The sequence below is a fragment of the Brassica napus genome, chromosome C4 (assembly GCF_020379485.1).
Source record: "Brassica napus cultivar Da-Ae chromosome C4, Da-Ae, whole genome shotgun sequence".
Classification (NCBI taxonomy): Eukaryota; Viridiplantae; Streptophyta; class Magnoliopsida; order Brassicales; family Brassicaceae; genus Brassica; species Brassica napus.
Genome location: NC_063447.1, coordinates 6673474 through 6814024, shown reverse-complemented (window position 1 = coordinate 6814024; position 140551 = coordinate 6673474). Strand labels below are relative to the sequence as shown.

Sequence of the window (140551 nt, the reverse complement as noted above, 5' to 3'; positions counted from 1 at the left end):
GTTCTACTCTAATTCGTCAAAGTTGCTAATTTAACTGGTCAAGAACAAAATGTTATTTACTTTTTGCTATACACTCTGGTTTGACTTTAGCTGGGAGTCCTCGACATGCAATAAAATATTTCTCAAACATTAAAGAATAAAATGTGATCAGCCTTTATAATACATATTACTAGATTTTGGCGCGGGTTTTCTAAACTATAGACAGTTTATATAAATTAGTACTGATAGATTGTTTGTACATTATTATGTTACTATGTTACGAAACCGTATTATATTGAAGCAAATAATTTTTAAAATTATATGATTATAAATTAGTTTATTTGAGATTTTGCATGTACATTATTTTTATATAACTTTTTAGGCCCATTTTAATAACCTAGCGCGAGACTCTTAGACCCGAGCGTGATATAAAAAGCAGGAGTGTCTGCGAATCCGTCACACGAGAGGATACGAATTAAAGCCTAATAATCCCTTTCCACTTGCTCTCATCAGATCTCGCCTCGCCTGCGATGGTGTGGTGTAAACAAAGACTTTGGAACATTGGCTAAAACAATAGTAAGAAACAGAGAGCTTACACTAGAGTTACAAAGCAGATGAGTTACAAAGCAGTACAAGTAGTAGAAGAAGCAGTAGAGTTACAAATTCGTTGAAGCAGAAGCATATGAGTTACACGTTCAAGAGATACAAGTTTTGAAAGTAGTAGAAGAAGAAGCAGATGAGTTACAAAGCCGAGAGAGCAAACATAGTTATAAAGCCAAGAAAGGGCAACAGAGAACCCGTGACTCGGTTCACATGAAAACACTAGCATAAACAAACAAAGCAGAAAGGCAACAGAGAACCCGTGACTTATACAGCAGCGTACTTGTCTTCAGTACTCACATGGGCTTGTACTTGACCTGAAACAGAGAAAAAAGAGATGCGTAAGCAAAGTTGCAAGCAGAGTTCATCTCAGACAATTATCACCAAACTTGCAAGCATAGTAAAGAAGATAAAAAACGTCACTAAACTAGCGTTAACCAACCATCAATAATGACAACATCTCAGACAGCAATTTCATTTTCAGAGCTTCTTCCATATCAGAGAGTGGCTCGGTCTTTGCAACCAAACTTGCAAGCAAACTCTGATTTGAAATTTGCTTTTTGGTCTCCATCATTTCTTTAAGTTGTCCTAGTTCTTCTTCTTTTCCAAGTTTCTTCCTCTTGCCAGCAGCCTTAGCTGCCTTAACTCCCATGGGTCTCTCTTGTGGCTCTGTCACTGACCCTTGAGCATCAGAATCAACAGGTTTGCGCTTGTCCTTACCACTGTCCTTCTCGAGATAGGTGGAGGACCATTACACATCATTCCTAAGCTCCCTCCACGCATGTTCCAAGTTAAACTTAATGCCCTTGTCATTGTAGAAGATATCCAAGGCAGCCTTCATCACATCGTCGTCATTTTGCCCGCTTCTCTGCTCCCTCAGTGCCATCTCGTAGCAGCCTGAAAACTTACACACCAAGTCATTGATCCTAGCCCATCTTTGCTTGCATTGCCCGAGTTCTCTTGGGATTGTCCCAACCAGTAGAGGACTGGAGTTGTAATACTCTACAATCCTCTTCCAGAAGTGACCAGCTTTCTGTTCATTACCGATTATTGGGTCTTTGCTGGTGTTGAGCCAAACACCAATGAGGATTATATCCTCCTTCGATGACCATTTTCTCCTCTCTTTTACCCTAGACTCATCGGAAAATTGGCTGCTAAAGGGAGGTTCGGGTGAGTCAAGGTCAACTACACCTTGACTAGCTAAAAGGTTAACAAAACTTGTGGAGTTTGTCATTTAGGAAGAAGACTCTGGTTTACTAAACTAGCTACGGGAGGCGACTAAATAAGGGATTATTTACGCAAATCTATTGAATCCTAGTAGGAAACAGTCCTATCATAACAGTTACAAAAAAATTTAATGAAGCTTTTCCCCACAAATAAACAGTTAGGCACAATTTAATGGTTAACTTCGCATTCAAAGGACAAGTGGTTTACTTCGCATTTAAAACCTATCATTTCACTTTCAAATTCACACCAGAAACTTAACTAGTTCAAAGGACAGAAGTTATTGTTCTCAAACTACAAACTTACGTTTGAACTAGAAAGTTTTAAAGTTCAAACAAAGAAGAGATTTAGTGTTATTTTCTCAAACTACAAACTTAAGTTTAAATGATGGTTTCTAAAACTACAAGTAAGTTTAGACACTAACCTTTGAATGGCCTCTCTCAAGTTCAGTCACACGCATATGCAGCATCCTCACCTGCTCCTGAACATATATCACACAAACCAATCATTATGTTAGAAAGGTTGTACAAAAAACTATCAATTTCATGTTACAATTTAGATTGAACTCACCTTAAGCGCCTGACACTCTCTTAGAAGCTTCTCCTGCTCGTAGAATTTTTTTTTGAGCCTCTCAACCTCTTGTTGCATTCCCATAACCCATGGTTGCCTGAAATGCAACCCGTCATTCTGCCAAAACATAATAACCATTGTGAAACTGCTAATTCATTTCAAAGAAGAATAATGTGAATAACAGAGAACACTATATACCTCGAAGTCTTTGCATATGAAGTATCTTTTCCCAGGGAGGTAGTCATATGTGTCCTCTTCATCAACGACTTCCTTCGTGATTGATCCACAAGGGCAGAGTTGAGGAATAACCTGTTGCGCATCTGCAACGTAATGAAGCATGTTGTAGTAATCTTTGTTTGCTTTCATATCTCTTAATTCTTCCTCCATTTCAACACCTGCAAGAACAAAAACTAATCGATTTAGGACCCTATACCCGAACCCTAAATCGATTTAGAACTCAATCCCGAACCCTATAACGATTTATAACTCAATCCGAACCTTAATAACGGCCAAAACAACAAAGAAGGGAATCGAAATGAAGAAAATAGCAAACCCAGATGAAAACCCTAATTCGATAAAAATCCCCAAATCGATTTGAAACCCTAAATCGATTTAAACCCCTCGATAGAACCCTAAAACCAGATGAAATCAACATGCAACAACTCCAAATGCACAAATATTGACGTGAAAGCTCCGATTTACCTTAAGCTTTCTCCTGTCGCCGAATCGCCTTCGATATCGCGAGAGTTTTTTTTTCGAGAAGGAGAAAGAAAGTGACTCGGTTTTTTCCCACACGCAAAAGCAACCCCATCCCCTCGCCTATCAGGTGTTGCCACACACGTAAGGATTAAGTCCTTAAACTCCTTGTTTACGGACCCTTTCTTAGCTAAAGAAAAAATTAAACTATTATAATACTCGGATTTACATAGGTCTTCGCGCTAAGTTCCGTTGCGGGTGGTCTTATATTGGATGGTGTGAACTGGGCTTTTGTGGGCTTTTATCTGTGATGTCAAATTGTACATGCAAGTTTTAATGTTCAATTTAACACTGAATTTCCCGTATTCATGGCTATAAACATTTATAAAAACACTTAAATTATCTTAAAAATAAATGATTAATATTTTATTTTTTTAATTGAATAATGTTTTAATCGTTTTATAATTTATATGTATAAATAAAATAAAATGTTCTTTTAAATATATATGTGACTTTGCTCATAAACAATCTTATTAATTTCGTTATTTTTTGGAATATTGGATTGCATAGATTGATTTTAGTAAGACCATAGTTGTTTAATAGATTGATGAGATCTTCTTGATCATACCTAAAACGAAAAATATACATTAATTAACTACTAAAAAACCAATATTGTTATTTAAATGGAAACAAATAGAGAGAAGTTTTTACCTTCATCTCCGCAACTTCTGTGATTAGACATTTGTGCCGAGCCAATCAAACGAAGCACTCGTCTCCAAAATCTTCCCCACGGCTTTCATGTGCTTCCCAAAATTCTTGGATCACAGAACCATGAACTTGTACACCTTTCTCATAAAAACCACACAATGCCTCAGAAATCTCTGATAGGCACGCACGCATCTGACACTCTGTTGGAGTGAAAATTCACTGCAATTCATTTGTATTGTTTTTAAACAATATATTAAGACAAATTATATATCATTAATCAGAGCTACATATAAGAGAATAATATCAGTTTTGTGTATTGACTTGTCTCGAGAATTCTTCGTTGTAGTTTGGAAAAACATCAAAACCTCCTATTACATGTCCTTTGGCTAATAGTTTTTCAATTAGTATCTCAAACTCTTCTTGATCAGCTTGATCAAATCTCCGTGGCATGTGGTGAACGATCATTTGCTTCACATATTTTTCAAAATGACTTAAATCTTCTAGACGATCTACAGCGTGAGTTTCTGATTGATATCGAGGATGGACCTCTTCCATTAGGATATTGGCATCTAGAGGTGGTCTACGAGATCCCTTTAATTTGGCCAATTCAGATTGGCTTCTTTTGAAAGCTATAACCCAAGAATTATCTATAAAAACAGTAAATAGTATTATCATCATCAACATCATATTAAAACATAAACAATCATCACAAAACTACTATACATAACCTAACTATACAACATAGGTTTATTAAATAAAGATCATAATCTAATTGAAGCATAAACAGTGCAGCAAAGATAGTGTAATATATGTATTTTTTTAAAAAATAGCATAAAGATGATATAAAAAGCGTTTGATGGACCTTATACTTCAAGGATGCAGGTCTGGTGCTTGGATTTCACTTATTTTTTTCTTACAATAAATGACAGAATCTGATTCATTTTGATCTATTTAATGACAATTTTAGTTTCTGTTTTTATATATTTCACTACAAGAAAACAGCGGTATTCTGACAGACATTCCGACGGAAAATGAAATCCTCGGAATATCCCGAGGAATTTCCGAGGAAATTACGAGGAAACACAAAATTTGGTTTCCTCGGAATATACCGACGGAATTCCGAGGAAATATCAATCCGTCGGAATATTCCGAGGAAAAATATGTTCCTCGGAAAAAACCGATGAATTCCGAGGAAATATTATAGCCGTTGGAGAGCCGTTGGGGGATTTTACAAAATTCCGAGGAAATTCCGACGAACTAGCCGTTGGCGTCAAAATTCCGTCGGAATTTCCTCGGTCTGTCAGCAGGATTTAAACTATAAATACAAGCAGTCATCTTCCTCTTCATTCACTCCATATCTTCATCCTCCCTCTTTCTCTATTTACACACGAATTTGATTCATAAAAAATATGTCTTCTTCAAATTATTTTCGTTCTTGGATCGATCGACCTCATTTGGATCCGAACACGAGATTGCTTACGGAAGAATACCAACGAGGTATAACCGAATTCATGGGGTTAGTTCACCGACAACCGGAAGCAAAAACAGGTATGTTAAGATGTCCTTGCTCTAATTGTAAAAATAGAAAGGTTATTAAAGAGTGGGATGTTTGGACTCATCTATATTTGAGTGGGTTTACACGAAGTTACAAAATTTGGTATCATCATGGGGAAACTGATTATGAACATGGTAGTACTAGCGAACCTCAGCCAGCGGTTAGATTAGAAGAACCAATTAGAACGGATGTAGATTATGGTGTAGATACTGAGCAGATGGTAAATGATCATTTTAAAGAGGAAGATTTACCCAATGCACAAGCTAGGAGATTTTATGATATGTTGGATGCTGGAAAGCAACCATTGTACGAAGGTTGCAGAGATGGTCATTCAGCTTTATCATCTGCTACAAGATTGATGGCCATTAAAACAGATTATAATTTGGCTGAAGACTGTGTGGATGCGATTGCTGATTTTGTAAAAGGTATTCTACCCGAGGATAATGTAGCTCCTGGTTCATACTACGAGGTTCAGAAACTCGTAGCTGGTCTTGGTTTATCGTATCAGGTAATAGATGTATGCAGCGACAACTGCATGATTTATTGGAGGGCGGATGAACAGCGGGTTACATGCAAATTTTGTGGAAAGCCTCGTTATAAAGATATGAGTGGAAGAGATCCAGTGCCATATAAAAGGATGTGGTATTTACCTTTGACGGAAAGGTTGCAGAGGTTGTATCTGTCTGAACGCACAGCGCAACCAATGAGATGGCATGCGGAGCACTCAACAGATGGTGAGATCAGACATCCTTCAGATGCAAAAGCGCGGAAGCATTTCCAATCAAAGTATCCCGACTTTGCGTATGAGAGAAGAAATGTCTACCTTGGATTATGTACTAATGGTTTCAGTTCGTTTGGCAAGAGTGGAAGACAGTATTCTCTATGGCCCGTCATTCTTACACCATACAACCTACCCCCAAACTTGTGCTTGCGACGAGAGTTTTTGTTTCTCTCGATTCTCGTTCCCGGACCAGATCATCCTAAGAGATCACTTGATGTGTTTCTTCAGCCACTAATATATGAGTTGCAACAACTATGGGCTCAAGGTGCTGAAACATACGATGTTTCGTGTAAAGAAAACTTTCAAATGCGGGCAGTACTAATGTGGACAATAAGTGATTTTCTAGCATATGATATGTTGTCTGGATGGACAACGCATGGAAGGCTATCATGTCCATATTGTCAAGATAACACTAATGCTTTCCAACTAAAAAAACGGAAGGAAAACGTGTTGGTTTGACTGTCACATGAGATTCCTACCACCTGATCATCCATATCGTAGGAGTAGGAATTTGTTTACGAAGAACAAGAGGGTGTTTGACAGTCCACCTCCGGAAATTTGTGGGAAAGATTTGAAGATACAACTAAGAGATTTTGGTGCAGAAAGGACGCCAGACGTCAGTGGACATGAGCGTTTTCCGGTAGATGCTGTTGGAGAACTACATAACTGGCACAAAAAAAGTATTTTCTGGGATCTGCCATACTGGGAGGATCATCTGCTAAGGCATAATTTAGATGTCATGCATATTGAGAAGAACTTTTTTGACAATCTCATGAACACGATCCTTAATGTTCAAGGTAAAACAAAGGATAATTTGAAGTCAAGACTGGATTTAGTCGATATATGTGCTCGTTCAGAACTTCATGTTGATGAGAATGGTAGGGCTCCGTTTCCCATATACCGACTTGATGCAGAGGGAAAAGATGCGTTCTTTGATTGGATTTCAAACGATGTGGAGTTTCCAGACGGTTACGCATCAAATTTGCGTAACTGTATCGACAGAAAGGAAGGAAAGTTTACTGGCTTGAAAAGCCACGTACGATTGCCATGTAATGATGCAGCGCCTCCTTCCGTTCGCCTTCAAGGAACTATTAGCACGAAATGTTCATGAAGCAATTGCAGGGATAAGTGGTTTCTTCCGCGATTTATGCACGAGATCAGTGACTCTTGAAGGTATCGAAAATTTGAAGACTAACATAGCCGTGATTCAGTGCAACCTTGAGAAGATATTTCCTCCCTCATTTTTTGATGTTATGGAGCATCTTGTTATTCACCTGGCAAGAGAATTGGAACTTGGTGGTCCTGTGCAGTATAGATGGATGTATTTGTATGAGCGGTATATGTTCCATTTGAAGAAGATGGTGAAAAATTTTAAGTAGGGTGGAATGTTCTATAGTCGCACAGATGATCAATGAAGAAACTTCAAACTTTGCCAGTACTACTTTCCAACAGAAGTTCAAGCCAAAAACAGAAGACCTGCTCGGCATGATGATATAGGCGACCGGGCAACATATCATGTTACGGTTCCAGACATTTTCACAGACGTTGGACGACTTAGCGGAAAACCAAAGGACCGTCGACTTACTGAGCAGGAGCGCAGTCATTTGCAAACATATTTGCTCACCAACTGCGAAGACGTTCTTCAATATGAGAGGTAAATAAATTAGCTTACAAATTTTTATTTTAACAAGTTGAAATTTAAATCTTAATTAATTACATTATTGTCATCATATACAGGATTTTCATGGCAAAAAAACGGTTCGAGTATAGATACGCCACAGAGGACGAACTAGAAGAAATGAAGCAGAGAGAATTTACTGGATGGATGTTTACTTATGTGAGTGCTTTAAACAAATTAAAATATATTTTATCACATATTTATACTAATTCACATTTATTGATATAACATATATATATGTGATATTAATAGGTGTCTGCTGGTTTGGGCAGAGGTGAAACATTTGACGATTGGATACGTGAGATGGTCGTTGGACCAAACTTTGTTGTGAAGTCATATCCGAGATTTTGTACTCGAGGATATGCATTCACAACTCAGAAGAAGAGACGTTCGAGTACGACTTATGATGCTGGCGTTTGTTCTGCATCAGGAGATGATGTATACTACGGACACATACATGAGATTTTGGAAATCAAGTATTTGGGCATGGTTGGATTGCGTTGTACTGTTTTCTATTGTGATTGGCACGACAACACTCCAGATCGAGGTGTGAGAACAGATGCATTTGGTGTTACATCAGTAAATTCGAGGCGAAAGCTGCAATATTATGATCCTTTCATTCTTGCTTCTCAGGCCGATCAGGTAATTAAATGTTAATTATTTAGAATGATTCATCATCATGTGTATTAATTTATAATTTTACTAATAATTTTTTAAATGTTACATGTTTGTTATATCAAGTACCCCCGGGTAAGGAACAGAGATGATCCATGGGTTACTATTACAAGACTCAACCCGAGAGGCCGAGTTCAGGAAAGTTCTGAGCTGGAAGACCCACTACAACCAAGCACATCCGGCAACTTAAGTGCAGCAGAAGATTTAGCTGGAGTTGGCCTTGCAGTCGATTTAACCGACTTCGGAGAAGAAGCCGTCGTTCCCGTAGAGGATGAACCAGTGATTGGAGAGTTTCACCAAGATCCAGATTCAGATTCATCTGGTGATGATGACTCGGAAACAGACTACCATTGATTTTTTTTTTTTAAAGAAATACCGAGGAAATTCCGAGGAACACTTGATATACCCTCTTTCCTCGGAAAAGCCTCGGAATATTCCGAGGAACACTTGATATTCTCGATCGATCGATGGGATAATCTAATCGATCGATCACATTGTTACGCTTTGGTCCATCTTAGTGATCGATCGATGCGTTTTCGGACATATATCCATCGATCGATCCGTTTATAAAAAAACTTACAAGATTTTCCGAGGACATTCCGAGGAACGCTTGAGATTCTCGACCGATCGATGGGATAATCTAATCGATCGATCACATTGTTACGCTTTGGTCCATCTTAGTGATCGATCGATGCGTTTTTGGATATATATACATCGATCGATAAGTTTATAAAAAAACGTACAAGATTTTGTTCTCGATCGATCACATTGTTACCCCAAACCCTGTTTCCTCGGAAAAGCCTCAGAATATTCCGAGGAAATTCCGAGGAACACATGATATACTCTTTCGATCGATGCGTTTTGGTGCATATATCCATCGATCGATCCGTTTAAAAAAAATGACGTATTGAAACCCCAAACACTAGTTCCTCGGAATTTCCTCGGAATATTCCGACGAAATTCCGAGGAAGAAAAGGGTTTCCTCGGAATTCCCTCAGAATAATTCGGGGAAATTCCGAGGAAATAGGGTTTTTAAACCGAAAACAAAGTTTTGCGGTTTGAATAACACCTATATAACCCTTATTAAGTGTCTTACGTTCATTATGAAGTCAAAAATTTGTTCCTTACCGTATAATTAACACTTTTCTGATTGTATGAACGAAATCCCACAACATAAGAGAAACAGTTATACCTTTTAATGAACGGTAAAGAGAATACTTTCAATTAGTTTTGAAATTTGTTATTTCATGGTTTATGTTCATCTATACAATTGTATAAGAAATGAAATACGGCAAAAAAATTGATTTTTTGAAACCCCAAAACAGTAGTTCCTAGGTATTTCCTCGGAATACTCAGAGGAAATTCCGACGGATATTTTACTATCCGTCGGAATTTCCTCGGAATATTTTCATTTTACCAGGCAAATATTTCGCGAAAATTGAAATTAGAATTCCGATGGAATTCCGAAGGATAATATCCGTCGGACCCTAGGTTTTATAACCACGAGCCCCTTCTTCTTCCCCATTTCTCTCTTCTTCCTCTGCGCGACTCCTCTCTTCTCTCCGGCGATTTCCCCCTGAAATCCGACGATATCTCTGGCGATCTCCCCCTTCTCTTACACAAATCATGTAAGGACCATATCCCACTCTCTTAGGTTCTATTTGTTAGGTTTTTGTGTAGTTTTGATAGATTTTTGTTAGGGTGATTGGTTAGGATTGTGATTTGGTTGTATAATAGGTTTAGAATTGTGATTTGGTTGAATAATTTGTTTTGTTAAATTGATTTAGAATTTTTTTATAATTTTTTTATCTTTTTTTGTATTTATAAAATCGATTTTTGTACATAAAATCGATTTTTGTATTTTACAAAACGATTTTTCTATATAAATTTGATTTTTTGGATTTTACAAAATATTTTTTGTATATAAATTTGATTTTTTGGATTTTACAAAACATTTTTAATATCTATAAAACTTTTTTTGTGATTAAAAACTATTATTTGGGATTTAAAAATATTTTAATATATATATATATTATTAAAACTATTTTTTGTAATTATTAAACTATTTTTTATTTATTAAAACTATTTTTTTGTTTATTAGAACTATTTTTATATATTTATTAAATATTTTTAATATCTATAAATCTTTTTTGTGATTAAATTATTTGGGAATTTTTTTTTAAAAAATAATTAATTTATATATTTCTGTATTTATTAAATATATTTTTTTAATTTACAGGTCTCATGATGATTAGACCCGGCCTCGACAGCGTCGTGGTCGTGGTGGTACGGGGAGCCAGTCTCGGGATTTCAGCCATTTTCAGGATTCCCCTTCGCCCCACAGCTCCAACCATACATCTCCCTCTGCTGCACCCGCTCCTGCTCCTCTCGCTCCCACTGCTGCATCCGCTCCTGCTCCTCCGGATCCTCCGGGAGTGATGAGTGTTGCGGAGTTGGTTCAACAGCCCGGTCGTGACCATCTTCCGTATCTCACTCCGTATCCACGTGGACGGGGTCAAACATGGTAATTAAACATTTTTTTTTCTTTAAATTTGGATTCATTATTAACCGTTTGTTCTTTTTATTAGGTTCAACCGATCCGGGAACGGGATCAGCGCATGGATCAACCGTATGATGTACTCGGCCCTCGACAGGGGACATCCGACTTTCACTCACTTCCCTACCGACAAGCAGGTTCTGTGGTTTCGTCAGTTTGCGGTAAGTATTCTAATTTTTTACTTATATTTTTAATCTTTAATATAAATTTTCTACTAATTGTGTTTTTTTTTCAGCAAGAGTTCAACTGGAATTCCGATGAGACGCTCTTTATCAATCACCACTTCGTCCATAAAGTTATGGACAACTATGGGAAGCAGATTCACGAGTGGAAGAAGAAGTGGGAAATCAATAAGGTTCGATTTAATTTATCAAACAATTTTTTAATTTATTAAACTATTTTTTAATTTATTAAACTATTTTCTTTTTTTTTTTATTAAAAGGTCCCAAAGTCGATGAACGACACGGTCTGGAAGGAGTTGTGTGCGCATTGGGATAAGGAAGAGACGAAAGAAACTTCTTCCACCAACTCCACCAACCGCAGGAGCGACCGTAAAGGGAAGGGCATCTACAAGCATAACTTGGGTGCTCAATCTATTGCCACTCTGGGAGATCGCAAGGTAAGTTCAACCGCTTTTTCTTCAATTATTTGAGTTTCAGAATTTTAATTTATTGTGCATTTCTTCTAATTTCTAATGTTTCTTTAATTTATGTTTTTTTCAAGGCAGAAGAAAATGATGGCGAGCCGGTTGATGATCTCGCCCTAATGAGGAGGGCGTATACTAACAAGAAGACCGGCCAGATTGATGACGGTCTTGTGAGGGACGTGGTCGACCTGGTCCAAATTCAGGTGGTAGACGAAGTGTCTCAGCTTCAAACCGAGGATGACGCTTCGACGGCTTCGACCAACTTATCCCGGTTTCGAATCAACAAAATCGTTGAATCCGTAAGTTCTTTTTTTTTAAAGTTCAATTCATTTATTTCTTGGTTTAAATTTGTAAATTTGGCTATTTTCTATTCAGTCGGTTCCAAAGAAGAAGGGACGTTTGGTCGGTTTGGGTCGTCGCACCCGGTCGGTTCCTCCTTCTTCTGCACCACCGCCCTTTGTTGATCCAGAAGTACTTACGACTCATTTGAAGGACAAGGATGATCGCATATCTTTGTTGGAGGCCCAGATGGCGGCTCAACAGGCGGGCTATGAGGCACAGAGGAGGCTGAACCAGCAAATGATGGAGATGATGCAGAGGATGTACCCGAACGAGGTGTTCCCGGACGTGCCAGACCCGTAGTTTTTTTTTTTCCAAAAACTCGGAATGTTTTATTTTTATTTGTGAAACTTTGAATATTAATTAATATGATTTCAATTTTAATTTTAATTTTATATTTTCGAATTTAAATTTCAAAAATTTTATTTTTTTAAAAAAATTAATATTTTTTACATTCCGAGGAAATTAATTATATTTTTTAGTCGATCGATCGATGCGTTTTTGGACATATATCCATCGATCGATCTGTTTATAAAAAACGTTCGGAATATACCGAGGGACATCTTCCTCGGAATATACCGAGGGACACATTTCCTCGGAATATACCAAGGGAGATGTTCCTCGGAATATACCGAGGGACATGTTCCTCGGAATATTCCGAGGAAGATGTCCCTCGGTATATTCCAAACGTTTTTTTATAAACGGATCAATCGATGGATATATGTCCAAAAACGCATCGATCGATGAACTTCCGAGGAAATATCCCGACGAAGTTCTCCCTCGGTATATTCCGAGGAGATTTCCGACAAACTAGTGATCCTCGGAATTTCCTCGGAAATTTGTTTCCTCGGAATTCCGTCGGAAAATTCCGAGGGATTTCCGAGGAAAGAAGAAATTCCGAGGAATTATTTCCGAGGAAAGAAGAAATTCCGAGAAATTATTTCCGAAGACTTGTTTCGTCGGTATGTCGTCGGAATAACGTTATTCCGATGATTTTTTCCCTCAGTATCCTTGCTGTTTTCTTGTAGTGTTTATTATATGATAGTCATATAAATAAAACAAATAAATTTGAAAACGAAACAACGGTCTTATTTTCTCGTTAACAAAAAGTCTAATTTTCTTTTCTAATCGGTGTTATTTACTATAGATGAATCATGTTTCCTTTTAAATTATCTTCTTTTCTCCCAATTATTTTTTATATATGTAAAACTTAAAACCTACATCAAATTTATAAGTTTTAAAGCCTAAGAAAATTATTGTTATTTTAATCAGCTAAGTGGATACTAGACATAAAAAAAATTGGTGTAATCTGAACCAATGGTATTTTCTATTTACTTGTTAAATGAAAAAAACGTTTTAGAATATTTATTTTATGAATATAATATATCAAATTATTAAGTTTCTTAGTGAAATTTCAGCATCATGATATTATTAGGAGGTATCATTTTTCTAGTGAAGTTTATGCATCCGGACCATCACATCAAATCATTGAAGTAGTACTATTTTTATGTCCAGTGTTGATTAATACATAATTTGTGCATAAAAATACTGACACTATTTCAAGAGATTGCCTCAACTGTTAAACGATTCCACAACAAATTGAGGACAGCAAAACGAGCTTCCGAGTTACTTTGGAAGACTTAGTCCGGATGATTGCAACAAATTGTATGTGGTGTAATTTTCAGTTGTACTATTTTCATATGAATTGGATATGATGGTGTTGACTTGTTTGGCTTAAATGCTTAATGATTTCGAAACCTTTTTTTTATGTTATCAGATCCATGATGCCAGCTTTTCAGAGTTTCTTTTTACTTGGAGAGAAAAGAGGCAAGACACTGTTCTCGAACCTTTTGTCCAAGAAGAACATTTAGGTTGTGATCATTGTTTACATTTTAATCTGATGATAATGATGATCTTTACTGTTTGTTTTTTCAGATACATGTTGGGCTACAACCTTATTCAGAGGAAGAATCTTACCCAGCGTGAATGAGAGTTTGAGAGAAGAGCCGATTGATATTGATGTTACGGTTCTGGATTCAGATGTGTTGGACCGGTTAGCAAAGGATCTGTAGACTCATCGGAAGTTTCAGCAAAAACAAACCCCAAAACAAAAATACAATTAATAGCGAAAAAAAAAGAAAATTGGCTAAAGAGGTGACTAAATAATGCAGCGGCTAGTAGCTTCAATAACAAAAAAGAAAAAAGGAGTTCAAACAGGAGTTTGTAAAGCTTGTAAGCTAAGGCTTTCAACAGTAGCAAGCGATTACGAGAGTTGAGAAAGAGAGTTATCTGCTTTATTATAACTTAAAAAAAGCAACGATACAATAATGATAACTAAAACCTTATATAGGACGAGATATAATACCAGAACCCTAACCCTAATCTCTTCAATACGTAAACAATAACTGGCTAAAGGCCAAACCGGACGAAGCCCATGAGACCAACTAGAAACGCTATATCAGTAAGGAATAAGAAACTTACATGGGAGGATGGTGCGGAGTATCTCTTGAGCAGAGAAGAGAAAGACGACGAAAGTTTCGATAGGGAGGTGGAGAAGAAAGAAACCGTAGAAAATAGAATGGGAGGATGATGCGGAGGATCTCTTGAGCTAGATCTCGTCCATGGATTAGTACAGAAGAGAAGAGCGACGACGGCAGTTTCGATAGGGAGATGGAAAAGAAAGAAACCCGTAGAAGACACTGCTTCCTAGGGCTGGGCAAATAAACCGAACCCGAAAATCCGAACCGAACCCGATCCGATAAAAATGAATCCGAACCGATCCGAACCCGACATAAATACCGAATGGATCTTGTTTTATGGTATTTCGGGTTATGGGTATTATCCGAACCGAACCCGAAATTAAATGGATATCCGATAGAACCCGAAACATTCAAAATGCCAAAAAAGAACTTGTACCAAACATGATCTTAATTCCTGATATGTAGCCAAAATACACTAAGATATTATTAAACATCTACAATAACTATCTACTACTTGAAGGTTGATGGTTGAAAGTGGCGGTTGAGGCTTGAAATTTTTAGATTTTGGTTTTATTTTCATTGAATAATTTTTTTTTTATTTCATGAGAACTTAATTTTTCGTTTTATGATTTCATTTATTGGTTTTCTTTCTATAGATAACAACGTATACCTTTCGTTTGACTTTGAATGATCATGTTTGATATTTTTTTCTTATTTCTGAATCGATTTTACTTATGTTTTAGTTACAAAATAGGTATAAATCAAGTACTTTAAAACCGAAGAACCGGTTGGAATCCAAAACCCGAAAGTACACCGGGTTGTACCGGTTCTTTGAAGATTTACTAACCCCGATCCGAACCCGATAAAACCCGAACCGGTCCCGAACCGGTCCCGAACCGAATTTTTATATAATTCGAATGGGGCTGATTTTGATAAACCCGAAAAACCGAGACCCGATTGGATAAAACCGAAACCCGATTGGGACCCCGAATGCCCAGGCCTACTGCTTCCCTTATATTGGTGTTGTGTAAGCTGGGCTTTTATTTGTGATGCCTAGTTGGTCAGGCCCATTACAACCTTAGATATGAAGACAATTATTGAAACAAAAACCGCCAAATATTTCACAAAATAGAAATTCAAAATGGATAAACACGTCTTTCTGTATATATGTTTGGTCATCATTGGAAAGATTATATACAAACATTGGCGCACAAAGATATATATTAATATGAGTATCACACCGGAAAGAAAACATTTTGAGTAGAGATTCAAAATCTAATAGAGGATGAAACCGTAAAAATTCGGACCAAGAGACATGAAGGGTCAAACACATCTCTACTGTCTCACTGAAGGCGTCAGCCATCACTCCATGATTTTCGTTTATACAAATGTTTGATTTTGTCGTATGGTTAATAGACGAATCTGCCAAATTATTTTGAAAGACAACAATATAGTTTAAGGAAGTCATGGACACAAATTTATTGAAAAGATTAGAATATGTTAAGTTTAATCAAGTATGAATCAACATTTTGAAATCGATAACCTGATTAATATCTGAAATCGAAACTAGTTTGGACTCAACCATTGCACATGTAACTAAACCTGAACCGAATCAGATTAAACCCAAACTGAATCTGACCTGAATTTTTATAATATCTAAATGGGACTAAAATTCATGAACTCAAAACCCGAAATTCGAATAAACCTGAACTAAAATCCGATTGGTACCCCCATTGCCCAGCCTTATTAAACTAAGACAATATCGAAAAAAACTAATCCAAAAAGTCAGCAGGTGTACTTGGGCTTCAAGAGATTTATTAAACCTGAAAAACTGAATCAAACCATATCCGAAGTTTCAAACAATTTCAATGAAGGTTTAAAATCATGAACCAAAAAACTTAAAATAGTATAATACTAAAATAATAACCAAGGAACCCTAATCCAAAAAAGTAGCGGATGTACACGAGTTTCAAGAAGTTTATTAAACCAAAAAAAAACTAACAAAAACCTATCCAAACTTTTTAACAACTTCAACGAAGCTTTAAAATCATGAACCAAAAAACTTAAAATAGTAATCTATAATCTGTGAATTTGCTCACTTATCATCTTCTCCATGATTTTAAGATAAGTTATAAGTTTAATTCATTTTATTATTTAAAATTTATTTAAATATATATATATATATATATATATATTTATTTATTTATTTATTTATTTATCATGATATTTTAGATAGTTAATAAACATTAACCTATTCAACCGATATATATATAATATTATTTAAAAATATATATTTTAATATATACACTTATCATGAAAATTAGAAATTTTAATTAATAAATACATATTAACAATATCTACCAATAATATCATAATTACACTTATCTTATATTTAGTTTATGCAATGACTAATATTAATAGCCAGTTTCCCTGTATTTTTATTTGAAATATAATCCAAATAATTATTTTAATATTAAAGTTAAGATTAAAGGTGAAGCATCATTGAAAATATGTTGTAAAATATAAATTATATACTTACATTAGATAATATATATATATATATATATATATATATAATATTAAACAATTATATTCCTATCCTGAAACAAATTAATTTATATTTTTATAAGACGAACTTCAAAAACAATTAGGCTAATAATGATTAATGTTATCAAAATAATATATTTAAAACCAAAATAGTAAATATTATATAAATTACAAAACGAAAATTAACTTAAAATATTGAAAATATATAGAATCATGAAAAACTATGATTAAATAACACTAAAAATTGACAGATAATAAAAAATAAATATAATCTAAGAGAATACAGGGATAATATTTTATAATTCATTATTTTTGTGTTTTTCTATCACTGTTTTTAAAATCTAAATTGAACATGTTATGTGACTTGAGTAATCCTTTAGAAGAATCAACTGTATATAGACATGAGAAAAACAGAAATCACAAAAGTATAGTTCTTGTTCTTGGAGTGGAGCTGCCTTTTGGTATGTGTTGGATCAATTTGGGTTAAAAGGGGTAACATAGCATCGTACATGCTAATGGGTGGAGTTGCTGCTTGAGGTTTGGCTTGTGGATGTTTGATCTTGCCGTCATCCAGCAAATGCAGGTTCTTCAAAACATTTTTATTTCGGTTTTATAACATTTTGGTATAATGTATAATCTGTCAAAACATTTTTATTTCGGTTTTATAACATTTTGGTATAATGTATAATCTGTAGAAAGTGAATTCTCTAGCTGTACATGAGACGGATTTTAATTGGCAAAAGAGTATATTTTCCGTAATCTCTGGAAAGCTGCTTCAAAGGCTTTGCCAATGGCACAAGCGTTAGTAGTTTGGTAAATGATGTCTTGTACAAGGCGTGGTGGCCAGCAATGAAGACAACGCTGTCAAGAGCGTTCGAGGCATGCTTTATTTCCTTGAATGTTTTCTCGACGACAAAAGCCTTCCTCTGTTCTTGATCATGTAATCCGGTGGTGTAAAATGATCGTTTGCACAAAAAAGGAAGATCACGATTGCACTACCATCAGCTTAAAGTCTAATTTATATTTGTTTTACAAAGTCCAATTTATAATTGTTTTATAGAGTTAATAATTGACAGAATCTACTTTGCTTAAAGACCAAACAAAAAAAAATAAAGTGAAAAGAATCTTTTTTTTTCTACACTCTTATTACTTCCTCAACCACACCTTGCTATTGCCACTACTCTTTTAACACAAGTGGGGATATTTGTCATTATTCCTTCGTTAAAATTGATATCACCAATGATAACAAAACTCTTATACTTCTTGAATCACTTCTTGCTACTGCTACAACTCTTTTTAACACAAGTGGAAATTTTTGTTATTACTCCATCACAACAATTGACATTGTTTTTCTTTTTTTTTTTGTAAATTAACAATTGACATTGTTGATATCACAAATAATAACAAAACTAGCCTTCAAAAAGCAATTCTGATACTGTACGATTCTGTTTCCATCATTCATTCTCTCAAGCTCGTGTGAGGCGCAGAAGTAAGGTTCTTGTTTCATTAGTATTTGAGAATTTTCAGACTGATGTATTGCTAGAATTATCGTTTTTCTTTTTGGATTGATTTATTACTAGAAATTATCGAGATGGATTTTCTTCGATGAATGATTTTGTTGTTGCTGTAACATATTCACACACATGCAAATGTTGTTCTGTAAAACGCTAAAGTAACAACATAATTCACTTTGGATTTTGGAAAAGTAAAACACATGCATGATCCATGTCTATGTTCTGAAATATTTTTCTCTGTCAGAAAATGGAGAATGCGACAGAAGCGGTGACGGTTGTTCAACAGGATGAAGAACGTGACGTAGAGGGACTAGGGCAGCCACAAAACCCACCACCACCCGTACGACGTCGTTTCGTCATATCTCTTTACGTGGGATATTTTCTTGCAAGATGGGGTGCCAGGTTAAATATAAATTAATAAATAAATATTTTCATCTCTAACATTTTTTGTTTAGAACTGAAAAGGGTAAAATTGTGAATTAGTCTTTTCAGTAAAATATTAGTTCTTTTATTTTATGCTTTGTTGGCTTAGTTGATTTGAAATCTCGAATAATTTCAAAGTTGGTTTATAAAAGCAAAAGAGAAGAAAAAAACACCTTATAATGTAAGATCATTTGAATATGGTGGATACACTTCAATTTTGTAAGTATGAGTTTCTTCTTCTGATGCAGAACTTGGGAATTCTCAGTTGCTTTGTATATGATCTACTTGTGGCCAAACTCTCTGCTTCTTGCGGCCATATACGGTGCGATAGAGTCTGGTTCTTCTGCGATCTTTGGCCCCATTGTGGGACAATGGATCGAGGGACTGGACTACGTTAAAGTTCTTAGACTCTGGCTCTTATGTCAGAACCTCTCCTACATCATTGCTGGTGGTGCAGTCATCAAGTTGCTACTAGATTACGGTCTTAAACCCCGGAACATCCCGGTCTTTGCAACCTTGGTTGCGTTGACAAATGTTACTGGGGCCATTGGTGTGCTTTCCACACTTGGTGGCACCATTCTGATCGAACGAGACTGGTAATGTTTTTTCACATGATTTATGCATACTGCATGCAATTTTATTTTGCTCTTTTGACTACCAAACAGGGCTGTGGTTATGTCGGAAGGTCATCCACCAGCGGTATTGACAAGAATGAACTCTGTCATTAGAGGCATTGATTTGAGCTCAAAGCTATTGTCTCCAGTCACCACCGGTCTCATCATTAGCTTTGTCTCACTGAAGGCATCAGCCATCACTTTTGCATTTTGGGCTACTATAACCGCTTGGGTTGAGTATTGGCTCTTCATATCTGTGTATAGCGGTGTTCCTGCGATAGCTCAAAGCAATGAGAGACGGATCTTGCGTTCCATGACAAATCCAGTAGAAGAAACAGATGCACCTGTTTCTGTTTATATTGTCCCCGGGACCGAGGAGGGTAACCCACCACGTAGATCCGCAATGCTGAAGGTCTTTGATAGAGTATCCAAGTCCTCTTTTGTTGGCGCGTGGAGAGTTTATATCAAACAAGAAGTTGTACTCCCAGGGGTTTCACTAGCTCTCTTGTTCTTCACGGTCCTCAGGTTACGTTTCTCTTTGTGTTTTGGACTTGTTCACATGTGGATGTCAAGTAAAATGTTTTTGAGTTTCAAGGGTTTATGGGATCTCTTTACTGCCTTGATACAGCTTTGGAACATTGATGACGGCAACATTGCAGTGGGAAGGGATACCTACATATATCATCGGTATAGGCAGAGGAATAAGTGCCACGGTTGGACTGTTGGCTACAGTCGTCTATCCTCTAATGCAAAGCCGTATCTCAACGCTGAGAACTGGCCTCTGGTCCTTCTGGTCTCAGGTATATTATTAACTTGAAACTCCTAATCCATTTTAATGTCAATCACTACATTTATCACAATCACAATATTCATAATAATCATGAAATTATAACATATTTGCATTTAGGTTTTAGATTCTCATGGTTTACTATATATATAAAAAGGTATGTGATCTTTCTATAGAAAGAATTGAACAAGAAGTAATGTGATATTATAAATTCTACAAGTTATATACTATGTACCACATTTTGGTTCATCTGATTGATTATAACAATTCATCTTGTCATTCTTCCTTAGATATCTTATTTGTCAAATGCATTATATTTGAATCTAGTAGAACCTGACCATGTTATGGGACATGAGAAAAACAAAAGTCACAAAAGTAGGATTCTTGTTCTTGCAGTGGAGCTGCCTTTTGGTATGCGTTGGGTCGATTTGGGTTAAAAAGGGCAACATAGCATCTTACATGCTAATGGGTGGAGTTGCTGCTTCAAGGCTTGGCTTGTGGATGTTTGATCTTGCCGTCATCCAGCAAATGCAAGTACGTCAAAACATTTTTATTTCGGTTTTATGGTTATATTCAAAGTTGTAATAACATTTTGGTATAATGTTTGGTCTTAAAAATAGGATCAAGTTTCAGAATCCGACCGTTGTGTGGTTGGAGGAGTCCAAAACTCTTTGCAATCGGCTCTTGACTTGATGGCATACGTACTAGGTATCATTGTATCCAATCCAAAGGTAACAACGTTTCCACTTACATTCTAAGAATTAATATAGACTATAGTTGTTATCAAACCCGTTTTATTATGCTTTAGTTGTTTGCGCCATAATGTAAACGCCAATAGAAACACATAATATGCGTTTGAGGTCATAATGTGATTGTAGTTTTCAGGATTTCTGGATATTGACGATCATCTCATTCTCCACGGTTACGTTATCAGGATTAATCTATACAGTTCATCTCTACCGAATTCGTAACCATATCTTTCACTTTGAGAAGATTCCTTTATTGAGCAAATGTTTGTTCAAGTTTATACTTCCTTCTCGTGGAGAAACATGAATAAATAGTGTGGTATACGTCATACTATTTCTCAAACAATGATAATCAATATCAATAAGATTTGCTTTTTAATTTCTTCTTAGAGTTAAGAACATTCCCTTAGAATCAGTAAAAACACAATTAATTACAAAAAAAAAAACATTAAGAAGATTGATGAAGCCTTTTCTTGGCGTTCTCTGCTTCATCGGTTGCGTCAACTTGCATTTTTGTCTCTGTTAGATGAGCATCCGTTGCTTCTTTCTCGTTCTTGGCCGTCAACCTCTTTGTCTTTCAAACCAAAAATGTCATGAATTAATATATATTACTCAAAACTTAAAATAAGAAGTCTTGAACAGGTTCTAGTATTTGACGATAACAATATGAAACTATTTGAAGCTTCTATATGTACAACTTGTTAGATAGCAACGCGGATGCAAGTCAGTAAATGCACATAAGTATTTGATGGCTAATAAAAAGAGAGATAATAATATGAAGTACTTAGTTCATTAAGTATTACATAAGCCACCCAAAACGCGTCATGTGATCATGATTCAAGACAATACCATGAGTCTCTGAACCGTGTTAAAACCGGACAGGATATTCCTAAGATCAATCTCTTTATCATATCTTCTCGCGGCTTAAACCACACACTACACGGAAGCTCAAGAAAACTTAACGAATGATAAATGACAATTTTGAAAACGTACCTGGCCGACAAAAAAGGCTTTGACGTAGCTAAGCCCCTCCTTAAACGTCACTGCCATGGATAAACAGCTCGTCTTCATTCGATTCATCAGAGACTTCGACGGCCGTGGTCGCGATGTGTCAGCCTCTTGCATCGGGACGTTAAAACACTGCGTTTAAACAGAGAGATGTTGCAAGCTAGCTACGCAACGAGATGTGTGTATCTCACTTGCTTTCATGTGCAAGAGATTCTTTTTAACTACAAAGTGATTCTGGAAGCAACAAACAATGCCACGTCTTTTGTACGTGTAGGTTGCGAAGGTTACACGCGTGTAATAAAGTAACACGCACATGAGTAAACAAATAGATTGAAACCAAATAGCCGCGCATGGATTTAATAACAACTTTAATTAGGAGGTTTTGCTAATTAACCCACTCCTAATCTTTATTCATGTGCTTTAAAGAAAAGAGACGACCTAACCTAATGGAAAATCGTATTTTTTATCCAAATGAACCGAACCGCAAGAAACTACACGTGGCCGTAACAAAGGCATCCAAAGGATGACGAAAGCATGAAGCTGACGTAAGCCCGCCTCGTTCAAAGTCAAGGACACATGGTCTGACCATCTCCTCTCCTCCTCTTCTTCTCCATCTTCTAATTTTTTCAACGGTCAAACTTTTTATCACCTTCTCAGAAACTACATTTTTTTCTTCATTTATGCCATCAAAAATACAAAACTAACCAATCAGATCGTGCAATATGTTTTATATATACAGACATAACTATCGAAACACAAAAACATTTCGAGAACCATCACATCTCTTCTTTTTTTCTTTCTTCTTTGCCCCCTTCTCCAAGGTCTCCAACTTTCTATAAATATCTTGAACCGGTCTTCATAAAACAAAAACAATTCCCCTTTCTGTATGGCTGCTTCTTCTCTTCTTACTATGGACAATAGCATAACCAGACAAAACATGAATGGTTCTGCTAATTGGTCCGGAATAAGATCATCAGCAGCATCTCTTGAAGATCTTGAGATCCCACCAAAGTTCAGATCTTTTGCTCCTTCTTCAATCTCAATCTCTCCTTCTCTTGTCTCTCCTTCCACTTGTTTCAGCCCCTCTGTTTTTCTTGATTCCCCTGCTTTTGTTGCCTCCTCTGCTAACGTAAAGCCTCCTCTGTTTTTCTTCTTCTTTTCAATTACAGAACTATTGATAGAACATGGGATTGACTCCACTTAGAACCTTTCTTGATTATATAAAAATCATTTAAAAAAATAAAAATCATTCTTGATTATATTAAAACCATTCTTGATTCTATTTTGTAGGTTCTTGCTTCTCCAACCACAGGATCTCTTCTCACATATGAAAATAATCAGAAAAGCATCAACGAGGAAGAGAAGACGAAGAAGAACAACAACAACGTTAACTTCTTTGATTTCTCATTTCAGACACAATCATCAGGAGTTTCTGCTCCGACAACAACAACAACAAACAGTTCTGTCTTGCAGTCACAGGTTTGTTCCTCAACAGCTCCATCTTCAAATACCTTTTTACTTTCATCTGTGTGTTTCCTCAAATTTTAAAATGTTTTTTGTGTGTTCAGGAAACTCGTCCAAACAACAACACTCATCATCAAACTGCATCTTACAATGGACGAGAGCAAAGGAAAGGAGAGGACGGTTACAACTGGAGAAAGTACGGACAGAAACAAGTGAAAGGGAGCGAGAATCCTCGGAGTTACTATAAGTGTACTTTCCCAAACTGTCCAACGAAGAAGAAAGTGGAAACATCTTTGGAAGGTCAGATCACAGAGATTGTGTATAAGGGAAGCCATAACCATCCAAAACCTCAGTCCACTAGAAGATCGTCGTCTTCTTCGTCGACATTTCATTCTGCTGTGTTTGATCATCATGGTGATCACTCTGATTCCTTTGTGATCCAACAAGATGATAATAATACTACTTCTGGTTCTCTTGGAGACGATGAGTTATCGGTTATGAGCAGAGGAGAAGAAGAGGACTGTGGGAGTGAACCTGAAGCAAAGAGATGGTAAAAGATCCACACATCACTCTCTTTTTGAACATTACTTGAATTATAAAGTTTCTTAAAATGTTTGTTTCTTGTGTGTGTTTTTTTTCAGGAAAGGAGAAAGCGAAACAAACGGTGGTAATGGTAATGGAAGCAAGACAGTGAGAGAGCCGAGGATTGTTGTGCAGACAACGAGTGATATAGACATTCTTGATGATGGTTACAGATGGAGAAAGTACGGCCAAAAGGTCGTTAAAGGAAACCCTAATCCAAGGTAATAACTTAAAACATTTGTTCTTGATATCATTACAATAAAGGTTCTTGAGAGTATGTCGTAAAACAAATAATCAAACTTGAAAAAAAACAATAAAGTCAAAGTTCCACTGAGGCAATATCTATCTATTTTATAATTTGTGTATATTGATTATTTTAATGAATATTTTACAATTAATCCATATTTATATAATCTCAAAAGTCTGATATTTATTTTCTCTTTTAAAATTTTTTTTTATCTATTAAAAGTGGTTTTCTTAATTCCAAAATATATATATACGGTGGATCGAGATTTAAGTCACTTTTGGAATCAATAGTCTCACAATCATATGGTTTTTATCATTTAATGAATCTTAACAGAAGCTACTACAAGTGCACAACCAACGGTTGTCCAGTGAGAAAACATGTTGAGAGAGCATCACACGATATGAGAGCTGTAATCACAACCTACGAAGGGAAACACAACCACGACGTACCTGCGGCTCGTGGTAGCGGATACACCACAAACCGACTGGCACAAGATCCTTCTTCAGCACCAATTAGACCAAACGCTATTGCTGGTCACTCTAGTTACACTACTTCTTCTCAAGCACCATATACACTTCAAATGCTGCACCAAAACAACAACACTAGTGCCGGGTCTTTTGGTTACGCTACGAACAATAATAACTTCCTTGGTGGTGGTTTCTCTAGAGCAAAAGAAGAACCAAGCGATGAGTCTTCCTCTTTCTTTGATTCGTTTTTGTCTTGAAGATGTGAAAATTCGTTTTTCATTCTGTACATTTATGCCAGAAAAGGGTTTAAGTACTTACTAGTGGTCCTGCAGATACTAAGACTATAGTCTATATACTCCATAGAGAAAATTATTTCATTTGTTTTTTTTAGTGGCTCATGCGAGGGCTTTCACACGCCTGTAATGTAATAATATCTTTAGTTCGTTTGTACCATACAACTAGTAAAATGGAATAAAGCCAATCAATATTCACATCTATTCACTTTGTACAACGTATCAAACAAGAACATATACATATGCGCACATAAAGAATCGGCATTAACACTACACGCAATGTGTTTGTTTTGTTTAAGTAATTTACTATGCATATTACCACTAATCTTGTGTTTCATAAGAAATGTTACTATGTAACATACACAAATGGTTCTTCCGATTCCAAAAAAAAATCATCAACAAATATAAATCAGTCTTAAATATTACAAACGGTTGGCATGGTCCTTGGCAAAAACAAAAGCACAACTTTGCAAAACACACATAGATCACACATACACGTAAAAATTAGAGTCTTATTCAAATTCTCTCCAATGAATGTAGCAAATAATTTTGTATTATGTTAAAAATATACTTTTGTAAAAAAAAAAAAAGGAATTCCGGTTAGCATTCTTCATTTTATTTTTCTTGTTTTTTTATATACAGAGAAGCCAATCTTCCCATTACTCTCTGCTCCACTGTAAACCGAACTGGTTCACTATAGTGCTTCTCGAATCCTCATTAAAACCGGTTGTATTGTTCATTTTGAAAATTCCGAGTAAAATTGGTTTTAGTGTTGAAACAATTTTACGGACCCCTATTAACCGGTTGGTTAATGATACGACGTAGCTTTCGCCTGAGCTCGTCGGCCCAAGCTAAGCCCACGTCTCTTTGCTTGTTCTTCATCTCCACCATCACCAACTCATCCGTTAGTCTCCGAATCTTCACCACGATGTTCGCCACTCCCTGCGACCCTTCCAGCTTCACTGCTCTCTCCTTCTTCTTCGCAATCCTCAGATTCAACTGCCTCGCAACCTCCACAACCTTCCTCATAATCTCCGCCGGGCTCTCGTCGGAGACGAACTGATCGCAATGATCCGGCGTCACGAAGTTCCCGAACAAACCTGCAAGATTCGCGGTCGACGACGACGCGATCAACTCAAACGCGTTTAGCTTCTTCCCGCTTTCCTCCAGATCGTAATCATCGACTTGAATCCCGACGATTTCACTCGGATCTACTCCGTGGTTGAACCACGGATCCTTTAAAATCTCATCGACGGTGATCCGTTTCTCCGGAACTGGCTCCAGTAAACGGCGGAGAAGATTCATTAGCTCCGGAGAAGTCCACTCCGGCATGGTGTATTGAGCCGTTCGGATTCTCCTGTAGAGTCCCGAGATGTTTGAATCTCGAAACGGCAAGTAACCTGCGTTTAGAAGAAACAAAACGACGCCGCATGACCATATATCCGCTTTCGATCCGTCGTATCCTTTCTTCGTTAAAAGCTCGGGTGCCACGTAAGCAGGAGTACCACAGAGAGTGTGGAGCATCCCATCTGATTTGATCTGCTCCTTCATCGCGCTTAAACCGAAGTCCGAAACCTTCAGATCTCGATTCTCGTCGAGGAGGAGATTCTCCGGCTTGAGATCGCGGTGGTAAACCCCCCTCGCGTGGCAGTACCTCACGGCGGAGATCAATTGCCGGAAATACTTCCGGCTGAGCTTCTCCGTGAATCGGTTGCTCGAGACTCTCGAGAACAGCTCGCCGCCCTTGGCCAGCTCCATGACGAAGTAGATCTTCGTCTTGGTGGCGAGGACCTCGGAGAGGAGGACGATGTGAGGGTGGCGGAGGCGGCGCATGACAGAGATTTCCCTCTTGACGTGCGCCGTGAGTCCGTCTTTCAGACGCTTCTTCTGGACGACTTTGATCGCGACGCTTTCGCGGCCGTTGTGGAGATCCTCCGCCTGGTAGACTTTGGCGAACGCGCCGCTGCCGAGAAGCTTTCCGAGGTCGTATTTGCCGAACAGCGCCGATTTGTTATCGTCTCCGTCGACGTTGACGATGATGGAATCGGAAGAGTCTTCGCCGGCCATTTTTTTAAAAACACTAATACAAAATTGAAAAGACATGCCGCGCGGTGCCTCTTTTTATTAAAAATCTTCAACTTGCCACGTCAGCTAGTTTTAAAAAGTTTTAATATTTATTTGACTTTATTTGGATACAGAAATTAATTTAAAAAAACCATCATATACGACAATTTCAATGCAATACTAATTGGAATTTATATTAACAAGGTTAGGAAGAAAGAGGCTCATTCCTCCTGCCTTATCAAGAAAACAGACATGCTTTTTACTGCTTGTTTTAGGTTAAAGATAATCTCTTTTGAAAAATAAATTCTCAATATTTTCCTAATTAAACGGTTCATGTTCTTTCTTTGTTAATTACGTCGTCAAAAACATCTGTCTTGTGAGGTCAACCAAAATATTCGAATTCCAGGTGGGTTCAGACTTTATAATTATATCGGAGCTGCGAAAACTCGATGTACATACAAAATATATAAACATTCATCATTGACTATAAAAACTTTTATACAACATCAAAAGCAATTTAAAAATCTTTGAATAATATGGAAAACAATATCGTGGATCGACGTTATGTTCATGTAGGTGTTTTATGCTTCACTACTGATTTAGAGGTGATTAAGTTGGTTTAGAGGTTGTTCGAACAATTAGTCATATCTGTTGCAAACAAAATGATATTTCTTTTAACCAAAAAAAAAAATATCTGGTTAGGAAAATGTCAGATCTTATGATTTGGTTTATCATCTCAAGTGAATATATTAGGTTATTGAGAGTATTCTCTTGCAGAGATTTAACTCAAGATATCATTCATCTTGATCTTTATGAACCCCTAAAATCTGTGTGTTTTGTTCTTTTGATTCATACACTTGCGGAGTAAGTAGAATGTGACTTACACTTTACGTTAAAATAGATGATAATGCTCCCATTGCTAAATCAAGTTCAGATAAAAACCAAACCGAAGTACTGAGTTAGTTCCTAAGTAAACCAGACCAGATTCCAAGTAAACCGGGTTGAATATGTGAGGTATCCCTCAACATGCAAAAGACTATTCACTCTTCTGCATGGAATATAGACAAGAGTGGTCGCTTCCATTATAAAGCATAACTTTCTGATTGTGTGTAGTGGTTATTCAATAATGGAGAACTATTGCTATCAAGATCATTAAGGAACATCCGTTCCTCTGGTAACTGGAGCATTCTTTTGGTTTGTGTCAAATACAAAAGGTTTTAAGAAATATCAAAATGACTTTCTTTATAAAACAGAGAAAATATCATTTTCCGGTCAGTAAATAACAATTTAATTGAATGGCAACTATAAATTTACATTTAAATATTGTTTGAACTTCAATGTCAGCATAAAATAATTATTCTTTGTTATCTGGAAAATAAAAATAAAAAGATTAATAATAGATAAGTCTTGTCATAATTTATTGGAAGTTGGATTCGTGGATCCAAGTCATTTGTGGTTTGGAGTAAAACAATATTCAGACCCGTTACGGTGTTGAAAAAGCCAAATTTTAAACCTCACACTTGTTCAAAAACTATTATATTCACAAAATAATGGTAATTAATGAAAGATAGAAAGGCAAAAACTGGACAAGTAAAGAAAAACTTGTTGTGAACGAAGGGTTTTAGACTGAATATTTTCGTGTGTCTCTGTATATTATTACTCAATCAAAGTGTTCCCTTATATAGGGGTTACAAGGAATAGGAAAAAGGAAATTATCCAAAACCTAATACAACATGAAATAGGAAAAGATCTAAAACAGATAAATGGAAACTTCCTAGATCTAAGGTCGGCCATAGGATAGGCCGACTCTCTCTCCTCAGCCGCCGTCTCTCTCTCCTCTTGGACACGGCTGTGGTTGGGCCTGGTCGTGGCTGGGCCTGGTCGTGGCTGGGCCTGGTCGTGGCCTGAGAAGTCATCTCTTCTTGTCTTGGTTAATGGCAATCCACAATGTTCATAACACTCCCCCTTGGATGCCATAACCATACAGGATTTGTAGTACGCTTAATGTTGCCTCATTAAAACCTTATCAGGAAAACCCAGTGGGACAAAACCATGATGAAGGAAAAAGAGTACAACACGCACTACTCCCCCTGATGTGAACCTCGGTGTAGGTTCTACATACTACGCATCTTGATGCGTGATCTATCCTGTCTGTGTAGGAAGGGAGTAATCGGCCAGTTTCATTACTGTACCGTAATTAAGACCACTTAGACCTCTTAGGTCGTTTCTCATGTCCTTTGACATTGAGTGTCCCGTTTAAAGCATGTGTGCTAAGCAATGTGAACCACATTGTCCTCGGGAATCACATGTTGGTCTTTGCAAAACGTGTTTGCATCTGTCCATAGTCTAGACGTGACTGTCTACTTATCAAACTCATTTACTTAGGTCGGACAGACTAAGTACTTATGGACAGCATACTAAATATGGTTTATCATTCGACCATGTTTCAATCTGGTCGATCTATATCCAGGTCATAGACCTTGTCTATACATGTTCACTACTTGTTTCATGAGTGTTCATGATCAATCATTGCTGTGGCTATTAGGCCGAACACACTCATGGATGTGGGCATTGATTCCTTTGCCTTAGGTAATGCCTTATTCCTTGTTTTCATATCTTAATAACGCCCAATGACCTTAGGTCATAGATCTCATAAGCTTTATGGGCTACAATACTTCTTTGGTATCCGACAGATTAGATGTCTCCTTTTAATTCTTATGACAAAGCTTTATGGAGTTCATACAGCAGCAGACCATTCTGCTATGCTGGATCCTTAAGGGATCTAATGTCGGATTGCAACCTGATGGTTGATCTTTAGTTTCTATTAGACCGTGACCAAGAAGAAGGGTCAGACGCCTTTTAGGTCTAAAGCCGGACGTGTCTAGAAAATCTGGACGCTCTTTGCTGAAGAGCTGGACGCCCTTGGACGAACAGAGTCGGACGTCTCTAGTTTGAAGGACCGGACGCTCTCAGCCAATGTGCTGGATGCCTACAAATATGTTTTGTATCATTCTTCTAACCTCTTTTAGGTTTAGTATAAGCACAAGGAATTTCTTTATAAATTCTCATATGTATATGGACTGTTATTGGATTGTCTTTTACACAACTCCAAGATCAATGATCATGTGTGATCAATTTCTTTTATATACTTTATGCAGCTGCTTTTGCTTCAGTCCATGAATCAGCTTAGGAACAAAGCTGTTCTCTTATCTTATCTTATCCAGTGATCCATATGCTGCTTACTACATTTAGTGTATCTATTCTCTTTCATATGACCAGACTTGGTTTAATATCGAAAATCTGTAGCAGCAATCACCACATAGGAGTTCATCTCCTTATAATATGTTCCTTTGATCTCTGTGAGTACCTTGTGTAAACAAGCTATGATCTAATGCTGTTAATATGAAGACATAGACACTCTAGGCCACGTGATCATGTGTCCTCTCTCACGGTTTCTTTATCTCACAAGATCCATCTATTTCACTGGTTTATCAGATGGCATTTCTGTATATGTACATGGCCAATACGCTCATCTCTCTTTAGATACTTTGAACCTCCACGTTTATCTTTCTATTCTTTATAATCTTTATGATTCTATGATTGTATGATGAGTACTCATTCGTGGGTACATGATCCTCGCTTATGTTCAAGTGCTATTCTCTTGTGTATCTTTATACAAATGTGTGTGTCGACACTTTCATGTGATTCCACTATGTTCCAGACATGATCTGATCACTTTGAGATTTCATTATCCAGGACCTTTGTTACCTAGCAGCTTGGCGTCCCAAGACTACTTGGTTTGGTACCTTAGATGTGTAGCTGGCCAGCCTTTATCTCTATGTCTGGTATGGTTTCTCTTATCATGACTTCGGATCTGTCTATGCACCTTTTCTTTCTATCCGAATTTCTTTACTCTTATGGAACACTTGGTCTATCTTGCATAGACTCTATAGCAACTTGATTATGTCTCTTCTAGGACTTTAAATTTCGTTTGGTGCTAAGCTGGTTAGTCATTCTTTTTCGGGTCAGTGTCTGGCATTTCGATTAGCTTCTCAATTGGCTATCTTTATATTATCTTTCTTTGGACGTCTTATATCATAATGTATAGTCCGAGGATCTTGCCAAGACAATGATGGTTAAAACCATTCTTATCATTCATTTACTCTTTCTTTATCCAGCTTATAATCTTTCTCCTTTAATGTTTGGATAGTCGGATCCATTTGATCATGCAATCCGTACTTGGCCACTATTTTAATCACCCATGTTTTGGCTCAAGCTTTCTTTGAATTCGTAGGAGAAAGTATTACTCCTATCCAACATATATTCCCAATCCTCTTCTGAGGTTTCATCTTAGACGGCACATATATGTATGTGGTGGTTTTATCTCAGAATCTCTTAAGATGGTTTGTCTGGTTTTAATGACCCGTATTCATTCTTTAGATGGGAATATCTATGCTCACTTATATGGCCTGATGCTTATTATCATTTTGTACATGTATATTCATAATGTCCCCAAGCATATAGGTAATGGCCGAACCTTTTATAGGTAATGGTCTTTCCGGCTGGTTATGGCCTTTGCGGCCAGACCGTTGTCTCTCATGGTCTCTTCGGCTTCTTTAGCCGAGTCATGGACTGTGTGCGGACAAGCCTGCACTATTCAGACAAGTCACGGCCAAGTCATGGCCAAGTCGTGTAATGGACAAGTCACATGCCTCTTTGGTTTGGCCGTTTGTATCATGGCCTCTTTGGCCGGGTAATGGCCCTTTATGGTCTAGTAATGGCCAAGCCATATATCATGGTGTTTAGACCATAGTACACGAACTTGTAGTATTGATCATGGGTTTATCCTCTCCCCCTCATGACCATACTATAAGGTCGTGGTGCTTTGGGATAATTAAGCCTAATGAGTTTCCCTATGTGTACATGTTTCACAACGTGAGATCTTTACGGGATAACTCTGTGCCTTTTCAATTTTAATCTTTTGCATCAAGTTCTATACTAGGATGGCTAATCCTATCATGCCATATAGTGTAAAATTTCGTGGTGTTTCTCAATATGATCACCACATCTCTTGCCTCTTATCATACTGATCCTTAGCATAGTATAAATCAGTAGAGATCATCGGTATAGTCTTGACCACTTTCTTTCAAAGGTCTTAGGCGTTTTTATTCTTAAAGATCTGAAGGAACTTTGTTACCTTTCTTGCCCATTGTATCTTATTTGGAAACCATTCATTATAACTTCAATGGACCACATTTCTTTGGGTGTATATAATGCCTTATAGGCAAATGCCTTAGCCATAGTTTCCTACTAGGCGTTCTATACCATTCATGATTTCTTACTTGGTTTTATGCCCTTTAGGCAACTCTTTAAAACATTCATATGTTTAAGTAAGATCAGGCAAGATTTAATAAACTTAAAACCAATTCCATATAAATCGTGAATGATCCTTAGGTTAAAGTAAACACGAATGCAATCATAAAGCAATAAGACTAGTCGTATCGAAATTTGGTCCTTTTGAAAATCAGATCAGTATAAGTGGCGAAGCCTTTTATTCTATACTGTTGTTACAGTATGACTTTCGACACATGGAATGTGGAATAAGACTTCTCTAGTAACTCTTCCTTGGTTACTACACCACAAAGTCTCAGCATTGAGACTGTCTTAAACAAGACTGAGTTGTACTCATCCATGACTTTGTAATCCAAGAATCTTCGATTCTTCTAGTCATTTCTAGCCTTTGGAAGCAACACCGTTTTCTGGTGGAAATTTCTACGCTGTAAAGCATCCCCAAAGTCTAGTGGATTTTCCATAGTGATGTACTGATCTTTTAGACCTTCAATGAGATGATGGAATACTGTACCAATTCATTCTCATTGTTGTCCTTGGTGATTGTATCACCAAGTCCCTTTTCGATATCTGAGTCACATTGTCATTTTAAAATTTAGGTTCACAATGTGGTCATGTAGCCGCATGATATTTAACAAGCTCGGCCACAAACAAGTCTTACGCATCTATGAAAACAATCGATCATGGTGTGATTCAGGTCACACGGCCATGTTAGTGTGATACAACAATCCTAGAGATTGGTTCATGATATGATCCGGTTTCTATATCAATCCGGATATAAGGCCATACGGCTTTGCCTTAGACTTTCACGATTATTATGTGATAGAACGATCTTAAGGATCGGATCATGATGCAGTCCGGGTCATATGACTCTCCGGATGCTAGGCCACTCGGCCTCTTAGATGTACACTAAGCCACACGGCTTTTAATCAACCAAGGGCACAAGGCCGCAAGTGTGTACAATGTATTGGACCTTATGGTCGTCCAATATGATTCATGACAATACACAATGCCACACAATACATATCAAGTTTACCAATTTCAAGGTTGGTAATGTTTCAACTAGATTTTAGAATCAATCAATCTAGCAACCTAACTCACATTTAAAAACCATTTCTAAACTTTCAATCTTTTAAAACTTTTATTAGATTTAAGATTTCAAAACCTTTAGGAAGTCAAAACGAGATTTAGGATCTTAAAACTTTCAAGTAGCCGATTAAGGGTTTCAAGGCCTTAAGGATTTCGAATTTAGAGATTTAGATCTATCAATCAATCTATCAAACAATCCTAATATCTCAGATCATCAATCAATAAATTAATTTAGAAACCTCAATGATCAATAGATCAGATGAAGTCTAAACCGATTTTAGGGTTTTAGGGTTTCCAGGATTACGATTCCAAATTTAAGGTTTCTTTAATTCAAATTAGAAACAATCAAACAATCAAACATGTTCTAGGGAATCGATTTTAATCTAGTGATTTATGAGATGATCAATTCTAGGTTATATCAATTTAGGGTTTCATTAAGAACAAAGGGAGTCCATAATCATGGATTAGGATTTTAGGGTTTGTTCTTTCTAGGTTCTCAGATCACGGTATACCTCTGTTTGAAGGGTTGAACCGGACCACCAAGAGAGCTGATGAACCTCTATCCTTCACGCGGACGGACGCTGGCTCCTGTCGGATCGCGAGTTGGAGAACGGAAGCGAGCTGGACAGACACTGCCTCCTATCGGGTCGCGAGTTGCTTCCTTTGCGAGCGCAAGCTGATCTGGTTTGCGAGCTGTCTCTCTTGGAACGTGGACTGGCCTTGTTTTGAATCAGGGAGCTGAGGACGTCTGGGATCAGGAACACCTTAGGGCTGGATCTGATCGGATGTATGCAATCCAGAGCTCAAGCAAGAACAAGTTAAGGTTCTTCGCACTAACTCCTCTTCAGCTCATGAAACAATTAAACAAAGAGTATTAGATTACATGAAACACCATATTCTAAACAAGGTATCATCAAATAACTGAGGTATGATAAACTTATCTTTCAACATGATTTGAAATTGGCTAGAAGACTTGTAGGTTCGGATTAGGGTTCCAAAGAACTAAGTCGGCGCCGTCTGTTGTTTCTGCGAGTGTGGGCGCGTCTGAGATCGGATTGACGAACGGTTTTCGCAGATAGATTCGTCTCGTCCAGAGCTTCAATTTGATATGTGGCTCGTCTTCTGGTTCCTCGGAGTTGGAGAGATAGATCGATTTGAAGTTCCGCCTGATTTAGGGTTTATGTGTGACGGATTTTAGGTTAGGGTTTTTGTCTCAGGGTCTAGAGACTATCGTGCTGATAACGTGTTGTGAACGAAGGGTTTTAGACTGAATATTTTCGTGTGTCTCTGTATATTATTACTCAATCAAAGTGTTCCCTTATATAGGGGTTACAAGGAATAGGAAAAAGGAAATTATCCAAAACCTAATACAACATGAAATAGGAAAAGATCTAAAACAGATAAATGGAAACTTCCTAGATCTAAGGTCGGCCATAGGATAGGCCGACTCTCTCTCCTCAGCCGCCGTCTCTCTCTCCTCTTGGACACGGCTGTGGTTGGGCCTGGTCGTGGCTGGGCCTGGTCGTGGCTGGGCCTGGTCGTGGCCTGAGAAGTCATCTCTTCTTGTCTTGGTTAATGGCAATCCACAATGTTCATAACAAAACTCTCGCTCATTCATGTTTTTCCTCACGAATGGGATAACTTTCTTAATGGTATTTGCTATATTGTCACAAATTTAATAACGTTTCGCCAAATTATAATGACTTGTCTATGTGACACCGTCATCTTTTTAAAAAATATGTATTTATATTATATATTTTAAATAGTTTATGTCCTCACGATTAAAAAAATTATGGGATTTTTAACATGGCGATGATCTAGGTACGTATGCCTTCGTCAGTACCATCACAACCATATCCACCGACCACCGTCACCCTCAATCTAGGAAGTTCTTCTTTGCCAAACATCATCATAGTTTTGATTTCCTAAAATATATTAAAATTTTGAGGAAGCGAAGTTCCAAATATAGGACGTTTCAGAAAGAAGAAACCGAAAATGGATGTTTGATTAAAAAATTGGAAGAATCCAAATCTTGTATTGCTATTTTTTCATAAGCTCAATTACGAAGTCTTTTGTGATATATGGCAATGTTTTTTAATCCTAAAACCCATCAAGAACACTTACAACGACAAAAACTGCATTGCAGATTGCTTAAAACAAATACTTTGCGTTTCAAACGTCGATAATTTTGAGTTCAAGCAAAAAAAAAGGACAAACAATTCTATATTGGCATTTAATAAAAGGCACAAACATCTTTTTGTGTTGGTTTCTTTTGCTGCCTTGTGTTGGCATTTAATAAAAGGCACAAACATCTTTTAAATATACAAGTACAACCGAAGGTTCAACCTAATACACACTTTATACCAGTCCATAAACATTCAAATGTACGCATGTCTCCCATAAAAATAAGTGTATATATATATATGTATATATGTATTTGGAAATTCTAAGTGGCCGCATGGGATCCATACCTCCAAAAGAACTGGAAGAAAAAGAGTAGGAGTAACGAAGTGAAAATCTGATGGGTTAAAGAGAACGTTTTTGAAGTTTTTGAAACAGAAGCATGTGATAAGAAAAGAGACATGCACTTTAGCTCTACGGAGAAGGAAGTGCGCGAGCCATACACATCTGGATGATAAATGATTTCTCCTTGACGACATTTGAACTCTCCTAAGCTCCATTCCTAGTTTATAACAAGATTATATCATATAACAACCTTTCACTTTATACGACATATGTATAGTGTTGAAGTGTCATATAACGTACCTCAAGCTGACGACCGAAAGTGACAAGAATAGTATCAGGATCAGCATGGAAAAAAAGTGGACCGCCTTTCCCTGAGTTGACACGGAACTCACAGTTCTTAGCAGGTAGGTGAAGGCTGAGTGTGTACTGAAGCATTTCTTCGGTCGTCTCTTTAGGCAAAGGAGGGCTTTGCTCTGTAACATTTTCATGATTGTACCTGTAAACACTTAGAACAGATTCTCCTCTTTGTATCCTCTTATCAGTCTGTCTCCTGGAGTTCTCCACCATTATTAGCCCTAGCTTCCTTGCTACTCCTTCAAGTTTATCAGCTACATTCTCCATTTCTTGGCTGCAACATATGTTCAACAAAGATTCAATCCACCATAGAAATTTGGCCCAATAACGGCCCAATAACGGCCCAATACCTGAAGCAGCGGTATCGTTCCGGTCCGATATACTCGCGCGCCCATTCCATACGTTCCTTCCACGACCGAACCCAAACGATCTCGTCTCTGTTTCCGACAACGCTTCTCCGAAAACCCGTGTCTCTTCCCTCCAAAACTCCGAAAACCCGACCCGACTCCCTCACGAGAGACCTCATCTCCTCGCTCGATATCCCATGGTAGCTCACGCGAAACGCCCCGAACTCTCTCGCGGATCGCACCAGACGATCCACGGATCCTTCTCTCCTCGACGTCAATAACCGAAAATCAATCTCCGCTGGGATCAGGTGGCGTGAGCCGCAAGATTCACGTCCGGAATGAGATTCAGGGAGCGTTAGCTCGGGAACCTGGATCGATTTCTCTATGATCTCGGTGAGGATCTCGTTCGCAGCGGAACGAGATCCTCTGGCTCTAGGGATCGGTGAAGGAAGAGGTGGTGGTGAAGAAACGTTCAATTGGCTCCTGGTTCGCATCAGAGCCATTGGAAGAGAAGAGAAGGGACGATTTCAATAATAAAACTCGGCTCCAAGGGAAAAAAAAAATGGCAAAGAGTTGTTTGATTGTTAGAGAGTCACATTCATCGTGTATTTCTTTAATTATTTTTGTCTTCGATTTTCTAAAGAAAGTGAGGGTCCATTATCTTTTTGGTTATTATGAAGAAAGTATGGTTCTCTAACTTCATTTTAGCTGTGAGGAGATTTGAATATGTCAGATGGGAGAGCTTTGAGAGTTGAAGATATATCCAGCTTGGACTTGGGCTATAATGTGGGCAGCATTAATTGTTTGACCCGGTATAATGTGGGTTGCGAATTAATCTCTAGAACAAGATGGATATAACTTTTAAAACATTACAAAGAGACAAAACCACAAAGGCTTTTAGATTGTACAGTTTTAGGGGAGAGTTCGGGTTTTTTTGGGCTTTTTGAGTTATGAAGAGATGTCTGGTTGATAGATGAAGCATTTGGAGGTAAATATTATTTTTGAAAAGTAACTACTAAAAGATGAGACATTTATTTTGGTAGATGAATAAAAGATTTGTTGTGTTTCCCAAAAAAAATGAATAAAAGATTTGTTTGGACAAAAGTGGCATTTGCTTAAAGCATATGCAAAATCCCCTTTATATAGACTTAGATACAAAGTTGGAAAGATTAGACATTTAACCGAGACGTGCAAAAGCAGGCTACATGACAAAAATTTGCCAAAAGCTTTATGGGCAGAAGGCATGAGATGTGCAGCTTATGTCATCAACCGGATGCCACTCAGTCCAAACAACATGAAGTCTCCTTACGAGATGATTCATGGGAAGAAGCCAACGGTGAAGCATCTCAGAATATTTGGATCAGTCTGTTACGTCCATGTATTCGACACTCAAAGAACAAAGTTGGAAGAAAAAGGCAAGGAAGTGTATCTTTGTCGGTTACGATGAACAACGGAAGGGCTGGAGGTGTATGGATCCAGAGAAACATAAATACACAGTGTCTCGTGATGTTGTCTTTGACGAAGTTTCATCCTACTATGGAACACATCAAGTCTTAGATGAGCTAGATGGTTCAGGTTCCTCCAAGACTAATGAACAAATTATTCAAGTTCCAAGTGATAATGAAAGCGTTGAAAAGGAGACTCAAGGTGAAAGGGGGAGCGTTGACCAAGATGAAGAAGAAGAGCATGATCATGGTTCTGTCGCCAATCAACGACCAAAAAGGAACATTGTCAAACCCGCTCGGTTCAGAGATGAAAGGTCCGTCACCACTTACTCTTGTTACTTTTGCAGCTCCTCTAGATGAAGATGAGCCATCATCTTATGAAGAAGCAAGGAGAGTTCAGGAGTGGGTGATCGCAATGAAGGAAGAGATTGATGCTCTCATGAAAAATGAAACATGGGATTTGGTTCCGAAACCAAAGGATGCTCAACCTGTTTCTTGTAAATGGGTATTTCGAATAAAGAGAAAGGCAGATGGGAGCATTGATAGATACAAAGCAAGGTTGGTTTCTCGAGGGTTCTCTCAGAAGTACGGAGAAGATTATGATGAGACCTTCAGTCCAGTAGCAAAGATGACTACGGTACACTCACTCTTATCTTTAGCTGCAAGTTTTGGATGGAAATTATGACAGTTAGATGTGAAGAATGATTTTCTCTATGGTGAGCTTGATAAAGAAATATTTGTGGAGCAACCACCTGGTTTTGAATCACAAGAGTGTCCTAACCATGTGTGCAAGCTATAGAAGGCCTTGTACGGGTTAAAACAAGCTCCACGGGCTTGGTATGGAAAGCTTGCTCAATTTCTCCAGTTTTGCGGGTATATGGCATCAAGTGCTGATCCAAGCCTATTCTTCAAGAGAAGTGGAAGAGCTCATGTAGTAGTTCTCCTCTACGTGGATGATATGACCATTACTGGAAATGACGATGCTGAAATTGCTCGTTTACAAGACGATATGTCGGTGAGGTTTGAGATGAAGAAGTTAGGCGAGTTTAATCACTTTCTTAGTCTAGAGGTCGAGAGGGTAAAGGATGGAATATTTATCGGCCAACAAGGTTATGCAAAAAGGATTGTTGACAGGTTTGGAGTACACCAAGGAAAGGTACGTTCTACTCCACTGGATACTAACATAAGGCTCAAACGCGATGAAGGATCCTTGTTAGCCAATCCTCGACCTTATCGCTCTCTTGTTGGAAGTCTTTTATACTTAACAATTACAGGACCAGATATTGCCTTTGCGGTTGACCTTGTAAGCCGGCTCATGCAGGAACCAAGGAAGCCACATCTAGAAGCGGCAAAGAAGATACTGAAGTATGTGAAGTCAACTCTTGGCATGGGACTGATGTACAAGTATAAAGCCAAGGGTTCTCTTCATGGTTTCACAGATGCTGACTTTGGTGGAGATTTAGATAATCGAAAATCAACTTCGGGTTTTGTGTTCTTATGTGGAGACACAAGCATTTCATGGTGCAGTAAGAAGCAAGCAACAGTGTCATTGTTTACTACCGAAGCAGAGTATAAAGCTTCAACACTCGCAGCCCAAGAATGTATATGGCTTCGAAGACTCTTTGAAGATTTGTTCGAGCCAATCAATAAATCGATTACCATCTACGGAGATAATCAAAGTGCTATTAAGCTGGCCAGTGTTCCAGTGTTCCATGGAAGAACGAAGCACACTGAATTGGAACATCATTTCATAAGAGAGAAGGTGCTTGATGGAACAATTGAAGCATTGGAGGTTCGAAGCGAGGACAACATTGCTGATATCTTCACCAAGTCGTTACCAAAAGGTCATTGGAGGTTCGAAGCGAGTATTGAAGTTAAACTTGATTTTGGGCTCTCCTTAATTATGGGTTCCAATAATCTTATTTGCCTAAACCCAAAGTTAAGTTAAGGTTCTAGAATCTCTCTAGAAAAATCATAAAAGATCATCACCTCCTCAAGTGTTCTAGAGATCTCTTTTGGATAAGTATTAGTAGAAAAAATCTAGATATTATGGTAGAGAGTTCTAGAGATTAATATAAGGTTTGTAAGATATTTTATACTTTTGGAGCCTATAAATAGCTCCCTCCTCTCTCATTTGTAACATAACACAAGAAGTTGAACAAGTGTAATAATAAGAAAGTTTTTCTTAAAGAAAGAGTGTTGTACTCAAAGTTCTCTAAATCTTTTGAGAGTTCTTCCATATTATTCTTCATACTTAGAAATTCTCTTGGTTCTTTCGGGTTCTCGGGTATTACGGTATTGGGATAGTGTTAAGCACTATCAAGGGTGGTTTTCTTTACATGGTATCAGAGCCAAGCTAATCTTGTGCTCATCAAGATCGGTTTTTAAAGAGAGCTCGAGTCTATTCTAAGTATGGAATCAACGGGTCGTGTTGTTGGATTGGGAATGGAAATCCTAAACCAATCTAACTGCCGGTTATGGAAGTCATGCATGGAGTCATACCTGGTGAGTGAGGACTTATGGGACGTCGTCGGTGGTAACAACACAACACCACCAAGGGGAAATGCTGCAACCCCGGAAGCGACAAAGGAGTGGACACGAAAGAATGCCAAGGCGGAGTTTGCTTTGAAGAGGTCAATATCTTCAAGCATATTTGAGCATGTCTCAAGGTGTACTTCCGCTAGTTCCATTTGGTAAGCTTTAGATCAATTGTTCAACAAGAAGAATGAGGCTAAGCTACAATTATTAAAGAATGAGCTTGCGAATGCGGAGCAGGGGGAGTCTTCAATCTCGGAGTTTTTTTATCAAGGTAAAGAACCTATGCTCTGAGATTAATACTCTAAACCCGGAGGAGTCAATTTCTGAAGCACGGTTGAAGCGGTCTATCATTCGAGGTCTACGGCCTGAATATACACCGTTTGTGACTTCGGTTCAAGGATGGGCTACACAGCCTTCCTTGGAAGAGTTTGAAAATTTGCTAGCTTCGCAAGAGTCATTTGCCATGCAAATGTCAGGAGTCAAAATTAATGAAGACTCGGGAAGCGCCTTTGTAGCTCGGAGACAACAAAGCTTCAAGGCGAAAAACAAAGATTGAGGTTCAAGACACAATGATGAGAGCGAAAGATCTTCTATGGATAAGAAAACGTTCAAGTGCTACCGGGGTGGAAAGCTTGGGCATTTCAAAAGGGATTGTCGAGTCAAGTTGAAGGAAACAAATATGGTGGAGTCAAAAAGTCATATGAAAGACGAAGAATGGGGGAAATGTTTCACGGTGGAGGCTACACATCCAGGTACACCCACAACTAAGAACTTGAGAAATGATTGGATTGTAGACTCGGGTTGTAGCCATCATATTACCGGAGATGAGAAGTTATTTTCTAGTCTTCAACGTCATGACGGGAAAGAAGCCATTATTACCGCTGATAATTCAATCCATCGAGTTGAGAAAGAAGGGACTGTTGTCATTAAAGGAGAGGATGAAGAACTGATCACCGTAAAGAATGTGTACCATGTCCCTAGAGTAAAGAAGAATCTTCTTTCGGTGGTGAATGCGGTCGACTCAGGTAACTATGTTCTATTTGGCCCAAGAGATGTTAAGTTCTTAAGGAATATTAAAGAATTAAAGGCGGATGTTATTCACACTGGAGCACGCGTCAAAGATTTATATGTTTTATCGGCTTCACACGCCTATGTGGAGAAGATGAGTACGAATGACAATGCTTCAATATGGCATGCCAGACTTGGCCATATAAATATGACCAAGCTTAAGGTCATGGTTAATAAAGACTTGGTTCATGGGCTTCCAAAGTTGGAGATTCAAGATGGAGGAAGAATTTGCGAAGGTTGTCAATATGGAAAGTCACATAGACTTCCATTTGATCATTCAACCTCAAGATGCAACGGTCCATTGGAGAAGGTCCATAGTGATTTGATGGGTCCAACAAGAACATCCTCCTATTCTGGGTTTTGCTACATGTTGCTGTTCATAGATGATTTCTCACGGTACACTTGGGTATACTTTGTGAAGAAAAAATCAGAAGTATTTCAAACATTTCAAGAATTTAAGATTACCGTGGAAGGAGAGTTTAGTCGGAAGCTAAAGACTCTAAGGACGGATAATGGAGGAGAATTTATGTCAAAGGAGTTCCTCTCCTTTTGCCAAAACAATGGTATTAAGAGAGAATATACATGCCCGTATACACCTCAACAAACTGGAGTAGCAGAAAGAAAGATTAGACATCTAACCGAGACGTGCAGAAGCTGGCTACATGACAAGAATTTGCCTAAGGCTTTATGGGCAGAAGGCATGAGATGTGCAGCTTATGTCATCAACCGGATGCCACTCAGTCCAAACAACATGAAGTCTCCTTACGAGATGATTCATGGGAAGAAGCCAACGGTGAAGCATCTCAGAATATTTGGATCAATCTGTTACGTCCATGTGTTCGACTCTCAAAGAACAAAGTTGGAAGCAAAGGAAAGGAAGTGTATTTTTGTCGGTTACGATGAACAACGAAAGAGCTGGAGGTGTATGGATCCAGAGACACATAAATACACAATGTCTCATGATGTTGTCTTTGACGAAGTTTCATCCTACTATGGAACACATCAAGTCTTAGATGAGCTAGATGGTTCAGGTTCCTCCAAGACTAATGAACAAATTATTCATTCCAAGTGATAATGAAAGCGTTGAAAAGGAGACTCATGGTGAAAGGGGGAGCGTTGACCAAGATGAAGAAGAAGAGCATGATCATGGTTCTGTCGCCAATCAACGACCAAAAAGGAACATTGTCAAACCCGCTCGGTTCAGAGATGAAAGGTTCGTCACCACTTACTCTTGTTACTTTGCAGCTCCTCTAGATGAAGATGAGCCATCATCTTATGAAGAAGCAAAGGAAGTTCAGGAGTGGGTGATCGCAATGAAGGAAGAGATTGATGCTCTCATGAAAAATGAAACATGGGATTTGGTTTCGAAACCAAAGGATGCTCAACCTGTTTTTTGTAAATGGGTATTTCGAATAAAGAGAAACGCGGATGGGAGCATTGATAGATACAAAACAAGGTTGGTTCCTCGAGGGTTCTCTCAGAAGTACGGAGAAGATTATGATGAGACCTTCAGTCCAGTAGCAAAGATGACTACGGTACGCTCACTCTTATCTTTAGCTGCAAGCTTTGGATGGAAATTATGACAGTTAGATGTGATGAATGCTTTTCTCTATGGTGAGCATGATAAAGAAATATTTATGGAGCAACCACCTAGTTTTGAATCACAAGAGTATCCTAACCATGTGTGCAAGCTATAGAAGGCCTTGTACGGGTTAAAACAAGCTCAACGGGCTTGGTATGGAAAGCTTGCTCAATTTCTCCAGTTTTGCGGGTATATGGCATCAAGTGCTGATCCAAGCCTATTCTTCAAGAGAAGTGGAAGAGCTCATGTAGTAGTTCTCCTGTACGTGGATGATATGATCATTACTGGAAATGACGATGCTGAAATTGCTCGTTTACAAGAGGATATGTCGGTGAGGTTTGAGATGAAGAAGTTAGGCGAGCTTAATCACTTTCTTGGTATAGAGGTCGAGAGGGTAAAGGATGGAATATTCATCGGCCAACAAGGTTATGCAAAAAGGATTGTTGACAGGTTTGGAGTACACCAAGGAATGGTACGTTCTACTCCACTGGATACCACTACAAGAAAACACAGTTTTAGCAAGGAAATTTAACGAGGAAAACTATTCCTCGTGAAATTACGATGACTTAACGATGAAATTGCGAGGAAATAAAGTTTCCTCGTAGAATCGTCGTAAGTTAACGTGGTTTTTCCGAGAAAAATGTGTTTCGTCGCAAATTCGTCGTAATTTTAGCATGATTTTTACGAAGAAATAACTTACGAGGAAAGAACGAGAAATCCACCAACTTAACACGTTTTTTTTGCCACCAACCTAATTTTTCGTCGTAAATTCCTAGCAAAATTCAACTACCAGATTCGAAAATTTTCTATATATATGGAGGTTTGAACATAATTTTAAGCACACCAACAAGAAAAAAAACGTGAAAAAAATGTCGGGCTTGGGAAATATTTTCGAGTTGCGGAGGTGGATGTATATGCATAGAGATGCTAACGGGAGAGTGACGAAAGAATATCTTGCTGGGTTGGAGCGTTTTATGCATCAAGCAGATTCTACACCGCTCGCCCAAGAAAGCGGTAAAATATTTTGTCCTTGTAGGAAATGTAACAATTCAAAGTTGGCAAATCGTGAAAATGTTTGGAAGCATTTAGTAAATAGAGGTTTCACGCCAAATTATTATATCTGGTTTCAACATGGAGAAGGTTATAGTTATGATCAGAATGAAGCTAGTAGTAGTAATAGCAACTTTCAAGAAGAACCGGTTGATCATCAATTGCATAATGCACATAGTTACCATCAGGAGGATCAGCCGATGGTAGATTATGATAGGGTTCATGATATGGTAACTGATGCATTCGTAGCTCATGATGATGAAGATGAAGAACCTAACATAGATTCAAAAAAGTTTTATGAAATGTTAGATGCGGCAAATCAACCACTTTACAGTGGTTGTAGAGAAGGTCTCTCTAAATTGTCATTGGCTGCTAGAATGATGAATATTAAAACTGATCACAATCTACCTGAAAGTTGCATGAACGAATGGGCAGATTTATTTAAAGAGTATTTGCCGGAAGACAATGAGTCTGCTGATTCTTATTATGAGATTCAGAAACTGGTTTATAGTCTTGGGTTGCCTTCGGAGATGATAGATGTTTGCATCGACAACTGCATGATCTACTGGGGAGATGATGAGAAGTTGGAAGAATGTCGATTCTGCAAGAAACCACGATTCAAGCCGCAAGGAAGGGGACGTAATAGGGTACCGTACCAAAGGATGTGGTACCTACCAATTACAGATAGATTGAAAAGATTGTACCAATCGGAGCAGACTGCTGGAAAGATGAGGTGGCATGCCGAGCATACTCAGACGGATGGTGAGATGACTCATCCATCAGATGCAAGAGCCTGGAAACATTTTAACAAAGTACATCCGAATTACGCTAGCAATAGCCGGAATGTGTACCTCGGATTATGCACAGATGGATTTAGTCCATTTGGAATGTCAGGGAGACAATATTCATTGTGGCCTGTCTTTCTTACGCCATACAACCTGCCACCGGAGATGTGCATGCAACAGAAGTTTTAATTCTTGACCATATTAATATCCGGTCCGAAGCATCCAAAAAGGTCACTTGATGTTTTCCTACAACCACTGATAAAAGAGTTGAAGGATTTGTGGTCAACAGGGGTGAGGACGTATGACTGCTCAACGAAGAAGAATTTTACGATGCGAGCTATGCTTTTGTGGACCATAAGTGACTTTCCTGCCTATGGGATGTTGTCTGGATGGACTACACATGGGAGATTAGCTTGTCCATATTGTAATGGAACGACAGATGCATTTCAACTGAAGAATGGTAGAAAGACAAGTTGGTTCGATTGTCACCGTCGATTTCTTCCAGTTGGCCATCCGTACCGAAGAAACAAGAATTTGTTTAGGCACAAAAAGGTTGTGAGAGACACTCCTCCTCCATATCTAATTGGAGAACAAATTGAAGCGCAAATCGACTACTACGGAGCTAACGAAACAGTTCGCTGGGGTGGTAATTGGCATGTCCCTCGTAATATGCCTGATTCTTACGGTGTTCATCACAACTGGCACAAGAAGAGTATATTTTGGGAGTTACCATATTGGAAGGATCTTCTTCTGCGCCACAACCTTGATGTGATGCATATAGAGAAGAATTTCTTTGAGAACATCATGAATACAATATTGAATGTCCCAGGGAAGACAAAAGACAACATAAAATCGAGGTTGGACTTGCCGGATATTTGCTCAAGAAGTGAGTTACATATAAAAAGCAATGGCCAAGTTCCCGTTCCAATTTTTAGATTGTCTTCAGAAACAAAGTCGGTTTTGTTCAATTGGGTGGCATCAGAAGTGAAGTTCCCTGATGGGTATGTTTCAAATCTTTCAAGATGTGTTGAAAAGGGTCAAAAGTTCTCCGGGATGAAGAGTCATGATTGTCATGTCTTTATGCAACGACTTCTGCCATTTGCATTTGCGGAGCTACTTCCAACAAACGTACATGAAGCACTTGCAGGTAGTTTACAATAGGACAATAATATTAAATTGGTTAAGTTTACAATAATAGTATTTGACTAACAATGTGTTTAATTGTTTTTGGAATAGGCATTGGAGCATTTTTCAGGGATTTGAGCACACGCACTCTTAAAGAAGAAGTCGTAGAACAGCTTCAGGAGAACATTCCTAAGAAAGATAGGGTTTGAGGTTTGGGGTTTAAGATTTTAGGGGTTAGCAAAAAAAGCCTCGCTATTTGCACGTAAAATCGATGATAAAAACAAAAATCGTCGCAAGAACGACGTTAAATAAAACACGGGCCTCTGTATATCCTCGTTAATTTGCTTGGCCCTTGCGACGAAACGAAAGACGGGCCCACGTAAAATCGATGATAAAACAAAAATCATCGCAAGAACGACGTTAAATAAAAGACGGGCCTCTGTATATCCTCGTTAATTTGCTTGGACCTTGCGACAAAACGAAAGACGGGCCTCTGTCTTTCCTCGTTATTTTGCGACGAATTTTCGACGAACACTAATCCTATATATAGGCGAAACCGCAGCCCTCTTCATTTCCTCTCTAATTCCTCTCTACAGCCTCTCCATTTCCTCTCAACATGGTAACTCTCTTTCCTCTCTAAGTAGTTTAGGGAATTTAGATTAGGTGGTTAGTTTAGGGAATTTAGTTTACGAAATTAGTTTACAAAATTTAGGTTTCCTCATTTTATTAATTACGTAGTTAATACTGTTCATAATTTTTTATTTACTCTTGACTTTAATTTAGAATTTTAAATTTTGCAGACTATTCGTAGACACCAGCGTAGTGCTCACTACTCGCAGATGTTCGGTCCACCGGGTAGTCGGTTAGACCCGCCTTCACTTCCCGGTTCTTCTTCAGCTCCCGGTTCTTCGGGTCAGCAGGAGACCGTCCCCGAGACTCAATCTTCTCAGAGAGTCTCGCCTTCTTCTACGGCATCGCCATCAGTTCCTCATGTGCCTCCTCCGGTAGCTCCTCCTCCGATGCCAGCTCCTCATGTGCCTCCTCAGATGCCCGCCCATCAGGTTCATGCTGATTTGATGGTGCCAGCGAGTTGTCCTTACTCTCAGTACACTGTTGAGGACATTCTCGGTTTGCCAGGCAGAGAAGGCTTACCGATCATAGACCCCGACCGACTTGAAGGAACACTTTGGTATGTATGTTACATTTATTTTTTAAAATTCATTTGTGACTTTAATAAATATTTAAAACTTTGAATTTGTTTTTTTTTTTCCAGGTTTGGGGTTGATAACTGCCTTGCAACAGAAGTAACCGAGACGATTAAAGGTTACTTCTCCATGGCACATCCCAACTGGAAATCCACTCCGATCTACATCAGAAGGACGTGGTTCAAGATTTACGCTGTAAGTTTTTACAATTTATTCCTGATTTATATTTTTTAAAATTTTATTTTTCTAAACTAATTATTAATATTTTTTTTTTTTGCAGCAAAAATTTAATTGGTCCATGGGGGTCACTGAGAAGGTGCGGAAAGAGTTTATCGACAAGGCGAAGAAACGTTTGTTGGACACGGTCTCCAACTGGAAGGGTGACTGGATCGTGAAGGGCTATGAGCGGGGCAAACCCACAACCATCACCACGGACGTGTGGGATGGCCTCATCCGTTACTGGAGGGATCCTGATGCCATGAGAGTCGCCCAGTCTTGCTCCGCCTCCCGTAACTCGGTAGATGAGCACGGCCACAGGGCGATGCAACATAGTACGGGCCAAAAGCCACACGCCCGCGTCCGTTTGGAAATGGTACGTAATTTAAATATTTAACTTTTTGATTTTTAATATATATATATATATATATATAAAAAACTTTCTTAACTATTTTTAGGCCAAGGAGTTGAGACGTTTACCGACTCTTATGTAACTTTTCGATCGGACCCACATGAACAAGGCGGGCGCATTTGTAGATGAGAAGTCTGAGAAGATCTACAATGATGTGGCAGCTCGTATTGACGAGCGTGAGACCCAGCTGGCGCAGGAGTCCGCCGACGGATCACCCGTCGTCTTATCCACAATAGAAGTGGATAGAATTTACGAGGAGGTAAATTTTATATAAATTTTTTATTAATTCCATTTTACTTTAAAATTTAAATTTTAATATATATTTTATTGTTTTTTAAGGTCGCTCCCAAGAAAAAGGGACGTGTGTTGGGGATTGGTTCCGTCAACGATGTTCCGAGAGCGACTTCCTCTTATGGCCAGAGACGGGATGATGAAGTCTCTCAGCTGCGCGACGTGTTGGAGACGACACAACATCAGCTGTCGTCGACACAAAACGAGTTGGCCTCGACAAAATCGTCGTTCACAGCTCGTATGACTGGTCTCGAGAACTTCTTGGACGTCATAGCGGCCACAAATCCGGAATGGGAGGCCATGTTCAGGACCATGAGACAACAAAACCCCATTCCAGGCGAGACATCCGTGCAAGTCAACGAGGAAGATCTCTCGAGAAGGAGCGAGGAATTCTACGACGCGGCAATGCAGCATTAGTTTTTTTTTTTGTTATTGTATTTTAAAATTCAAAACTTATTTATATATTATATAATTTCATTTTAATTCGGCCAAAAAAAAATTTTCTATTCGATTTAATTTCAATTAAAATTTTATTAATAAATTAAATAAATATAATTTTTATTTATAAATTCAGTAAATAGAAAACAAAGTAATTGCGTCGCTAATTCCCGATGTATTAACGAGGAAAATTAACGACGAAATGTCGAGGAAATATTAACGAGGATTTTACGTGGATTTAGTTACGATTCTATTACGACGAATTGTTTTCGTGTTCCTTACGTTTTTATTACGACGAATTTATTTAGAGGTTTTTGCGGGTCTTTTACGACGAATTATTTACGAGTTTATTACGAGGAAGCACAACGACCGCGTTACGTGGAAACCCCACGTGGTCTTTACGACGAAAACTTAATTCTTCTTTACGAGGAAAATATAACCTCGCTAATTAACGAGGAAATGGCGACGAATCTTCTCTTACGACAATCATATAACGACGAAACGCCTTTCATCGCCATTTCCTCGTAAGCCTTCTTTTCCGAGGAAATAACGACGATTTGGCCGTCGTTAAATTTGTGTTTTCTTGTAGTGTACTAACATAAGGTTCAAACGCGATGAAAGATCCTTGTTAGCCAATGCTCGACCTTATCGCTCTCTTGTTGGAAGTGTTTTATACTTAACAATTACAAGACCAGATATTGCCTTTACGGTTGGCCTTGTAAGCCGGTTCATGCAGGAACCAAGGAAGCCACATCTAGAAGCGGCAAAGAAGATATTGAAGTATGTGAAGACAACTCTTGGCATGGGACTGATGTACAAGTATAAAGCCAAGGTTTATCTTCATGGTTTCACAGATGCTGATTTTGGTGGAGATTTAGATAATCGAAAATCAACTTCGGGTTTTGTGTTCTTATGTGGAGACACAAGCATTTCATGGTGCAGTAAGAAGCAAGCAACGGTGTCATTGTCTACTACCGAAGCAGAGTATAAAGCTTCAACACTCGCAGCCCAAGAATGTATATGGCTTCGAAGACTCTTTGAAGATTTGTTCGAGCCAATCAATAAATCGATTACCATCTACGGAGATAATCAAAGTGCTATCAAGCTGGCTAAACTATATATGACAATTAATGATTTTGAATAATAAAGATTTGATACAAATTAGTTTATTCTCTATCATTTTTAAAAATTTTAACTTACTAAAATAAATTAAACAACCACATTAACTATATAATAAAAATTTAGATTTTTTCGTATATATTATATTTTAAATTTTAAAAAACGACTATAAATGACTAAAGTTGTTAAAAACTCACATTAAAATTTTTGTGATCCATGTTTAAAATTTCTGTTATAACAAGATTCAAATGATTACGAAATTACATAAGTATGAAGTCTCATTTAATAAATATTATATATATGTATATTAATAAATTTTTTAAAGAAATTATATACCATATAAAATACATAAGTATTTTAATTTCGAAATTTGCTTTGATTTTTTTTGATAAACATTTTGAAAAAATATTGACAACTTAATATTTAGATTTTAAACTTTGTATTGAATTTTTTTAAATTATAAATTACTAAAACTATTAAACATCCCGCAAATTTTTTATTGTTATCAATGATTTAAAATTTTTGTTTTAAATATAGCACATTTCATTTAAAATTCTAAAACAGTTCAAATTTTAATGCAATTATACATATTTTAGTTATTTATCCTAAATAAATTACAAAACTATGTTTGAGTTCCTATTTTTAATTTAAAAGTTTAGATTGACTCTTTTAAATATTGAGTTTGTAATATTATTTGAAATTTAGCAGTGATGCTAGTTTGGTACAGAAAACTTAAAGTGTGTCCGAAAGATCTAATAAAATAATAGGAAGAGTGATATTAAAATTATTGTAAGAACATGAGATTTGATAAAAAAACATTTAATATTCACTCTCATAATTTCCCCTTCTGTAATATAGACAACTAAGACTATCGTTATCCCAGAAACCCCAAATGGAGTTTCTTAATTTTTTTTATTTTTTTTTACTTTTTCGAATTTAGAAAAAAAAATTAAAACGAACCAATCGTGGACCGCTACGTGTCAGTGGGGCCCGCGAACAGTATAAGAAACCCTTAAGGACCGACTACTATTTGGTAGTTTTGGTAACCGGTTTCTTTAAAAAAAGTGGGTCCTACGCGGAACCCACAACGTTAAGAACCCCTCTAGTATCCTTTGATAAAGATGCTCTTAAGCCCCCTAAACTACGATTTACCAACCAAGGAATATATTGAAAGAACAATATAATAGTTCATCAACCCGACGTTGACATGAATGATCAAATCTAACAGAAACAAACACTCTAAAGTTAGTTGATAAGAACCCCAAGCTAATCGAAGGGCCGTTATTATAAGTGTATATATCATTATATCGATTGGCTGTCTCAGAGTTCCATTATATTTTGTTTTTGTGGAGTAATTAAAATATAAAATCTGTACCAACCAACTTTCGTTTTTTAAGAGTTTAGGATTAGTGGACCAAAGTGTAAATCTTACATTTTTTACTTGCGAAAAAAGGAAGAAAAGTTGGCAAGTGTGGTGCGTGTGCATAATTGAAGTTGAAGGGCATGCATGTGATTATACACTAATTGGTTAGTCATAGCATCTTCCGTACGTTAGTAAGCTTAGCTTATGGCCCCATTCGATTACTCTTTATAATTTTCCCCATCAGATTTCGGGCAATAAGATGACAAGTTTAACTATATCAAAACGAATAGGAGGCAGAACTATTTGAAGGATGATTTTTATTAAACCTAATACATAGAAAAGAGTTGTTTATTACTACAAACTACATACTTGTAGGTAGGTGTCGCAATAGGGAGACATTGAACAAGTTTTCATGACATCAAAGCTGTCGCTATTAGAGAAGGTGTAATGAAAGTATCAAATAGCCTATAACGTATGGGTCCGAGTAGACAAAACACAACCTCCCCTAATGATTTTGTAGTTCAAAATTCTTCACTTTATCGAAGAAATTTATTTTTATGTTAGAGAATTGCAGCTAAAATGCCTTTAAGATGACAATATCATTGACTTTGTTTTCCAGAATCATTTACATTATTTGTGGACATTTATATTAATAAAATGTAAATTGCAACTAGAAACCCTTGTGTCAATGAATTGATAAATAATGTTAAGGGTACATTATACATGCATACTTTTTTACAACGATAACTAATTTAAGAAAATTCAATAAATACAAATATTTTGTGAAAGAGACCAAATAAATGTTGGTATAAAAATACTCAATGTAAAAATGCATTATTTTAAAACCCGTATGCATATATGTAAAGAAAAACTAACGTACCCTTGTCAAAACCTACATGAAACCTTATCTTCATACAAAATAACTTGGGAAATGAAAAAAAATTAAAATATACCATTAAACTAAATAGCATGCATAAGGAATGACGCTCAATTAACAAGGAAAAGAAAACCTTTTAACTATTAAAAACGCATGGACAAAATAGCTCAGTACACAACGTGAGGTTGGATATTTTCTAATAATCATCAGATTTACCATGTATACATCTTCTCATTTACCATGTAAATCATCAGATTCACCATCTATAGTTGGGAGATAAGGAAAAATAAACTTCAAACATGTGTAGTACACACTTGGGAAATTTGGTGAAGTAGCTAATATTTTAATAATCAATCAGAGATAACCAAAAAGTCTTCCATAATCTGTGTAAGTAGTTCTTGCTGCGAATTTTTGTACATTCATTATTATACAAATTGAAAAAATAGGTGCAACGACAGATAATAATAGCAATTCAATTTTAGCGAGGTTTCCCTAAAGATCATATACTTAGAGTTCCTACCTTTTTATTTCTCCCCTTTTATCATGAATGACATTCTCATCTGAGGGCACTAGAGCTTTTTAGTTATATATATATATAGGGGATAGTTACCTTTTTGGGATAAATAATATAGGGGATAAATGAAAAAATATGTTCAAAATAAAAATATTGGGTTTCACTCTGTATGAATCTGTATAAGTTTGATGTAAGAAAATAAAAATAAAAATAAAAATATTGGGGATAACTGCTTTGTTGTCTTTCTCTTGATTGTCCAAATCAAACATCCTATGTCTTCCCAATAATTCACCAAATTATATAAAACCATATTCTCAACAAAATTGTTTATATACTTACAGTACTTGTTAGATCCAATCACATTATATTACATTATTAGTACTTAATTTCAGACATCTTTCTACATATTATTGTCAGAAAACTTAGTTCCCATTTTACACGTAATTTATCAAAAACTTCTATATTAAAAAGCAGGGCTACTATTTTATATTATAAGGCAAACTAGACTTTGAACCATGCAACCGCGCGGATATTTGCTTTCATTTTTATATAAGTAAAAAAAAAAATTATACATCGTTAATGAAAAATATTCTTAATATTAACCATATTTTCAAACGTTTATGGTTTTCTGAACAAATAATGTTATAGTCAACATATATGTATTTTTCTTTTTTTACTTCTTCTACCATTTTTATAGATAATTTCATAATTTTTAAAGTCATATATTTGTTTGCTCTTACTCCATAAAGCTTTGTAGTAATATATATTTTAAATTATTTTTCACAAACAAAAATGTATATCACAAAATAAAATTGCACATTCTATTTACAAATTTAGATTAAAAAGTAAACTATGCACTTATAACAAAAAGTAAATTAAAATTTTAATAAATATTATGATATAAATGTCAATTATTCATACTAAAACAGTATAGGATTGGGTCATAAATCTTTCTAATTCCAAAATTTTAGCACCCCTTAAAATAAATAAATAAATTTTAAAAAATTAGAATTAAAATTTCTATTAAAATAAATTTGTTAAAAAAATTATCATGCGTTGTTATTGTTTATTCTTAGAATTTGACCTATGACCGTTTGAATATTTTTTTCACTTTAATTTTTTTGTACTAAATGGTATAATATATATTTGTAAATTAAAATGTATTAGCTAATTGTTAGTACAACAGTTTAAAACATAACAAATTTATTTACTAGGGATCATTACTCGTGCCAAGGCGCGGGGTTTTTGCATTTTAATCTTTTTTTTCTCTTGTTGACTAATCTAGCATTCAATTTTTCAATGCATTTTATCTTCACCATTTTTTCTTGTCTTGTTTACATTTGTTTTCACTTTCTGTCGTTAGATTTGTCTTAGTTTTGGCTTGTGTAATAACTTAACTCTGCTCATTCTTCTTTCATTATTTATTGATTGATATTTTTATCTCGCTTAGCTCTGTGTTGCTACTAATTTGCTCGAATCATTTTTCATCATCTGCTTCGTATTCTTTTCATACTCATTAACTATTGTCTCCAATCTCTTTAAATCCTAAAAATCCTACATGCTCTTTTGTTTATTAAATCACATATTAAATATTGTTGAAACTGTTTATTTATTCTACTTACGATTATAACTAAGATGATATGGATAACAGACTGGTTATAATTTAGTTGAAATTAAAGTCTAAAGTAGAAGTTATTAAACTTGCAATCCTTCTTTTTGTCATCCAAGATAGCTTTAGTCAAATCAATTATATTGATTTAGAAAACCCACAAGCTATTTGATATCTTGCATATTTACATTGTTTTATCCATTCACCCATGTGCATTTTGATCATATCGACTAGGATTTAGCCATGTTTAGGTTGCATTTTGCATACATGAGTCTTTATCAGGTATTGGAGTACCACATGGAGTTCTTGGAGGCATTTGGGTGCATTTGGAGCTCAAAAGAAGTGTTTAAAGCGATCAACGGACGAGCAGCGCACCAGAGCGACCTCACCGGAGCGACGCCGTGAAGTCGCTGTGGCACACATCCCGGAGCGACCTTGACAGAGCGACGTAGAGAGGTCGCTCGCGTTTTTATCGCGAGACACCCCTCCCAGAGCGACTTGCCAGAGCGACGATCCAAGGTCGCTCGCGTTTCCATGGCGAGACGACACCCAACGAAGCCTGGAGCGACGTCCTCAGAGCGACACAGCCAGGTCGCTCGCGAAGAAATGACCCGGGAGCGACCTCTCGCAGCGACGTGCCGAGGTCGCTCCGCGTCTATTTGTTTGGGCGAATTCATGATTTCTCAAGGGCCTTTTGGTCATTTCATTATGCACGTTTTACATTTCTAAAACCTATGTTTTAAACATCTTTGGTGGCCGCCAGGCAGATCATTTTTTGGATCTATTGAAAAAATACACAAAAACTCTCTGGAGAAGTTCATCTCTTGGATTTTTTATTGTTATGTTCTTGTGTTCTTGTTGATTTCTTATCTATTTCTCTACATGATTAATCTGAAATCCAATATGGGTTTAAGAGGAATCATGGAGATTAGTGAGTAATCACCTTTTGAATTCATGGGTTAGGGAGATTAAGGGTGATTAGGTTAGTTCTAGGATGTTTTAGTGTAGATCATTCTTGTTCCTTGCTAGTAGAGTATTCTTAATGCATCTTCTGAGTTGGCCACTCAAAAGTTGATCAATAGGCATTTCCCACCCGAAAGGTGTTTGATGAAATGTCTGAGACAACTCTCCTAGGCTTTTAGTATACTTTGCCAAAGACATTTGATGTTAAAGGTGCTAAGATAGCTAATAGACTTGTTAGTAATGATTGCTTTCATATTATTCAACCAAAGACATTTGATGTTTGAGATATGTTAGCAAATGAGCATTCATCTAGACATAGAGCTTGCTTAGAATTGTGTCTAGGCTTAAGGTTGATAGTTTGATTGATCATTTGTCATCCTTAGTTCGATACTTGATCACCCAAGGTCTAATCCCTATGCCCATGAGTTCTCTTTTCCCTTAGTCAAGAAAGTATCATTCTGTTATTGCTTTCTAGTTTTAGTCATAGCTTAAAACCCATCTAAATCATTGGTTGCACTTAGATTAAGTGAGTACTTGCATTCTCATTGCTTTGATATCCCTCAGAACTGGTTCGACAATCACTATACTACAACATTTGTCTTAGGAGCCTTGAAAACTCCTAACATCAAATTGGCGCCGTTGCCAAATTCTGAGCAGAATTAAACATTGAGATTTAGTCACTTGCTTGAGACTAAGTCATTTTATTTTCTTTTGTTACTGATTCTCCTTCTTCACCTCCCTTTACTTTACAGGTGTATGAACTTGAGGAGCAAGGGTCCATCAAACCTAGTTCCAAGAGCCGCAGACATCAGAGCTTTAGAGAGAGAGTGTGCTAGAAAGAGACGAGAAGAAGAGCAACAGTCTCACTTGCAGAGATTGGATACTGATATGGGAGACATACCTCAAAATGATGCCAACAACGTTCCACACAACCAACAGCGAGCAGCTCGACCCATTGGCACTTACGACCGCCCCAACATTCTTGGTCATAGACTAGGAATCCGAGCACCGGCTGTGGCAGCCAACAACTTTGAGGTCAAGTCAGGACTCCTCAACGTGATCGAGAACAACAAATATCATGGCTTGGCGTTAGAGGACCCATTCGATCACTTGGACAGGTTCGACAGCTACTGTGGATTGTCAAAAACCAATGGTGTGTCAGAGGATGCTTTAAAGCTGAAGTTATTCCCTTTCTCTTTGGGGGATAAGGCACGTCAGTGGGAGAAGTCTCTACCCAGCGACTCTATCACTACTTGGGATGAGTGCAAGAGAGCATTCTTGGAGAAATTCTTCTCATCCTCAAGAACTGCTAAGCTGAGAAATGAGATCTCCAGTTTCCAACAGAAGAACTTGGAAGGCTTCAGTGAAGCCTGGGAGAGATTCAAGGGCTACCAAGCTCAATGCCCACACCATGGTTTCTCTAAGGAGAGCTTGCTAAGCACATTCTACCGTGGTGCTCTTCCTAAGTACAGGGCCAGACTGGATACAGCTAGCAATGGGTTCTTCTTGGGGAGAACTGAGGAAGATGCAGAGGAGCTGGTTGACAACATGGTAAAGAGTGATGCAGTCTACAGTGGAGACCACGACAGAAGCAGTCGAACAGATGATAAGCAGACGAGGAAGGAGTTGAAAGCTCTACAGGATAAGATAGACATCCTCCTTGCTGATAAAGCCACACAAGAGCAGCTGCACTTTGTTGGTAACCCAAGCCAAGATACACCACCTGTTGTCCATGAGGTTGAGGGTTTGGAAGGTCAGGAAGAGCTGTGTTTCATCAACAACAATGGTAGCTGGTACAAAAAAGAGCCCAACTTTCAGTACAACAACTACCAACAGAAATCCTATCCCAACAACCAACAGAGTGGTTATCCGCCTCGAAACAACCAGCAAGGCAGCTATCAACCTCAGCAAAACCCCTCATTTGGTTCCTCTGCTCCTCAAGAGAGCAGCACTGACACCCTGCTGAAACAAATCTTGGAGTCTCAGACTAGAAGTGAGAAGCATGTTGGTTATGAGTTGAAGAACCTTCATTCCAAGATTGATGGGAGCTACAATGAGCTCAACAACAAGTTCTCACATCTTGCTTCTACAGTCAAGAATTTAGAGAATCAGTTTGCTTCCATGAACACTCACCAGACTCGCCAGCAAGGATCCCTACCTGGAAAATCTGACCAAAACCCCAAGGAGGCCAAAGCTATCACCCTCAGGAGTGGTAAGCAGTTAGCCCCTACAACCCTCACCAAGGATGCTGAGAAAGTAGGTGAGGAGGTGGCCATCAACTTAGATGACGAAGTGGTGATTGTTGATGAGAAAATCAATGATGAAATCTTGGAGAAGATTGTGGAAGCCAAGGGTAAAGGAAAGGTTGGGGAAGAGAAGAAAACAGTGAAAGATGGTGAAGTTCTTGCTCCAGCAAGTGAGAATTCTTTTGTTCCTCCTCCCTATGAACCCAAACTACCATTCCCTAGTAGATTCAAGAGGCAGCTGCTAGAGAAGTACAAGGCTTTGTTTGACAAGCAAATGACTGAAGCTCAGGTTGCAATGCCCATCATCGATGCTTTCATGTTGATTCCTCAATACAACAAGTTCCTAAAAGATGTTGTAGCTGCAAAGAAAAAAGAAATGGAAAGCATGATGATTTTTACCCATGAGTGCAGTGCCATCATCCAAAGGCTTGATGTTCCAGAGAAGTTAGAGGATCCAGGATGCTTCACACTACGTTGTGCTCTTGGACCTATGATATTTGAGAAATGTCTCTGCGATTTGGGAGCTAGTGTCAGCGTGATGCCTTTGTCTGTTGCAAAGAAGCTTGGATTAACTCAGTACAAGAAGTGTAAACTCTCTCTGGTGTTAGCTGATCGTTCAGTGAAGTACCCTGTGGGCATCTTAGAGGACCTACCTGTGAAGATTGAAAAATATGAGATACCTACAGATTTTGTGGTGCTTGAGATGGGTGAGGAGGCTCAGGACCCATTGATTCTTGGAAGGCCATTCTTAGCTACAGCAGGAACAATTGTTAAGGTGAAAGAGGGCACGATTGATCTCCATTTGGGTAAAGGGCATGTTCCACTTTGACATCAAGGAGAAAATGAAGAAACCAACTGTGTTCGGGCAATCCTTCTACATTGAAGAGATGGCCACTCTTACTGATGAGCACCTTGAAGAGTTACCACCTGAGGACGACGAGGAGGGAGAATCTCCCTCGACTCATTCTCCATAGAAGGTAACCCACTACTTTCCCTTGTATATACCATTTTGCATATTAGTTTTCTATTTTTGGGTATCTCTCTCTCCTTGACAACACAGAGACTGTGTCATTTAAGTTTGGGGGAGGTACCAAGTATTTGATCACGTTTGCTTTGATGATTTTGTGTCTCATGCATTGCATTATACATATATATTTTAGTTTGCATCATTTGCATTTCTAGGAGAGTCTAGAGCATATAGGTAGCATTTACTTGCATTGGGAGCAATGATTTGAAATGCCTTGTAAAGAACATTAGTTTGCACCTGAGTAGCTTATGCACCTCTCAAAAACACTTGTATGCTTCGAGCCTTGAAGACTCTTCCTGAAACTTGTTGATTGCTGAAACTCAGTCTTTGAAGCCAACTACAACCTTATTTGAACTAAACGAACTTAATGCTTCTTGCTCATGGTCCCTTGTGTACTGAGTCATGGCTATACACACTTGAGTTGTCACATCCTTTATGCCAATCTTATTTTGACAAACTCTAGTGGTAGACCACTCCCAAAACCTTTCCCTTCTTTTAAGCTTTCATTGTTTGATGAGTGAGGCCTTCTTCGGAAAGTCTTACAAGTGCATAATGTTGAGAGTATCGGGAACGACAATGCTTGATCTTCATTCTTGCTAGATTGGGCACTCTATTGTCTAGCTATAGGTGGAGGGTGAGAGTTGTGATTATGATTTGGGAGCAATGAAAAAGGAAAAGAAATAACTCTTTGTGTTTAAGTGAATTGTCTTACTGGGATAAGTAGAAAAACCTCTAGCTCAAGTTATGAAAAGTCTTGGCCCCCATTTAAAAAAAAAAAAAAAAAAAAAAAAAAAATTAAAAAAATTATATGAAAAGAAAAGAAAAAGAAAGAAAAAGGGGGTTAGCAAAGTTGTTAGGAGCTAAGTAATGTTTTGAGGTTGTGAAAAATCCCTTGTAGATTTCAAAGAGAAGGAGTTAATGTTCTTAGGATCTTTTGGTGAGAGATGTGAGTTGAGTTTGACATTTGGGAATGATTGTGTAATTGTATGTTTGGGAAAATGGTAGAACAATGGAGATTGAGCATTGTATGCATGAGTTGGTCCCTTTCTTAGATATATTATGTGCAATGTCAAGGCTACTTGTTTCGAGAGTAAACCACCTTAAAGATTTTATGTTTCGAACCTCTTGAATCACTTGAATAAAAGCCTTCCCTCACCCAACCAAATGACTTGGACCAACTGACCATTTGCAAAAATTCACCTGATGTTTTGTGCTTAATGAATGTGAGAGTTGGTTGATTTGAATGTGTGGATGCTTGATGATGAGTGTAAGGGCAAAAAGAGTTGAGATAGGCCTAGAGAAGCTAGAGTGTAATAAGAGAGTGTGCTAATGCTGGATTAGATGTTCAATCGAGTACTAGTTGTGTTTCTTTTGGCTATGCGTTCCCACCTTCAAACCTCTCTCCCTATGAGTTCTAGAAAGTTCACTTGAGGACAAGTAAAAGAATAAGTTTGGGAGAGTTGATATCTTGCATATTTACATTGTTTTATCCATTCACCCATGTGCATTTTGATCATATCGACTAGGATTTAGCCATGTTTAGGTTGCATTTTGTATACATGAGTCTTTATCAGGTATTGGAGTACCACATGGAGTTCTTGGAGGCATTTCGGTGCATTTGGAGCTCAAAAGAAGTGTTTAAAGCGATCAACGGACGAGCAGCGCACCAGAGCGACCTCACCGGAGCGACGCCGTGAAGTCGCTGTGGCACACATCCCGGAGCGACCTTGACAGAGCGACGTAGAGAGGTCGCTCGCGTTTTTATCGCGAGACACCCCTCCCAGAGCGACTTGCCAGAGCGACGATCCAAGGTCGCTCGCGTTTCCATGGCGAGACAACACCCAACGAAGCCTGGAGCGACGTCCTCAGAGCGACACAGCCAGGTCGCTCGCGAGGAGACGACCCGGGAGCGACGTCTTCGGAGCGACACAGCCAGGTCGCTCGCGAAGAAATGACCCGGGAGCGACCTCTCGCAGAGACGTGCCGAGGTCGCTCTGCGTCTATTTGTTTGGGCAAATTCATGATTTCTCAAGGGCCTTTTGGTCATTTCATTATGCATGTTTTACATTTCTAAAACCTATGTTTTAAACATCTTTGGTGGCCGCCAGGCAGATCATTTTTTGGATCTATTGAAAAAATACACAAAAACTCTCTGGAGAAGTTCATCTCTTGGATTTTTGATTGTTATGTTCTTGTGTTCTTGTTGATTTCTTATTTATTTCTCTACATGATTAATCTGAAATCCAATATGGGTTTAAGAGGAATCATGGAGATTAGTGAGTAATCACCTTTTGAATTCATGGGTTAGGGAGATTAAGGGTGATTAGGTTAGTTCTAGGATGTTTTAGTGTAGATCATTCTTGTTCCTTGCTAGTAGAGTATTCTTAATGCATCTTCTGAGTTGGCCACTCAAAAGTTGATCAATAGGCATTTCCCACCCGAAAGGTGTTTGATGAAATGTCTGAGACAACTCTCCTAGGCTTTTAGTATACTTTGCCAAAGACATTTGTTGTTAAAGGTGCTAAGATAACTAATAGACTTGTTAGTAATGATTGCTTTCATATTATTCAACCAAAGACATTTGATGTTTGAGATATGTTAGCAAATGAGCATTCATCTAGACATAGAGCTTCCTTAGAATTGTGTCTAGGCTTAAGGTTGATAGTTTGATTGATCATTTGTCATCCTTAGTTCGATACTTGATCACCCAAGGTCTAATCCCTATGCCCATGAGTTCTCTTTTCCCTTAGTCAAGAAAGTATCATTCTGTTATTGCTTTCTAGTTTTAGTCATAGCTTAAAACCCATCTAAATCATTGGTTGCACTTAGATTAAGTGAGTACTTGCATTCTCATTGCTTTGATATCCCTCAGAACTGGTTCGACAATCACTATACTACAACATTTGTCTTAGGAGCCTTGAAAACTCCTAACATCACTATTTCAATCCCAAACAACCAAAAAACATGTGCATTTGTTATTGACGATGCGGCGGGTTTCCTTTACTATAAACATAATTGCTTGTCACAACTGTTAATAACCAAATGTGTTTACAAAAGCTACTCATATAAAAGTTTCATACTCATTTCTCTTTCTCTAATCATCTCCTATGTTAGTAGCTATCATAATACAATCATCAAACAAAGGACATATCACTTGGTTCCATATAGAATATGCAAAAGGACTGTTTTCTGCAGACTCCATGATCACTAAGTATTATAAATATCAAACTCTGTATATGGTCTATTTATATGTTGAGGAAATGCCTCGAAATGTAGCTTCCAAATAATGATTTCCAGGTCAACACATTGCATGTTAACCTCCACAATGGGATCATCGGATCAGCAGATACCGCTACATGTCTAGTCGAACGTAGCTACACATATGTTCCCTGCTTGTGCCTTTCATTCACAATCTGCAATTCTCCCAAGAACCAGAATCAAAGTTAAATGAGGTAAAAGTTTTAGAGTCACAACAGACTTTGTATAGCCAAGCCCAATAAACCAAGCATCCAACGTAACATCCCCACTTGCCTATTTGTGCAGAAAATGACTTGATCATTATATAGTAGCACCGAGAAGATAGATGGAGAATGCGGTATGAATACAAAGTAGACAAAACATTTAAAATCTTACTGATTATGGGAAATATAAGAAATCAATTCTATTGAAATGACGTATAACTGTCCAATAGCGTGACAGAAGTACTTGTTCCTGTTCTCACCAAACTTCCAATTCTAAATGTATATATAAATCTATTAGAGTTATTGTCAGCGCTCTGTTGCGATATTTATTAGCTAAAATAATCCATCCAACATAATAGGAAAAAGAAACCAACGAAATTGTAAAGCTAACCATCAGCTGAGATGCTTTTGCTGTCCTGACACATTGCAAGCTTAGTGATTTCACTGTCAAAAGCAAGAAACTAATCAGTCATATACATCCGAGACATTTATTTACAAATGGTTCCTAGCACAAAAAAAACATATTATTATGTTACGGATGATAAGTTTGATGCATAAATACAGTTTAGATTTTTTTTCAACTGAACATTTGTGCCTACTGAATTACCTTACAACACCCATTGCATTGTGATTTTGGCATGTTAAAGCTGAGAATCAACATTGAAGCTTGCGTTAGCATTTGGAACATGAAATATAGCACCATCAATTTCCAGTGTTAATTCCATTGACAATAGCTGTGCAAAAGAACTCTGCTAGTAAGGTAATCGTGATTAGTAATTCTTTACATCTTAGTATCGTACAGCTTCAAAACGATAGATACTTACAATCGACGGCTCTCAAAGATGGACCGCAAACCATCTAATGATATGCTTACCTCGTCGTATAAGTAATCCATGTCACTTCCCTCCCACGGGTAACGTTGCTGGTGCAGATCAATTCCCTCCACTTCTTCCTCATCATTAGGATGCTCTGCAATATACCCTCTGCAAAGTTCAAATTTATGTCGCTAGAATTATCAGAGAAAGAAATATAAAGTACCCTCTAAATCTTCAGGAGCATCGACATTTTCTTTATTCAATGATCTTCATTCAACCTAACAACCATCAAAATAAAAAGAATGTGAGACACATAATCTTCAAAACCAAGTTTAATGAATGGAAAAAAAACTCAGGAAGACAGAAAATGTCAAACAGTCACTGGCTTCTTCTTCTTTTACTTCTTGGCTCCCGTGAATGAACTGTCAAAGCCATCATTATTTGCAGGAAAAAAGATTAAACAAAGCAAATGATGAAAAGAAACAAATATGTTTCACAGCACATAAACTCTTCTTGAACAATTAGGCAACATATAGTATGTCTCCGTGTGACTCAGCTGAGTCCTCGATGGCATCTTGAACGACAAATGTCTTCTTCTTCTTCTTGGTTAGATCAAAAGGTGCAAACTAAGGATGACCAAAGAAAATTAAAACCACACAATCATGATTTCTCAGGCAAAATAAAAGAAACCGATGATGAATTTATTAAAGATGGAGAGATGTAGAGACTAAAGAAGAAAAACTGATCCATGAAACTCAAAGAGTCAATCTGTCTTTCTTAGATGAGTCATGAACCGATGATTAAAAATTGAAAGCCCTAAACTTCCATTGAAGAGAACGCTTACAGACCAAGGAGGTTTATTGGGCTTTTTTTTAACGAATCTCATTTCAGAACGTGAGTTATAAATTATTTATTAAATCATTAGATAAAATAAATAAGTGTGGGTCCCACAGAGAAAACCGAAAAAACAAAGGTTTCCGACCTTTATAAATATATATTTGTTTCAGCCATTAATGTACAAAGAATCCTTTAGCTCAGTGGTATAAACGTTGTTGTTTATATCTCACTAATCCGGGTTTGAATCACAGACTGGACACTTTTTCACACTTTTTAAAAGTGGGATCCACATATCGCTGACGTGTCGCATCAGGAGTGATGTAACTGCCCTATTATAATGTAGATTACTTTGAATAATTATATTTTGTTATTTTAATCGTTTATTATATCACATTGTTTATGAAAACATTATACCAATAATTTATGAATAGATTATTTTATATTTTATTATTTATTTCTTTATTATTTATTACTAATAAATATTGGAAAACATTTAATATGTTAATACAAAATATATTAGGAAATCTATTGGAAAATCTATTTTGGTTAAGATTCGATTAAGAAAATTTTAATTTTAATTAGGATAAAAAAACATATTTAAATACAGGTTCAATAAATATGGATTGGAAAATCTATTTTGGTTAAGATTCGATTAAAAAAAATTTAATTTTAATTAGGATAAAAAAACATATTTAAATACAGGTTCAATAAATATTCCAATGTCATGCCATTATAAATAAGTGTTAAACTAAGAGGTAATATAATTTTGTATTCCCCTTGTAATAGATCAGACTAAGAAAAAAAATGCTTGTACGACCCGGTCATGGGACATGGCTCTTTAATAATAGTGACGTTTTATACATTTTTCTTTTATAAAAGTCGGCTGATTTCTTACTTCAGTTAACGTTTTAACTTACTTTTATTTTGCATAAATGATGTTTATTTTCTGTTCCAATTTAAAACCAAATTTTCACAAATAACACAAAACAAAATTTTGTTCCAAGATAGCAACGACTCTTCAATGTTCCACTACTAGCACAAATTCAATATAAAAATAACTAAAGGAAGAAATGGATCTACATTATACATTGGAGTGAGGAAACCTAAATATAATGCTTTATTTTTTATAATAATTTTAAGTATACAAATATTTCATATTAATTATTTATTTTTAGTTATAATATATAACTAAGGACCAAGGAATTCAAATTTATAAGCATTTCCCTAGAATATAATAAAGTGTAGTCTTACGTACTATATGAGGAAGTAAATTATATACAACTGCATTTGTAAGAAGTCATATATAGTAAGAAAATTTAAAACATTAATCTCCAAGAGACGAATATAATTATAGAAACAGCACGAGTTGGGAAATATTTTATCCTACCAAGGGTAAACTCATATTCCCTCCTTTTCATATTGTAAGTAGTTTTAATGAAATATTTTTGTTTAAAAATATAATTAGTTTTCGTATTTCTAGGTAACTTTTACATTTATTGAATTCAGTGTGACCAATCAAATTAAATAGATTTATTTTTTATTGGTTAAATTATATCTAACCTTTTATTATAAAATACTTTTTAAAAACATAATAATTTTCTTAATTTTCGTGTTTTTAACCAAAACTACTTATATTATGAAACGGAAGTATTATATTTGATTTTTTACTACTAGTGTCAACCCCTTTCTATAAGTGGAAAATAAAGTCTAAAGAAAGACTTTAGTTAATTGGTTAAGTCTAAGATAACTATCCCTTATATATTATCTGTGAAAGATTCCACCTTTCCAGCAAGAAAATAAAAATAATATAGTCATATACTCATATGCATAATTAATCTCTGTAAAATTGTAAAATAACAGAGATTAATTATAGTGGACTAATGTAAGCGTACATAAATACGAGAGGCAGGAACTTAAACATTCTTCCTCTATATCACACTCACACACACACCCTACAGTCTACAGAGACACAGACACTCGTTCCGAGCTTCTATGGCAGTCTTTATTTCGTAGTTACCCACATTTGTTTTTGTTATTAAGTGAAGTGTGATAATATTTTTTATATCATACATAAATATTCATATATATATGAGCATGTGCAGATCCAACATGAATAGCAGTGGATCTGGAGAGATTATAAACGTAGAATGCGACGTTTTAACGCCTGTCAAAGAAGAAACTAGCGGCAACGCCAAATTCTCCGCTGGTCTCCGTCGCATCCCTTTCAATGAGGCTTGTTTCATTTTCCTTTTTCCTCTTTCAGATTACTATTTGACTTCATACTTCTCGTGTGTTTTTACTATGCACAAGTTTTCATTATTTAGGATCATATTCACATATTATGGAGAATTCATATATTCAAGATTATACTGTTACCGATGTTTAAGAAACCAACCAGTTCCCGAAATTAAGATTTTCTAGGTTTTTTTTTCGTTTCACAAAAAAAAAAATTCTAGATTTTTAAGATACTTTTATTAATTGATATTAATGAATTATATACTTTTAAAAAAAATTAATTGGATATGTTTAAATTGATTAAATTTTATTGGTTGATAGTTATTGGAAACTGAATAATATAAATAAATAATATAATTAATTATAAACATTAAATATGTTTTTAATAAGCGTAAAAACTCTAAAAGTCTTATTTTTATGAACGGATAGAGTATCATTTTCAGTCACTTTAACAGTATTTGGGTGGGGTGGGGGGGAGTAAATAATATGGAATTCTTAGACCATGATTAACCTGGGATTCTTAGAGTGGAGTTCTTATCGGAAGTTAAGAAACTGTTTCTTAATTTTTAACTAAAAAAACTAAGAACCGGTTCTTAAAGTCCTTATTTAAGAACCGGTTCTTAAAGTCCTTATTTAAGAACCGGTTCTTAGCTTTTTTAGTTAAAAGTTAAGAAACAGTTTCTTAACTTCCGCTAAGAACCATATTCTAAGAACTCCGGGTTAATCATGCTCTTAGAATTTGTTATTAGACCGGATTGAATGCTGCTTTTGACTGTTTTATAGCATTTTTATGGAAAGTATTCATCTCTTTTAGAACAATCAGTTTGAAGGAAACTTAATATTTTACTTAATTAACAAATATATTGACATCCATTATATGTAAATATTGTCTATGTATATCTGATGTTTGATTGTGTGTATATTGATACTCGTATGTATGCATAAAGTGTCACTAGCATGATATGTGTCCGCAGGGTCATGGACTGAGATAATGTTTTTTTTGGGAGTTGTACGTACTTAAGGAAAGTTTTCCATATCTCAATCTTTTTTAATTAGTTCCTTTAGTTAGTCCAAAGTACTGTATTTACTTACTTTCTATTATTTAGTTTCTTGAAATCTTTTATCCTTTTTTATATATAAAAAAAAGCTCAGTCCTGTTCATTACATATACTTTCCCAAGACGATTTTATGCTACAGTATTGCTATGTCTAGTGAAGTTCATGAAATGAAATATGCTAAGCTGAATTTGTTTGTCAAAAGAAAATAAAGTTTATTTAATAAACTGGTGAGCTTTTTAGAACCCATGCATGATGATTTTCATTTTAAGAGATCCTAGAATGTTGGTACAGTTAGTCATTCGCTTTTCTGTCACTTGTGAGTTTGATTATTCAGTTCTAAAAGTTATAGAATTTAAACCTTTTCTCTTTTTTTTTTTCACTTTCTCATTCCAGTCCCAGTGGCCATGTGATGCGGCCATCTTCCTCGTGCTTCCAAATTGTTTCTTAATTTTTAATTATAAATATTCTTTCGTATTATATGCAATATTCTTCTGTTTTATCACATCAAATTGTTCTTCAAGACTCTTTTTTTTAGAAAACTTAGGTTCTTTACTTTAAATCTAGAAAATTATTCAAATATTATTTCTATACATTTTGTTAATTTATTCCCTAAAATAAATATGTATATTCTTTTTTTGTTCAACTTGTTCAGCTTTGTGTAGATAACAAGCACTAATGAGTGTATAAATTTAATGCAAGTATGAAATATCATAACGTTATACAGTATAATATTTTCTTGAATGTGTCTTTGCTATAAGCCTAGAACAGTAAAATAATAAAAGTGTTCACTAATTGAAAAAAAAACTAACGAAAATAACACAACTTATGATTATCAATGCAGGTGGGAGAGGAGGTGGCGTCGCTCACAAAAATAGCATGCCCGATCGTTATGACGTCACTCCTCATCTTCTCAAGATCAATAATCTCAATGTGGTTCCTTAGTCACCTCGGAGAAGTCGAGCTCGCTGGCGGTGCACTCGCCATGGGCTTCGGTAACATCACCGGAGTCTCCGTACTCAAAGGTCTTTCCGTTGGTATGGACCCAATCTGTGGTCAAGCCTTTGGAGCCAAACGCTGGACCGTACTTAGCCACACGTTTCAGAAAATGTTATGTCTCTTAATCATCGTTTCTATACCAATCGCCGTTGCATGGCTCAACATCGAGCCCATTTTCCTCATGTTGGGCCAGGACCCGGATATAACCAAAGTATCCAAAACTTACATGGTCTTCTTCATCCCTGAGCTACTGGCTCAAGCCATGCTCCACCCGCTCCGAACGTTCCTCAGAACGCAAGGCTTAACGTCACCGTTGACGATATCTGCCATCGTATCCATTCTTCTCCATCCTCTATTTAGTTACGTCTTCGTCATGCGTATGCGTTTAGGCGTTAAAGGTGTCGCGGTCGCGATGGCTTTTAACACTATGAACATCAACGTGGGACTGCTCGTTTATACGTTCTTTTCGGACTCTCTAATCAAACCGTGGCAAGGGCTTGCGTTGCGGTCGCTTTTCCGCGGCTGGTGGCCGCTGCTTTCTCTAGCCGCACCAAGCGCCATCTCGGTTTGTTTGGAGTATTGGTGGTATGAGATCATGCTTTTCCTTTGTGGGCTTCTCGGGAACCCTAAAGCAAGTGTGTCGGCCATGGGGATATTGATTCAGACGACGGGGATACTCTACGTGGTTCCGTTCGCTATAAGCAGCGCTATTGCTACCCGTGTAGGGCACGCGCTTGGTGGAGGACAACCCACGCGAGCTCAATGTACGACAGTCATTGGTTTGATACTCGCGGTAGCGTATGGTTTATCAGCTGCTACTTTTGTGACGGCGCTTAGGTCGGTTTGGGGAAAGATGTTCACGGACGAACCAGAGATTCTCGGGTTGATTTCGTCTGCACTTCCGATATTGGGGCTTTGCGAGATCGGGAACTCGCCACAGACGGCTGCTTGTGGGGTGTTGACGGGCACAGCGAGGCCTAAAGATGGAGTACGCGTTAACCTCTGCGCGTTCTACATCGTGGGCTTGCCTGTGGCAGTCGCGACCACGTTTGGATTTAAAGTTGGGTTTTGTGGGCTATGGTATGGACTTCTGACTGCGCAGATTACATGTTTGGTTATGATGCTTTGTACATTGATTCGTACTGACTGGACCCACCAGGTGAAGCGAGCGGAGGAACTTACCTCATCTGCCACCGACAGAAGTCATTCGGAAGAAGAAGCCATCCATATTGATGATGATGTTGGTAGCAATGATCTGGAGATTGGTTTATTACAATAACACAAATAACTTGTCTAGAATTCAGTTGATAGTTTTAACGGATTGTTAATTAGTATATAGGATTTTTTTTTTCGTTTGAGCAAACTCAAATACCCAAGATAGATTTGCATCCGAATTGTTACAACCATTATTTTGGTAAATGAGTTATAAGTACCACTTAATTGGTCGAGCTTAATTAGTTTTGCTAACATGTCACAAGCTAGTATAATGGTTGTTTTATTATTATTTGCCTCTTTATGTAAACTAAGTCAGACTCATAAGTATATTGTAAGTTGAATGTTATGTGATTCATCCAAATGCCTTTAAATTATGCATGCAATAAGCCTGATTCGCCCCAAACCATCCCTGCTTAATCGTATACATGTGATATATCTGGACCGTTGTTTTTCCCTCTTATGTTACGCGGGATATATATCGCTGAAACTAACTTTTTTGCATAGGTTTGTTTTTCAACTTCAATAGAATTTCTCAGCAATACAAAATTAATATATAATATAACTAAATTATTAATATTTTTTTTAAAAGATCATTAAATAGGACAAGTATTCCATAATTAGAAAAGATAAATACATACACTATCTAAATATTATTCTGCTTTGATGTAATTTTTAAGCAAGTTCTTCGAAATGATGCTTTTCGGTTCATATTAATTTGAATCCAAATTTTATACGTTTCGTTTTGTTTGGGTCAAGTCGGATCATTGTTGAGTTTTACAACCTTTCAACTCAATATTGATTAGCATTAGACCATGATTATCGCTATAACCGTAGTGCACGGTTTCTTAGGTTCAATTTTTTTATTTATTTTTTTTTTTAAATTTGTCTGATTAAAAAAAAATTTTTTAAAACGCACGGTTGGCCGCTACGTGTTAGTGAGGCATGCAAACAGTGCAAGAAACAGATCAAAGTCGATCTTTATTTCACGAATTCTGGAACCGAGGTTTTTGTGGAGCCTAGACCATAAAGTTCGTCAAAAAACCCACTAATCTTCCGCGATAATCATGCTCATGCTCTTAATAAATTGTCAGAATTTCTAGGCCCATGACGTCCCGATGTAAATTAAACTGATAACGATGTTTCATGAAATATGTTGATCTACACCTTTTCTGGGTCATATGTATTTAGTATTTACACACACCCATATACATTTAGCTCACACGTCTTGTGGCCACATATACTATTTTTACATGTGGCATTTTCGGTGCCTAATTCTCAAGTTTTCAAACAAAGTAAAAAGGCGTAAATTATGTAGCCCTCTAGGCACCGACATATTTAATACAGTAAATAGAAATCATCTTCTTAAGTAAGATTACACATGAATGAAACTACCCACATTAATTTACTTTGGCGTATTATATCTGGCTATCCATAGCTACACAGAACATTTAAAATTATGTCTGACCAATATGGATAGACTGTATTCAACTACGAGTTTGAGATAACTTGTACTAAAATGACAAATTTACAGTTATTAAAACATGAGTTTTAAAGTTATTTTAAAATCGAATGTTACAAAACTTGTATGTGATAAACTAATTTGAAATCAACTATTATTGAATATATTTTAACTTGTGTGTTTAAAATTACATAGTACTACTAAAGATAAACTACAAACTACTAGTTTATATATATCCAAACGGAAAGTTTCATTCTTACAAAATAGGATAAATGATATGATGTGGTTTATTAATTAGTCTATAAATTTTCAAATTTGAATGTGATTATCATATATTAATGCTAGACAGAACAAAATCATTAATCTGCAGTAGGATGGTAGATAAGAAAAAATAAAGTATTAAATTAGTAGTTTGTAGTTTATCTTTAGTAATAAATTACAAAATATATCATTCCTATTTGAAAAGTTACGTTCTCCTATTTGATATTTTATAAAGCCAGTAAAATAAGCCAAATTACGATCATAAATTAGAAACTTATGTGTTATTGTATAATTTCACCTTAATACGATTAAGTTGAAATTTATTTTAATTTCTTTTTAAGAGAAAATAATTATAAAAATCAGAATGTTACAAGTTTTTTTTTGTTTTTTGTAAATTAATAGAGTTGGTCGAGTCATGTCTTATAAAGTCTAGTGAATTGTACAAGTAAATTACCTAGTTTTGCCAGATTAAGACTAGAAAATAATATTGTTGAGGGGAGAGGGGAAATCACAGTGACCATGGCCTTGAAAATCAAATCAACCGACAGTGAGCCCATCCTACCCATGTGTTGCATTCAATTTTGTGTACCAGCCAGTTTTTTCACATAATGACGAACCATCTACATACATTCTATGGTATGTGATGGCAGGACAAACCTACATCTTCTCTTTGTATGTTATCGTTACGGAGAAAGTTTTATGGAAATAAGAAACAGAATAAAAATTAAATAATATTTATTAAAACCATATTTATTTATTTTTTTTAATCTTTTTTTTATAAACAGGAGGTTCAAATGTGACCCGTAATCTGCACGTGGTTTCCAATTGCCAACCTTCTAATCCTCCTGGTTCAGAACCAGCCGGCACTAATGCTCTTTACCCAAGGACCCGGCACCAACGCCGCGATAAAGCATTTCGTGGTCACAGGAGGTATTCGAACTCGGGTCCGTATTGGGGATTTAATTTCTAGACCACTAGCCCACCACACCGTAGTTAGTCATATATTGGACACACGTTGTGTTAATCATATATCTTTTTTTTACTAGTGATTATAAACACTAGTGTTAATGATTATAAACATCGGATGTGTTTCCAAAAAAAGTGTTTCAAAAAAAATAATTATAAACATCGGCAGTTCCTACAACTTAGTTGGAGTTTGTTTGGGAAAGACAATGATAAATATGAGAGTTTGAAACTCGTATGTGTTCTTTCTTGTTTTGTAAATTGAGAGTGAAACATTTTTTTTTGTACTCAAACACGTACATCTTGTAGTCTTAGACTGAACTGAGAGAGAGGAGCACTGCCGGTAATCAACGTACGTCATGCATGATTCTAATTATATAAAAGAGATTGAACATAATGTTAAGATTAAAATAGATAATTAATGATAGTTGTATGTACAATAACTATTTCTACATCCATATCTGCATTTCCCGTTTTGTGTTTTCAGTATTGCATCTATTAAAATTAAAAGTCCTTTTACATGATGCAATAGCAAAAACAAGAACGTAGGTTGTAGAAATTTCAAACGAAGTAGACGTGCATGAGGTACTACATAATTAGCTAGGAACCTCTACATTAAATGAAACCAACAACCAACCAACTACTCCTTTCCTCTAAATCGCATTCACATTCATAACATAAACTCTCTTTGTCTATATAAACACTCACTTCCCCTACTCTCTTCATCACTCATCATTCCACACACATCTCATTTTGCAAACAAAAAAAATCTAAGAGAGAAATATGGCTGGTCTAATGAAGTTGGCATGCTTGATCTTCGCCTGCATGATCGTGGCCGGTCCAATCACATCGAACGCGGCTCTGAGTTGTGGCACCGTTAGCGGCTACGTGGCACCTTGCATTGGCTACCTGGCCCAGAATGCGCCGGCCGTTCCCACAGCGTGCTGCAGCGGCGTTACTAGTCTAAACAACATGGCCCGTACAACCCCAGACCGTCAGCAAGCTTGCCGTTGCCTTGTAGGAGCCGCTAACGCCTTGCCTACTATCAACGTTGCCCGTGCAGCTGGACTTCCTAAGGCATGTGGAGTCAACATTCCTTACAAGATCAGCAAAACCACCAACTGCAACAGGTATATATGTCTTAATCTGTCTCTTTCTCTCTCTGCGGTTTTTTTAAACAAGAAGTAGATAATATGAAGATTATTTTTGTTAAATGAAAACTTGAGTTTTTATATTAACAGTTTAGTGTTTTAGTAAAGACTGTATTAACGATTTGAAGTTCTGTTTAACCATATCCCGATGGATAATACCGGTGCAACAAGTATATACTAAAAAAATTTTTAATGGAGATTTGAGTATTTTATTATAACGGTGTTATGTTTATTTGTATGTGGTTGCAGTGTGAAATGAGCGGCGGTCGGATGAAGCTAATGCAGACGTTCAAGTATTATGTAATGGATGAGCGAATACTAAAATAAGATGCTCCAATGGTTGTTGTTTTTAGAGTTTTTCAATTTCCTGTCTTTTATGTTGTGACGTTCCTATTACTTTGGTCGTTTGTACTATGTTCACAATCAACGTTATATGAATTTCAGATCTAAGATTTACGTTTTATTCTGCTATATTCTTACCGAAGGTTAGTTTAGTTTCATAATCATGAACAAAAATTATCAAACATAAACAAAAAGGAAATTATATTTAATTTGCCATACAGTTGGGAAGTAACGGAGCATTTTAATTTTACAGAAAATGAAGTAACAAGACATTCCCCACGCTTGGTACTGTTCAATTATTTGTTTAGACTTTTGATAATCGAGAAAATGGTGGACTGTTTCAAGGAACCGTGACAACCCTTGGAAAACCGTGACAAATATTCGGGGTCTATTTATTAATTCGATTTAGCTTTTACACTGATCACTTATGAGTTATGAGATGATGATTTGGACAATTACATAGAATGAACATTAAGAAATAATATTGTTATTTAAATTTTGGCTATGTTTTCATCATTGATAGGTTATTTATCTTTTCACTTAATTTAGTTTTATAATTTACTTGTGATATTTTCTTATTAAAGAAAACGTCAGAAGTATTTATACTTGCATACGGCTCCCAAAAGTCTAGACACAACTTTGATTGTCTTTTCTGTTATAGAAGAGTGAATCAAATTTTTAGAAATAAAAATTGCAATTAAACTTTCAGTATATGCACAGGGGTAGAAGTCGTCAGGCCCGACCTTGGGGGAAAGCTGAGAAATCACCTCTCGTATCGAGACCAATCAAAGTGATACATAAATAATTAATTAAAATATTAAATTTATTTAAAAATAATAAAAAAAGAATAACGCCAGTTTTAACGACAATGACGCCGTTAGCTAAACCGTAAATCCTAAATCTTAAATTTTAAATCCTAAACCTTAAATCCTAAATCCAAACCCTAAACTCTATATCCTAAATCCAAATCCTAGATCATAAATCCAAATTGTATACCCTAAACCCAAACCATATACCTTAAACCTAAATCCTAGATCCTAAAACCAAACTTTATAGCGTCTATGTTTGGGTTTAGGGTTTACAGTTTGGGTTTAGGGATATGGTTTAGGTTTAGGATTTGGTTTAGGGTATAGGGTTTGAATTTAAGGTTTACGGTTTGGGTTTAGGGTCTAGAATTTGGGTTTAAAATATACGATTTGGGTTTAGGATCTAGGATTTGGGTTTAGGGTTTGAGTTTAAAATTTACAGTTTAGGGTTGAGAATTTAAGAGTTTGAGTTTACGGTTTAGCTAACGGCGTTAGCATTGTTAAAATTAGCATTATTTTTTTTTAGTTGTTTTTAAATAAATATAATATTTTTTTAATTAATTATTTATGTGACACTTTGATTGATTCTAGAAAAAGATGTGAATTTAAAGGTTCAAGTGGTGAACCTAAGTTTTGTTCATATAAATGAGAGGTACCTAATAGGTACTCTACATTAAATGTAACCAACAGCCAACTAACTAGTCCTTTCTTGTAATCACATCCACATTCATAACATATACTTCATTCTCTATATAAACAGTCACTCCCTCGGCTCCTTTCCTCACTCAGTATCACAATTACACACATCTACTTTTGCACATCCGCAAAAACGCTAAGAGAAAAAAACAAAATGGCCGGTCTAGTGAAGTTGGCATGCTTGGTCTTGGCCCTGCATGATTGTGGCAGGTCCCATCACATCAAAGGCGGCTTTGAGCTGTGGCACGGTTAACACCAACGTGGCGGCATGCATTGGCTACTTGACCGTGGGCCCCTTCCCAGAGCGTGCTGCACCGGTGTTAGTAAGCTTAACAGTATTGCCCGTACAACTCCCGACCGTCAGCAAGCTTGTCGTTGCCTTAAAACTGCTGCAAGCGCCTTAGGCTCTGGTCTCAACGCTGGCCGGGCAGCTGGACTTCCTAAGGCATGTGGAGTCAATGTTCCTTTCCCCATTAGCTTACTAACACCGGTGCATCAACTGCAACAGGTACGTATAAATGATGAATCTCTCACACTCGCTCGGTTTCATATATATATATTAATAATTTTATATGGTTACAAAAATTAGGAATCAAAGCTTCTCGGTCTAACCATGTTTGAGGTTGTCATATAATCATATTAACGGTGTTATGTTTGATTGGATGTGGTTGCAGCGTGAAATAAGCAGCGTTCGGATGAAGCTTGAGTGGACACTTTCCATGCTATGAAATGGATGAGAATATATATTTAATAAGATGTTCGAATGGATGTTTTCTATTTTCCTGTCTTTTCTTTTTATTATGCCGACCCTATTAACAGGTCGTTTGTATTGTGTTCTCAAACAAACGTAATATGAATTTCAAGATTTTTAATTTACGTTCTTTTATTATATTCTTACGTACTAAGTTTGGTTACATCGATATGGAAAAATATTAATTCATTAGTTTGCTCTAAGGTTGTGAAGAAGTAACGGATATGGTGCATTGGAACGGGGTGAGATACTTTACCACTAAGTATCAAAATTCATTCTGCTCGTCTCATATTACCTCCATTGGAAGCCTTAGTATAACATAAACTAAAACAATGGGACATTCTTTAAGTTTATGAGGTTTATAATGAGAAAATGATGGATTGCTTTCTCAGTCTTAGATTATTTTGGTTAATTTGCATGCGGAACACTAATTAGGGACACAACTGCACCAAGGAGGAAGCAAGGTACGAAGCAATGGTAAATAAGGCGGATTTGATCGGCCCAGCTGACCGGGGAGCGTAAAAGTATCAATCTGGTGTTTGATCGACTGATCAAGTCAGAAGCAGAACAACGTGAAAACGAAGTTGAATAAGTAACTTTCTGGCTAAGCTAAAACTGTGTGTTTAACATAAGGATCAAAGTGCTCTACAACAGTACAACATTAAATTTAATTCTCGTTTTTTCGAAAAATATGATGTTTTACGTTTAACTAGCGTTTCTGTGACACAATGTAATACCGTTGCTCCTTGGAAAAATTCATAGAGAATTCATTGGTACACCCACACACCAAAAGGAACAACTACAAGAGGAATTCTTCTCAGCAAAGTGTTGTTCGTTGAGAAAGAAAGATCTTGCGAAACACTTTGAGAGACAAACACGAAGATACTACGCACTGAATGGCCTTAACAATCCAAGCCTGAAGCACGTATACCTCTCCTCCATCGATGACTATCTTAGTCAGCAGACTAAGTTATACATCAAAGATCAAGGACAAACAATCGAAGAAGTTTCTATCAGACAAATACAACAATATGTTTTCAGAACACTGGACAAACTCTGCAAACAGAAGGAATACTGGACGGAGTTCATGGATAGATCGAAGCAGCTTTCAAAGATATGTTCCAGACCGGATCTATCAATCAAGTGTTCAAAGTCCAAGAAATCTTGTTCGTGTGACCCACAAGAGAGATGTCGAAACTTCAAAAAATGATTCTCTAAGCGCCCCGACAGATTCAGACGCATGAGATTTTTCCGAAAGAAACGAAGCTTCAAGAAATCAACGAAATGCTTTCTATGCCGAAAAGAGGGACACTTTGCAAAAAACTATCCAAATAAATCAGCCAAGAAGAAGCAATACTTGATCAACTCAATATCTGAGATCGCACCAGACATTGATCTCGAAGGCCACGATTTAGAGTCGGTTCTATCTTATGATAGCGACGACAACGATGCTATTTGTGGTTACTCAGAATACGACAACTCTTCTGAGTCATCTCTCGACGAAATACAAACTCCGCATCTACCAGTAACGATCTTCGACCCATCTTGTCAAGAAGACCCAGTTCACGCCATTGCATTCGTAGATACCTGAGCCCATACAACGATTGTAAATCCCAAGATTCTTTCTCCGACAATATGGCTACCTCATCAACAAGAATTTCGTGTCGCAAACTCAGGTTCGCTGACAATAAAGATGAAATCAAAACCAATCAAGATCGAACTTTTCCCCAGATGTCACATCATTACGGAAGTACTTGGCTCTACCGCACCTGGAAAAGATTTAATTCTAGGATGGGATTCTTACTATGCTTTCAAGAAAACATTTGATATCTCGATCGAACCACGCGGATTAAGATGGAAAAATCACTTCAATAAGACTATGTCAACACGACGAACAGTTTATCGCTTGGCATAATGGTATCAGAGCCTAATTCCCAGACTTGCGTTATAATCGATAGAATCCTCGTTTATCATTGATTGTTTTAAGAATTCTTGAAAACAAACTCTCGTAATGTCTACCTCAAACCCTACACCCATTGATTCTCAGTTCGCAATTTCCACTTTCCCTAGAAGTAAAAGCCGTTCTTGCTCTTCAAAAATAGATTCCCTATATGAAATCGAGTATGTTCCGGGCGATCAACTTCCCGAAACAACTCTTCCTCTAGTAAACCCATATGAATATTTTGCAAAAAAACCTAGCGCTTTTTCCGTATAAGGCGTTCGTGATCTCATAAAACCTTCATCAAGTCGTAAGGTCATGGAGTATGTCCAGTCCAGCAAGTTCTCATCTTGCCAAGTCCCAGCCACAGAAGAAGAGCAGTTCATTTCTCTGAACATCCTGGAGAACCTACCTAGATTGTGGCAGCAACAAGGCTATACTCACCTACATTTTGGCGTAGTAAGAATTGGTTTAACCTTACATGCGAGAAAAGGTCTACCAGTTATTGCTCGAATAGCTTTAATCGACTCTCGATTAAAGTCTTACCAGCAAGCGTGCATTGGAACGGTTCAAACAACATTAAACGCATGAACAATATTCATAACACTGTTTCCAAACTTTAATGTTTCATTACAAAACCCAAATCTCTTAAAGACACTTAAGGTTCAGCTTCAACTAATCGGAGCACCTATGCAAGAAAAAAGTGTGGCGGCTACCTTGAATCACCAAATCGTTTACCGAATTCAAGACCACGCTCTTGATCTTGTACTACCCTCATCAGACGAAGCACTATATCTCGAAGTCACATATGCGTCCCAAGCACCAAACTCGATACAAATCCCTCGACAAATTTCTCGTAAAGAACTATTGCGCCGGCTACCGGAGTCATGGGCAACAAGCTACGAGAAGCTTCATCAAGCTACCCAGTCGCCTATCCAATCATCCGAAGTTAGCTTTCACTCTCGGAGTGATGGAACAACTGAAATCAAATTCGAGAAACCCGATCATCATCTTTTCGAAGGCAGCTGTTCACTCAATTCGCGATACAGATCGATGAACAAAGCTTCCACGGCCCAGCAAAAGAAAAAAATCCTAAACCAAGCTCTTTTGAAAAAGACGGAACTGTAATCTATCCTTTCAAAGACAAAGATGGACATTGCTACTTTGATGTATGTTCATGTACTGCTTGTGATGAAGCAAGCTACGAATCTGATGAAGATATTCGCATACGCCGAAGAAAAAAGAAAGACCCGCTCTACCAAAGATATCTCGAGGGAGTCACTTCGGTCGGTCCACCCGGCGAAGGAAAATACGACTTTATAGTCCAATACTCTGACAAAAAGGAAGAACCAAGACAGCTGATCATGATGATCAATCCCGACGAGTTCCCACCGCAAGAAGAATTTTTAAGGAACAACATCGCACATTGCCCGAAGATTCTATCTCAAGCTGTAGACTCTTCTGGTCCCAGCCAGTTAAGTCAAGCTGAAAAGGTCCTCAACTGGCAAACAGAGAATTCACTTGCGCAAAATCAACTTTTATCAACAATAAATCATAAAGTTGATCAATTGGCAGAAGGATATAATAGCAGACTACTCAGCCTCCAAAATTCAATCGCTGAGATACATGGAAGACTGGGCAATCTCCATCAAGAAATGATGACTGTGGCAAAACATATGATGGCAAACACGACTCAATTTCGCAACAAAGAAACGGAAACAACTAGTCTTAAAAGCCAATTAAGAGATCTCCAAAGGTGCATAGAAAGTATGATTCATAATCAGCAGTGAACTAATACATACTTTGATCCTCTCGGAAGCACATCGTCAGGCATGCCAATGTATCAAGGATCTTACTCTCCCGGCTTCCTCTTTGGTCATCAGACTCAAAAGACAACATCTCCATTTCCGAGCTTTCTATCCTCTGATGAAATATTTACATCTCGTTATGGCTCGACTTCATCCAACTATCATCCCAAGACAACTCGTTCGAAGCCCCGACGTCAAAAGGAATCTGAATTTCAAGTAAACCCCAATAAGAAACCGACTGTTACATCTTCCTCTAGTCACGACTCAATCAAAGACAGCAAAATGAAAGGAAAAGACATTGGAGTAATCGAATTTTCAATGACCAGCCTACTCGATAACCTCAGCAAGCTTCCAGAGTCGCCTGATCAAAAAGATCAACAGCCGTTATCCTCTCAGCAACCCTCATCTTCTTGACAAATCACAAAAATCAATCACTACTCAGATACAAGTTCGAGTGACTATGAAACCGAATCAAATGAAGAATCCCTACGGTGGGAACCGAAATTCGCACTGTCGATTTCCGTTTAAATAAGAAAACTAAGAAAACCCTAATTTTCCAGAGGTCCCGGATATCTGCTAATACCACACGCAAAGCAATCAGAACACAAGAATAACAACGATAAAGTATAAGAAATCGAAAAGAGAGCAAAGTAGATCTTATTCTGAATTCACGTTTGAGCGTTACAACAAGGTTAGATCCTGGGCTACGAGAGCTGTCGGCGAGATTCCTAGTTCTAAAACCCTAAGACGGCAATAACCTAGTTGAGTCGTAGCTCGAATAACAAAAATGGAAATATGCCTAATTGCTCTAAGTGCTAAGTTTGCTCTGAGAAAAGTCTCTCCCATGCTTATCGCTTAGGACTCCTTATATACTGGCTCCTAGATCGGTTTGCGTTTTTCCTCTTCTGCCCTTAAGCCGCCATAGCGTAAAAATGGAGATATTCCATTTTTTTCGATCTTCGTAATTATCTTCAAAATTTCGTATTTATCCGCAGAAACTTGACATTTACCTTTCCTTGCGAACCAAGCGTAAATCGTTATGCGGCTTACGGGCTATTGGTTACGAAATCGTAAGTTGGGCCTCGAGTCATGTCTTAGGTCCCTTGAGGCCGTCTTCTGACTCGAAGCGTTTATTACGGCTTCTTTCGATAAGGAATGAACTTTCTGCGGTTTATACGGTAAAGTTTGATCGATAACTTAGAATGGCGAGGGACGTGAAATGGGTTCGCTACGGTCTTGGGGATATAGCATCGAAAGGTAGACGAGAATGCATGGACTAATTTCGTATCGACGTTTCGGAAGAGCTCGGTCGCTGCGTAGCGATCGAGCGGAACGGACGCTCGGTCGCCACGTAGCGACCGAGCTTCGGCTTGGACTCGGTCGCTAGCTTCGGCTTGGGCTCGGTCGCTACGTAGCGACCAAGCAGAACGAACGCTCGGTCGCTACGTAGCGACCGAGCGGAACGGACGCTCGATCGCTACGTAGCGACCGGGCTTCGGCTCGGACTCGGTCGCTACGTAGCGATCGAGCGGAATACGCGTTTGGTCGCTGCGTAGTAGGCAAAATGACAATGATGTTCTCAAACTAGCCCACAAAATCTTCTTCACCAATCATAAAAAGAAGTTCACACTTGAGCATGTTTGGAAGGAGCTGAAAAATGACCAAAAGTGGTGTGAGCTTTCTTTGATTAAATTGAAGGAAGCTCCAAAAGGAGGAAGTTTGAGGACGGTTCACACTCAGCATGTTCTGAAGCAAATGAACCAGACAGTGGTGTATCTGATGAAGGGTCCACTCGTCCCATGGGTGTAAAGGCAGCAAAAGCCCGTGGGAAGAAACCGATGGGTGATGCCAAGGACATGTCTCAGTTTCAGACTACGTGGACTATCAAGCAGCAAGACTTGGCTCCCAAGGAAAATATCTCGAAGATGAGGCTACTAGACACTCTGATTGCAAAACAAGATCCCCTAGCTGACTATGAAGAAGCTCTGAAGAAGAAGCTAATCAATGAGCTGATGTCTAATTAGATTAAGTTTAACTCTCGGTTTAGTTCTTGTTCTTGTTGTTCTTGTGCTTTGTTTAAAGTCTAAGTTGAAGTCTTGTCAATGTTGAGCTATATTTATGTTAATGTTTAATGTTCTACTGGTTAAAGTCTAAGTTTATAGTCTTGTTAAGTTCTTGGTGGTCTTCTGCTTTGTTTAAAGTTAAGTTTTATTTGTTTCAGGTAACAGGAAAGAAGAGGAATTCACAGAGCTTCTGTCGCCTAATAATAGGGTAATGGGAGTACTCATTACCATCAAAACCACATACCATGTTCCGTTTTAAACGAATACAATACGTGGCATTGGTAGTAATGAGTTTCCGCTACCATATTGAGGATCACTCACAGGCCATTCTTGTGTTGTGTCATCTTCGGTAACGTTGGCTTGTAGTGGCGTTGTGTAAGTGTCACGCGACTTGGCTTGTAGTGGCGTTGTGTAAGTGTCACGGGACTTGGCAAAGTGGAGTTGTATAATCAGTGTGTCACGGGACTTGGCTTGTAGTGGCTTTGTATAAGTGTCATTGTATAAGACTTGTGTTGTAGTGGCTTTGTATAAGTGTCATCATATAAGACTTGTGTTGTATGTGTTTGGTATACGACTTGTATGCTGTCTATATATATACTCCAAACTCATCATCTTTTTCAATTTGTAACAAGCACAAACTCATTCTTCTCTCTTTCTCCGCAACCACAAAACCATCTTCTCTGTTTAAGCACTATTCTTATAAACACATCTTATTTTTCAAATTTTAACAACACCAAACTCATTCTTCTCTCTTTTTCCACAACACCAAAACTATCTTATATCTTTAATCACTAGTCTTATAAACTTATCTTCTCTATTTAATCACAAAACCAAAGCTGTTGGCGTCAAAATCGGTCACGACGGAATCAATGTCTGAAAGTCCGTAAAAATCAGCATGAACGTTTTTACGAAAAATAAATCTTCGGAAAAGATTTATTCTTACGAACAGCTCTGCGGAAGGAACACGAGACATCAGAGAAAAGCCCGAAAAAGGTCGCACGGTCGCTACGAAGCGCTGAAGCCAAGCTAGGTCGCTTGGTAGCGACCGAGCGTCCGTCTCGCTCGGTCGTTACGTTGTTACGACACGAATCCATGCATTCTCGTCTACCCTTCGACGCTGTCTCCCGAAGACCGTAGTGAACCCATTTCATGTTTTCCGCCATTCGAAGTCATCAATCAAACTTTACGAAAAAAACCACGGAAAGTTCGCTTTTACCGAAAGAAGTCGTAATAAACGCTTCAAGCAGTTCACTCTCTTGGTTCACTCTTGAACTACGTTCGGCTTGATCCTCGAACGGGGTACGTAGGCAGCCTTTCATAAGGTCCAGTCCGAAATCAATCAAAAAACTTTTATGTATATTCTTCGTCTTTAGTTATCGAGCTGCGAGTAAACTAGGTTTGAGCTTTTAGGCCGCTAGAACTAGGTAACTCGCTGACAGCCTTTGCGGTCAAAGCTTTTATGATCTCTTGCAATGATCGCAACGCTCTCACGCGGACTCGAAATAAGATCTACTGTTTTTAAACTCGTTTGTTATCTTTTCATGATTTCCGCATATATTTAGTCACCTGCCGTTGGATCTCGCAGAGATCCGGGACCTCTGGAAAATTTGAGTTTTCCTAGTTTCCTAATTTAAACATTAATAGATAGTGCAAATTTCGGTTCCCACAGTTTGGCGCTAGAAGGAGGGGAGATACGGATTACTCTAACTCATAGCCGCAAAACGCTTGATTAAAACAATGTCTGGAAATACGAAAGAGAAAATCGCAGTTCGCAATAACGCTGGTAAGAAAACTCCAGCCGCCATTGCGCCTATGGCCAACGCCTATGCAAACGCCACAGTTCTTGAGAAAATCGAAAGCCTTGCTGCGAATTTTCGCCACAGGAAGTGCAATTAAACGAGCTCGCGATTTCTCTTTTTTAAACATAAAGGGAAACAATAAATATCATCAAACCCTGTAAGTTTGGCTCATTACCGAACAAAAGAAATCTCAATGCGTAAGGGTTTTACCAAAACACATTTTCCGAAAACATTTCGGAAGGGTAAAACTTGTTCTCCCAAAAACCGCAGAAAACCCCAAGGTTAATCGCTGAAAAAAGAAGCGCAACAAATCGATTACACAGCTCGGTCGCTACGTAGCGACCGAGCAAGCACACGGCTCGGTTTCTACGCAGCGACCAAGCTCAAGCTAAGCTCGGTCGCTACGTAGCGACCGAGGACGCACACAGCTCGGCCGCGACGTAGCAACTGAGCTCCAGCCAAGCTCGGTCGCTACGTAGCGACCGAGCACGCACACAGCTCGGTTGCTATGTAGCGACCGAGCACACACAAAGCCTGGTCGCTACGTAGCGACCGAGCATGCACACAGCCCGGTCGCTACGTAGCGACCGAGAACGCACACGGCTCGGTCGCTACGTAGTGACCGAGCTCAAGCCAACTCTCCACTCGCTACGTAGCGACCAGTCAGGCCTAAAAAGGGTCCTCCTTTGCGTTCTCTTTTGAATCCTCATCGTAACGCTTTTTGTTTCGTCTCAATCGGAGTTTCCGTTGAGATTTTACGTCGAAAACAAGTAGGACTCTTCTTGGCTTACTTCTACTCGCTACATAGCGACCTGTCAGACCTCCAGCTCGCTACATAGCGACCTGTTAGGCCTCAAAAAGCTCCTCCTTTGTGTTCTCTGTTGAATCCCGATCGAAACGCTATTCGTTTCGCCTCAATTGGAGTTTCCGTTGAGATTTTACGACGAAAACAAGTAAGACTCGTCTAAACTCCTTCGCTTGCTCCTACTCGCCCTTACCTCCATCTTTATGTTCTCCTTCAGATCTCGATCGAAACGTCTCTGTTTTCGTCTCGATTGGAGTTACCATTGAAACTTTACGATAAAAAAAACCCGCAAAGACTAGTTTTCTCGCGTAGATTCAGATTAATCGTATAATACGGCAACGGTTAACTTAACACCTTAGCCGCCTCAACTATACGATTACAATGAACCTTTTTATTGACTTCGTATCAGTCAAGTTCGGAAGATAAATGTCAAGTTTCAAAGGATAAACACCAATATCGAAAAAGGCGAACATACACAAGAAGAGGAATGGGAAATGAGCAAGCAAAACTGAGAAGAGACAAAACTGCATCTTCGAGAGAACTAAGGTATTTGCGACTTGAAATTTTTGAAATCAGACTTGGAGTTTTCGTAGGAAATTACTAAGAAATAATCAAATAAAAATGCCTTTGAGACTGCCATAGAACTTTAGGGAACGTAAAACCTAGGTGGATAATCTAGCGAAATAATTCTTAGGTGATTTTTCATGTCTCGATATATTGTCCCATAACTGTTCGTCCAGATCTTGCAAACCGATGTAAACTCTCCGAAAGTCGAGAAACGATCGCCACGCATATCAAGCTCGCTTCCTAAGGAGAGAAAAAACTAGAGACATGAACGTCGTCTTAAAACCAATTCGTTTCAGGCAATTCTCTCGGAACCGACATATTCCAAGTCTTCAACCTAGAAACAACCAAATCACAGTCCAAGCATCGTCTTCAAACCGACTCGGACTGTCGATCATTCTATTCCTCGTGAAAAACGGACAGAGTAGGTGTGTATACTATACTCGTATACTCCCATACTTCAAAAACATATTCAAACAATGCGATATCTCGTCAAGATCAAGAAAACGCTTTCAACAAGAAAACGCTTTCGACAAAGCAAACTCTCGTAGAAATATGCGGAACAATATTCATACAATGCGATGTCTCGTCAAGATCATCCTAAAAGCAAACGACAATCTGAGATTCGTCTAAACGCTAGGAACTGATCCAAACCATGTTGGAAAAATTCTCAAAGACTATACAGCATCTATCATCGCAATCATTCATTTAGAAAACCTCTGCCAAACTTCAGAATTAGAGTCGATGATTTGCTGAAGTCATAAAGATAGTTTCCGATTTAATAAAATGGTTTTCGTATAAGAATCATTATACGAGAAATCTTTAGGCATCAAAGCATCACTCTCATTTTCCGTTGAACCAACCGACTCACGGAAAAACATCAAAAACATTTGCGACAAAGCAAAATCAAGAACAAAAGTAACACAAAATACAACAAAGAGAACACGTCCTCCCCACTCGTCGACTAAGTCAATCACTGTTTAACTGATTCATTCAAGAAACCTGCAAAAACGTTTCGCGACTAAATCTCGGTGAAATAACCTTTGGTAAAACTCCATGAGTGACTCAGAGAAACTTTCACCGAAGAATAAAAACAAAAGCGAAAAACTTTCTAAAAAATATGTGGAAACATCGTTATTTTGACATCTCCATATGTCGCGTCAATTTAATAAATTCAAAAAAACCGGTCGCCCGTTACTTACGCAAAAAATCCTTCGTATAATCAGATCATTTCATACGAAGTAACTTTCGAAAGTAAACATAACAGGTTTTACTAAAAAGTACTTTCCTTATAGCAAAAAACCAAGCTGTATGATCCGACATTGGACGACCAATATAAACTTTACTTCCTCGCACCACGATCTGTATGGTCTCATTCTTTAGCCCCGCGACTCACTGGCATCCGCTCTCATTCCGCTTAGTCACGTCCGAGCAGGAAATCACCCCGCAACTGATTCCGCACGGGCTCTGTATCGAGCTTCTTAGGCTTTATCTCCCTCGGAAACAAAGGAAACAACTTCCATACGAATAAAGAAAACATTATACGAAACTGTCATCGTATAAATTAACCCTAAAGTGGAAAAACGTTTTCTACCACCATGGGCATACTCGGTCTATCAATCTCGATAAACGCCATTCGTCACTCGACAAATTACGCCTTTCCTTCGAAGCCGAACTAGGTTACAGCATCCCCTTTAAGGACGATTCTGACCGACTTGACCTTATTGACAGCATGAAAGTGTCATGGTCTAATCCTTTGGCAACAACGTCCTTGGCTATAAAGCTGAGCACAACCTTCATGTAAAGCCAAAAAAATTGAGCGACCACCGTTCCAATAACTTGACGGCTAAACGGTAATCCGGAATTTGTCTTGAAACCCCAAGTAACGATTACACAAACAATTATCGTACGACACAAAAAGGGAATCATACGGTAAATTCGTCATAACAAAAATCAATCCTAACAACCAAACAGTTAACAGAAAGGTTCCACTTGTCAAAAATCGACCAAGTTCCATATACTACGATTCACTTTAAGCCTGCTGTCTTCTACTCGTAAAATGCGGCATGTAAGGAAAACTCGTAACAGAGCTCCTACAGCAATACGGAACATCATCAAATAGACACGAAAGAAATCTCGGAAGGCCAACACCACACAAAGCACGGTATAGGAGGATGCCTCTTTCCGGGGACAAATTTACGCGACCCCTTGGTCCTAACTCCTTGATCGCAAATCAAATCCAACTAGGAACAACAATTCTGGCTGTGAACATCTGTAGTCAAACCAGAATGTTTCCCTAACGCAGGGCTAAGACTAATCCCTTGCAACATCGCGAAACATCTTCAAGCCCGCGAACATTTCAAGCGCGAAACGCGGCATACGAAAGAATAACAAATCTTCAGCATCGCGAGACGTCGCAGACGCCTGAAGATTTGTTCTTCGACGAAATTTCCTTCCTCGATAAAAACACTTTCTTGGAATACCAGACAGTCATACGCACAAACATCTTCTCAAAACATATCCTTCGCGAAGACTCGAAACGGTAATTTTAACCATTAATTTGTTGCTGATCACAACAAACTCTTAACGTCCTAAACAGACTTAGCCATCTCGTAGAGATGACTCTCGTACATCCGACACAATAATAATAGCGCTATAAAAGAAACCCAAATTTTTTGGTCAGCACTTCCAGGAGGCTTGAAAATTGTCCTTGGAGAAATGCCCGGTTCCAACCATACAAGCCGTATAAGCCGAGAACCTATCGCGGACTTTAAATCGGTATGGAATCAGGATGAAACTTAAATGGGATACGTAAGTCGAATTAGTCATCGTACCCTCTAAAACCAGGAGTAAACCTAGGTCTTGCCCTAAACCCAGCGCACTGGTCTCTAACATCTCTAGGCATAGTATCAAAAACCTTGATACGAGATCGCAAAATTTGTCTCTTTGCCAATATTCGAGCGTCTTCAGAAATCCCGCAAGTTTACACACTGCGGAAAACTCTCGAAACAGATCACGGATATAGCAGTTCACACAGAGTTAGATTACGAGATGACAACTCGTAGTCTTCCTTCTACACCCATATAAAATTCCATCGGCAGCAACACGCCTGATAACCTCTACATAAAAACCAGACCGTAAAGGTCTCACTGGAAAATTAGTCATACAAACCTTAACTCCAAGATTAACTACGAAAGGCTTGATCCCTTCAACAAAGGTACGTAGGCAGCCGTCATAAGGCGCAGCCCCAATCTTATCGCGTTCTACTTTTAGAAGAGCGAGAAGACCACTTACCACAGACCTTTTCAACCATAAATTCCGCCTAACTCACCTAACTTACCTAACTTGCCAAGCCACTCGCTAGAACCTCACGCTAGAAGCTCATAGTTTTAACAAACTGGGGGGCTAACTGTTGGGGTCAAAATCGGTCACGACGGAATCAATGTCTGAAAGTCCGTAAAAATCGGCATGAACGCTTTTACGAAAAATAAATCTTCGGGAAAGATTTATTCTTACGAAGAGCCCTGCAGAAGAAACACGAGACATCAGAGAAAAGCCCGAAAAAGGTTGCACGGTCGCTACGTAGCGCTCAAGCCAAGCTCGGTCGCTACATAGCGACCGAGCGTCCGTCTAACTCGGTCGCTACGTAGAGACCGAGCTCGAGCCAAGCTCGGTCGCTACGTAGCGACTGAGCGTCCGTCCCGCTCGGTCGCTACATTGCGAACGAGCGTGCGTTCCGTTTGGTCGCTAAGTAGCGACCGAGCTCTTCTGAAACGTTGATACGACACGAATCCATTCATTCTCGTCTACCCTTCGATGCTGTCTCTCGAAGACCATAGCGAACCCATTTCATGTTTCCCGCCATTCGAAGTCATCAATCAAACTTTACGATAAAAACCGCGGAAAGTTTGTTTTTATCGAAAGAAGTTGTAATAAACGCTTCAAGTCGAAAGACGGCCCAAAGGAACCTAAGACATGACTCGAAGCCCACCTTACGATTTCTTAACCAGCAGCCCATAAACCGTGGGACGGTTTACGCTTGGTTCACAAGGAAAGATAAATGTCAAGTTTCCGCAGATAAATACGAAATTTTGAAGATAATTACGAAGATCGGGAAAAATGGAATATCTCCATTTTTAGGCTATGACGGCTTAAGGGCAGAAGGGGAAAAGCGTAAACCGACATAGGAGCGAGTATATAAGGAGTCCTAGGCGAGAGGCATGAGGGACAACTTTTTAGACTCAGAACTCTCGGCATTTAGAAACTCTAAGGCATTATTCTCGACATGCTCTGTTTCCATGACTGGCACCAATTACCAGACGAACGTGCACAAGCAGTTCGATCTCTTGATTCACTCTTGAACTACGTTCGGCTTGATCCTCGAACGGGGTACGTAGGCAGCCTTTCATAAGGTCTAGTCTGTATTTTCTTCGTCTTTAGTTATCGAGCTGCGAGTCAACTAGGTTTGAGCTTTTAGGCCGCTAGAACTAGGTAACTCGCTGACAGCCTTTGCGGCCAAAGCTTTTATGATCTCTTGTAATGATCTCAACGTTCTCACGCGGGCTCGAAATAAGATCTATTGCTTTCTCTAAACTCGTTTGTTATCTTTTCATGATTTCCGCATATATTTGGTCACTTGCCGTTGGCTCTCGCAGAGATCAGGGACCTCTGGGAAATTAAGGTTTTCCTAGTTTCCTAATTTAACGTAAATCGACAGTGCGAATTTCGGTTCCCACAAAAACCATCTTCTTTCTTTAATCACAAGTTTTATAAACCCATTTTCTATCTTTGATCACAACACCAAAGCCATCTTCTTTCTTTAATTACCATATATGGCTTCTTCTTCTCAAAACACTTTAGATGATTCTTTCGATGATACATTTGATGAGCTTTTTGATCAACATTTTGATCAAGCCTTTGAGGATTTTGCAATTCATGATGATCAAGAAGAACGAAGAAAAAAAAGAAAAAAAAAGAAAAAAACGAGCTTATATCGAAAGAAATCGTGAACAAGGGCATATTCGTTTATGGAATGATTATTTCAGTGACACTCCAACGTATCCTGATAATTTTTTTCGACAACATTTTAGAATGAACAAGCCATTGTTAATGCACATTGTTGATCGACTCTCCACCAAAGTTCAATATTTTCGGGGAAAGAATGATGGTCTCGGAAGGAATAGTCTCTCTCCATTTCAAAAGTGTACTGCAGCCATTCGTGTCTTGGCGTATGGTTATGCAGCTGATACCGTCGACGTATACCTTTGGTTCGGTGAAACAACAACTCGGTTATGTGTGGAGAATTTTGTGGAAGGAGTAATATATTTGTTCGGCGATGAGTACTTAAGAAGACCAACACCGGCTGATCTTCAACGTCTACTTGATGTTGGAGAGCATTGTGGCTTTCCCAGGATGATAGGAAGCATCGATTGTATGCATTGGGAGTGGAAGAATTGTGTCACCACTTGGAAAGGACAATATTCTCGTGGTTCGGGTAAACCTACAATCGTTTTAGAGGCGGTTGATTCGTACGATTTCTGGATATGACATGTGTTTTTTGGACCACCAGGTACAATAAATGATATCAATGTTCTTGATAGTTCACCTGTTTTTGATGACATAATAAAAGGTCAAGCTCCGAATGTCACTTTCTATGTCAATGGAAAAGAGTATCATATGGCTTACTATCTCACTGATGGTATTTATCCGAAATAGACAACTTTTATCCAATCCATTCTTATACCACAAGGGCCGAAAGTAGTTTTATTTGCTCAACGTCAAGAAGCTGTCCGAAAAGATGCCGAGCGTGCTTTTGGAGTCTTGCAAGCTCGCTTTGCCTTTGTTAAAAATCTAGCGTTGTTTTGGGATAAAGTCAAAATTGGAAAGATTATTAGAGCTTGTATCATACTCGATAATATGATTGTAGAAGACGAACGAGATGGATACACTCAATTTGATGTTTCAGAGTTCCAACAAGGAGAAAACAACAGAAGTTCACATGTTGATCTCACGTATTCTACAGATATCCCTTCAAATATCGCAAATATGATGGGTGTTCGAACAAGAATTTGTGATCGACAAATGCATCAACAGCTGAAAGATGATTTAGTTAAACACATTTGGAAAAAAATTGGACATGATGAAGACAACAACTGATCTCCTATGCTTCTTTCAAATAATTCTCGTTTTTTTGTAATAATCATGTTTTTATTTAAAAGTCTATGTTTAAAATGTTATCTTTTATTATGTTTTATGTAATAAAACAATTTTAATTTTAATTAAAAATGTTTAATATTATTTTATTTTTAAGAACCCTAAAACAAGAAACTTGCAATGAAGACATAAAAAGCTCAAGTATCTTAACCAAGTCTCTTAATCAATTTTATTCCTTAAATACTATAAAAAAAAATAATTAAGAGACCCATTATGGGTAAAAATGCTTTTAAATAGTACCAGTTGCTATATTTTTCCATCCTACCTTCTTTATTTTCTCTTGCAATATATAAAAAGAGATCCCATTCAAACAACACGAGAATCTCCAAATATTATTTGTTGAATTAAGGGAGAAACTCACGTTACATAAATTCTCAAGTTTCTGGGTGAGACTTAATAGTTTTACTTTTTTTTTGTCCAACACTTAATAGTTTTACATAAGATATTTCTAATTGATGTTTCTTCGAGAGCATTTTAATTTCTTGTCTTTCTTCTTCGTCTTATATTATGGCGATCCTATTAATTGGTAATGCATATTTTTCTAGGTGTAAATGTTAAATTTTATAACAATTTTTTTGATAGAAATTATAAAATAAACAAGTAGTGGACTGAAAATAAAACCTAATACAACACCAGAAAAAAAAGAAGAAGCAACTCCGAGAGATAGAAAGACTACATCGAACTAAACAAAAGATTTGGTAGGGCATATTACTATATGTTTGCATACAACGTTATATCAATTTCAGAATTGATATATGTTTACGTTATTCATAAATGATATTCTTTTTTTTGTTAACCTTCTGTCATATACTTTGTGCGCTTAGTTTAGTTTCATCAGAATTGTTGGTGCAAAAGATGACACCACAATACTACTGCAGAAGATAAATCAAGGAGACAAAACAACTACAAGCAACACTTAAACTTTATTAGAAATCATCTTGTACACTGTTGGGGTCAAAAACGGTTACGACGAAGTTAACATTCAAGAACGTCCGAAGAAGAAAACGAAAAACCTTCTTCGACAAATACTTTTTCGGAATAGATTCTTCTTTACGAAAAGTTTTGCGGAGGAAACACGAGACATCGGACAAGAGCTCGAAAATGGTCGCTACACAGCGACCGAACACGTGTTCCGCTCGATCGCTACGTAGCGACCGAGCTCGAGCCAAAGCCCGGACGCTCGGTCGCTGCGCTACGTAGTGACCGAGCAGAACGGACGCTCGGTCGCTGCGCTACGTAGCGACCGAGCTCGAGCCGAAGCTCGGTCGCTACGTAGCGACCGAGCTTCCGTTCCGCTCGATCACTACGTAGCGACCGAGCTCTTCCGAAACGTCGATACGACATTAGTCCATGCACTCTCATCTACCCTTCGGTGCTATCTCCCGAAGACCGTAGCGAACCCATTTCATGTTTCCCGCCATTCTAAGTCATCGATCAAACTTTACAGTAGAAACCGCGGAAAGTTCGTTGTTTATCGAAAGAAACCGTAATAAATGCTTCGAGTCAGAAGACGGCCCAAAGGGACTTAAGACATGACTCGAGGCCCAACTTACGATTTTTTAACCAACAGCCCGTAAGCCGCATGACGGTTTACGCTTGGTTCGCAAGGAAAGATAAATGTCAAGTTTCCGCGGATAAATACGAAATTTTGAAGATAATTACGAAGATCGGAAAAAATGGAATATCTCCATTTTTATGCTATGGCGGGTTAAGGGCAGAAGAGGAAAAGCGTAAACCGACCTAGGAGCCAGTATATAAGGAGTCCTAGGCGAGAGGCATGGAGGAGGACTTTTCTAAGAGCAAACTTAGCACTTAGAGCAATTAGGCATATTTTCGTTTTTGTTATTTGAGCTGCGACTCAACTAGGTTATTGCCGTCTTAGGGTTTTAGAACTAGGAATATCGCCGACAGCTCTCGTAGCCCAGGCTCTTACCTTGTTGTAACGCTCAAACGCGAATTCGGAATAAGATCTACTTTGCTCTCTTTTCGATTTCTTATACTTTATCGTTGTTATTCTTGTGTTTTGATTGCTTGGCGTGTGGTATTAGCAGATATCCGGGACCTTTGGAAAATTAGGTTTTCCTAGTTTCCTTATTTTAACGGAAATCGACAGTACGAATTTCAGTTCCCACATACACTCTATTACAAGATCTGCTTAATCAGCTTTACACAGTCTGTTACACCCTAACAACATCTACTGAAAGATTCCTAAGCTACCCGCTTGTGTCTCTCTTCCGTCAAGTACTTTAGCCACTACTTCAGCACGACCCATAACACTTCCAAGAGCTTATCTCTCTCTATAAGATCTGCCTCTGTGTCTCTGTCTCTATACAGACGACCCCATAGCTATCTTATAGTTATTCTCCACGTTCCCAAAACCCTAGTCTCCAAGGCAACATGTATGGACATCGTCCATAACAATAAGTGCAACTTTCCTTTTCTTGGAATGCACTTATTCCTCTTTCTTTAAGTCATAAACTTCCTCCTCAAGTTTATTCTTCTTTCCTTATCTCCAAGATACTCTCTTGCTCTCCAAGTCTACACGACTCCAGCTCAGCACATTGACTCCACATGGTCTTCACCACTCAACACGACGTCTGCTTCAGCAACTACGTCAGCGACTACTTCAGGGCGGACATCTTACATCTTCAATCTCCTCCTTTTAGCTTTGTGTGCCGATCAAGCACAACATTCTTCTGGTTCAGCAGCCACGTTCCTTACCTGGAAACTCCCACACCAAATGTGCTTTTCTTCCCCACGAGATGTGCACCACACCATGTTTTTCTCCCCCATGAGATATGCATTCTCTGTACCAGAACATCACTATTCTTCCCCTGCTTAATTGCATACTAAGCTAAAACACAAATGCTTAGATGTCAAGCCTTACAGACCCACCCGTCTGTTTCTTCATGTATACTCATGACACAGCCCCTGCTGCAGCGGAATAACAAGTACTGCATCACGATCTGACGCACCTGTTGAACTACCCTTCGACCAGCTTCTGTTGAGGACTTGGCTTCCTTCATGTTCCGTCTTCTTGACCATGAACCCTTCCCCATCCGCACTGAGTGCTCTCTGCACTCGTTGCTATTGTCTTGGAGTGATTTCATTATCACCCTCCTGAAGATCATCTCGCATCACTTCCTGACGCACTTCGATCTCCTTCTCCTTTATGCCACAAACAACCTCGTGTTCTGGCTCCAGACTTGATGCTTCTTGATCAACCTCAAGATCACTCCTACCAGAGCTGCATCCTTCTTCTGATGTCTCATCCTTAATCTCATCAAGTAAGCCACTCTTGGCTAAGGACACCTCTTCAACCCTTTTAGGTTTAGTGAACGTCTTGTTCACCTTCTTGTTTCTGCTCTTCTCACGAGCAAAACACTCCACCTTCTTGTGTCCAACCTTCCCACAGAACCAACAACACATCCGATGTTACTTCTTGCTTGGCCTGACACAGTTGTTGATGCACCAATCACTCCCCTTCCTTGTACCAGCTGCACAACCATGCTTCAAAACCTCCTGTCTGACCATCATGTTGTTGCACTGATGTACTACTTTTGGCTTGTTGCTCACAGCTACACGCTATAGAACTTCCTGCCTTACTCCCTGTCGTACGTCCCAACGTACTTCCTGACAAGTTTCTTTGGCTCCACTTTTTGATGTGCTCCCCTGCACGAAATGTGATAGCCCCTTCTGTTGTATGCCAGTACTCTCAGCTCCTCGGTATCCCCGTCTCCAATTCACCTTGGCTGGTTGTCCCATTGAGAGTATCTTATCCAAGTCCGTGATCCCACTATTGAGCATCTTGACCCGCTTGTGATTCTCAGCCAAATCACGTTCAAGCATCCTTGCTCTCTCTTGTTCACCAGTAGCAACTTCTCTCAGCTTGCTAACTTCCTGTTCCAGAGACTTATTTTTCTCATGTAAAGCCTCAAGTTCTTTAGCAAGTTCATCATTCTCCTCACGGCTCTACACTAGATCGTGTTGCAACCTCAGATTTTCATTCTTGAGATTCAACCACTTATTTAGCAGTACGTCATAATCCTCAGAGTCTGTATCAACGTCTGAATCCGAGGATTCACTGGATTCCTCCTTGCGTGCACCAAATGCAACAAGGTTCTTCATCACCTTTCCATCTTCTTCAGACTTTGAATCATTAGACGACTGCAATGGAACGCCTTTTTCCTTCTTTGAGTTTAAACATTCACGCCATGTGTGTCTAACACCTCTGCACTTAGAACACTTAAGTTCTCTTTGTTGTGCTACAGGACAGTCAGTCTTTATATGACCAACACCTTTAGACTCATAGCATCTAAGACGTTCTCTTCTTCTGCTATCTGGCGACCATACTGATTCCTCCCACCAGAGGAATTCATCAACTTACCCAGATTCCTAGCCAATATCCCCATGGCATCTTCAACATTCAGAGATCTATCTCCATATTTGTCAGGAACAAGAGCTATACACCCTAACAACTACTACTGAAAGATTGCTAAGCTACCCGCTTGTGTCTCTCTTCCGTCAAGTACTTCAGCCACTGCTTCAATACGGTCAAGAACACTTCCAAGAGCTTATCTCCCTCTATCAGATCAGCCTCTGTGTCTTTGTCTCTATACAGACGACTCCATTGCTATCTTATAGTTATTCTCCACGTTTCCGAAACCCTAATCTCCAAGGCAACATGAATGTACATCTTCCATAACAATAAGTGCAACTTTCCTTTTCTTTGAATGCACTCATTCCTCTTTCTTTAAATCATAAAAATTGCTTCTCAAGTTTATTCATCTTTTCTTATCTCCAAGATACTCTCTTGCTCTCCGAGTCTACATGACTACAGCTCAGCACCTTGACTCCATATGGTCTTCACCACTCAACACGACGTCTGCTTCAGCAACTACGTCAGCGACTACTTTAAGGCGAACATCTTACATCTTCAAGAATGAAAAGATTCATTAACTTGCATGACAGTTGGTAACTAACATAATATGTTGATACATAAGTCATAAACCTTGGAAAAATATATGTTCAGTGGTGTCTCTAAATGAATAAGAGGGTCTACTACTGTGTGTTAAAAGTGAGGAAGACTCTAGATGACTTAGAGGGTCTACTTCTGTTGCTATATTTATCAAAACGACAAAACCCATCCGAGATATTTTCTTTCTAAGCACACTCACCTTAACTTAGGTATATTTAATTTCCACATGATCCGACGTCGTTTTCGAAACATCCTTTTCTTTGCGTTTAGTCCTTAGTGAAAGAAAAATACTTTGCTTCGTAGTTGAAGACAAGCCTGAAAATCCCTAAACCAAAACCTCTCTCTCTCTGTCTTCTCCTCTGAGAGTACTCTCACTCATTTTCCCAAGGCGATGAGTATCCCAATGGAGCTGATGTCAATCAGAAACCCTAACTCAACCTTCCTCCACAGGCCTCACTCTCATCCCCCCGCCACGCTTCGCTCTCTCCGTTTCCAACACCTTCCTAACCAACGCCACCATCTCACCTCTCCATCTCTCGTTTCTTGTACTGGTCTACGTCTCCGGTTTACCTCAGATACCAAGCTTAACCGCTCCTTCGTCGCCTTCGCCGCTTCCCACGAGGATTCGGTGAGTACTAGTAGTACTGGGTCTGCTCTAAAAACTTGTAATTGCTCTGTTTCTGAATTAGGGTTTTGTCTGAGTTCGTCAAAATCTATGAAAGTTTTGTCCTTTTCCTCAAAAATCAATACTTTATGTAATATCTGCGTACATTCAAGTGAGGTGCACTTTGGGGGTTTGAGATATTGTCTTTTATGAGTACTAGTAGTACTGGGTCTGCTCAAATACTTGTAATTGCTCTGTTTTGGTTTCCGTATGAGTTTCTGAAAGTTTTGCCCTTTTCTTCAAAAATCAAGACTTTATGTAATATCCTCCTCTGCTCGACTCTAATTGGCTAGTTTTGTCTTTTTTTTTTATGAACAGGAGCCATCAGATGTTGAGGTGGAGAAGGAGAAGAGTGTAGTAGACGGTGATGACAATGATAGTACATCTCAGGAAGCGTGGAAGCAAACCCTTGCGTCTGTCAAAGAGCAGGTCTCGAAGATTCAGAGCGTGTCCTCGGAAGCCTACAATGTGAACTCCCAAAAGGCGATGACCATTTTGAAAGATACTTCCGAGCAGCTTAGGATTCAGGCGGAGAAGGCCAAAGAGGAGTTGGGGACAAAGGCTAAAGAGGTTGGGGAGGAAGGTAGAGAGTATATTTTGAAAGCAGCGGAGGAGTCTCCTTCTGATGTGAAGGAGATCGTTGAAGCTTTCTCTTCCACTGAGGATCTGAGGGATGTGTCGAGAACTCAAGATTTTCATGTTGGGATACCTTATGGTAAACATGTTGTATATTTCTTGTTTTAAAACGTTTATGGTGTGTGAGTGGATGACTAAAGGATTGTCTTTTTTTTTTGTACAGGTCTGCTTTTGTTTGTGGGTGGGTTTCTTTCATTTATGATATCTGGAAGCATTCCTGCTATCAGGTTTGGTGTCATTCTTGGTGGAGCTCTTTTTGCACTGAGCATGGCGAGTCTAAAGGCTCAGAGGCTTGGAGAATCATCTGCAAAGTTCTTAAAAGGACAGATGGGTTAGTAAAGTTGCTTTTGATTAGTAAAAGCTCTGATAACCACTCTGACATGCCAAGTAACTAACCATGAATGAATTAGTTAAAGTTGCATTGTTGACTTGTATAGGACTGAGGGGAATTGTTCAGTTGTGTAAATTGATATTAGTCTATAGATTATTATTTCACATTTTTGAAGTAAAACAAACTTGTTGACATTTATTTGTTTTCATGTTCTTGTGTTGAACAGCTATAGTGGCAATCATATTTTTGAGAGAGTTGAAGTTGGTGCTTTTTCAGGTAACGTAATTACATTCCAGATGGTTCAGTTCATTTATTTGAAGAATTGCTTTGAATGAAACATAGTTCACTCTCCTGTTTTTTTTTTCTTTCTACAGAGATCTACGTTCATGGGGTTTTTGACCACCCTTACGAGGTAGACACTCAAAACGATTCTTCTTTTACATTTACAGTTTCAGTATTGCAACACGAGATGATTGCAAGAAGAACCTAAACTAAAACCCAAAGAGATTTATTTTAAAAAAATTCCACCCACCAAAGTTCTTAGATTCATGTTGCATAGGAGAAAGGAAACACACTTTGCATATAAAAGTTTATTAGTATTGACATGAGAAAGAAGATTTAAATTTGTTGGATTATTGTTGTTGCAGTGGCGGTGTGTTGGCGTTTTATGGGTACAAGTTGGTGAGCAACAAAGAGAAGGGCCCAAACAAAGAACAAGGTGGAGAAGAAGATGAAACAAGCGAAGGGTTTGCAAGTAGAGAAGGATAGAGAAATGGTAACATGAGCATCATACTCTGTTATAGTGATATCCGAACTCTATATTCTCTCTTTTAAGTTTGTGTACAACTTTTGTGATCAATCATCTTTTCTAAACTTCCGTGTACTGTATTTGGATTTGGTGGTGGTCCTTTTACCACATATCAACAAACAATAATAGGATTGGCTCGTCTGGCGATGCCGTCAACCCAAAAAAAAAAAGCATAATGAATTGAACTAAGATTCTTATTACTTTAAAATGACAACTCCATGTAAAGTGACTAATGGTCACTCTACTAGTATGGTTGTGAAGAAAGGACCAATTCTGATAGGCTTAGTTTGGTTGATTTCTTAGTTATATCAGAGATCAAAAGTTGCAGGACTAGAAGATCCATCTACGAACTAATCATACTGTCTGATAGTTTGTGTCATAGGAACATAAAACCATGTTCTTGGAGGAAAAAAAAAAACAGATTCAAACAAAAAAAGAGGAACCAGTAATAGGCTTATTGTGTGGTCTAAGTTGCATTATACTAATATAGATCAAACAAAAAGTTGGTAGAACTAAAAAAGAAGAGTCATCTCTCAACTCCTCATACAGATTGATGGACTCAAAAGTCCATATGAGTTTCAGTATTGTTGGGCTGGCTGTCCAAAGGCATGTACTGCGCCATGATCGACCGAATCTCCGAGTCCATGTAATGCTGCACATATGTAACAACAATACATGTTTCTTTTGGTTATAGAATAGAGATATCAAAGTCTTACAAGTCTCTATGTGAAGTGAACATTACCCTGATTCTATATTTGTAGATAGCATATCCTGAAAGAGTCGCTGCAGTTAACGCTAGTAAGAGTATCAACACAAAGCTCCAGCCTAGCTTCACCGCTCCAAATGCTCCTGTATCATAAAACACAGTTCAGGCTAGAATGCAGAGTTTCTAAATGGTAACATTTCGAAGTCGCATTTTGAAGAATGGTTACCAATGCAAGTATCAAGCTCACGCAAGTAAAACAAACCCTTCCTGCAGCTGCATTCATAGCTTCCCCATGTGTTTTTGCATTTACACTCAGGGCACTGGCAAGCCAGTTTCTCTTTGCATTCATCCACATCTGCCAATACAAACAGAACAACCAAAAAAAGATCACATATGAACCAAAAACAATACCAGACCAACATGCAAACCAGTGCTGGACCAGAGGCTTAGAGCTAATATGATGTTATGTCTTTTACTAAGTTAGTTCCACATGAAAGACTTTGGTACCTTCACAGCTCTTTACTCCGTCACCCCTGAAACCAGGAGGACATTTGCAAACACTTGAATGATCATCCTAATAAAACCCATTTTCAAAAAGAGTTTATTTAATACTTGAGAAAATGATTGTTAAGATATTATAAGTTGGCAAATGGCAATTTACTTACAGTGCAAGCAGAGTATGTGTAGCCACCTCTTGTTTCTCTCCAGCATCCTCCATTGTTGATTCCACAGCGCAAAGCTCCAGAAGCTGACCACAAAGTACAAACTATATAAAATAAAAGAACCACAGCAGCATGCAATACTATTCTTCTGAATCCCATACCACACACAACATTTAACTTAGTAAGCCTATTCAAAAGTAACAAATATAGCAGCAATGCTAAAATGTCAAACTAATTCACCTTTGCAGTGAGTGTAACCATCACCAACAAATTTGACACCCTGAACAGTAGGACACTCACACAGTCTTCCCCTGAAAGTATCCTAATATACCAATTCAGAACAAAGAAGAGCAAATCAGACTGACCAGCAACAACAAAAGTAAAGAAAAAAATTGTTGAAAAATTCAAGCTCAAGTGGATACAAGGCATGCAGTAATGTTAGCAGCTCTATCTTGCCAGCATCCACCATTGTTTTCTAAGCACTCATTGGTGTTTTGATCTGTAATAAACAAAAAAAATATTAAAGCAAACGTCTCCTCCAAGTTATTGAAATGCAAATAACTAAGTTCTAGAGTAATCTTTCAGAGAAATGTAACCTTCAGTTAAACATATTGATGGTTCCGTTGACTCTTGAAACCCTGCACATATAGCTTTCAGCACCGCTCCTTTCTCCAACTTACCTAGAACCACAATGATTATATCAGAAACAATCAAATAGGTAAAACATGTTTTGGTATGGCTCTGAGTAGTACCTCTGTATTGCCTGTTGTTCACCACAAGTGTTGGGAGGATAGTAACATCTCCACGAGAACCTTTGCCTACCTGTGACTCCTGTCCTGCTTTAAGAACTGGGTTCTCCACATCTCCCTCAGTATCTCCCATACACAAGTACACCTTCTCTAGATCAATTCCTAAAACCACAACACAAAAAAATAAATGTAGAAATTAGCTAAAGGGGGAAGAGAATCTCATAAGCTAATGAAGTCATTACACTCACCAAGTGACTTGATAACTTCATCAGCACATTCACTTGTATACTTGTTATACTTCATGGGACATCTAACAGAAAAATCAGTAGCATAGTCCCACCACTTCCACGCCTTACCAGTCTCATTAACCACTCTAAACACACAAGCGTGGCGCAGATTCTGAACAACAACATCTTTTCCATCGTACCCTCTCGTAAAATCCTGCTCAGGATCAGGAGCACAGTACCTTCCATGGTTGATACACTGAGACTTACACTGTCTACTCAGCATAAAAGCCTTGGGGCAATACCAACTGATGTAATGCGGTGTGAACTGAGTGTACCCTCCTTTCTCAAGAATCTGAGCCGCTCCTTTAAAGTTTTTTAGAAACTCAATCTGCGTGTCACATTTTTTCCCGCACTCGTCGTTGCTATCGGTCCAAAGCTCGTATTCCACGCGCTCGTCGGGGTGTGGAACTGACTCGGTCCAGTCTAGCTTCATGTTGACCATGTTGCCGTCGGATATAGCTGACTTTATGCTGTCTCCTAATGATTTGCTGATTAGTGCTGAAGGAATGTTGATTTTTTCTAGATAGTCTGCGTTGGCAGTGTCTTCTTCTGGTGTGTCCATTGTGATTAGTGGCTCGAGTTTGTTATCGGACACTAGAATGGCTGCTGCTCCTGCTTGCTGAGCGTTCCATGCCTTCAGAGCAAAGTAACAATCTGTTCATGGAGAACCAAATATGTTTATGAGACTAAAACACTCTACAAGCCACACAGTGGCACCAGTAAAAAACTTGTAGTTGTATGATAAAAATTATTGATTCTAAAAGTGACTTAAATCTCGGTCCACCAGTAAAAAATCACATTTCTTTTTTTTTTGGATTAGAATAGTGCATTTGTTAATATTTTTTTTTTCTAAATAGAAGATGAAAATTATACTTTTAGATTCTATAAATAAGGGTTTAAAGGATTATAAATTATTCATTCACATAAGCAATATACAAATCATAAACGAATATTTGCCTCAATCGTTTTCTCTCAAAATGTTATTTCTTTTTTCGCATTTGATCGGGTTTGTATACAAGATTTCTGACATCTTTAAGTCCAAACAGAGTACAAAACAGACGTTTTATACTTAAGCTCACTAACATAAAACCCCTAACTAATTGTTTAACCGCTAGCAAACTCAGTTAAACTAAATCTTAAACAAAACCCACCTTGTTTGCTCAGGTAAACAAGAAGGAAAGTGACATAGAAAAGAAAGAAGTCGAACCTCCTCGATCAATAAGAAGGAAAGTGGGTAAGCTTCCAGGTGAGGATTTGAAGGAGACACCGAACTCGCTGAAGCTCTTACATCCCTTGTGGTTCGACATGGGATACACGACGGTTCCAACAAGTGTTCCACCGTATTTCGGAATTCCAAAATTCCCAATGGCACATTCATAAACACCTTTGATGCTGTCAGGTGAAGTTACTTTTAGGTTGTTCTTCTCCACCAAGAATGTACCAAAGGCTAATTCCAGGATCAGAATAAAAGAGAGTGCTAATACTCCAAACTTCATCTTCACGGTACTTCTAATCAAGTACTATTGGAGATTCAATGCTTCTTCTGCTAGCCTCTATCGATGTAAAGGATGATTCGGTTATATCGTTAACGATACAATGAGATCAAAAAGGAAGCTTGAGGTTTTGGCAGAGAATCAAGAAGAATGTCTATGTATTCTAAGTTTATAACTGAACACAGAGATTGATGGTTATGAAAAGGTTTAACTATAATCACGTGTTATTTTAACAACTTTTTTCCATACCTCCTTATCTACGCTACATAAAAGAACAGAAGAAGTTATATTCTATAACATATATAGTATTTTAATGAACTAATCATTTGTTCATTTTGAAAGAAGAAGAGATTATTGTTTTGTTAGATAACTTTATTGGGAAAAAAAGCATATTGTGTTTTCATAATGCATGGGACGCACGTGTTTCACGTCGGTGACGGCTTAGCACGAGTACGTCGACGACTGGGTCCTTTGCCTTCACCGCTCACGTGTCGTCCATTTCAAAGTTCAACTCTCTTTCTTTCTTTCCTTACTTCAACGTGAAATATGCCTAGATTTACGGTGACTCTCGAGTCTTGTCGACACACACACACTATCTGGAAAAATCTATTTTAAAGGTTATTGGATCAATGATTAAATGTTAAATCTAGATAACATTAAACAGAGTTAAAATGTGTTCTAGAAAAAAAATGGATATTGTCATCTTTTCCAAGTGATTCCAGTAGAGAGACAATGAAATAATTGGATATTGCCATGTTTAGTACAAATAGAAAAAAGGAAAGTTTTGTTTTTATTCATAAAAAGACCCAAACATACTATAAAACGACTCTGGCCCAATAAGCCCATACCCAATGCAGTAACCTCGAGCGGAAGCGTGAATCTAGTAACATCCATAGACCAAGTCACGTGATCTAAACCGTTGATTCCCTAAAGTTGTAACTGAAACCGTTAGATCGCCAAATAAGAACACTGTTTTACTACGTAATCTCTATCTTCTCCGTCCCGACAAGAACCAAGTTCCGTCCGAACAAATCTCATTCTTCTTCTTCTTCTTCTTCAATCGCAAATTGCAATTTTTTTGGGTTTATTGCTTCTGATTCGTCTTGAATCTATCTTGATTTTGCGAATAAGTTAACGATTCGAAGGACGATGGAAAGCGAATTGATCGAATTGTTCGAGGCGGCGAAGAAGGCAGCCGATGCGGCGGCGATCGACGGCGTAACCTGCACAGGTCAGGAGGTTTCTCGATCTCTCGACGCCCTTAAACAGCTCAAGAAGTTTCCCATCACATACGACATGCTCGTCGCGACTCAGGTTCGTCTCTAATTCATCTCTTTAATCTACAAAGTCTCGATCTTTTTGCCTGATACGCTGTTTGAATCAGAGGGTTCGCTGAATCTGTTGCTTGCCTTAATCTCATAGCATTGACTTGTGTTAAGGATCATTAATTTCATCTGAAACTTTTCAAAAAAAATTGAAAAGATTAAAACTTTATTAAGCTTATTGTTGATTATGCTCAAACAATATTAAAGAGATGTAAAATCACAAGAAATTTAAACTGAATTATCTTTATTCTAATCTCATTATACTCATAACAATATTAGAGAGATTTAAAAATTACTCTAATAGCACGTTATTGCTCCCAGGTAGGGAAGAAGCTGAGGTCTCTTTCAAAACATCCCATTGATGAAATCAAAACCGTAGCTACCGACCTTCTTGAGATATGGAAGAAACTCGTCATTGAAGAGACGTCCAAGTCTAAGCTGGAAAGGAAAGATGCTGACAAGACTCCAAATCCAACGCCTGTGAAAGTGCAGAAGCTTCAGAGAGGTGATTCAGCTAAGAGCATCAAGGTAGAAGAGAGAAAGGAACGAGACAACAAAGTCAATGCTGGGGCCTCAAAGGAGAATCAATCAAGTATGAAAGCTCCAGCTAAGGCACCATCAACTAATGGTGCACCAAAGCTGACTTCGATGGTCAAATGCAACGACCCCGTGCGTGACAAAATCCGTGAGCTGCTTGTGGACGCAATGTCCAAGGTCCATGACGAATCAGATGACTACGATAGAGCGAGAGTTGTTGGATGTGATCCAATCCGCGTCGCTGTCTCCGTGGAGTCTCACATGTTTGAGAAGCTGGGACGGTCAACGGGAGCTCAGAAGGTGAAGTACAGATCTATAATGTTCAACCTGAGGGACAGTAACAATCCGGATCTGAGGAGGAGGGTTCTCACAGGGGAGGTGTCGCCGGAGAAACTTATTACATTGTCTGGTGAAGAGATGGCAAGCGACAAGAGGAAACAGGAGACTAATCAGATCAAGGAGAAGTTTCTGTTTGATTGTGAGCGTGGTCAGGCGCCGAAAGCGAGTACTGATCAGTTCAAGTGTGGGAGGTGTGGGCAGCGTAAATGTACTTACTATCAGATGCAGACGAGGAGTGCTGATGAGCCGATGACGACTTATGTTACGTGTGTTAACTGTGACAATCACTGGAAGTTCTGTTGAGGTGAGGAGATATATATGTGTGTGTTCTTATTTTTACATTGCATGAGACTTTGTTTAAGACATAGAGGCTCTAGTTGCTTTATCAAGAGCTTCTATGTCCATTTGCCAGAACATTCTGACAATGTTTCTGGCTCTGATGTTTGTGTAAGGATACCAGTTCAGTGTCTTAGAGATTCGTAAGTAGGGGAGTTCAACAGTTTAGGTGTCTGTAGCTCTTCTTTCTTTTGCTTCTTTTATTCGAAACATGTCAAACTTGTCAGCTTTCTTGCAAATTTTATCAAAGTTTTGAAATTTTAGACTTTCACGTATTGCTTCTATTGACTACCATTATAGTCAATGTGGAGTGTCCCCCCCCCCCCCAAAAAAGTCATTGTGGATGGATTGGATTAGATAAAGAAGGCGTTGCGAGTGGCATTCAAATGTATGATAATTAAAAGGGGAAGAAGAACATAAACCATACATGAGAAGGAGCGTTAATGTGATGAACTCATTGGCTATTATTCTCTTTTTTAATTTATTTGTGAGTGAAGCAACAACTCTTAACGGACTTGTCAATCTAGTAGTAGTGTTGACAACTCTTAACTCCATTACTTGCTGTCCTTTACATTTTCCATTACACTACTACTAACGTGTCATCCACTTTTACGTTGACAAAAGTTAATAACAATCTAATCCTTGTCAGCATCCAATCCATTATGTAGTCTTATTTGGTCGGTTTATTGTATTTTGTTGGCTTGACAAATGTGTCCCCAATCCTTATTAATTTCTTGATAATTGCTTGCAAGACGCTCCATAGGCCCTAGCTAAGAAACTATATGATTTTTTAGTCTACAAATATAACATGAATTTAGATACAACAACATATCAAACTAGTTGAACCATAACCAGATGACCGACCATTAAAAATACAATAGAGCTTATCTCAAGAAAACCTCAAACCCTGCAACTTTGACCATGCATGGAAAGTGCTTTAAGACCATGTCCATCTGAGAATCTAATGCCCGGTTCCTAAGAAAAAAGCAGAAAAATAAATGAAAAAGGAAAAGAAACAGAAGAGCCGGTGTTTAAATGGGGTTTTTTGGATTCGGTAAGGACCCCTAACGTGGCACACTCCTACTCGACCGATCCTGAAATGTCTCTCTCTCTCTCCTTCGTCTCGTTTTCTCGAAAAATCATTTCGCTTCTCTTCCTCCTTCCTCCTCGAAAGCTCGATCTCTCCATCTTCTTCATCGAAAATCTGTCGATCTACTATGCTGTTGATTCTCTATCGATTCTGAAGTCGATCGCCACTCGATTTGCCGTTTATTTCACTGCGGTGTCGATGAAGCTCAGAAGACAGAAGGAACTTCTTCAAAGTAATCAGCTTCAAGATAAAGCAAGGATCGACGAAAGGATGAAAGTGAAGAGGCGAGATAAGTACGAACATCCCTTCTCTGTAGAAAAATAACTTGTAAATACTGATGTCGATGATGATTTTGCATGATGAACTTGTAAATTCCGAGTTAGGGTTGGTTGATTTTAACTAGGGATGATGAAGATCTTGGGTTCCTTGGTTGATTTTAACTAGTGCTGATGCTTAAGGTTCGTGTGAGTGTTAAAAAAATAGAGTCTTTTGCATAGAAACCGAGTCTGTGTTGGTTGATTTGACCTATTGATGTTGATGATCTTGGGTTCCTTGGTTGATTTTAACTACTGATGATGTTTAAGCTTCGTGTGACTGTTAAAAAAATTAAGTCTTTTGCATAGAAACAGAGTTAGCGTTGGTTGATTTTAAGAAGTGATGATGATGATCTTGGGTTCCTTGGTTGATTTTAACTACTGATGATGTTTAAGCTTCGTGTGACTGTTAAAAAAATTAAGTCTTTTGCATAGAAACAGAGTAAGCGTTAGTTGATTTTAAGAAGTGATGATGATGATCTTGGGTTCCTTGGTTAATTTTAACTACTGATGATGTGATTATTGTTATTGTTTGATTATTGTTATTGTTTTTGTATTCTTAGATAGAAACATAGTCCCCATCGGTATTCTTATTGGTTTTGTTTTCGTTTACCTATGTACAAAGAACAAATTTTAATTTTACTTTCTTTGTTGTTTGTGTGAGGGTTGAAGATGTGCGTGGAAGAAAGAACAAGCATTTATTACGGATTTAACGTCAACAAAGCTTCTGTCTTTCATTTCACTGTTGGGAAGAGATGTCGATTTTCTTTTAATTAGGTTGAGGATGTTAGACATTGATTAGGTTGAGAATTAAATGGCCTTTAGTTTTGAAGTGATTGTTTTAGTTTTCAATTAAATGGAATCAAAGCTTATGTCTTTAGTTTGCGTGGTTGTGTTTTAGTTTTAGGTAAAGATATTGAATACCATTAACAACTTAAAACTTCTCCAACTAAAAAACTGTAACAACATTTAAACTTGCCTTTAAAACTTCTACAACTAAAAACTTTAACAACTATAAACACTTGAGTAGAAAGCACTTTACTTCTCCAAACCACTTTCCTTCTCCTTTAGGCAATTACAATGGATCCATATAGTCAACATTGTAGCTTTCAAAATCTCTTAAATAGTCAACAACCAAACCCGAGACCCTCTTATCATTCTGTCTCTCGTGAGCCTAGTATCGAACTCTCTGTGTCTGATGCCTCTGTGTTCGGTTCACAATGGACTGAAGATGGCAACGAAGATGCAGAGATAGTATCTGACCGTAAAGAGCGCCATAAATGGTCACCAACAGAAGATGGCGTCCTCATAAGTGCTTGGTTGAACACATCCAAAGATCCACTGGTCGGGAATGAGCAGAAAGCAATTGTGTTTTGGAAACGAATTGCTGCGAGCCCAAAAGCTGGTTGGTTTGCAAATGAGAGAGACATTGAACTGTAAACAGAGGTGGGGGAAGATTAACAAGGGCGTGTCTAAGTTTGTTGGCAGTTATGAAGCTGCAATGAAACAGAGATCGAGTGGACAAAACGAGGATGACGTTTTGAAGATGGCTCACCAGATTTTCTACAATGATTACAAGGTAAAGTTCACACTGGAGTATGCATGGTTGGAGCTTCGCCATGATCAGAAATGGTGTGGAGCACCGACTACTAAAGATAGAGTTCAGTCAAAGAGAAGGAAGTTAGATGACCAATCCGCTGCCTCATCAACCTATATGCCAGGAAGCCATGGGGAGGATGAATCAATGGCTCGGCCAGAGGGTGTTAAAGCAGCAAAGGCGAAAGGCAAAAAGGGTGTGAGCAAGCCAGCGACTCTGGAAGAAGAGGAAGGGAGTTTCAAGGCTTGTGGGAGATTAGGCAGAGGGATTTTGTTTTGAAGGACTTAACAAGCAGAAATTGCTTGACTACTTAATTGCCAAGACAGAGCCACTTACTGAACTTGAAATAGCTTTGAAAAATAAGCTTATAACTGAAATGTTGGGAAGTTAGTTTGAGTTAAGTTTCTCTTTGATATTGTCTTTTTATGTTTCTTGAAATAAGTTTGAGTCGTGTCTGTGATATTGTCTCGAGTGTGTTAGTTTGCTTGAAATAAGCTCGTGTCTGGAAAATAAGCTTGTGTCTGTGAATGTATAATATTGGTGTCTCTTTAATATGAATCTCGACTCTCTATAATAATCTTAATGCATTTGCACTTGTTGTCTTGGTCTGAATAATTTTTCTGTTAATGTTTAAAGCCATAGGTCCGTGTTGAATACATTGTTTCACTCGTATAGTCCGTGTTGTTGCTTTCAGTCTTTGGTGTAGTAATAAAGCTTAAATCAGTTGCTGTTTTGTGATTCTCGTGTTGTCTTGGTCTGATGTTTTTTTTTTGCTCTCTTTGTTTTTATTGCAGGTGGAAGAAGACATGAGACAGAACGAGAATGACGTCTGGGGTGGGCAACATGTGAGTAGAAAGTAACCTTGTGACACAAGAAGCCAATATGTTCCATCTTTATAATTTGTTGTTCTTGTATCTTTATAACAAAGACATGTATCTCGTGACAGAAGAAGACATGTATCTTGTGACAAACAAAGACATTTCGTTTAAAGCTTATAAGTAAATGCAAAGCTTCATCTTTTCTTTATAAGTAAAAACAACAACAACTCGAGAGAGAGCAAAGCTTCTTCTTTAATTTATAAGCTTCATCTTTTCTTTATAAGTAAAAACAACAACAACAACTCGAGAGAGAGAGCAAAACTTCATGTTATCTTTATAAGCTTCATCTTTTCTTTATAAGTAAGATTTGATTTCATCACATTTTTCTTCACATTTCTTGCTTTACCTTTTCTAAATGGCTTCTTCTTCTACAAAACATTTCGACGAAATGGATGAAAGATTTGATCAAATTTTCGATCAACAATTTGAAAATCTTCTCTTTCATAATGAAAATTGCCATGAAGCACGAAGGTCAAAAAAGAAACGAGCCTACATTGAAAGAGAACGAGAACAAGGACACATGCAGTTATGGAAAGATTATTTTTTCTGAAGATGCAACATATCCTTCTATCATGTTTCGACACCGTTTTCGAATGAACAAGCCTTTGTTCATGCGTATTGTGGATCGACTCTCCGCTGAAATCTCATACTTTCAACAAAGAAGAGATGCTACTGGAAGGTTCGGTCACTCTCTGTTACAAAAGGCAACTGCAGCAATTCGTATGATGGCATATGGTTGCCCAGCTGATGCGGTCGACGAATACCTTCGACTTGGTGAGTGCACCGCGCTTTTATGCTTGGAACATTTTGTTCAAGGAATCATGAATTTATTTGGAGATGAATATCTAAGAAGACCTACGCCAGAAGATTTTCAACGACTTCTCGATATGGAGAGATACGCGGGTTTCTCGGGATGATAGGAAGCATCGATTGTATGCATTGGGAGTGGAAGAATTGTCCGACCGCATGGAAAAGTCAATATACACGTGGATCAGGAAAGCCAACAATGTTTTTAGAGGCTGTAGCTTCACAAGATCTCTGGATATGGCATGCGTTTTTCGGACCTCCAGGTACATTAAACGATATCAATATTCTTGATCGATCACCGGTTTTTGATGATATATTAAATGGTTGAGCTCCAAAAGTGAATTACATTGTCAACGGACACGAGTACCATTTTGCTTACTATCTCACAGATGGTATTTACCCAAAATGAGCTACTTTTGTCCAATCTATTTCACTTCCGCAAGGTCCGAAAGCATCCTTATTCGCTACATATCAAGAAGATGTACGTAAAGATGTCGAGCGGGCTTTTGGGGTCTTACAAGCTCGATTTGCCTTAGTCAAAAATCCAGCTCTTTTGTGGGATAAAATAAAAATTGGAAAGATAATGAGAGCGTGTATCATTTTGCATACATAGATAGTAGAAGACGAACGAGATGAGTACACTCATTATGATGTATCACTTCTCGCACAACCGGAATCAAACCAAAGTTCACAAGTGGGTTTCGATTTTTCATCAACTATGCCTTCAAATCTCGGGAATATGATGAGCATGCGGGGTCGAGTCCGTGATAACAAAATACATCAACAATTGAAAGCTGATTTGGTTGAGAATATCTGGCAAAAAATTAGAACAAATCAAGATTTCAACTAATCGGTTTTTTTCTCATTTACGATTAGTATTTGTATTTCCTATATGTTGTAATGTCTTCTTTTTAAAATTTTTATGTATGCTTTTATTGAAAATCATTCTACTTATAAAAAAAAATTAAGAACCCCCATGAGGTTCTCCCATTGGAGGAGGAAAAATAATTTACACTAACAAAGATTCTTAACTTGTCTAATCACCTTATTAACTACTACTAGATTCTTTAACCGCGCTACGCGCGGTTTATATTTTGTCTTGTTTTTTGCATTTATTTTTAAAAATTCGTTAACTTTATGTAATTTTATTTATTGAACTCAATTGTTTTGTCTTACAATTTTACGTATTACTTGTAATTTTAAAATTTATAACTTTGCATATTTATTTATTCTTTTAAAATAGTGGTCTGTTATTTGGATCACTGTGATTTGACAATTTTTCTATTATTTGAACGTATTATTCTATATACTATGTGGGCATTTACACGCGAATGATATGGTATAATTTGGTAAAACTTTTCATTTTTGTATGTATATTTTTGTATTCTAGATTGTATTTAGTGTAAATTTAGAATATATTCTTGTCTGACACATTTAAACCGAATGTTTTTTACTATGTTCTGCATATATTTTGTAGCACAGAGTTTTCTATTTTTATTTTTTATTTTTGAAAAAGGCTTAAGTTTTTATTTTTAGTTTCTCAAATGTATTATGGATTATGTATTGTAAAATAGGTTTCCATCATACGAAACCAAAAAAAGAATAACATGATTAACACAATAAAGATAAGAATGTAGTGTATGGTTATTTTATTTTGTTTTGTAAACTAAATATTACATCTAAAATTTAGCAGGATTCCAAATTATAAGAAGTGATACCTTTGGCTAAGATTCAGCGAAAGAGTTATAAAGAGAGAAACAACGGAAGTTGAAACGTCATCGTCTCTCATCTTGCAAGGATCAACGAAGGGAATTAAGTTTTAAAAAATGAAGGTTCTTAAATGTAGAATAACGGTAATTTCAGAGAGTTCAATAAGAACAATGAAAATGAAGTGTTTTATTGGATTCAATAAATAGTGATACGCAAAAAAAATCATGTCAATAAATAGTGACATGACAAAAAAATCATATTTCATTGGGATTTAATTTGCTGAGGTGGATAAGCTCAATGGAACTTATATTCTCCTTTTAATAGAGTAAAATTTTAATCATTAAGATCCAATTAGAAGTTCTAATGGATGGACTTGCTCTAAGTTGGTTTATCCGCTTATCATATTTATATATGTAAAGACTAGTGAGCTCCTCCACCTAGTGATATATATACTAACTAAACGATGTCATGCCACTATTATTATTCGTAATATATAGTAGATGTTTATATGCATGGTACATATGTGAATGTGTTGGAATATAAATAGTGGCGCATATATAGATGTGCCTTAGTGAATTTGTGCGCTTGCTAGTTTTGACCCCATTTCCATTTGTTAATAATATTTTACTGGTGGCATACCTCATAAGTCATAAGTTGGTCTTAAGAAAAATGGGAGACTTAGTGGATGAAACCAGTATCTTCTACCAAACCAAGCTCTTTAAATACCACTCTTTAACTAACATCTCTTCTCACAACTACATTACTAGTAAAGCTGATCCACTTCAAGCATCATACTACTTCATTTCTCCTCTTATTAGTCTTCTTGTTTCATTCACCATTGATCTCAAAACAACAAAATTCTACTTCACTTCTCTCTTTCTTTTGTTATCCTCATTCTTCACAAGTAAAAGCAGAATAATCAAGAGCAATAAAGATACATAAGAGAGTGATGTTGCTTCTCATCTTTCTAACAATCTCCGTAGTGGCAACAAGCGCAAGTCCATGGATACCGATGGATGGAAACAATCCAGCTAGCTATTGCTTAAGCTGGAGACTAGCAATAGAAACCAACAACGTACGTGCGTGGCGCACCGTACCTCTACAATGTATGCGTTACGTTGAGGCATATATGCTTGCTGGTCAATATGACAGAGACGTTGAGTTGATTGGGGAACAAGTTAGGGTTTATCTCAATGAGATAGTCCTTCCTGGTGATGGCATGGATGCATGGATCTTGGATGTTGATGATACTTGCCTCTCAAACGTCTACTACTATCGGCTTAAGAGATACGGGTATACACTTTTTTATTTCCTCTTCTCCACACACTATGATTACTTCTTTAAGTTTTTGACCTTTGTGGCTAATGTTATTATTATCTCTTTGGTAACATGTAGATGCGACCCTTATGATCCAACAGGATTTAGAACTTGGGCAATGAAAGGAGAATCTCCAGCTATACAACCTGTTCTCGAACTCTTCAATGATCTGATAGAAATAGGATTCAAAGTTTTCCTAGTAACCGGGAGAGACGAAGAGACCCTTCGCCAGGCAACAGTTGAAAATTTGCATAATCAAGGCTTCACCGGTTATGAAAGGTTGATCATGAGGTAATAAAAGGAAGCTTTATACTTTATTTAATCTATATTTTTTTTGGAAGATAAAGCCTCTCATGATGTGGACAAATGATTCTACTTGCAGGACAGCAGAGAACAAAAAACAAAGCGCCGCAACATACAAAACAACAATCAGAAAGCAGTTGATGGAAGAAAATTACAGGATATGGGGCAATGTAGGCGACCAGTGGAGTGACATACAAGGAGAATATTCAGGGAATCGCACCTTCAAGATTCCTAACCCTATGTACTTCGTTCCATAGGAAAAAAAAATTACTATAATCCTTTTCAAGCAATCAATTACATGTACAACATTAAAAGTTCAGTAAAAAAAAATTACATGTACAACATGACAGTGTATACACAAAGGTACATCCCAACTTGTCATATTATACCAATACACAAAAAAATGAATGTAGTGGACAGAATAATACGGATATAATTTCTGAAATAAATAAAAAATAACCCAAGTTTTATATAAAAATGAATATAGTGGACAGAATAATACAGATATAATTTCTGAAATAAATAGAAAATAACCAAAGTTTTATATAAAAGTGTCAAAAATCAAACGATAAGAATCAATCCAATAGATGTGTCGTTTTTTTTTGTTTTTACAATAAGAATTTCAATACTCCCTTTACCCTTCCCCAGCCACACTTTTTTCCCCTACATACATATTATATATCTCAACATTTTTTTTTCTTATATCTCTTTTTCTGATTCTTTTCTTTTTTTAAGAAATAATCTGTAATGAATCTGTCTTATAAAGACGAATAAAACAAAAATAAATAAAAGGAAAGGAAAGGGAAGCCACAGGGTCGCTCACCGGAGAGAGACCAGGGAGGTCTTAACTTGACCACCACCACTGCAGCCACTAATGGCCAGAACCAAATATACACATGAGTGTGTGTATGCAGACATGTAGCATTTAAAACGCCCCTTTGACTGAAACAACAAAACGCTCCTTAGCATCCTGTTTTGGGGCGTTTACCACTTGAATTGAAAGGCGAAACGCTTCCACCGCCGCTTGGTCCTGGACTCTCTTCCCTTAGGTTGTTCGAGTTTAGCAACGCTAGTTCCCTCAGCTGCTGTCTCTTTATGAAATCTTGAGACTCATCCTTCATTATTAACCACACCAAAACACACAAAACGTTATGTCAAAAATGTAATTCATATTATGACTGCGGTTGATAAACAATGTATAAGAGATGAAAGACAAAACAATAATGAAGCTTTGACTGGTGTTTGTGGTCACACATGTCTGCATAGTTGAATATCAACCGCAAACTACCAAAGAGTGGGTACTGAAATGTAAACGTTGTGACAAGAAACAAATGGCCCTACATGCAATAAGTCTAGAGGATCTCAATGAGGCAAACCTACCAAAGGAAGAACACGAAATAAAAACGTGGCTACTATCTTTTTTGCAATTGTACTGATTATACCAATGTTCAAAAAAATCACTAGGCGGTGGTTAGGCACCTAGACCAATTTTTTGAATGCCTAGACCAGTTTTTTTTTTAAAATCGATTTGAAAAATTGTTTCGTTCAGACCCGATTTGTCGACTAGACCGATTTTTAGAAAATTCCAAAGAGGTAAGAAAATAGTGGAGAGTGTGTATTTACCACAGGCTTTAGTAACTCTTCAATGATTTCTTGAGCTTGTCTCAGACGTATCTCAACGATACTAGCTGGAAGATCTGCTTCTATCAAGATGTGAAGCTGCTCATTTAGATGCTCATAGCCTGGTCTTCCCCTTAGCTTATCTTCCTATAATTTTTTTTATCATCAAATCCATAAGATACTCATCTGAAGCATATGACATGTTTGTTAAAAATATTTCATGAATATCTCTCACCTTTTCTGGATCCTTGATTGAACCCTTCCCTCTGATGAACACACGGCAACCAGTGGTAGCTTCAACACGTTTTAATGAGTTGCCTCTAGGACCAAGAAGCCTTCCAACAAAATTGAACTAATAAAAATAGCAAGTAAAAAATCAGAAAGAGTGATTAAAAAGCTTATGGAGTAAGATGATGAGGAAGCAGAATGAGTACTCTCACATTAGGATAGCTATCTACTGGAATCTCCAGACGCAATATCCTTTTCACAGTGTATGAGCTGGGACTCCCAGGTGCACCTTGCCAATCCATTGTCATCCCAGGTGGTCCACTAAGTCTCTGTTAGAAACCAAGTGTTCTTTATCTCACAGTTACAGAGCTTAAAACAGATCAAACAAATGAATACTTAAGGCAAATTGATTTTAGATGATGATAATATACCTCCTGAGAGAGACCACCGTTCCAGCCACCTAAACCGGTGTTAGAGACATTAGACATAAGATTAGAAGAAGCCATAGGACTGGGACTTCTGTGTCTGAGTCTATCAAAATCGCCAAATCCTTGGTTAGGAGGCATCATTCCAGATACCCTGAACATCTCTGCACATCAAGAAAACCTTTTAAATGAACAACCACAACACATGGCAACTGAAAGACACTACAGCTTGTACTAAAATAAGTACGTAATGTTAAGACATATCAGTAAGACAACTGATTAGATTAACTGATTTGACTACATAGACCAAACAATGATCTTTCCATTAAACTTAAACTCACTGTCTTGATTGGATTAACTGATTTGAACATTAAGCAAGAAAATTGGAGTGGGAAAGTGTTGTAAACTTGTAATAAAGAAGGAAAGGTATGATTCAAAAGAAGATAAGAGGTGGAATATACAGTTTAGATCCGAATCAAAATCAAGAAAAGGAGAAACCTTGATTCAAAAGGCGGCTGCATATGGGCAAGACTTGCATAAAAGGTGTAAGCTTTTGATGTTCTGCGAGAAGCTCCGTCAAGTACTGAGAGCTGTTCGAGTAAAGATAGAACAATCAGATCGGTTTTATTGCTATAAAAAAACAAACAAAGGGAGTGTCTTTTCGAGAGGAAGAGATCAGAGGAGAGAGAGCATACCTGTCGATCTCAGGAGTGCTTCTGATCTGAGGAGAAGCAGCTCTAGCAGGAGAGAAGTAAGAAGAGTTGTTGTTGTATAGACCAGACATGAGTCTTTCTTCTTCTTCCTCTTCCCTCTAGAAGCGTATACAATAGAGAGAGAGAGAGAGAGAGAGACCAAATGTGAATTCTGCAGAAAGACGCCTGACTTTTTTTTATTTATTTTTTTTTTTCCTTTTTTTTCTCTCTCTCTCTCTCTGAAATTTCTCTTTTTATTATTAAAAATAAAATTAGACAAAAAAAGGTTTAGGGGTCAGCGTGGATCTCTCTGTTACAAAGGTTGAAAAAGATTAAAAAGTGATTTTCAACAATAAAAGTAAATAAATGATTAAAAAGACAACGGTGGAACTCTGGTCTGTATGCGTGACTACGTAGATCGTATATTTTTTTAGCGCCGCTAAAAGTTAACACGTGTCCATCATGCTATCGCTCACAAGAGCTGTCTCTTATACGTATTATTATTATACTTTTGCTTTTATGATTAGATTAACAATAACTGCTGATATAAATCATTGAGGTTGGTTGGTCCTAGTCTCTGCTCTATATATGTTGAAAGAGTCTTCCAAGTTACATATTTTTATGGCAATTTTTTGTAATTATATAATGTAGTCAATCATGCTAAATTATCTTTTCTTTCGACTGCTGTGGATTTTATGATCAAAAACGTTTCATGGTAAATTTAATAATTAAAATTTCATAAAAATTCATAGCTAATATTAATTTTTTTATAAATTATATAATTTATTTCTTCTACTTTCTCTCAAATTCCATTCATGTAATATTTTGTAAAGCTACAAGCCGTGCCCAAATTATAGAAAATAATATTTATGCTGCATATATGTGATTCATAGAAAATCAAACTTATTCTAACAAGTTGAATTTTATTTTGGACATTGTTCAAAAAGGAAGATTTTATCGACAATTTTGTATTAATAAATAGTAGATATATATACGACATCAGCATGTATGTAAACCAAGTGAATGGCATTTGCGAACTGTAACGGTCGAGTTAATTGTCATAACTTTGGAAAAATATAAATAGTTGTTGTTACTAGCATCTTTGTTTGCTAGCTACTTATGTAAATTCAACAATGCATGTGACAAATGGAGTATTAAATTGAACAGTTTCAGAAGAAAGTACGTATTTTGTAATTTTATCCATTTTCCCTAAGAAAATGTGTTAAACAATACGAGGGTGGTGAATTCTAATTACTAGTTTGATCTCATACTAATAAAATTGCATTTATGTAATACATTTTCCTTTATAGGAATTATAGGAGTTCCATGTTTTCGGTTTATAATTGATTCAATAGTCAAAATTCTGATTTGTTTTTAATAGTATTTTATATTAAAAGAGATTTAAATCTGTGGTCCAAAGAAATCAACCCATTTATGTTACCAGTAGAGACCACTAATATTATAGTTGAACATATATTTTTATAAATTTCAATAGATTTATTTATATTTGTGAAAATATTAGAGTAAAAATTCTATAAATTAATAATGTTGGGACTTTGATATTTTATTAATATGTAGAGTTATTAATTTACAAAAAGTTTCATTTGATAGATTTTTTCTATTTTAAAATATTTTTTTCTTGAAGTAAGAAAATATTTAATTTTAGTGTATGTGAATTAATTATCATTTTGAAATTTTATATTTTTATTAGTTTTATTATATTATTTGGTGTATGTAAAATATGTTTCATAGAATTTAAATGTGTTTTAGATATAATTTTGCTAAATTTTATTAAGATATATTAAATATTAAAAAATTATAAAAATAATTCTATTGTCAATATAAAACTAAAAATATAATGGTTGGTTTGTGCTTATATAAAATGTATATGCATAAAAATTATTAATTTATAATTTTAATGAAACCATATATTTACATAGGATTTTCTGAAAAATTATTATCTTATTATTGTATTGATTTGTGTCAAATTTTGAACCGATCCAATTTGAAACTAAAAAAATTTATTAATTTATGGTGTTCATTAATTTATCGAGTATTAATTTATAGAGTATATGTTGTATATGTGCATTATAACTTTATAAATAATTAAGTCAACGTAAAATTTATATGAAATAACGTAAAATTAGAGTTACAGAAAAAACGTAAAATTAGTTTTGGATTTCCAAGGTGGATATAAATATTTTTTTATCATGAAAGTGGCAAAGAAAAAACGAAACGAACATTGAATTCCAGGGACATTGATGTGATGTTCTTAGAGAACTTTATAAAAGTTAAGTTGGCAAAAAATCCCCCAACAGAGACTAAGTCAAAGAAATATGAAACTAAGAATCATTTCCGACCATAGCTTTTAAATTAGCCACCTAAACTCTTGGACTAGTGTTGAAGAGTGATTACGACGTTATGTGATTATGTCCGAGCGTTATAAGAAAGTTTACTAAACATCAAGAGCTATATGGAAGCTCTTCTAAGGTTTTATTAAGCTTGCAGTACTGCTAAAAGAAAATGCTTTAGTATAAGAAAAAAAGTGTAAAAAGTTTCATATAACCTTTAAGATAGAAGGTATATCGTTTATATTAAAGAGAGAAGGTATATCATATAGAGATCTTGAATCATTTGAATACATCGCTTTATAGAGTTATATGACTGTGCTAGTAGCCAGGTTGTCGAATCTGGTGGCTGCGTATCCATTGGCTTCTGGTGAGCATTGATGCCATGGAAATTGCAACGTAGTTCTCCCATAACTAATTTTTCTAATAAAGACCACAATGAGTTTGCATGTGCTAATGCTATGATGCCTACTGGAACTAAAAATGATATAACTAAATTCTCAAAAAATGTAGATGAAACTTAAATAATATACAAGAACATAGATCAACAAGTTATAGAAAAGTTATGATGCCTACTGCCTACTGCCTACTGCCTACTGCCTACTGGGACGTCCAAATTAAAAGTTAGTCTCTCTCCATGCATCCAGCGAGACTGAGAATTGAGAAATCAAAGCTAAAGGCTGTGGTTTGACCCAAAAAAAAAAAGCTAAAGGCTGTGGAAATACAAACCTAAACGCCAAACATGCAATTCTTCAATAAGTTGCATGTGATAGAATCTGATTGGAAGTCTATGCCAGGCTCAGCCATAGGCCAGACCCGGTGCTGGTCTAAAACAGACCCTAACCCAAATATAAACTTTAAATTTTTATTCTTGAAAGGGAAGAAATACAGAAACGGGCCCTAAATGTTACTATTGGTTGTGGTTTTAGCCATGAACTTGAATTAATATTCCAGAGGAGAGAAAGAAAGGCCTCTAAATTAAAACATTTAGTTAAACGTTCATATATAAGTCCAACTTTGGGCTTAAATAATGTTGGATTCTGTTCAAATTAACTGACAGCACATGCACAGCCCATTAACTGGCATGCTAACATCATAAACACACAAATATATATTGTGGTGTTAACAAAGAATGTACTACTACTCACGTCAAATATTTGGAGATTCTTGCTCTCTTGCTTAACTAGAAGCTTCTCATGGAATTTTTCCATGAAAATAACTTTCTTCTATCGGTGAAGCAAGTGATTAAACCGTTGCCATCTTCGATTGATAGAATCTTCAAGGGAATATGACTTGTAGCTCTCTTGAAAATAAATAAAATTATTCCCTAATTATTATATGGAAAGACACACAAGAGAGAGGAGAGAAGTGAAACCCTCTCTTTAGTCTCTCCCTTCCTCCACCGTAAACTCTAGGTCACCGCCGCTTTATCTGTCCGTTCAGGAGGCCGACAGCACCTTTCGCCGTCGGTCTCCTTCCTCTGTCTACCGGTTTTCATATCTTCGCCTTTACCCTCTGCTATCTTCTCCTTGTCTCTCCTCCTTGCTTGATGTGTCTGGATCCGATAAAATCTTCTTCGCCGGATTTAACTGAAATCAAAGGATCTTTGCTTTCTCCGGACCATCAGCGAGGCGAGACGGGTCTGTGATGGCCTTGGGAGCCATGGATCTACTGTTAGACGCCGATTGCGCTCGGATCTGGGTCAGATCCGAGATCCGAGATCCACCAGAAGCTTCGACGTGTCACGACCGTCCACGCCTCTGCTCCGCCGTCTCGCCCCAGTCGATCGATTTTAGCGGTTAGTTTCTAGGGTTTGCGTAGAGCTCCTCCTCTCTCTGAGTGAAGGGTGGTTGTGAGGCGCACCACCGAGGACCTCTGTTCCTTAGCTCAAAAGGCGGCTTCCGTGGTGTTCCTCAGCGAAGGATTGTCTCCTCTTCCCCGCTCTCATCGTCTTCAAAAGGGTCTTGAGGACTAACCTCGACGTCGACGTCTCTTACGGATAGGGCGATGCTTTTCTTCGCCTTCAGGTCACCTGCTTCAAGGAGTTCCGTGCTCCTTCTGTGCTTCATCTCCCCTTCCAAAGCTCCCGTTCGATTGCTGTTTTGTAACCTTGTTGTCTTCGCTGCATCTTCTGTGTCGCGCAGCGGAATGAGACCATAACAAACGATTGCGCTTGACCGCGTTCTTCATCTTCAGCGGTGTAGTAAGCAGATTTACATTCTAGCGAACTTATGCGTTAGCTTGGGCTTGCTTTGTTGACGTCCTCCTCCTGCGGAGCTCCGGGGCGTGAGCCAGGCGCTTCCATCGATGCCTGCTAGAAGCCACTTCGGTGAGGCTCGATCAATCTCGCCTTCAGGTTATTCTCTTGTTCTCTATTTATTTACAGATGAACAAGAAGCACTTTGGTATGGGAAGCCAAAATGTTGTTTTTGTGCTGCAATGTTGTATTAACTTCGTGTAAACCATTGTCTGAGTTGCATGATGTTAATTCTGTAGATTCTTTGGAGTTTTTTTTTTTAACTTTTTGCAACCCCTTAAACCTGATTGGCTAAAAGCATCTCTTGGTTTCATTAACTTGTAACCGGATCTTCATTATCTTCTTAATGATATTTACCAATTAGCAAAAAAAAAAAAATTATTCCCTGGACTGATGCAGGTAAACAAACTAAGCTCTGTTAGTTTGTGTTGTTTTGTTCCGAAAGGAACTTCGCTATTGCCGTATGAAACAACTCCCTTTTGCCTTCTTTGAGGTCTAGCACATCTTTTCCTTGCCGCTTTTTTGTGTTATTTTTAGCTAGAGATTTGCTCGTTTATCACTTTCTACAAATATTGATCAAAAAAAAAAAATAACTTTCTACAAATGCTTACAAGTTGAAGTTTGGGTTTTATCGATTGATGTTTGTCAACAACTTATTATAGCACCTTATCTTTATTCTTTTGAAATGATATTTACATTTTTAGCAAAAAATAAAAATAAAAATGAAAGCATATGTACTAGTTAGAGCATTTCCAATTCACTTCTATTTCTACTTTTATAATAGCATTTAGAGACAAAATCACTTCAATCCATTTCTATTTTTGCTTCTAAAATAGAAATTGTTATTTTTTTTTTCTATTTATAGAATAAGAAATAACATTTTTCCATATTTTATTCTATATGTATAGATTTTTATTTTAGAAAAATACATTACAGTAGAATTTATTTCTATTATAAAGTTTTTTTATTTTAGAAGTAAAATAGAAGAATACATCCGAGATGGGTTTAGAGTTTAACACATAGCTTACTTGAGGACAAGTCTTCTATCTAGTCAACGCACAGATAACACTTCAACGCAACTCAGTTCAACATCTGCAAACAAGAAACATGTAGAAAAGTCACGTGATCTTAATTTCCTGGACATTTTGTCTTATATCGGATACAGCATTGAAATTCAAGATTAGTTTCGTAATAATTTGGTTATTCCCCCACCCATCTTTTTCTCATAAGTCATGACCGACAATTATTAAACATATCCGGCTGATCAGCCGCCTCCTTCTGTTAACCGCCCTTAAAAATTAAATCAATAATTGAGTGTCGGCATTTTATGTAGTGTCTAGGCAGAAATTAAAAAGCTGGAAAATTAGAGCTATCTCCGTTCATGTGTAACATATAAGAATTAGGGGGGGGGGGGGGGGGGGGGGAGAGGATAAATATATAAAATTTGATTTGTTATTTTTTTGATTAGGTCTAAAAAATCTAAGTATCCATAATTTACATATTAAATCAAATATAATTTTTGTTTCGAAATAATTGATGTTTTGGTCAAAGATATAAACTAAAACTAATTCATCCAATCATCCAAATATTATAGGTCACACAGTTTTTAATAAAACTAAAATTAATATAAAATATCAAAATATCATTTATTTTGAAACATTAAAAACTTTTCAAAGTATCATCTATTTTGGATCAGAGAGAATATGACATTCTTTTAAAATTAATCAGATCATAAAATTAAAAGACTGATTTCTCCTTCTGATATGTATATATAAATATATATATATATATATAATTTATGTTTACAATTATATAATTATTTTATCTACAAAAATTTGATTTGTTATTTTTTTTATTAGGTCTAAAAAATCTAAGTATCCATAATTTACATATTAAATCAAATATAATTTTTGTTTCGAAATAATTGATGTTTTGGTCAAAGATATAAACTAAAACTAATTCATCCAATCATCCAAAAATTATAGGTCACACAGTTTTTAATAAAACTAAAATTAATATAAAATATCAAAATATCATTTATTTTGAAACATTAAAAACTTTTCAAAGTATCATCTATTTTGGATCAGAGAGAATATGACATTCTTTTAAAATTAATCAGATCATAAAATTAAAAGACTGATTTCTCCTTCTGATATGTATATATAAATATATATATATATATATATATATATATATATAATTTATGTTTACAATTATATAATTATTTTATCTACAAAAATTTAATAGTTTTTTATTACTGAATCTATTCTTTAGTTATTAAAATTAAATAATTTTATTTTAATAAAATTTCATTGTTTATTAAATATTAGTTTCCAATATCTTATTTATTTTTTATTTCAAATACTGTATATTTTATCGGATACCCAGAAACCAAGTATATAAATGATAACCGAACAAATACAAATCATAAAGATTATGATTTGGATGAAGTGAAGTGGATTATGAATATCTTCAAAAATTTAGATATCCAGTCCGCGTCCACCAGTAGCAAAATACACATAAATTACATGACAAAAAGAGGACTAGTATATACGTACAAAGCTTGAAAATGTAAGAAAATCAATATCTATACATTTGGTCGAGGATGATGGTCAATGCCATGGCCACACAAGGCTCCATCTCCGGTTCAACTATAAGTTTGAACACATCTTTGCCAAATGAAACTCCTCCAACCATTGCCTCTTTCCTCTTGATTTCCGCCGTTTTCTTCTTGTTCCTCCTCTCGTCCAATATTTTGCAGCTTCTTTGGCTGTATGATCCTTCTATCTCGTATAGTACTGTCTTCTTCGAGCTAACTGACACCAAGCTCTTCTTGTTTGTCATTATACTAACGTTTTTCTTTGCCGTAAATATTGGATCTCTTTGTGTTTCTCCATCGTATACCATCCACCAATCTCCAAGGCTCAACTTCTGGTCAAATAAATTAACAAGAAATGAATATCAAGATTGGTTTCATGATAAGAATTTGGTTATCTTTTGAATAACAAACATAAAAGACCAATTTGGTTCAGGACTTTGGATCTTAGGTATATATCTATATAAAGCCAAATAGAGATAGAAAGGAGGAGTACCTTGCGGCGGATGGAGAGGAGGGGTAGGCCGGAAGCGTCCATAAGGACGATGTTATCTTTAGGACAGTTCATGTAGTTGTCGACCCTAAAGACAAGTTCTCCATTGGAGTTGTAAACTGTGAAGCCATCACAGTTGAAGAGAAGGGACTTCTTCCACACCGTTAAAACGACAGCTTCCTTACTATCGCACAAGCTCTCCTCGCAAGTGTTTTGGAATTTTGGATGAACTTTTGTCATATCTTTTCTTTGTGGGTATTTATGATTTTTGAAGATGAGTTGATATTTGATAATGAGAAGAGGTCGTTTGCGTGTTTATATATACCAGTGTATAAAGAGAGAGAGAGAGAGAGAGTGTGTGGTGCTCATATGAAAAGAATGGTCTCATCTTCTTGTTTTCCACTAGAGAGAGATATCCTTTTCAGTCTGTTACTATAAGATATCTAGTCTTTTTAATTTATGTTATTATTTTATGAATTAGTGTAAACTAATGAATTCCTTTGAATCCTTCCTATAATAAATGTTATAGTACTGTTTTTAAGTTCACCTAAACTTCAACAAATATTATACAGGAGCCTCGTATTTTAATTACTGATTCGACCAATATTGGCCCTACAAAATAGCTTATGGTCTCGTGTTTAATATTAATCTAATGCTAACTCTAGCTATGTTATAAAAAATAATCCAATTGAGAACTCTAGTCTCTAGTTGATATATATATATGGTCGATGTTTTAGAGAAATTTATAAATATAACACGATTATTATATATTTTCTGGCAAATTTACCATTTTAAAGATTGATAAACTAAGTAATTTATTTAAGGAAAATTATAGAAATACGTTTAAACTAAGACTTATCGTTTAATATCCCCTAAACTATATCTGCGAAGTGATTTTTGTTAAATCCAAGTTTACGGTTTGAATGAAAAATAATAATTTAAGTCATGAAAGTGTAAAACTCAAGTCTTCGGATTGGTGTGCCAAGAATATTTTTTTATTAGATCCGAAAGCTAAAGCGTGGAAACCAGAATTTGAGATATGAAGAATATTATTAATTGTATGCTTTTATTGATTTTTTTATTTAATTCTTTTAGCATTTATTTTAATTATAGAACCTTAAAAAATGCATCAAGTAACAATTCATTATTTCTACCATTTTCTTTATTGCAAATTGATACCATGTTTACAAATCATGACTTAAGTAATCTATGAATATATTATTTAAAAGACAGTTTGCCTTTCCTACAAGATATGTCTATTTTTTTCTCATTAATGATTCACAATGAATGGAATGAAATAATGATTACAATATATTTTGTTTTCACATACCAATTATTAAATAGACAATTTAATCTATGAATATTAATGAGTTTTCATAATATCAAGTAACTTATATTTCGGATTGTATAGACTAAAGATAGATTGCTTTTTCAAAAACATTAGTTATATTGTAGTGATAAAGGAAGGAAATCAATATGAAAAATATATGATTCATGTATTCAATGACGTGAATGAATATCAACTATGTTATATATATATATATATATATATATATATATATATATATGTATATATCATTCACAATATGTTAGTTGACAAAATTTTAACTTTGCAATCATTTTTTAACAAAGGTTTACGCCATGTCTGACACACCTAAAAATTTAACAAAAAAAATTGATAAAAAAATTAATCTAAAATTATGATTTTAAATATATACATATATATTCTTAAATATTATTTAAAAGAAAAAAAATATTTTTCTCTGAATTTTTATGCTTAATTAAAGTAAATTTATATTAAATATTGGTCAAAATAATAAAATATGTAATATTAATAAATTTCATTTTAAAATATAATTTAAAATTTAAAAATTTATCACTGCACATGGTGTAGGAAAACACCTAGTTATAATTAATTAACACTCTGTTTTGTGTATCTCTATTTTCTAATCATTTTTGGCGTTCAATTGTTCTCTTCGCTTGTTCATGTAAAGTTTCTTAAAAAAAGTTTTTTAGTAGAAAAATTATTGTCTCCGGAAAAGAAAGAAAAAAAAAGAATCTATGCCAACCAAAACCAACGCATAATCCATAATCCATCGTCACTTCCAGTGCATCTTTTTAAAATGTAAAACATGAGTTTTATCTATGAAATATTCTTCATCTTTTTATATAACTATTTCTGCAGTATTATGCAGAAAGTAATACTCCATATGTTTTATAATAAGTGTTATTCTAACATTTTTTTTTCATTGTTACACAAAAAGTGTCACTTTACAATTCTAATACAAATTATACTTACTTTCGGCTGAAAATTAATTGCAAACTGCACTGATTTTATAAAAAAAATTATTTATCTCGAATACTATTGGTCATAGAGGTGTAATTAATAACAACTTATATATATTTCAGCAACTTTCTTAATATGTGTGAAAAGTATCATTGTGACACTTATTCAGAAACAGAAACAGAGGAGTACTATATAATATATATATATATATATATATATTTTGATAATCCAGGGGTTCCCCGCTTCGCGGGTCATTCCCCTGGATCCGGTCAGGCAGCGGTCCACTTCACCCGGGAGGACTTTACCTGAACTGGATCGAACCCAGTACCGATTTGGTGTCCAGTACTATATAATATATATGCTCTCTAGTAATCAACATGTAAATGTGTTATTCATGTATATCATATCTTATTTTAAAGAAAACTTTGTGGATCAAACTTCTTGCATGTCCCAAATATTGGCTAGACCAGTTACATTTACAATATCAGAATATATATTTATAACCAAAAAAGCTTTGAACTGCTACCATGGACATTTTGAGCCAAGGGAAAAACATAATCTAGTGGAAGATAAAGACGAGTGGAAAGACAAATTCAAAGTTGCAAAACATGGACATTAAATAAAGAAATCGAGTTTTGGACCAATACTTGGTCGTATTATGATATGATGGATGGAAGGAGGACCACCATAAAATATCATCACTCATCATTATAAATAATTAGGCTTAAGAAGAAAGTTGTGGAGGAGGAGCGATTAGCGGTGGGAAGAGAAAATAAAAGAGACCATCCCAACAAAATTCCACCAATTATTTTAATTAAAAAATTTGTATTATTTTCCTTGAGATATTTTTGCACGTCCATTGATATAATTGAATGTTCCACTTACGTTGACATCCCTCGCTTACAGTTTTTATATTACTTTCGCTATCTATCGTTTGTCTACAAACAAATAAGAATGCGGTTTCTGCATCATGTGTACACAAAAAGTGATTACGACCTTTGAGAGATAACAATGTACGCTCTCTGCACGAAGAATATGTTCTCTTGCCCTCTCTCTTTAACGCATTGCAGAGTAGTGTGAATACAACTTAATCTGTCTTCCTACCAAACATGATTCCTCAATTCTTATTATTCCTCATCTTAGTAGCTTTAGTGAGTTTCATATAATCATATGATAGATCATTATTTTGCATCCTACCTCGTACGACATATCATCAAATAGTCATTACGTTTATCAATCTGCCAATTGTCAGATATCTCTATTCAGAAATGAGGATATAAGTAAACACACGAGGAAAAGAATGCACACATCTTTAGCCAAAAAATCATATACAACATCAAAGTCTAGTCACATATTTTTTTTCTTCTAATTATATCATATTAAAGCTGATTTTCAATCATCTTCATATCATGTCTCTTAAAAATCAATTAGCTAATCACTTTTAACCCACCTTCTGCGTGCGTGCGTGCTCTTTCCCCCTTCAGCATTTCTTCTGCAATGCATTCGGGTTTATTCACCCCCTCTCCAAAAAATGAGATGTCGCTTTAACCACCACTCTAGAATCTTTTTTTTCTTTTTGCGTGTAATATGCTTCTAAAGCATTTGCCCAGTGTAGATTCCTTTACTTTCTCATCAGGGATTTACGTTACAGTCACTCAAGAATCTATCTTCCCGATTCAGATTCTTTCTCCAATAGCTTTTGTACTGTGGGATTCCCAGCTCTAGCCACGGCTTCATGTTCCCATTGTAGTGTAAGGTCGCTGCGTTTTTTATCGTTTGGGTGTTGATGTAGTAGTCATAACCAAGCCCTGATACAGCCCATTTGTCGTCAAGAGCATAAACTTTGTCTTGGAACGTAAGCAAAGTTGCTTGCAACGCAATTGCTTCTCTAGACTCACCTCCACCACTCATCTGCTGCACAAAGAAAAAGACAGTCATCGCTCATAAGTCATAAGCAATACATTATCACTTACTAATTTTCTCCCTTTTATAAAACTGACCTGTTTATAAAATTTCAGGTAGCTCTCTGAAACTCCCAGTTCCCTCCATCTAGCAAGATCAATGACATTCAATCCAGACATCCACAGACAAGCATTAGTATCAAAACCTTCTCTCTTGAGACTCTTTAGCTGACCCAATCTCACAGAGCACGACTTCAATGCGCCATTCACTTTTCCTTCCATGTCAAGCTCCCAAAGAGGAGATAAGTCTCGCTGGACTACAACGTCATGATCCAGAACCACAACCTTTTTCAGCTTGTGAAATATCTCTGGGAGAAGATAGTGAGTTTGAGAGAAAATGGATAAGTAGTATGTTCTATTCCCTTGTGACGCCAAATTGTTGTCACCACTGGTGAAGGAGACACGGAACTCCGCGGGCAAATAGAGCTTCTTCGTATCAGAATTGTCCAGCTCGAGTTTTTCAATGTTCAATACTTGAATAGCTGCTTGTTTGCAGGGATTCCTGATGAACCATTGTTTCATCGCAAAGTAGTTCTGCTCGTCTGTCAGTACATGGAATACAAAGTTTTTACTTTCCTGAAACATCAACAACCAAACAAGAATTAGATATAAGGGTTATATGACAGTAAAGGAAACTAGATTCAATGCATACCCTTGCGTGTAAAGCCGTTGAGTTGATCACAACGGAAGAGGCAAGAATATTGTCGGAGATGATAACAAAGTGAAGCAATGAAGGATCTGAGAATTTCTCACTATCCTCAATTTCAACTGGAGCTGACTTGAAATATTCCACCGTTAGTCTCATTGACAGGCAGTGAAGACTCTTGGGCATTGTCTGTACTGCAAGCTGGTAGAGGAACACACTCTGTTTCATGTGGAAACTAGCTTCATCATCAGTCAAATCCAGGATCTGTCTCAGTTTCTTGTCAACATTGTTACAGTCCACTGGAAAAGACTTTGCCTTTGAAATTACAGCTTCCATCTTCTGAAACTTTTTATCAACCCTGATAGAACAGTGGAACGAGATGCACAATGAGCAAAAACCTTAATCTTAGCATCTTTCTACCAATGCAAACATGCTTAAACCCAAACTGGTGAAGAACTTACTGTGGTGGGAGGTCAGCATCAGCTGAACCTTCACTAAGAATACGCTCAAACTCTTGGATATTCTGTTTCATATCCCGAGTCAACTTGCTTTGAGAAGGCATTTTAGCAATACTTGGATAGTATGCTCTAGCCACAAACAGGAGGTCCTTCATGTGCTTCACCTTAGCATCTCTCAAGGGTTCCTTATTCTCCTCCCTCCAGAGGCAGTAGCTTCCGTATTTCAGTTGACAAGTTCTCTGAGTTTCATCAGCATTTACTATCGCCCCCTGAACGCCTTTGTGCGAGGCATTTACTGTTTTCCCCTGAACACCTTTGTACGAGGCTTTGGTTTTTGTTTTCTGTTCGGAGAAGAAACCAGAATAAAGTTAACTTAAAGACGATTGGTAAGAGATACAAAAATGACAACTAAAGAAACAACGTAATCCATTTGTACTTTAGCAGGGCTAGGGATGGCAACAACAGCTGGGGACACTGGTAATCCTGCAGATTAATTGAGGAACCAGACGTTAAATTTGCGGATCAGAAGCGAAATAAGACACTGGGAGAGGAATTTAAAAAAAAAAAAAAAAAAGGGAACTTGTAAAGTAGACCAGACCTCTCTTTTTAGAATCAGTGGTGCTTGTCCTATTCATATCTCTGGAATCCAAGTTTATGTCGCTTTTCTAGCATGTGGAACAAAACAACAAAAGGAAAAAAAGGTTAGAATCAAATCTGTTACAAACATCTCACCCCAAGGAACCAATTCTTCACCTCGCCCAAAACAAGTTGAGATACATGAAGCAACATAACTCATGGATGCAATTTTAACTTTCCAGTCACATGAGATAGTCAAATAAAATAAAAAATCACTAATTTATCTAAATTTTTGTATATCATCACACAAAATATACAACAAGTGACTAACAACAGCCTCTTGACCTCTAGATTATATGTTCCGGCCACACAAGTTTCAGAGCTTTAATTCTACGGGCTACGGGGAAAAAAATATGTAAGAAATATAGAAAGTCGATGCCTTTAATATAGTGGGAACCAAAAAGGACCAACCTTGGGAAGCACTGGATTGAATCTATGGAGAACCTCATCGACTCGGACGGAGAGATCTCTCTGCAAAATCGAGCAAAGGAAGATGAAAAAAAAGAATGGAATCAATGAAACGAAGAGTGACAATCAATCAAATACCTGAGGATGATGTTTAGTAGCATTGATTCTATTAAAGCTATCGAACTGATTCCAAAAGAAAGAGCGTTAGAACAAACATTAAAAGAAACCATTAAGGAAAGGCAATGCTTACAGGAGAAGACGGTTGAACAGTGACGAATCCTGGAGAATAAGAGAGAGAAGAGAGTCAGATCTGAAAACAGAGATCGAGAGAGAATGGAAGTTACCAGGAGAGTGAAAGCCGTTGTGAAGGCCGAGCAAGAACGCAAGAGGAACAAGCGTTGATAAGATGATAAGAACCAATACTCCAACCACCAGTACTCTCCACCGTCGTTTTCCTCCTCCTCCTCCGCCTCCGCCTTTCATATCTCTCCGGTTCAGATTCAAATCAAATGCCTTTCAAATTAACGAACGCATTGGATCTTCTCTCGATATTAACACTCAAATCCACACTCTCGTTTAACGATGCCAATGTATCTCTGCTTCAATCTCAAATCTTCCTTCGCTCTATAAGTTTTGCACTTTGCTGGATCGCATCGTCCCTTTCCTTTGCTTTTGCTGCTACTTACACGGAAGAAGGAAGGGAAGATAGAAGACACCCCAACTCTGTTTTCGCACGTGTGAATCTGTCTCTGCCGTTCGATTATTTATCCAACTTGCAAGATCTACCTCCTGATCGTTACACGTGTTTTTCTCACACGGTAGTTACTTTATTTTTGTTTTGTAATTTTTTTTATTACTTACGGTCTCCCCGACAAATCCAAAACACCGGGATGCCTATGAGGCTAGAGATTGGGTCAATATATTGGGCCTCTTTATCTTTCTTTTAATGGGCTATATGATTTGTATGTAAGCGCTATTGCTATTCTACTTTGTGAGAGTAGGCATCAAACATTTTACAACAAAATATAATCTCATGTTGTCATCGATATGGAAACAAACATGAGTCTAAACTGATCAAATTTCTTATATTTCCCCAGTCAATAAAGATTATAACGAGAAGAGCATGAAATCGATTCTCATCAAGGTTCTAAAAATCGGTCTATACGGCCGTCTAGACGACGACTCGGTCTTATCCGAAACGATTTTTTTAAAATCTGATTTATACCGATTTATATGATTCAAATTAGTTTAAACTATTCTAAATCAGTTAAAATCGTTTTAAATCGATCTAAATTTGTCTATATATGTTAAATTAAGCAACAATATTATTACAAATCTACAAATTTATCTAGTTTTTTATGTTTTGTATATCTAATTTTGATAATTAATCATAATAATTTTATAATTAAATTTTAAAACTAAAATATGTTATATAAATGTATAAAATATTTAAAATAAATCAATAATTTGCTAAAATCTAAGCTCCGAATAAATTGCTAAAGAGTCGCCTAACTATTTTTAGAACATTGATTCTGATAGTTGGTCGCATGTAGTTGCATCTTACATCAAAGGATGTTGGATGAGTCACGAAAGAAATGCTTCCCGCAATCTCTACACGTGTAGTGTGGGAGGGGGAATCAAAACTATACTAAAAGCAGAATATCAGGGTCTATGGAGGTGTCCACGTCATCTGATAAAATCATCCAATCATACTCTTTTAAACCGCCATGTCACATTGAATCTCAGTTCATTCCAAAAACACACGGATCCATTCAAAAGAATTTAACAAACTGTAATTGGTCCACTTCTTATCCAAACCCATCAGGCCCACCTCTTGGACAATTTTTTCTCGACACTAAGTACAGAGACTCATCGACTTCTTCTTATTCGCTTTCATCGGATAACTTTTGACATTTCCCTTTAATTAAGCCGTATCCAGCCGTTACTTTCTCATTTAACCCCCTCTTTACTCTTATAATCCGCATACATGCTACCGTCTCGACTCCCTTCCTTTGCGAGCTTTTATAAACTCTTATTCTCAGTCTCTGCTCCATGCAAATCCTCATCAAACCTGCAAAATTCACGAAATCCATCCAAGCTTATCCGTTAATGGCGTCCAAATCAGTGAAATCCCTGGCTTAGCTGAATCGGAGCTCCGTTTAATTTCGTTTAATATTTTTTTTTAGGAAGCCAGAAACACAGCTAGAGGAGAAAGTTTAATTGGGCTGATGCTGCTTATGATTGATGAACACTTGAACAGGTATGACACCGGTTACTAAAACGATGATTTCCCTTCTTAGAGTTTCCATTTGCTCACTGATAATATTGAACACAGGCTACAGTATTTGAGGGATTCATCTTATCAAATCGTGTTGCACGATATCAGGGGAATCTCAAACGCGGAACAACGTGAAGAAACAGGTAAATAATGACAATTTGAAGTAGGATAAATATGTTTACCGAATGATTACTTTGATTTGGCTTTCATATACTTGGTATAGTGTATAGTCCAGATGGTAAACTACACATTCTTTTGTGGGTTTTCTCGCATGTGAAAGTTCTGAGTGGAGCTTTAGTTTCGGCCTCCATTTATCAACATGCACCTAAATTTCACAGGTCCCATGGAGTTATGTCAGATTATGATTCTCAGTTTCTCAATTGTGCTGACCACTACTCAGCTTTTAGCTTACCTCGGTATGGACATGGCTTATCTCAAGCAAAATATACTAAACAAGTGAAGCTGTTTATTTCCCTCTTTGAAGTGAATGTCTCTCTGCCTTTGTTAATTGTTGGATACTCATAGGAAACAAAAACGTAAATTGAATTTGCAAGCATTGTGATTGATTTCATAAGCGATGATGGGCCATCCCCACAAGAATATGGGGAGTGAGAGAGCAGCTGAGTTTTCTAAGAAAATTCAGAACCGATGAGGTAATGATTGATATCGCATTTCATCAATTTTTATTGCTCTACCAACTTTCTTAATCTCTGTTCTCCCTAGCTAGCCTCTAGGTATTGCTTGATTGTATAAAATGGAAATCCTATTACAATCAATTAAAGAAGGAAAAACTACTGAACGACTATGGGAGGTCTAAGAACTCTTCTCAGAATGCATGTTTATAGTTGTCCGAGAATACATATTTTGTTGCTAAATGTGTCATTTTGCTTAATACCTCAATATTGTCCGTTTGGGACCTTCTACTTGGATTTTTGTCTTCATTTTATGCTGCTAACGTGATACATCATTAAGATCCAGGGATATGGTTTCCCTACCTCGGGTTTTGGAGGCTCAGATGGTGAAGGAGTGGATGCTTTAAGAGAGTTAATCTGCGTCTTAGAAATACTGCATATTTACTCCAATGAGGAAACTTCTTGAGAGGCACCAATAACGGCAATTGAACATGGTATGCGCTGGACTGCAGAATTTAGTCCCCAAGTTAATTGTCTACTGCCAAGTACGTGAAGCCAAGCACGTAAGTTTTCTCCCTTGCCTTTTGTCTTTAAGTGTATCACCTGACTAAAGTAAATATGACTTGAATAAAAGCTTCTGGTGTATCTCTTTCCAATAGGTCAAAAGAGTGTCGTTACTTTTAAAAAAAAAAAAACAACGATCATGGAGAGACAGAGCATCATATATAAGCGGCTGGAGTTACCTAGATGTCCACTTAGAGATCGAAGAAATTCATGTAAGCAAGTAGTTTTCCAAAATGTTACATATCTTTTCATATATCTTTCGTTCTCTGATTTTTATGATATCTATATATAAGACACATTAGTGTCAATTATATAGTGCATAGGAATGAGAGTAAATCTTTACTGTTGTATTTTGAAAAGACCAATTTGCTATGGATAAAATTATAACCAAATTTATCTCCCTTATGGGCATTGATTGAAGCATGTAACAAATACCCTTTGTAGTTGAAGCTACATATGTCTCATCTACCTTATGGATGCATTAAGTAGAGCCTGTAGCTTCTAAGACAGCAAGGATATTACAATTATTTTGTTTCGAAAGTCTAAAGGTTATTATCAGGATTACAAGGATCATAAAGCTTTAATAAGGGCAACAAGACCGACAAAAACAAAATTCCGTGAAATAGAAGACAACCTAACACTGCATCTAAAGCCCTAAGAAAATAATTTTACCCCAAAATGAAACCATAAATACTTCAATCAAATACAGTAAACAAATAGTACATTAAAAACTAAAGATGGACACGAGTGGGCGACATTATATGGCTGTACGTTTCTGTCCATCTCAAACAAAACATAAACGAGAAAAGAGTTTTTTTAGAGACGTTGGATATTTCTATTATACATTTTTGGGTGCAAATTTATAAATCATACCATTTTTAAAGTATTACAATATTGTATAGAACAACTTATTAGAAATACAAGACGAGAAGAAATGAGAAAGTTACAAGAGAGAGCAAAGAAAGCGAAGAGATAACAAAAGGATGCTAGCTGAAGGGATTCCGAACCAGAAATACAACTCCATAAGAGAGTGAGCAGACGGAGGATTTGGGGCAACGAAGTTACCCAACATGGATCGGTTAATCAGCTTGAATAAGCATTAGATTTCTATTATACATCACAATTATATTTGTACTTCTATTTCGGTTTAGTTTTTAATAAGAAAATAATATAAAAAATTAAAAATAAACCGAAATAAAATTACATATATAATTGTGATTATATTATTTTTTTTGTCACACTTTTTTCTATAATAGAAATATCCAATAACAAAGTACTATGGATTCTCCAACTTTAAAAGTAGGGAATATATCATGAATACTTTCTTTCCAGCCATAGAGACATTTAACTTGTGTGTTTTTACTGATAAAGATTATATTTACAAACATTTTTTGTCACTTTACAAATGTAAACAAATATTATAATTTAGTGTCTCCAAATATTTTTATATTTTATTTTTATGGAAAAGCAATGACAATTACTTTAATATATATATAAATTCACATAATGAAACTTTGATTAAACAATATTTTAGACCGCAAACAATTACATATAACATATAATTTATTAAAACTCCTTTTTTTTAACAATTAACTTTATTAATTTTGATAAGAGTCAATATAATCTTTATGCAGGATGTTTGTTACAAAGGTAATGGTAACAAAAGGAGAGATTATGAGGAAGGTTTCATTTTGCAAGTGTATCGGCGACTTGATTCCCGGTTCTTCTTATCCATTTGAACTCGAAGCATTCAAAATTTGATCTCCACCACATTGCTTCTCGAGTCCAAATGTAACCATCAGAGTATTAAAACTCCTATTTCATAAAATATAAATCATATGTAATTTCATATAAATGACTAATAGTTTAACAAATATATAATAGCATAATCCGCGCTACGCGCGGAAAAAATCTCTAGTCTTGATAAGACCTTTAATTCGGTTTCCGGTTTTGTCAATAAATACAACTTACAAGTTAACCAACCCAAACCACCCAATTTCGTTTCGGTTAAGTTGTTTCGGTCCGGCTCTAGCTTAAAAAAAACAATAAGAAAAGACTTCCCGATCCCGAGTTTCTTCCGAATAGAAGAAACGTCAGCGAGAAGAGAGATCCGATCTACGACTACGACCTCTGTTAATGTGAAGCAAACAAACGAAGAAAGCATCTGAGATTTTTCAAAACAAAGAGAGAAATGGTTTGGGAGAAAGAGAAAATCGTCGGAACTTGTTTACTCGGAGGAGCCGCCTTCGCCGTCGGAGCTTCCTTCCTCCACCTCTTCCTCAAAGGCGACCTTCCTCTAGGCTTAGGGTTAGGCACATGTGTGCTTTCCCCCTTCAGAAAACGCAAGCCCGTTCGCGTCTACATGGACGGCTGCTTCGACATGATGCACTACGGCCACTGCAACGCGCTAAGGCAAGCGCGTGCTCTCGGTGACCAATTAGTCGTAGGCGTTGTTAGCGACGAAGAGATTATAGCTAATAAAGGACCTCCCGTTACGCCTCTTCATGAGAGGTATCTCTCCTTGTTCCTCTTATATCTAGTTTTATTTTTATTAATCCCTAACTAACTAACTAACTCGACCGATAGATCCTTTCTCCGGATATTCAAATGAGATATAAATCATTGCTTTATATCGGCATAGCAACACATGTTTAGTTAGTATAGCATTGCTTAGCTTAACTATAATCTCTAATTAAGCATGCGCTGCCACGCGTTTACTCTATAGCTAACACATGTTTAGTTAAGTTAATGTTGTAGGGTTTGTTTTGAACCAGGGTTGCTTAACTTCTCAGAGTCCGCCTACCAAACTAATCTCCAATTAAACATGTGTTGCCACGCGTTTACTTTAAATACGCGTGGCAACATTCTGTTGTGGGTAGTTTAGCTTCCCAGAGTCCGCCTACCACTAGACCATCCCATGTGTTGTTTTGTATATCTAATTGGCTTAGGTTTGTTTTCTGATTTATGTTGTTGTGTTAGGATGATAATGGTGAAGGCGGTGAAGTGGGTGGATGAAGTTATATCAGATGCTCCTTACGCCATCACGGAGGAGTTCATGAAGAAGCTGTTTGATGAGTATCAGATTGATTACATTATCCATGGGGATGATCCTTGCGTTCTTCCCGATGGAACTGATGCTTATGCGCATGCCAAGAAGGCTGGGAGGTACAAGCAGATTAAGCGTACTGAAGGAGTTTCCAGCACTGACATCGTTGGTATAACTGAAGAAAAGATACAAACTTGCATTGTTTGACGGATTAGATTTTTTCTCTAAAAGTTTTGATTTTTTTTTTTTGGAATCTATGTGTAGGTCGCATGCTTCTTTGTGTGAGAGAAAGATCTGTTAGTGATAGTCATAATCGTTCCTCTTTGCAAAGGCAGTTCAGCCATGGGCATGACAGTCCAAGGTTTAAGGACGGAGTTTCTTCTGCTGGTACTCGCGTCTCGCATTTTCTTCCTACTTCCCGCAGGATTGTTCAGTTCTCTAATGGCAAGGTATGCAAAGTCTTAAAGACTGTCCTTTTTATTAGTTCGTTAGTTGCCTCTGTATCTACCGGTTATAGTATGTGGATGTTTGTATATCTATAGCTATAGTATTTGTTGCTTTATGATTTATGATCAAGTAGGTTGAACAGGTATATGACCCTTTTGTTCCTAATAGCTATCCAATGGCTCTGAGCTACTGTTCTTATAGTTGTTTGGATCATTGAAGAGAACTGGTTCAAACCACAGTATCACCATCGTTATGGGTTCACCCTTGGTTCTTCCCTTCTGAAATATGATTAGCAAGTTACTAGCTCACTCTTTCTATGAAAGTTTCACCAATCGTTGGACGTACCTTTTAAATGTTTGTCTATATATTTCTTTCTAAAATGACACAAGGTTGCTTCACCCCTCATTTATGCTTCAACTCATACCCGCTATGTAACCTAAGATTATTTTTCTTTGATAGATTCACGTTTCCCATACTTTTGTCATTTTACTTCATCTTTTCATTCCATTTCTCATATTGTGTTTGGAGTTGATCAATTTACAACATGCTTATGGTGGCAGGGGCCAGGACCTGATGCACGCATAGTTTACATAGATGGTGCGTTTGATCTTTTCCATGCTGGCCATGTTGAGGTATAGTAAGTTAACTTGGTACAATTAAATTTGTCAAGTGGTTATGCTCAGTATGCTATTCATTTCAAGATTGAGTTTGTATTTTTTGTCGACATATCTGGGGGCTAACCTATAATTCATCTACATATGGATGCTTAATCATATATGTTTGTCCACTAGTGCAACTAGAATTGCCTAAAGTAATATTGAGCGACCTTTATTCTGCCAATGTTAATTCTTGTTCTTGATTTATTCAATTTTGTACAGATTCTCAGGCGTGCTAGAGAGCTTGGAGACTTTCTTCTTGTTGGAATACATAATGACCAGACCGTCAGGTTCATAAAGCTCAGTTTTGGCTGTCTGCATTATTGTGTGATTGTCTCAAATTTTTATTAATTGGTGATGTTAATTTTATGCAAAGATAAATAGTTCTCGTCCCGTTCTGATATCTACTTTTAAGTCTTGGTAGTGTTGAGAAGTTTAGATGTGCATCTCTGCTTAAAGTCGTCTTACGTTGATGTGCAGTGCTAAAAGAGGAGCGCACCGCCCAATCATGAATCTCCATGAAAGAAGCTTAAGCGTTCTGGCATGCCGCTATGTTGATGAGGTGATAATTGGCGCTCCGTGGGAAGTGTCGAAAGATACGGTGAGCTTATCTGCTTTCTACTTGATAATTACCCAAATGGCTTTCATGAAAAGCTAATTTTGACAGTGATTTGGATATTGCAGATCACAACATTTGACATTTCATTGGTGGTTCATGGGACAGTAGCCGAGAGCGATGACTTTCAAAGGGTAAAACTAGATTCAGATATAGTAAGGTAAAAGACAAAAGAGCTGCGTTTTCTAAGAATATGGTTTGATGATTTAACAGGAGGAAGAGAATCCATACGCTGTACCAATTAGCATGGGCATATTCCAAGTTCTAGAAAGCCCTCTTGATATCACAACGTCCACCATAATCAGGAGGATTGTAGCCAACCATGAAGCTTATCAGGCAAGTTGCTATTCTGGTTCATTCATTCTTCTTGCTTCACTCTGACCTTTGTCTCATTCGAAATTTGTTTTGCATTGCATTTTATAGAAGCGTAATTTGAAAAAGGAAGCTAGTGAGAAGAAGTACTACGAGCAGAAGGCGTTTGTGTCCGGGGACTGATAGAATCAGAAGCTGTAGACTTCCTAGAACTTTTTTTAAAACCATCTTCGGGATTTGAATCAGTTTCTTGCTCATCTTAGTATCGTTGTGGCGACTATAGGAGAATGTTTCTGGATGAGAGTCCAATGCTACATATGACATTCTGTTCTCTAGTTTACAGTTTACATAAATAAGGCATTGATGGTTTTAGCACCAATTGCCCTTCACTTTTTGGGATGTTTCATTCTGTTTGTAACTTTTGTTTTTTTTGCGTTACTGCAAATATGTATCTGTTTAGTGTTTACTATCTAAAAATAAAACAAGGAACTCAGGTTAGAGGATAACACAATTTTACAAAGAGATGTAATAAGACAGTTCCATGACTCATTCTTGTCACTCACAGGCATTGCAGTTAACTTGCTTATTTTGTGACTTGCTCTAAACATTACTTTGCAAAAAAATTACAAACAGTAAAAAGCGTTGCAAGAAATGAGAGGGATACTACAAACTAAATCACACACACAAGTGGTGAAGGCTTAGAGAGACTTGAAGTAGAGGTGGTGATCGGAGAAAAGAACCCTATAAGCTAGATTGCATCTACACTTCAACCTAATTACAAACCCATCTCCAGATCTTTCTATCCTCATCCCTTCTCCACAATCTTCTTCTTCCTCGTAAGCATCATAGTTAGTCTCTTCTTGATTGACCTCCTCCACGTGATTGTTAACCATCTTCATCGTCTGTTATTCACCAAAATTAAAGATTCTTTATTAGTACCAGAAGAGAAGAAAATGCTTTAATTGTATAGCAAGCAACCTCTGTATCAGGATTCTTGGAAGCAGACGGCGACGTTTCTTGCTTCGTCAAAACAGGGCTTGCGTGGGCTGCGGTGAGAATCTGGTCGTCGATGGTGGAGGAATGGGGTTCAGGGTGGGTGGAGCGAAGAGGAGAGGAGATAAAGATTGGGTCTTGAGAGGAGAGTCTCCTTCGTTTGGGATGATCGGACTCGTCGGAACCAGGGGAGAAGAAGGAGTCATCATAAGGTGGGGATGAGAGGCGGAGGAGTGAGAGATCAATGTCGTTGATGCTCAGATTCTTACGTTCTTGCATCATCATCATCATCATCATCGTCAATGTAACGAACTAGCGAATTTTAAAAAGGCGCGCGTGTTTAGGTGAATCTATGTTCGGTTTAAAGATTCCGGTTCAGGTGAGAGTGAGAGTGAGAGAGAGACCTTCATAACAAAATTGGGTAAACAACATATTTACTCACCAGAAGTACCGTATAGTAACAATTTCACACAAAGTTTTAACATCGGTTCAATTCGACCTATTTTAAGTTATCCGACTTATTACTTCCCAATTAAAAATATCGAAACCCGAATCCACATAGACCACGGTTCTTCGTTAATTTAGTGGTTTACAATATAAACTAGATTTAAAACACTTAAACCGAACCAATACAAACCTGACCAGACATCCGATTGGTTGCCACCCAAGGGGTTATTGGTTGTTGTATTTTAATGGATTTGAAAATCCGAACTAAATCTAGTGTTATTGGTTCTGTGATTTTAAAATCTGTATTAAAATCATGTGTTATTGGTTTAATGATTCATAAATTCTATATTAAATCAAGTGTTATTCAATCGTACAGATTTACTAACATATTTGATTTTATAATGGATTTGAATGGATTTGTTTGAATTTTTTATTTAAAAATACAAAGATTCAAATCCGAAGGAAAACCTCCGGATTTGCATATTTTACTTGGATTTGTAAATACTATATGAATTTCTAAATCAATCAAAATGCATAAACCAATAACAGTTATTCTTCACCCTCCATCTCTTGATTAATTTCAGAAACAATCCAGACAAGTAGTTAGAGAGAAAAAGAAGCTTCGTCAGGAATCAAACCTTTACTGTGTTCTTGGCTTCACACCAAACTGATGACTTCG

At 37.2% G+C, this 140551-nt stretch overlaps 18 protein-coding genes, 1 non-coding gene and 1 pseudogene across 32 annotated transcripts in view; 11 read left to right on the top strand and 9 right to left on the bottom strand.

Moving 5' to 3' along the window:
* The window catches only part of LOC111213664 (solute carrier family 40 member 1), a 25932-nt gene extending 4431 nt beyond the window's left edge, over positions 1-21501 (top strand). The window contains exons 1-8 of one of the 12 annotated variants that reach the window (XM_048753488.1): positions 18226-18524; positions 18794-18951; positions 19221-19568; positions 19638-20111; positions 20215-20386; positions 20770-20903; positions 20994-21104; positions 21252-21501. In XM_048753488.1, coding sequence (XP_048609445.1) covers positions 18797-18951; positions 19221-19568; positions 19638-20111; positions 20215-20386; positions 20770-20903; positions 20994-21066 — 1356 coding nt within the window. In that variant the 5' untranslated portion in view covers positions 18226-18524; positions 18794-18796 and the 3' untranslated portion in view covers positions 21067-21104; positions 21252-21501. Of the gene's footprint in view, positions 1-18225; positions 18530-18598; positions 18708-18789; positions 18952-19220; positions 19569-19637; positions 20112-20214; positions 20387-20769; positions 20908-20993; positions 21105-21251 lie in introns of those variants that run through there. The other 11 variants (XM_048753487.1, XM_048753485.1, XM_048753484.1 and 8 more) reach the window with 11 other exon arrangements.
* Positions 21474-22373, bottom strand: BNAC04G06810D. Of its 2 annotated transcripts, none has more exons than XR_007321963.1 (2): positions 21969-22283; positions 21474-21693 (listed from the first exon to the last, which is right to left on the bottom strand). XR_007321963.1 is itself a non-coding variant. In XM_048753492.1 (2 exons), the coding sequence occupies exons 1-2, from the start codon at positions 22242-22244 to the stop codon at positions 21568-21570; spliced, it is 258 nt and encodes an 85-aa protein (XP_048609449.1). In that variant the 5' UTR covers positions 22245-22373; the 3' UTR covers positions 21474-21567. The 2 variants fall into 2 exon arrangements, 1 of the variants encoding a protein (XP_048609449.1); XM_048753492.1 differs by having other exon boundaries at positions 22113-22373.
* Positions 22374-22883: 510 nt separating this feature from the next.
* LOC106450955 (probable WRKY transcription factor 33) lies at positions 22884-25384 on the top strand. The gene is made up of 5 exons (XM_013892790.3): positions 22884-23256; positions 23418-23606; positions 23696-24141; positions 24233-24394; positions 24754-25384. The coding sequence occupies exons 1-5, from the start codon at positions 23014-23016 to the stop codon at positions 25142-25144; spliced, it is 1431 nt and encodes a 476-aa protein (XP_013748244.3). The 5' UTR covers positions 22884-23013; the 3' UTR covers positions 25145-25384.
* A 580-nt stretch (positions 25385-25964) lies between these two features.
* On the bottom strand, positions 25965-27247 carry LOC106410905 (CBL-interacting serine/threonine-protein kinase 22-like; the record flags this gene model as incomplete). The annotated part of the gene is given in 1 exon segment (NM_001316046.1): positions 25965-27247. A coding segment is annotated over 1 exon segment (1283 nt), but the record flags the coding sequence as incomplete, so codon positions are not given.
* An 8735-nt stretch (positions 27248-35982) lies between these two features.
* LOC106410908 lies at positions 35983-37694 on the bottom strand. Its single transcript, XM_013851543.3, has 3 exons — positions 36853-37694; positions 36449-36776; positions 35983-36365 (listed from the first exon to the last, which is right to left on the bottom strand). Exons 1-3 carry the CDS (start codon positions 37350-37352, stop codon positions 36129-36131), a joined length of 1065 nt encoding a protein of 354 aa, XP_013706997.2. The 5' UTR covers positions 37353-37694; the 3' UTR covers positions 35983-36128.
* Positions 37695-39171: 1477 nt separating this feature from the next.
* Positions 39172-40242, top strand: LOC125585758 (uncharacterized mitochondrial protein AtMg00810-like). The gene has a single exon (XM_048755407.1). It carries the CDS (start codon positions 39172-39174, stop codon positions 40240-40242), a length of 1071 nt encoding a protein of 356 aa, XP_048611364.1.
* A 16518-nt stretch (positions 40243-56760) lies between these two features.
* Positions 56761-56867, bottom strand: LOC125586544. Its single transcript, XR_007323081.1, has one exon. It is a non-coding gene; the product is annotated as a small nucleolar RNA R71 (small nucleolar RNA).
* A 10937-nt stretch (positions 56868-67804) lies between these two features.
* LOC106410910 (protein DETOXIFICATION 53-like) lies at positions 67805-69911 on the top strand. Its single transcript, XM_013851544.2, has one exon. It carries the CDS (start codon positions 67964-67966, stop codon positions 69401-69403), a length of 1440 nt encoding a protein of 479 aa, XP_013706998.2. The 5' UTR covers positions 67805-67963; the 3' UTR covers positions 69404-69911.
* Positions 69912-72711: 2800 nt separating this feature from the next.
* Positions 72712-73636, top strand: LOC106410911 (non-specific lipid-transfer protein D). Its single transcript, XM_013851545.3, has 2 exons — positions 72712-73152; positions 73423-73636. The coding sequence occupies exons 1-2, from the start codon at positions 72806-72808 to the stop codon at positions 73430-73432; spliced, it is 357 nt and encodes a 118-aa protein (XP_013706999.2). The 5' UTR covers positions 72712-72805; the 3' UTR covers positions 73433-73636.
* A 1527-nt stretch (positions 73637-75163) lies between these two features.
* LOC125585087 lies at positions 75164-75889 on the top strand (annotated as a pseudogene).
* Positions 75890-96216: 20327 nt separating this feature from the next.
* Positions 96217-98445, top strand: LOC106411161 (protein FATTY ACID EXPORT 3, chloroplastic-like). Its single transcript, XM_048753476.1, has 6 exons — positions 96217-96565; positions 96920-97316; positions 97401-97568; positions 97795-97844; positions 97943-97980; positions 98216-98445. Exons 1-6 carry the CDS (start codon positions 96329-96331, stop codon positions 98334-98336), a joined length of 1011 nt encoding a protein of 336 aa, XP_048609433.1. The 5' UTR covers positions 96217-96328; the 3' UTR covers positions 98337-98445.
* Positions 98446-98720: 275 nt separating this feature from the next.
* Positions 98721-102576, bottom strand: LOC106407400 (vacuolar-sorting receptor 1). The gene is made up of 11 exons (XM_013848256.3): positions 101988-102576; positions 100742-101434; positions 100497-100655; positions 100341-100424; positions 100167-100243; positions 99985-100066; positions 99748-99830; positions 99590-99656; positions 99309-99437; positions 99119-99225; positions 98721-99028 (listed from the first exon to the last, which is right to left on the bottom strand). The coding sequence occupies exons 1-11, from the start codon at positions 102274-102276 to the stop codon at positions 98936-98938; spliced, it is 1863 nt and encodes a 620-aa protein (XP_013703710.2). The 5' UTR covers positions 102277-102576; the 3' UTR covers positions 98721-98935.
* Positions 102577-103243: 667 nt separating this feature from the next.
* LOC106411240 (transcription elongation factor TFIIS) lies at positions 103244-105077 on the top strand. Its single transcript, XM_013851956.3, has 2 exons — positions 103244-103587; positions 103920-105077. The coding sequence occupies exons 1-2, from the start codon at positions 103423-103425 to the stop codon at positions 104775-104777; spliced, it is 1023 nt and encodes a 340-aa protein (XP_013707410.1). The 5' UTR covers positions 103244-103422; the 3' UTR covers positions 104778-105077.
* A 2217-nt stretch (positions 105078-107294) lies between these two features.
* On the top strand, positions 107295-109606 carry LOC111205587 (glutathione S-transferase T3-like). The gene is made up of 4 exons (XM_022701669.1): positions 107295-107650; positions 107703-108054; positions 108606-108656; positions 109154-109606. Exons 1-4 carry the CDS (start codon positions 107295-107297, stop codon positions 109604-109606), a joined length of 1212 nt encoding a protein of 403 aa, XP_022557390.1.
* LOC106409593 (acid phosphatase 1) lies at positions 108839-113628 on the top strand. The gene is made up of 3 exons (XM_013850198.3): positions 108839-112499; positions 112602-112814; positions 112906-113628. Exons 1-3 carry the CDS (start codon positions 112156-112158, stop codon positions 113081-113083), a joined length of 735 nt encoding a protein of 244 aa, XP_013705652.1. The 5' UTR covers positions 108839-112155; the 3' UTR covers positions 113084-113628.
* Positions 113388-116128, bottom strand: LOC106411398 (KH domain-containing protein At2g38610). The gene is made up of 7 exons (XM_013852153.3): positions 115795-116128; positions 115598-115689; positions 115106-115263; positions 114887-115003; positions 114682-114798; positions 114450-114593; positions 113388-113941 (listed from the first exon to the last, which is right to left on the bottom strand). The coding sequence occupies exons 1-7, from the start codon at positions 115881-115883 to the stop codon at positions 113789-113791; spliced, it is 870 nt and encodes a 289-aa protein (XP_013707607.1). The 5' UTR covers positions 115884-116128; the 3' UTR covers positions 113388-113788.
* Positions 116129-122777: 6649 nt separating this feature from the next.
* Positions 122778-123881, bottom strand: LOC125585086 (protein LURP-one-related 8-like). Its single transcript, XM_048753475.1, has 2 exons — positions 123489-123881; positions 122778-123327 (listed from the first exon to the last, which is right to left on the bottom strand). Exons 1-2 carry the CDS (start codon positions 123723-123725, stop codon positions 122977-122979), a joined length of 588 nt encoding a protein of 195 aa, XP_048609432.1. The 5' UTR covers positions 123726-123881; the 3' UTR covers positions 122778-122976.
* A 3184-nt stretch (positions 123882-127065) lies between these two features.
* Positions 127066-130573, bottom strand: LOC106411041 (probable galacturonosyltransferase 7). 2 transcript variants are annotated; one of them, XM_013851712.3, is made up of 10 exons: positions 130226-130573; positions 130132-130160; positions 130020-130064; positions 129885-129944; positions 129436-129502; positions 129274-129320; positions 128841-129178; positions 128386-128737; positions 127773-128309; positions 127066-127686 (listed from the first exon to the last, which is right to left on the bottom strand). In XM_013851712.3, exons 1-10 carry the CDS (start codon positions 130362-130364, stop codon positions 127405-127407), a joined length of 1896 nt encoding a protein of 631 aa, XP_013707166.2. In that variant the 5' UTR covers positions 130365-130573; the 3' UTR covers positions 127066-127404. The 2 variants fall into 2 exon arrangements, with proteins under 2 accessions (XP_013707166.2, XP_013707167.2); XM_013851713.3 differs by having other exon boundaries at positions 127066-127683.
* Positions 130574-135404: 4831 nt separating this feature from the next.
* Positions 135405-138979, top strand: LOC106407142 (ethanolamine-phosphate cytidylyltransferase). The gene is made up of 9 exons (XM_013847942.3): positions 135405-135866; positions 136335-136570; positions 136666-136850; positions 137409-137480; positions 137727-137794; positions 137985-138105; positions 138189-138254; positions 138334-138456; positions 138544-138979. Exons 1-9 carry the CDS (start codon positions 135547-135549, stop codon positions 138613-138615), a joined length of 1263 nt encoding a protein of 420 aa, XP_013703396.1. The 5' UTR covers positions 135405-135546; the 3' UTR covers positions 138616-138979.
* Positions 138654-140163, bottom strand: BNAC04G06650D. The gene is made up of 2 exons (XM_013849403.3): positions 139411-140163; positions 138654-139334 (listed from the first exon to the last, which is right to left on the bottom strand). Exons 1-2 carry the CDS (start codon positions 139720-139722, stop codon positions 139131-139133), a joined length of 516 nt encoding a protein of 171 aa, XP_013704857.1. The 5' UTR covers positions 139723-140163; the 3' UTR covers positions 138654-139130.
* Between the last annotated feature and the right edge of the window lie 388 nt (positions 140164-140551).

Bases quoted from the DNA above. Each gene is read 5' to 3' on its own strand.
- BNAC04G06810D (XM_048753492.1), bottom strand. From the start codon at position 22,244: ATGCAAGAGGCTGACACATCGCGACCACGGCCGTCGAAGTCTCTGATG. The intron at 21,694-22,112 runs GTACGTTTTCAA...TTGGTTTGAAAG, and splicing joins AAGCCTTTTTTGTCGGCCAG to ACAAAGAGGTTGACGGCCAA.
- LOC106450955 (XM_013892790.3), top strand. From the start codon at position 23,014: ATGGCTGCTTCTTCTCTTCTTACTATGGACAATAGCATAACCAGACAA. The intron at 23,257-23,417 runs GTAAAGCCTCCT...TCTATTTTGTAG, and splicing joins TTGTTGCCTCCTCTGCTAAC to GTTCTTGCTTCTCCAACCAC. The intron at 23,607-23,695 runs GTTTGTTCCTCA...TTGTGTGTTCAG, and splicing joins GTTCTGTCTTGCAGTCACAG to GAAACTCGTCCAAACAACAA.
- LOC106410908 (XM_013851543.3), bottom strand. From the start codon at position 37,352: ATGGCTCTGATGCGAACCAGGAGCCAATTGAACGTTTCTTCACCACCA. The intron at 36,777-36,852 runs GTATTGGGCCGT...CATATGTTGCAG, and splicing joins GAACGATACCGCTGCTTCAG to CCAAGAAATGGAGAATGTAG. The intron at 36,366-36,448 runs GTACGTTATATG...GTTATAAACTAG, and splicing joins CTTTCGGTCGTCAGCTTGAG to GAATGGAGCTTAGGAGAGTT.
- LOC125585758 (XM_048755407.1), top strand. From the start codon at position 39,172: ATGGCATCAAGTGCTGATCCAAGCCTATTCTTCAAGAGAAGTGGAAGA.
- LOC106410910 (XM_013851544.2), top strand. From the start codon at position 67,964: ATGCAGGTGGGAGAGGAGGTGGCGTCGCTCACAAAAATAGCATGCCCG.
- LOC106410911 (XM_013851545.3), top strand. From the start codon at position 72,806: ATGGCTGGTCTAATGAAGTTGGCATGCTTGATCTTCGCCTGCATGATC.
- LOC106411161 (XM_048753476.1), top strand. From the start codon at position 96,329: ATGAGTATCCCAATGGAGCTGATGTCAATCAGAAACCCTAACTCAACC. The intron at 97,845-97,942 runs GTAACGTAATTA...TTCTTTCTACAG, and splicing joins TGAAGTTGGTGCTTTTTCAG to AGATCTACGTTCATGGGGTT. The intron at 97,981-98,215 runs GTAGACACTCAA...TTGTTGTTGCAG, and splicing joins TTTTTGACCACCCTTACGAG to TGGCGGTGTGTTGGCGTTTT.
- LOC106407400 (XM_013848256.3), bottom strand. From the start codon at position 102,276: ATGAAGTTTGGAGTATTAGCACTCTCTTTTATTCTGATCCTGGAATTA. The intron at 99,226-99,308 runs GTAACCATTCTT...TTTATGATACAG, and splicing joins TGAGCTTGATACTTGCATTG to GAGCATTTGGAGCGGTGAAG. The intron at 99,029-99,118 runs GTAATGTTCACT...ACATATGTGCAG, and splicing joins TCTACAAATATAGAATCAGG to CATTACATGGACTCGGAGAT.
- LOC106411240 (XM_013851956.3), top strand. From the start codon at position 103,423: ATGGAAAGCGAATTGATCGAATTGTTCGAGGCGGCGAAGAAGGCAGCC. The intron at 103,588-103,919 runs GTTCGTCTCTAA...TATTGCTCCCAG, and splicing joins ACATGCTCGTCGCGACTCAG to GTAGGGAAGAAGCTGAGGTC.
- LOC111205587 (XM_022701669.1), top strand. From the start codon at position 107,295: ATGGATCCATATAGTCAACATTGTAGCTTTCAAAATCTCTTAAATAGT. The intron at 108,055-108,605 runs GCTTGTGGGAGA...TTTTTATTGCAG, and splicing joins AAGAGGAAGGGAGTTTCAAG to GTGGAAGAAGACATGAGACA. The intron at 108,657-109,153 runs GTGAGTAGAAAG...ATTGCCATGAAG, and splicing joins ACGTCTGGGGTGGGCAACAT to CACGAAGGTCAAAAAAGAAA.
- LOC106409593 (XM_013850198.3), top strand. From the start codon at position 112,156: ATGTTGCTTCTCATCTTTCTAACAATCTCCGTAGTGGCAACAAGCGCA. The intron at 112,500-112,601 runs GTATACACTTTT...GGTAACATGTAG, and splicing joins TATCGGCTTAAGAGATACGG to ATGCGACCCTTATGATCCAA. The intron at 112,815-112,905 runs GTAATAAAAGGA...TTCTACTTGCAG, and splicing joins TATGAAAGGTTGATCATGAG to GACAGCAGAGAACAAAAAAC.
- LOC106411398 (XM_013852153.3), bottom strand. From the start codon at position 115,883: ATGTCTGGTCTATACAACAACAACTCTTCTTACTTCTCTCCTGCTAGA. The intron at 115,690-115,794 runs GTATGCTCTCTC...TTACTCGAACAG, and splicing joins AGCACTCCTGAGATCGACAG to CTCTCAGTACTTGACGGAGC. The intron at 114,594-114,681 runs GTGAGAGATATT...AAAAAATTATAG, and splicing joins CAATCAAGGATCCAGAAAAG to GAAGATAAGCTAAGGGGAAG.
- LOC125585086 (XM_048753475.1), bottom strand. From the start codon at position 123,725: ATGACAAAAGTTCATCCAAAATTCCAAAACACTTGCGAGGAGAGCTTG. The intron at 123,328-123,488 runs GTACTCCTCCTT...TTATTTGACCAG, and splicing joins TCCTCTCCATCCGCCGCAAG to AAGTTGAGCCTTGGAGATTG.
- LOC106411041 (XM_013851712.3), bottom strand. From the start codon at position 130,364: ATGAAAGGCGGAGGCGGAGGAGGAGGAGGAAAACGACGGTGGAGAGTA. The intron at 130,161-130,225 runs GTAACTTCCATT...CTTATTCTCCAG, and splicing joins CAACGGCTTTCACTCTCCTG to GATTCGTCACTGTTCAACCG. The intron at 127,687-127,772 runs GTCAGTTTTATA...TTCTTTGTGCAG, and splicing joins ACCTGAAATTTTATAAACAG to CAGATGAGTGGTGGAGGTGA.
- LOC106407142 (XM_013847942.3), top strand. From the start codon at position 135,547: ATGGTTTGGGAGAAAGAGAAAATCGTCGGAACTTGTTTACTCGGAGGA. The intron at 136,571-136,665 runs GTATAACTGAAG...ATCTATGTGTAG, and splicing joins TTCCAGCACTGACATCGTTG to GTCGCATGCTTCTTTGTGTG. The intron at 137,795-137,984 runs GTTCATAAAGCT...GTTGATGTGCAG, and splicing joins CATAATGACCAGACCGTCAG to TGCTAAAAGAGGAGCGCACC.
- BNAC04G06650D (XM_013849403.3), bottom strand. From the start codon at position 139,722: ATGATGATGATGATGATGATGCAAGAACGTAAGAATCTGAGCATCAAC. The intron at 139,335-139,410 runs GTTGCTTGCTAT...GGTGAATAACAG, and splicing joins CCAAGAATCCTGATACAGAG to ACGATGAAGATGGTTAACAA.